This window comes from Taudactylus pleione, unplaced genomic scaffold (assembly GCF_031769625.1).
Source record: "Taudactylus pleione unplaced genomic scaffold, aTauple2 ptg000012l, whole genome shotgun sequence".
Classification (NCBI taxonomy): domain Eukaryota; kingdom Metazoa; phylum Chordata; class Amphibia; order Anura; family Myobatrachidae; genus Taudactylus; species Taudactylus pleione.
Window position 1 is genome coordinate 21,819,077 of NW_028284415.1, and position 137,784 is coordinate 21,956,860.

Sequence of the window (137,784 nt, forward strand, 5' to 3'; positions counted from 1 at the left end):
TCTCTCCTATTCTGTTTATATGTGTGGTTGAACCACTGTTACATATGATTAGGTGAGATAAGGTTGTAATGATACCTGGGAGGCAAGAGTGTAAATGTTTTGGGTTACATGGATTATGTGGCTGTGATATGTCAAAATCAAGCTGCTTAGGGTCAAATTATTGTGTTGTTACTTTTGTAGTTCATCAGCATTTAAGATAAATTGTGGAAAAAAAAGTAAAATTAGAGTATTTGGGGGTGTATGTGTGGAAATGCATGATGTCAAAAGAGAGGAGGGTGGGCTTAAAAATCTGGGTATTATTTTGATGATAAATTAAAAGAGCATAAAAGTTAGAAAGAATGTGAAGATGAGATTGTAAGGAAGTTTACATTTTGGGAAGTTGAGAGATTTGTCTATGACTGGGAAAGTATGTTAAAAGTGTGATTTTACCAATGTTATTGTTTGTTGCTTGTGCCCCCCCCCAACCTCCCTCCCTTATGTGAGTGGCGGTGGTAGTTTTAATGCGAAAGGTGTGTGGAAAGTTAAGAAATGGATGCATGTGGTGAATCTTGTTTGATGTGCATGGAGGTTATAGTAAATCACTAGGTAAAAAAGGTATAAGGGGTGATGGTTGGAGGTTTTTTTTTTTTTTTACTATGGTTATATGTTTTCAAATATTATGACAAAGATAGACAAAACAGTGTAAAGTGTTAAATTAAAAATAGTAAAACCAGCATGATGATTTAAAAAGCTTTGTTTCGAGGATAAAAGTGAAAGCTTTTTTAAACCTGAATGGTTTCGGTTGATTTTAATTATCTCGTGTGGTTTTCTATTTTTTTGCAACACCAAATCCTTGTACAATGTACCATGTTTTCTGATGTCTGTAAAGCGACTTTGAGTCCTATGTGAGAAAAGCGCTATATAAATAAAATTATTATTATTATTAGAAACAAACAAAAAAAATCTGTTCTTACCAGTTTAATATCTGATACGCCCCCTATCTGGGGGCCATATATTAAATGGATTTTTAGAACAGGGAGATGGAAGAAGAGCTTGCTCTGTCCACTCCACGCATTGACCTGGTATTGCATTGCTTCCAGGACCGGTGCACCTTTCCTAAACTGTTATCCAAAAATAGAAAAGAACTATTTAACTCTTTCGTTTGACTTTGTTTCATTATTACAGATGCAACAAACTAGTCTTTTGCCTGTGTCTGCACGTCATGCAATCAAATGACAATACCACCACCTGCTGCGCCTCCTGCACTCACCTGCTTGCACTTTGGCACTTATTAACACTTCATTTGGTTCATGTAAGTAACAACTGAAAATAAACAAGATCTGTTTATTTGGTGTCATCTGGTGCCTTATTGTGACTCCATTGTTTTTTCTCCATTTAGGTCTATTTCTGGGGCTGAACTCAAAATATATATCTTTAACATGGAGTTGCAGAGTAATTGGTAAATCAATTGCATAATGAACATATTCTATTGTTTGAGCCCTGATTCTCCAACCCACCAAGCTGACGCCACATTAGGAATTTTTTTTCCCCCTCCTTTGCATCTCTTTTTCACTTTTTTGCACCAATAAGTGTCAACCACACGGATAGATTGAACTTTTGCAGTCGTGAATTGCCCATCTTTTCATTCGGACAACTTGGATATTTTACAAACTTTGTCCCCATATAGAAATTTAGCAGACTATGTTCACATTGAATCATTTGAAATTTAGTCAAGCAATTTTTTTTCAATAATTGGTTTTGTTAGGGGCTTGAATTTACCTCTTTCAGTGTCATGGGACCATCAGGAGCATTCTTTTTCCCCATTTGCAAGGACAATCAATGGTAGAAAGCATCTCGTGGTCTGTGTCTCCCTCCAACGGGCCTGAGCAAGCAAGTGCAATACTTGTACACATCATAACACTATGATATCAGAGTAGAATGTTGCTAGTTTGAAAATTTGAATGTCAACATTCTGTTGCCCTTGACGATTCAAGGCAACTCTTCCCGAACATTCCGTAGACACTGTGAACATTCCGAGCAAGGTTTCTTTCAATGAAGGTATCACACTATCTAATTACCTGCAGGGACACGGCATGAAGAAAGTAAGGCCGCAAGCCATCTTGTGGGTGTGGTAGAGGCTTGCAGGAGGCGGTGCCAATGCAAATCATGCAGCTAGCAAGAGAGTATGGGAAAGAAAACCAGAGTGCATCTGCTTGTAACTAACCTTTGCTAAAAGAAAGTGGGGCAAAAAAGATAAAAAAAAAAATCTGGGCCTTGCTGTGGGTCAGTCCAATGCAGTAGCTGGAAGCACCTTGGACAGGACAGTAAGCAACAGGAGGGAGGCTGGCCGCTGCTCATTAGAGTTAATTTGTGGGTTCTGTAGCATTCTCCTTGATTGTGTGAGTTTGGCCTGAATGAAGCATGTTTTTCCGGCCCCTTAATGGGTTATCGCTTCTCGACCTTTTGGCTCAGAAACAGTGCGGTATTCGGCTGCACTGGTCTTAGCCAAGAGGTATTCAAGGCTCCTTCTTTGGAGGGACCCCCAGGATAACGAGGGGGGATAGTTCCATTTTTTTCTTTTTTCAGATTCTTTGCTGGAGTTTTCAGGAACTGCCAGGATGTTGGGCCAATTTAAAACTATCCGGATTAGCAGTGAAGTCAACATTCCATATCTTGTGGAGGATATCTTGGAGAAAATTGCCGGAGTTCAGAGGAGATAGATTTTTTAGTATAGAAGAATTTGCTGCACAACGTATGTATGACATATCTTTTGTTGAAATGGGTGTATATGAAGATGCATATCGAAAGTTTGAGAGGGAGGAAAAAAAACCCTGCTATGAGGGGTTCAAGGTTGGTTCCTACAATGTGTTAAGAGAGGCCTTTGACTATACATTTGTACAACCCCTTCACAGATATGAGGGTGGTGGTGGCTTTTTTGGAGCAATATTGTGATTCAGTACGATCTGCTCAGCAGTTGTGTAATGTTTGTGGAATTTTCAATGGCAAGTGGAGATTTATGGTGTGCTAAAACCTGACCCAAAAGGCCTTGGTGGAGTAAAAAACCCTCCAGCAACCTTTGCCATTGGAGGTTTTAAAAGACATCTTTTTTTCCCTGGGATGCCTGATTTCTGCAGAAAATGCAGACTGTATGGGCATGAGGCAGAAGAGTGCTTCAATGAGAAATTATGCAGGAATTGTGGAAAACCAGGGCAGGAAGCTGGAGGGTGTAAGGAACCAAGGAAGTGTGACGTGTGGGGCACCAGATGAAAAATTGACCTAAAGTGCAGCAAGCCAAGGCAGATTTTGATAAAGGGCCAAAAGCTAGGGCAGAAGAAAATACAAGAATATATAAAGAATAAATGGCGGCTGAAAGAGAAGGGCACAGAGAGATGATAACGAGGAGGCTGCTATATAAAAAATATTGGAGTCTACTTTATGCAGGAGAGAGCATTGGGGAAGAAACCATGATGGGAAACCTATGGAGGGTCCCCACATGCAGAATAAAGATGGCATAGGTTTTCCCGCTAATGATCTATTAAATGTAGCATCTCCAACTGATGACTGTGTTTCCGCAGGAACCCTGGGTGAATTAGCCATACCCCCAACAAGATGGCACAGCAGCTGTTCAGATGTCTCTGGTAGCACGGATGATAAGGAGGAGTAGGGTAGACCTACAGTTATGCATGGATGGTCACAGTCTGCGGAAGGACAGACGCCGCAGACTGATGATAGTGAAGAGGATCTGGAACACCTAAAAACCCAGACAAGATTTAGGGAGGGCTCTCCTAGTAGTACTGGGAGGAAGAAACCCCATATGGAATTTGAGCAGCAGAATAGGTATGCAATTCTCTCTGCCTCTTTCATATATGGGAATGGAAATGACATCCAGTCCGGAGTTACTAACGTCCTTTTCTCCAGCTGAGGATTACCCTGATCATGTTTTCTTAGAGAAAAAGAACATTGCAGCTTTGAATAGTGCTTGTATGTACAAAGGGAGCGAAGAAGGCTGAATGCAGAGAAGAAGCAGAAGTGATGTCTGCTAAGCACTGCTAATAGTGCAGAGTCCATGACCCTGGTATCCCCAAATGTTAGGGGTTGTAAATCCAGGGCCAGGAGGGCTGGAATATTGGAAATGGTTGGAGGAATGTGGGCAAACATAATATGCTTGCACGAATGTAGTATTAATGAGAATACTAAAAAAGAAGAGTGGGTTTGGGTGGAATCAGTTTGGAGTGAGTCACAATATAATAGGATTGATGGGGTGGGGTTTTTATTGCAGGGTAGAGGGTACAAGAATAAGAGGAAGGAATTGTTTGAAAGAATGAAAAAGTTTTTGCCTGGAAGGATTCCTGTTGTGTTAGTGGGGGATATGAATTGTGTTATGGAAAAGAGTGGGTGCAAGGGAATGAATGAGAGTAAGATTGATATCACAGGGAGGATGTTGAAAGAAATGATGGTAGATTTTTCTTTAAAGGATGCAGCTAGAATGTGTGTGAAAGGGGAGCCGGAGGTTACATATAGAGCGGATAGGGGAATGATTGAGTCACGGATGGACTATGTGTGAGTCAGTCAATCAATGAAGTAGCTGGAAGCATATTGGAGAGAGCGGCAGCAAGCAACAGGAGGCTCTTTTTTGTAGGCTGGCTGCTCATTGAGAGTTAATTGTGGGGTGGGTGCTGTAGAATTCCCCTTGATTGTGTGAGTTTGTTCTGAACGAAGCACGTTTTTGTCCGGCTCCTTAATGGGTTATTGCTTCTCAGCCTTTTGGCTCAGACCAAGTACAGTTAATCGCTGCTTGGTCTTGGCCAGAGGGATTGGGGGTCCTGTCGTGAGGCCCCTGGTTGGTGAGGAGGGATCCGTTTTTCATTGGTGGAGCGGAGGATTTTTCAATCTGCAGGATGGCAGTTCAGGGATTGCGGAATTCGATTCGTTATTTTGTTCGACAGGAGAAGAGATCATCTTTTGGTTTGAAGTTTATTGCTTTGAATCTTTTTTGGAAGGAATGGATGGCGTTAACGTCCAGGAAGAAATATATTGTGTTCAGGATTTCCCTACCCAAGGGATTTATGATGCATCTTTTTACGACATTGGGCCCTGTTTGAAGGTGTTTGAAAAACACAAACCTTTATTGGTGGATGCTGCACTGGATAGGATAATTATCAACCCACTTTAGATGATAGAGGACTTCACTAGCTCCGATGAGGATGAAGGGGGTGTGCAGACAGATAATGCAGGGATCGGTCCCAGGCTGAGAAAGTACAGACCACTCTGAAAAAAAACCATTTAAGATTCTGACACAGCACAGGATGTAAGACGCAATGAAGGTACAATTGATTATTTGAATCAATTAATGTATATGATTGGCATTCCAACAACTTCTATTGAATGCGACCCCCCTGCCAGAGACAGTGGTTGATAAGTTCGAAGAAACATGTCAGATGTCAGGAAGAGGATGAAATAACTCTTAACTATTAAGGGTTTTGAATTTTGATGCTTTTTGTTTTTCCCCTAAAGGAAGGGGATTTGTCTTTTGGAAGTTGTTTTTTTTCAGTGGCTTTTTCTGTATTTTTTTCTCTGCATATGGCAGTTCCAGTGGTTGGACATAGACTGGTGGCAATAATGGATGATCTAAGATGTAGGGGATATTCTTTGGGTGCAAGAAAATGGTATGGTAAGGCACATAGGGAAGAAGGATTGGAAGTATGGTTAAGTTTTTTGGTCTGTGACGGCACAAAAATAAAAATGACAGGGTGGATATTAATTATTAATAGGAAAATAATAATGGGGGAGAAAACAAAAATAGAAGAGGGTAGGTGTATAATGGTTGAGGTGGTTTATTTTGGATGGAAAGTGTGTGTGTGTATATGCTTATGTTAGTAAGAATGAAAGAAAATATTTATTTGAAAAAATGGAAATGTTTATTGTTGGAAGAATGCCAATTATGACAATTGGCGATTGTAATGTTTGTATTGATAAAATAAATGGTGGATCAATATATCACTGGAAAATTATTTAAAAAAAAATGTAATTGATTTTTCTCTAACAGATGCTGCTGTGCAATGTATGGGTAGACCACCACCGCCAAATTATCGTGCTGTTGGGGGAGGGGATTGACTCGAGATTGGATTGTGTGTTTCTATGAAAAGGTATGGTGTGCAGGAGTATGAATCAAGTGAGTTTAGTGTATTCTGATTATTGTTTTAAATGGGAAGTGATAGGAAAGACTGAGGATGTGTATGGAAAAGGGGTATGGAAGTTGAATGTAAGTTTGTTGGGAGATGTGCAAGTTCAGAATGACTTTAGATTAAGTTATAGAGGTGGGTGAAAAAGAAGGTTGATTTGTGGATATTTTAGAATGATGGGATTGAGTGAAGAAGAAAATTCGTGTTTTTTAAGAAGTATGGTGTGAAGATTGCAAAGATGAAGAAAAATGAATATGAAAGGATGCATATGAAATGTAAGTATTTGTATATGTTGAGAGAATTGGGTGTTGATGTTAGCATGGAAATTATGAGAAAGAGGGAATGTGCATTTGAATGGAAAAGGTAGAGAAATTGTGTATCATGCAAAAGTGGAGTTTATGGAGATGTATGAAAAGGGTACAAGGTTTTTCTCTAAAAAAGTAGATCAAGGACAGAAATATATGAATGTGATACATGATAAGGGAGGGCAAGGAAGTATGTGGCAGTAAGATTATGGATGAAGTGGAAACATTTTGAGAGTTTGTATGAGAAAAGGGAAGGGGATGCTAGTATAGAAAGGGAGGTATTGAATGTGCTAAATAAATAATTTAAATGAAGATGAAAAGGAAGGATTGATCAGTGAGCTTAGTGATGAAGAGGTGAAGGTAGCTATAATGAGTGCAAGTAAGAATAAGATCGCTTCCTGTTGATTTGTATAGTGACCTATGGCATGTGACTGGGAAGTATATGATTGAGCTCAAGTGTGTGCAATACCGGAGAGAAGAAGGACTGATAAGCAACATTACATTATGCTGGCCATACACGCTACAATTATCGTGACGATCCGCCCGATATCGGCGGATCGCCGCGGTAATTGTAGCGTGGGGGGGGCGACCGATGGTTAAATATTGCTCGGTTGGGCATGCTGGACTGTCCAGCATGCCCGTCCGATGCGATATTACCCAGTAAACTGTCGGCCGCATAGGGCAGTGTATGCCAAGCGCGGCCGACAGACAGACATTTCCTGTGTTCCTTCCTACGGAAGGAACAGGGAAATGTCTCCTCCCCCGGGGGCGGAGCGCGGATGTCGGGCTATACACTGTGAGATTTCTCTCACAGTGTATGCCGGCGACATCTGCGGCTGGCAGCTGGCCAGATAAAATGTCTGTCGGTCTGACAGACATTTTATCTGGCTGTGTATGCCCAGCATAAGGGATGTGTTGGAAGATTGTATGGGGAGGAGAAAGAGTGTTTGTTTGTTTTTCTCCAGTATATTGAGAAAACATTTGATCAAGTGTCCCATGTTTTTATGTTACATGTTTTGGTTATAATGGGTTTTCCTGAGAAAGAGTTGAGATGTATAAGAAGTGTGTATGATCACGTGTATAGTAAGGTGTTAGTGAGTAAGGAAATCATGATTGAATTTGGTGTAAGACAGGGTTGTCCTATGTCCCCTATCCTGTTTGTATGTACAATTGAACCACTGTTGCAGATGATTAGAGGTGATAAAGTGGTGAAGGGTTTTGCAGTTCCTGGAAGTGATGTTAGAAGTGTGAAAGTGATGGGCTACATGGATGATGTGGTTGTGGTATGTAAGAATAAGGTGGCATTGTGTAGAGCTAAGTTACAAATTGGAGTATTTTGTAGTGCGTCAGCCTTTAAAGTTGATTGGGGGAAAACAAAATTTAAGTGCTTTGGGGACAGAAATATAAGAATAGATTGGGTTGAATTTGTAGAGTGAGGGATAAAGTTATTGGGAGTGTCTTTTGAAGAGGATTTAAAAGTGGACGAAAGTTGGGCTGATTGTGTGATACTACCAATTTTATGGTTTATGACCTGTGTGTTTCCTCCAAGGTATGGATGTATGAGGAAGATTGTGAGGTTATTATTTCTTTTTTTTGTGGGGATGCAAGATGGAAAGATTGAAGAGAATGGGATGTTATGAAATAGGTAAGAAAAGGGGGTGTTGGATTTCCAAAGGTGTAGTGGTTCTTGAATGCAAATTACATTTGTTTGATAGTAAGGTTGTTGGGTCATGATAGTAAAGCTGCATGTATGCCAAGGGATAAGGCTGGCTGAATGCTCTGTGGAATGGGGTGGATGGAGAGAGATCTGAGAGTTCCAATGACCTTGGATGTAATCAATATAAATGTTTTTAAAAAAATGTAAGTGAATGATATTAGGGAAATTATTATTTTCAAACAGATGGTGTTTGGAAATATGGAAAAACGAAGCACCTAGTAAGCTTATCTTAGATGGTGAGAGTGCAGTGTGATGAGGGTGGTGTGTTTTTTTTTTTGTTCTAAAGTAATAGATCCCAGAAAAAGCAAGAAAAAAAATGGTATGGGTTCTTTGTTTTATATGACTGAAGTGAGGGTGATTTCTTTTCTAGATGCTGTGTTAAAGTGTCTTAAATATAGAGGGTGCAAGGGGTACAGTTACTATGGGGCCCCAGGTCCAAGCAAGATATCTGCACCTTTTTTTTTCTTTTTTTTTAATGAAGATTAATTCAATATCATTTATATTATTTAAAAAAAAAGGTTTATTTAAAGATCCTTCCTTCCTGTAGAAGGGGGGGATCTCACCGGGAGTCCCAGACTGAGGAGAGCGAGAGCCGCCTGCAAGATGCCAAAGACTCACGAGATGATGATGTCATCAAGTGAGCACGGAAACAGTGCAAGAGAAGCCCGTTGGACTTGGACTCCTGCTGCTGATGGTGAGTACACCCCCCTGTGTGGCTTACTATGAATTGGGGACACTGGTGTGTGACTTGCTATGACTAGTTTTGCTGAATATATTAATAGCCCAGCTAATAAACCCATAGATGGGGTTAGAATATATAAAGTTTCTATGGGTTGCAGGATGAATATAAATTATTAGATTGAATAAAAAGTAATTTTCATCTCCCTGAATAATAATATAAATAAAAATAGGGGTCATGCCATCTACAGACTGTAGGTTAAGTAAAACAAAGTTGTTTATTAAATTTAAAGAGTTTACTAAGCAGTAAGGTAAACAGTTTACAAAGCTAAAAGCTTGTATTAATTTTGTAGTGTTTTAGTCTATAGCTATAGTTTTTTCTAGGTTAATAATCTCTAGATAAAACTCTGATACAAGAGTGGACCACTTATGTGTGCTTCTCTCAGATGCATGAATTCCAAATACCTGGCCTAGTTATAATTGTCAATGCCTATGACAACGAGTACTCATTTATCGAAACAAGCAACTGAGGCTGTAAGTAAAGAACTTCTCCATTAATTCATTTAGAAATGTCACAGCTTGTGTTTTATAGATATTGTGCTCACAATAATTACTTTTGTGGTTGAATTGTGGCTGCAGACACAGATTTATTGGATATTAGAAGCACATATATATCGCTTAACGTTGGTTACAAGTAATCGCCAGCTATCTATTTCCTAGTGCTGTACAATACCTAGAATGCATATATAGAGCTTAACATTCTAGCCACTTACAGTCAGGACATATCAGATGAAGGAGTCAGTGGATGTAGTAGTGTTGCAAATCTGGCAGAAAGCGAAGCCACTGCATCAGGACAATCTGAATTAATGTTCACTGGGGAGCCTGCTAGCAAATCAAGCCCTGATATTATAGATTGTGGTTCTGTTGCTGAGCCTTATATAACTGAAGGGGCTAATTATCCAGTTACAAATACTGACCTGTATGTGAATCCTTTCATAATTGCCCATGGTCCTTGTAGACTATCTGGACTATTTCCATGAGATAGTCAAAACAGAAGATGCTTCTAGGCACACTTTTATGAAAGAATAACTAAAACCGGACTTAAGCTTCCATTTACCTGGCTGTGCTACTCCCCGAAATTAAATGCTGTTTACTGTGAGCCATGCTGGTTGTTCGGGGACCGTAAAAAGCAAGGTTTTGAACCTATGTAGGCCAGAGGTTATCATAAATGGTGCAGCCTAACATAAAAATACAGGGTCAAGAGCTCACATTGATGATTGATGACTGCGTAGTCTATGACCAATGGAGAAAGAAGGGAACACTTGATGAACAAAGTGAAATCAAATCAGACAAGAACAAAACTTTTGTTGTAAGGTTCTTCAAATAATTATTAAATGTAACTAATATGTCAATGGCTACTTTAGCTTTTCGGGATCACAGAGAGCGATTAGGCTCTATTAATAATGGGAATTTTCTTAACATCATAAAATTACTTGCAAATTATAATCCTACACTAAAGTAACTACTACAGTTACCCCAAGGGTCTGTCAAATACCTAAGCCCAAAAATTCAAAATAAAATTATATTTTGTCATAACAAGTGCAGAATGAAATTGTAACAGAAATAAAACAGGCCCAGTTTTATTCTATAATCATGGATACTACTCAGGACATAGCTAAAGTTGACCAGTTGAGCCAGATAATCTGATATGTTTCCATTGACAGAGATGCAATCCTGAGAGCAACCTCTGTAAACATCAATGAAGTATTTCTAGATTTCCATGCTGTCAAAGACCAGAGTGCTGCAGGTCTAGAAAAATAAATAATTGCTTGTATAGAAAACAAAAGGCCTAGCATTGGGTAGATGTTTTGGACAAGAGTATGATAGTGCAGCTACAATGAGTGGCATCTATTCTGGAGTTCTCACACAAATTTTAAAGAAAGAACAAAATGCCCTTTATGTTCATTGTGCATCACATAACCTCAATTTGATTCCAGCAACAGAATCTTGCAATACCAAAGAAGTTTCAAGTTTTTATTTGATGTTGCACAGAATGTGTATACCTTTTTTGGTGAAAGCATACTGAGATGGGAAATTCTGTCCTCATTTACTAGTGAATCCTCTCCTCACATTGAAAAAATTATTTCCTGCATGCTGGTCATCACGTTCTGACTCTCTGCTTGCTTTACATTTCCGGTTTATAGACATTATGCAGGCATTTTCCAAAAAAAACTAAAGAAAGAGATGAGGCCAAGAATGTTAAAAAAAAGGAGTCATTCCAGTTTGTGTTTCTCATTGTTCTGCAAACAACAATTTGAACAGCGTAAAGTCTGTAACAAAAATGATTCAGGCAAAAGACATGGATTTGTCCAAAGCAGCATACTGTAGCTAATAAAGAATGCTGCTGAGGCACTTTCCACTTATCAAAACAATTTCAACAGTGCCAAGCAAACCTCATCTTCTCTTGCCGAAAAGTGGAGGATTCCAGCACACTTTCAAAGCTAAAGATTTCACAATGTTAAGTGTAATTTTGATGAGTTGTGTGTGGATGAGAGATTATCAGATCCCGTGCAACACTTTAAAAGTCACAGTTTTAAATCGTTGTTTAGAAATAATAACACAACAGCTGTCAATTCGATTTAGTGGTCTAAACCTGGTTCTTCAAAATTTCGAAATAATCCAGCCTGCAACGCTAGCATTGGCATCAGATGAATATTCAATGCTGCATCAGCTCTTCAGGAGAACTATCACAATGATCTATCTCCTGACTTTCCTGGGCAGCTCTTAAGTTTTAGGTCTGCACTACAGGAGGACATGTATATATGTTCCTCTGTAAAAGACCTAGAACATCTCTTGTTGGATGAAAACCGTGCTCTTTCTTCGACACTGCCAGAAGCATGTGTAGCATTGCTACTTTTCCAAACCCTTCCTGTGACAGTAGCAAGTGCAGAAAGATCATTTTCAAAGCTAAAATTCATTAAGAATTATTTTCAGAGTACCATGTCAGAAGAAAGACTTTCTGGACTTGCAGTACTAAGCATTGAAAATGAAAGAGCTAGAAAACTAAACTTTGACAAGATTGTGAACCGTTTTGCTGAAGTAAAAGCACGACAACATGTTTTCTGAGTAATGGTCTTGTATGTGAGTAAATAGTTAATTGGGAGTTGGAAAGTTATACAGTTGGGAAAGTTTTAGTAATATGTTTTCAGTTGAACTAATCTACTGTTTTAAGTTACACTAACACAGTTTTAACAAAACTAAATTAATATACTGATTTAATGTATTTACAATCCTTTTACTAAAGGCCTGTTTATATCTGGTGCTAGTAATATTTACATAATTTCAAATAGAGGCAACTTCTTACTGTTTAACAAGATTCCTCCTTTTAAATTGATAGTGAATCATATGTTCTTCCATATTCTTTACAGTAATTAGTCCCCGAGATGTTTTGTGTGGGGTCTGTCTATCTACAAGCGCAAAACGCTGACTGCTAAATTTTATAACATATACGTTTGTACACGTTTGAAGAGGATTTGAGGAGTAATTGGTAAATTGAGTAATGCATTCTATTGTTTGATTCATGATTATTCACTCCCATGATACTTTTGCAATGCCATTTTTAGGTTTATTTTTTCCCTTGTCAACTCTTATTTACTTTTTGCACCATTGCGGGTGCAACCACATGGATAGAACTATTGGAGTCATGAATTGTCCATCCATTCCATATTTTGCAAACATTTTTCCCACAGTTATTTAGCAGAGTATTTTCACATTGACCAATCAGAAATGTACTGACATTTTGTAAATAAAGTTTTTATATATTTTGGATTAGTGGGTGCTCGAATTTGCTTCCTTTGGTTTCGGAGCAGTTGGAGGCATTCACATTCTCCATTTGCAAGAATGAACAATGATATCCATCTCATGGTCTGTGTCTCCCTCGAGTGGGCCTCAGCAAGCAAGTGCATTGCTTCTAAGCATCAGAAAATTGTGACATCATCGTAGAATGTTGTTCAAAAATTAAAATCTGCTATCTGGACTATCAACATTCTGTTGCTAGTAGCAATCCATGGAAACCACTCCTGAAAATTCTGTGGACAGTGTGAACACTCCATAGACACTGAACATCCCAATTAAGGTTTCAGATGGTCTGATTAACTGTGTCAGTGCCTGCTTGTTGCCTATGCTAAAATAAACTGGTGCAAATATCTGGGCCTGGCACAGCAGCAGGAGGCTCTTGTAGGCCACTTATTAGAGTTAATAGGAGGGTGTTGCAGCATTCTCCTTGATTGTGTGTGTTTTGTCTAAACGAAGCGTGCTTTTTTTGGCCCCAAATGGGTTTTTGCTTCTTGGCCTTTTGGCTTAGATCAAGTGCAGTTGTGCTTGGTCTGGGATGGGGGTTTTGAGTTTGCAGGTCCTTCCACTGGGCCCCATGATGAGGAAGGATTGACCCATTTCTTTTGAGCGGAGGTGTGGAACAACATACAGCAGGATGGCTGGTAAAAGGTACTTAATCTATTTGGTGGTCATAGAAGCAAAAAGATAGTTAAGTAATCTCAAGTATATTGTTGAAGAAGTTTTGTACAAACTGTGTGGTCTCAATAAAAAAAGGACATTTATTGCATACAGGACATTGCACAGCAAGGTCAATATAATGTTACCATACATAACCCTCATAAATGTTTGAATATTTTTAAAACCATGAGAAGCAGTGCTATGTACCCTATTATGTTGGGTATTATTGTCATGCCTTTATTTGCTGTAAAATAAATCTTCCTAACAGTAAAATTGTACAATTTATGGAAGAACTTTAAATTGCTGAGGAGTTTTCTGTATAGATACTGCAGTTCAGTGAGAGGTGGTGATATGCTGCTGAATCCAATGGGCATTTTTAATGGTAAAATAAAACTCTAGGGAAAGCTGACACCAGATGCCATATTCATTGGTGGAGTATCCCACTGTTAAGCTAACTTTTCCATTGCTGGCAGTAGGGTTTTTCAATTTATCCAAACCAACCAACCTACTGTTGGAACTCTTATGAATATGGACACACAAAAGATGATTGCAATAAACAAAAGTATGTAGAAACTGTAAACATGAAGGCCATGAGGCTAATGCGTCACAAAAGGAAAATTGTGTGACCTTTGTGGAATGCAGAACTATACCTGTAGAGAAGTCCATGATTTAAAAAGGCAAGAACTTATGAGAAAATAAATTATGGAAATGGAAAGGAAAGAAGCAGAATCACAAGAATAGCAAAGGAAAAAAGAAGAGAGTGAAAACCATACTGCTGCTAATGTTTCCTCTGAAAACGGAATTGTAGAGGTTAATGTACTGTAACTGAATAGCGACATAGCGAGGTCCTGCACAGACAGATGCAGACATACAGGTCTGTGCAATCGATCACCGAAATTGAGACTGCACTGCTGATAGATGGAGCTGCCGGTGGCATGATCAACAGCACTGCCGCTAGTGGAAATCTGCCTGCTGGACAACGCATGCCGGAGATGTAGGACTGTGAAAGCCTGGAGGGATCAGAAGATGACTGAGTCGGTGAGGAGATTAAGTGGGGGGAATCCTCTGAGGGGGGAGAAGGGGCTGCTGATAGTGATGGGGAGAGGCTAGAACAGAAGCAAGAGAGTGGAAGATGGAATTAGAGCTGTGAAGAAGTCATGCATGGAAGCTATGAGTAGCCCGGATTCTGTCCCTGCACTTGGTGTATGTGATGACATGGAGGTCAGCAGTAGCCCTGGAGACAGACCGCAGTTCTCTCCTGCAGCTAAGCTGGCTATAGATTAAATATTTCCCGAAGATGGAGTGTCTAAATTTGGAGGGTTCGTTGAATTTGACAATGGTTCATGAGAGCATCTGAAGTATTTGAGGAATACAAGGATGAAATGATGGACTATAAAATAACTAAATGAGTTCTAACACCTCTTTCTGCTAAAGGTAGACTAAATATTGTTTATTTTAATGACATCTTGGGTGAATGGTGGGCATATAGTGTATTTGCAAGAGTCTGGGATAATAGGGAAATTGAAGAAAAATTTGGGAAATGTTTTTGTCAGGGACAGGTGAGAATAAAAATGATTGTGTAGGTGTTTGAATTAAAAGTAAAGAGGTGGTGGTGGAAAATGTTGAGATTTTGGTGTGATGTATGGAAAATGGGTGAGGAAAAAGGGTTTGAATGTGTTGGAATGGTGGGAGTGGGTGAAAAATAAAATGAGAATGTTTTTCAAAAATGGGGTTATAAATTGGCTGGAAGGAAGAGAATATTGTATGAAAGCTCAAATAAAAGGTTGTTCTATCTGTACAAAATGAGTGGCTTTAGTCATGATGAGCAAATGTGTGAGAAAGAGGTGTTACAAAATTAATGTATGAGAAAGATAGAGAGTGTTTTTAGAGTGAAAGTTGAGAGAATGGAAAAAAATTAAAAATGTTCTAGGTGTGCGGTGTGATAGATAAGAGTGGATGTGAGAAGAAAAGAGGAAGTATGATGGCAGTAGTTGAGTTTTATAGAGAATTATATTAGATAAGAGAATGTCATGATGTGAATGAAGTTTTGAGCGCATTGTGTGATAAGGTGAATGAAGATGAAAGATATATTTTGATAAGTAATATAACTTAGGATGAGGTAAAAAAAAAGGTTTTGATGAGGGCAGGAAGAAATAAGAATCCAGGGGGTATATTTACTATGGTTCAGTTTTGTTTTCTGTTTGATTTGCCATTTGATTTTAGTTCCATTTTTTAAGAAAGATTTACTAAAAGGCCAAATCGAATGTCGAATCGAACAGAAAAATTAATTTCATGTGAAATAAAATTTCTGAAAATTATCAATGTTTTCCCATAGACGACTATAGGAACCCTTTATTTACTAACGTTTGATTTGCAAATCCCAAAATAATTACAAGAATGAGAGACAGTCAATTTGAGCTTCTAAACACCATTCTATTGGCTGCAAATTGATTGTAATGCCTTTAGAAGTTCCCAAAAGCATGTGGGTCAGTCTGGGTGTAGGAATAATGGCTGCTCAAGGCTATATTATGCTGCAGTATGCAAATCACCACCTGACTGATTGAACCCAGGAGCATCGATCAGAGCAACATCAGCAGCTTCATGCTAAACCTATGCAGTTCTAGGTTCTTTCACTGTCTGATAAACCTCAATGCTTTGTTTGCTGGTGAGGTTATACAGATGATCCGCCTCTCACATTCCAACATAATGATGCTCTATGACCTCATCAAGACTCAACTTGAGCCAGACACTGCACGGTCACATGCCGTATCAGGCCTGCACAAGCTGCTGTATGCTCTGCATTTTTTTTGCTATTGGCTCCTTTCAGTTTCAGTTCAGGCAATGATCTCTCTCCGCAATACCTACATCTGCTTTCCCAGCCAGGAGTCACACTGGCAGGAACATAAACGTAGCATTCTATAGTCTCCTAGACATGCCAAATGTTTTGGGGGCTATAGATTTCACACACATTAAGCTGAGACTACCCAGCAATACTGTGCATGTCTATACTAACAGACATCATACATATACCATGAATGTGCAGATGTTCTGTGATGCAAAACTAAGAATCATGAGTGTTGTGACTGGCTATTCTGCTTCATGCCATGATGCCTACATCTTTAGCAATTCATCCCTCAGGGCAAAATTTGAGGCGGACCAAATGCCAGAGAGATGGTTGTTGGGTAAGTTACCTGTATGTGTTAATTAAGTAGCTAATAATACATGTAACTTTATTGTTCTAATTGTTATTTCTTTTTTGGCCCCAACAGGTGATTTAGGCTATGGGTGTTATTCCTGGCTTCTGACTCCATTGTCAAATCCGCAAACTCCTGCTGAGCATAAATATAATGAGGCACATATAGCCACCCGATCCATGATAGAATGTACCTTTGGCCTATTAAAAACAAGATTAAGGTGTATTGATAAATCGGGAGGCATATTATTATATCATCCAGAAAAAGTGTCAGATATTGTGCTTTGCTGCTATCTATTGCATAATATTGCCTTAAATCAACCACTCCCCGAAAATTATGCAATAGACAGCGAGCAGGCAGTGGTTTTGTTACCAACTACTGACTATGTGAGCAGAGAAAATGTAAGGCATATTAGGTCTAGACTTATTGCCAACTATTTCAGCTGTATTTGTTTTTTTTTTATTCAAATCCACAAATGTAGATTGAGTTAGGTGTGCATGTATAACTCAGTGTAAAGAATGAATTATTTGTTATAGTTTCATTTTGTATGTTCCAAAACTTAACAACAATTAACAAAAAGTATTTGGTAAATATAACCACATTCATTTTCAATGTCAGGCATTTTAGAATATCATGTATTTCAAAATGCAAATGTCTTGGCTTGATTTTTTTTATATTTTTTATAAAATTGTGGCAAATTTTTTTTTTTATTTTTTATAAATTAAAGCACACATGGCCTACAAAATAACATAAACCATTCTTGAAGAGTAAGTGTAGAAATATACAAATGTTGTAACAAAAACAATGCAAGCAAACATTTCCAAATCTATAAATAGAACTAACACCTTTAATTATTTTTTCCGGTTAGAATATGGTGCAGGGGGTGGCTGATCTGCAGATCTACTGCTTACACCACCATGTGTTCAGAGGCCACATCTTGGTGGTGTGGGTGGTGTTTTGCTTGCAGTTGGTGTACTGCTATCCAAAGTTGGTCCTGTTTGCTAGATAACCTTTCCAAGATTTGAGTGCCTACTGTAGTGATTGCATCAGTTAGCTGATTAATAGCATTTGTTTGCAATTCCTGGTTACTATTGTTGTTTGGTTTTCTATAGCTGTACTCAGCCCTCACTATGTTGTTATTAATTTGACCTAAGACTGAAGTTAGTCTCCTAATGTGTCTATTATTTGTTTTGGTCCCTTTGTTGATTTAGAAACTCCATCTGGGTTTCTTCAAAGGATTGGATGGCTTGGAGTATTTCTTTATCACTTTTTCTTGCAGCCGGTGGTGATGTCTGTGGCTGTTCCTGTGGGAGTTCAGGTGTTGGTGTTATTTGCTCCAAATGCATGGTGAAGGTCTCTTCCTCATCATCATGTGGCACCGGCTGTGGCATGGGACCCTCCTTCAATAGGCATATATCAAAATATACATAAAACAATAAAAAGGTATATTAACGGTCTTAATTAGTCTTAATTAAGTCTTAATTAGTTCACAACCTTTTTTTTGGTTTAACAAATAATAAACATAGTACAGTACATCCGGAAAGTATTCACAGCACGTCACTTTTTCCACATTTTGTTATGTTACAGCATTATTACAAAATGGAATAAATTAATTTTTCTACTCAAATTCTACGCACAATACCCCACAATGACCGCGTAAAAAGTTTTTTTTAGGTTTTTGCAAATTTAATTTATTTTTAAAAACTAAGAAATCACATGTACATAAGTATTCACAGCCTTTGCTCAATACTTTGTTGATGCACTTTTGGCAGCAATTACAGCCTTAAGTATTTTTGAATATGATGCCACAAGCTTGGCACACCTAACTTTGGGCAGTTTCGCCAATTCCTCTTTGCAGCACCTCTCAAGCTCCATCAGGTTGGATGGGAAGCGTCGATGCACAGCCATTTTCAGATCTCTCTAGAGATGTTCAATTGGATTCAAGTCTGAGCTCTGGCTGGGCCACTCACGGACATTCACAGAGTTGTCCTGAAGCCACTCCTTTGATATCTTGGCTGTGTGCTTTGGGTCGTTGTCCTGCTGAAAGATTAACCGTTGCCCCGGTCTGAGGTCAAGAGCACTCTGGAGCAGATTTTCATCCAGGATGTCTCTGTACATTGCTGCATTCATCTTTCCCTCTATCCTGACTAGTCTCCCAGTTCCTGAAGCTGAAAAACATCCCCACAGCATGATGCTGCCATCACCATGCTTCACTGTAAGGATAGTATTGGCCTGGTGATGAGCGGTGCCTCGTTTCCTCCAAACAGAATGCCTGGCATTCACGCCAAAGAGTTCAATCTTTGTCTCTCATGGTCTGAGAGTCCTTCAGGTGCATTTTGGCAAACTCCAGGCGGGCTACCATGTGCTTTTTACTAAGGAGTGGCTTCTGTCTGGCCACTCTACCATACAGTCCTGATTGGTGAATTGCTGCAAAGCTGGTTGCCCTTCTGGAAGGTTCTCCTCTCTCCACAGAGGAATGCTGTAGCTCTGACAGAGTGACCATCGGGTTCTTGGTCACCTCCCTGACTAGGGCCCTTCTCCCCAACCGCTCAGTTTAGACGGACAGCCAACTCTAGGAAGAGTCCTGGTGGTTCCGAACTTCTTTATTAACAAGGCCTACTGTTTGTGATAAGTTAATATGAATGCAAAAAATATAACTTTTTCTTTTTACCAAATATAGGTTTGATGTCCCTTACCAGAATGCAGTTCAGGAGCTGGAGATGTGCAAATTTGTGTTGGGGTCAGCTCCTCATCACTTGCCACATCTGTTGTTGTGTCCTTAGTAGTAGTGGTGTGCTGTGCCAATGCAGATGATGGTCCTAATTTTTGTTGTGGGTGAAAAATTAGCATTTATCTTATAAACCAAAAAGTGTTTAGAATATAAAATAATTTCGATACCATAATATCAGCCACTTCTTCCATCAGTTCCTTAATCTTTATCCCTTGTCTACTGGGCCACATGGTACATGTTGTTTTTTTTTAGCATAAATATCATTAAATTTTTAAAGTTTTTTTTAAACCAAAAAAGGGTCAAACACCCCCTTTTTCAAAAACACAACCATCTTCCGCTAAATTGTTTGCAAAATACAATAAATTTTTTATTGTTACAAACAAACACTTTATTTAGCAATATAAAACAAATAAAAAAACAACAACTTTATTTCAAAGGAATGTTTTCACATTTTTCTTTGTTAGTTTTTACTCTATAGTACACATTGAGACTTTTTTTTAAAGGTTTTTTTTATATTTTGGATCCTACAAAGGCAATTTAATAATTTTTGTTTTGGAAATTACTAGGACATTCTTCATCAAGTGGTCTGGATTATGCTGCAGAAGACCTTCAAGTGTGTGCTGTAAAACAACATTATAATTCAAGTTATCATTACTTATAGGTGAACAAATAAGAAAATTTAAAAAGGCAAAAAGTCAGGGCAGGTGAAAAACATTCACCAATGCAATGTTTTCGCCTCATTCGCCTGTTTGTGAGCAAAGTTATCGCGTACTTTCATTTTGCGCAAAACCACTTTTCGCTCTACTCATATACAAAACAGGCGAAAACGTGGACGTGCAAATATGGAAACTCGCGAGAAAAAAAACCTGCTGCAGTTTCCTGCAATCAGAAAAACACCTGGCACATCCATGCAGCCCCCCCAAAAATTTTATATTGCACCAAAACTTCAAAATATATCATCCTCATAATTGTAAAAATGTTGTTTTTGTGGTGTTCTAAAGTATTTTTATAATAAAATTTACGTCCAAAAGGGAACAATCAATTTCACACATTTACACCCAAAAATATTGATTATGCACTCTTTTCCACCTGACATTCATTGGAGAAACTTTTCCAACTGTTTTAGTGCATTGAGTTTACACTTTGGCGAATTGGTCCCAGATTTATTTTTAGAGATAAAATGCAAACAGGCGAAAAACATCAAAAGGCAAAACTTCTACGCCGAATGTGGCTGTACAAATCTAATTGAATAGGGGTCGGTGTACTTGTAGTGAGCAAATGAAAGTAAAATATACATATGTTAATAATGGATTAATAAGGGTGTTTGCAGTTTACCTACCAGACTCTGGAGGACATGGCGGTGCATCTGTGTCATGCACATTCACTCCAGACACCACTTCACGAGGAATGAATGCTTTCACCTGCTCCTCATATTCGTTAAAGTGGATGTGCACAGGTGATCCACCTCCAGTTTCTCATCATGATCTCCTTTCTCGGGCCATCTTTTCTTTAACTACTTTTCTACTTTTTTTTGCCTACTTGAGGTTTGTTGTATTATCTTCCTAAATAATTTGTGATAATATTTTAATTTCAGTCACCAAGGCATAATTTTCTGCATAAGTAAATCTAACATTACGCTCAGATTTAGTTTTTCCTGGCTCTACACTAGAGTCAGATTGTTGGCCCTCAATATCCTCCAGATTAAACCCAGCAAGTGCAGGAGCACTCTCCTCCATCCCACTTTGCTGCCTTCCTCTACTCCTATCAGCTGTCATACTCACATAAGCACAGAAAGTATGATCAGGCTCTATCTGCACTATCCACACACCTGGCTACTAAATCTTTAAGTAGGTCTGTTGGTGGAGGAGGTAGAAAGCAGCTTTCCCTGTACTATTAATCAGGTTAGTGTCACAGAGTTAGGCCCGTATTCAATTGCAGGACTTTTCACCTCCTTCGCCTGTTTTCTAGGTAGAAAAGTTTCACGTGCGTGCCCACTTATCCCCGTATTCAATGTCAAAGGACGCAAAAACGTGACCCAGCGTAACTGGAAGCGGCGAAAGAACCTAGGAATTTTCGGGAAATCATCCTTGGCCCCTCTATAGATGTCCAGACTTGAGGGATCACTATGGGTACCCACGTTTTTGCCTGCTGAAGGGAAAAATAACCGCACCAGGTGCATAAATGCGTCTTTGAAAAGGTGGTGATGAATAGCATTTAGGATTTTTTGGGGGGGAAAAGTAACTATGCCCATCAAATTTGGGGTACATGTAAATGGGTGTAAGCATATTTTTAAGTCCCTAAAATTATTTAAAAAATTCTTCAAAAATGCACCTGCTGCTACTACCCGCAATGAAGAAAACACTTGCCGCATACTTGGGAACCCCTCTGGATGAAATGTCACTATTTAGAAGTGTGTTCCCTATTTTTTTTTTTTTTACCCCAAAATGAAAGTTAATTTTTTTGGGGTGTCCCGATATTTTTTTTAGGGGACACTCCCATGGGTGTAGGTTATTTTTTTTTATGTCTGCACCCCTAAACCCCAATTCTGCACTTTTTTCCGCTAGCAAAACACTGGAGAAAACTTATCCCCGTGTTTTTACAAAGACTTTCGCACTGGCGAAAAGTCTTTGTAATAAAATATGGGGATAAGTGAAACTTGCGAAAATGACATGGGTTTTCGCACTCAAATTGAATATGGCCCTTAGTGAGAGTGTCTGAACACGCTGTACTAGCTTTACAGTCTGAGGGTGATCTGCAATAGGGGGATGCGGGGGCTCTGTCTCAGATGTCTGATGTATCTTCTATACCCTGTGCAAAACCTGTCATAGATGCTTGTTCTGTGCAAAACTCACCTGACATTCCATACCTGGCTTCAGAAGATGTGCAAACGTTTATGGAGATCTGCATTGGGGCTTAATTTGTGTTTCATGTTTTTGTTGCTCTGTTCTCTCTTTGTTATAATCCTCTTTCCTGGCTCAGTCATTTACAGTTGTCTCCCTGAATGTCTGGGGAATAAAATCTAAAGCCAAAAGATTAGCTGTTTTAGAGGATTTTAGGGTTAAAAAGGAGATCTATTTTGTTTGCAGGAATGTGGTTTGTGTGAGGCTCCTGCAGCTGATGAGTGGCCATATGGAGTCACATTATGGTCTAGTTCTCACAGAAATAAAAATTATGGTGTGGGAATTCTGGCTAAGGGGAGAGATTTCTCTTTTGAGTCATATACTGTTGTTGAGCCGGGGGGGTTGTATTTTAGTACAAGTTTGTTATAAAGGTTTTAAGTTCTGCCTGATTAATGTTTATGCCCCAGTAGATAAAAATGAGCGTAGAGATTTGTTTCAGAAGTTGATTTATTTTCTATTGGGTAGATTACCTGTTTTTCTGGTAGGTGATTTTAATTGTATTACGGACACACATTATAGGCAGAGTATGGGTGTGCGTACGGTTGATATGACTGGGAGGAAGTTAAAGAGTATGACTGTGGATTTTCAATTCGTGGATGTGGCGAGTGTATGCAGTAATGGTACACCACGGCCTACATATAGAGCAGATAGGGGCCAAATAATGTCGAGTTGGATTAGACGTTGTTAGGGAAGTTTCTGCATTTTGTCTCTTTTGATCAACAGAGGGTGGTGTATTCTGATCATGAATGTTTGTTGTGTGAGGTTTAATGTCCAAATGGTGTGGGTTATGGTAGGGGTGTGTGGAAACTGAATGTGAGTTTGTTTGAGGATTAATATGTGAGAAAATGTTTTCTTGAGCAGTATGCAAAGTGGAAGGATGGTTGTGAGAACGTGCTTGATTGATGGAAGCGTCTTAAAATGAGAGTGGGTGCGTTTTTTCAGAAAATGGGTAGCTGAGCACAAAGGTAGTAGGTAAAATTTTTGTATAAGAGTTTGGATTTTTTTGGATGAGTTGCATGATATGGGTCATGAGATTGTGGAGGATATAAAGAGTGTGAGAAGAGAGGTGAAAGTATGGATTAGAGTCGATGGCAAATTATTTATAAAGTTAAAGTGGAGCATATGGAGAAGGATGAAACAAGCAGTAGGTTTTTCTTTAAGAAAGCATGTAATGGCAGCAGGGATATGGATGTTGTTTTAGATGAAAGTGGTTCGGATGTTAGGGATATGAATTGAATTATATTTGAGGTGGAAAAGTTTTATAAGAGATTGTATGAGTGGAAGGGTATATAAGAATATGCAAGATGAAGTGTTGAGTGCTATATCTGAGAAAGTGAATGAGTATGATATGTGGATGGATGATGTGCTGGTGGATGAGGTTGAGAATGTTTTGAAAAGTATGAGTAAAATCAAATCGTCTGGATGAGATGGTTTGCCGGTGGAATTTTGTGTGTGTATATGGGATGTTATTAAGGATGATTTGGTTGAAGTCTTGAGTCATATTTTTAAGAATGGAGTATGAATGAGGTCATGAAAGAGGGGGTAGTGGCCCATCTTCATACAAAAGGTGATAAGAAAGACTTGGCAAATTGGCGTCCTATTACATTGCTAAATTCTGATTATAAAGTTTCTGCAAAATGTTTAGCATGTAGGATGAAAAAAGTGATTGGGAAAGAACAAGTATGTGCGGTGCTTGGACGAAGTGTGCATGATAGCTTGATGTTGTTTCAGAATATGATTGGTGACTGGGAAGGAAACAGATTTCGTTTGTAATAGCTTTGGATTTTGAGAAGGCATATGATAGAGTTGATCATGATTTTATGTTTCGAGTGTTGGTGTGAATGGGTTTTCCAAGTGTTTTTGTTGATAGGATTAGAGTTTTATATGATGGTGCTTTTAGTAGGATTTTGGTGAATGGTCATTTGAGTGAGCATGTGAAAATTATTTCTGGTGTGCGTCAAGTATGTATGTAGTCACCTATAATTTTTATTTGTGTTCTGGAATCTTTGTTATAATATTGCGCACCTGGACGACGTGGGTATGATAATCTAATGTTGTTTAGGGATAGCATTGGTGACTATTTCGGAAGTAAACAAGTGTTTGTGATGGCTTTGGATTTTGAGAAGGCGCATGATAGAGTGAATCATAATTTTGTGTATCAAGTGTTAGTAGGAATGGGTTTTCTGAGTGTTTTTGTTGATAGGATTAGAGTTTTGTATGATTGTGCTTTTAGTAGAGTGTTGGTGAATGGTCATCTGAGTGAGCATGTGGAAATTGATTCTGTATGTGGCAAGGATGTCCGTTGTCACCTATACTTTTTATTTGTGTTTTAGAACCTTTATGTTATTGCGTAAAGATAAAGTTGTGTGTGGTTTCCTAGTGCCTGGGTGTAATAGTAAGAGTGTTAAAGCATTGGCATATATGGATGATGTGGTGGTGGTAGGAGGTAATAAAGCTACATTGGATAGAGCCAAGTTGCTGATTCAATTTTTTTGTGGTGGATCCGCTTTTACAATAAATTGGGAGAAATCCAAAGTGAAATGTTTTGGTGGAAATAATGTAGGGGATAGTCAGATGGAATGTGTAAGGGGGCTTAAAGTTTTTGGGGTGGTGTTTAATGAGAATTTGAAAGGTAAGTAGAGTTGGGATGAGGTAGGGAAGAAGGTGGTTAATAAAATTAAAAAAAAAATTCAGTTTGCGAAAATTATCAGTTTTTGGGAAGGTTCTTGTGATAAAAGCAGTGATTCTGCCCATGTCGTTGTATATTGCAAATATTTTTCCTCCAGGGCCATTGTGTTTAAAGAAGTTGAACAGTATTTTGTTTTTTTCTTTTGGGGTTGCAGGATGGAGAGTTTGAAGCATGAGTTTGTGATTAAGGGGTGTGGAAATTGGGGTATGAATTTCCAAATTTAGAGGTTTTCTTCAGTGTCAGTTATATTGCACAGATTTTGTGTTTGTTGAATGGCGAGTGTAAGGCAGTACGTATGATGAGATATATGCCTGGTTGGATGCTGTATGGTTTGAAATGGCGTGTGAGAAATAATGTGGTGCCTATGACTTATAGTGTATGTAAGTGGTATGGTGTGATTGAGGTGTCTTTGTTTGAAAATTTCAGTTGCTAGAGGTTGAATTGAATGAATGGCAGGATAAGAAGAAAGTCTTAAAAAGATTAAAGGATAGGGAGGAGTTTTGTGTCAGATGGTCTGACCTCTCCTATGAGTGTTAAAACGTGGACTGTGTGCGGGAACTGACGAATTGGCAAAGAGAGATTGTGTGGATGAAATTGCATGGTGTGCTTCCTGACAGGGAATTTCAAAAGAAGAGAGATTAAGGGGTAAATTTACTAAGATTCAAGATAGGTTGAGTTTTGTTTTTTTATCTCGATTTGCATCGCCTAAACTCTGGCTTGTTTTTTTTTTTTTTTTTGTGGTTTTAGAAATTTACAAAGAAGTGAGTTTTTTGATGGTGAAGCAAATTGAGATTTCTCAGGTCAGTTTTGGTTTAACTCGGGGGAAATATCTCTCTTCTGTTGAAAGTTTGTTTTTTGACGGGGAAGTTTTTTTTTTTGCGTTTGCATCTAATTAAGTGTAATTACTCGCCTGACAACACCGTATACCTTTTAAACACACCTTTCATATTCATTTTGGTTGGTGGAAGTGGTCACGTTTTGGAATGTTCAGACAGAATATAAAGACGCCCTGTGACGTCCGTACCTTGTCTGTTTGTGGCAGGAGTTAGAGAAGAGAGGGACAGTGAGGAGTTGGTGGTATATTGTTGGCGGAGTTTGGTTTTTCAATTGTTGATTAGTGAGTGAATTTTGTCTTGTGCCTGTTTGTAGTTTTTTTTTTTTTTGCACTTGTCTATATTTTTGTCTCTAGTCGTTTTCATTTCGTCCTGTCAGTGGTCGTGTATGTGTGTGTGTGGTACATAGGTAGTGGTGGTGGCTTTGTTTTTTGTTCGTTTGTCTTTTATTTTTAAGTGTAATTTGTGTAGAAGCTGATGTCTGCCCAGCAGGAGAGCCAGGGAGAGATAGAGGGTCTGGAGGTGTCGGCTACCCAGCCTCATGTTACTTCCAGTGAGCAGAGTGAGGTTGAGGCACGCCACAGGGGAAAAACAAGAACCAGCAGAAATATCAAATTTACATATGACCAGAATATGGCACTAGTGGGTGAGGTTCTTAAACACCAACACTTGCTGTTTGGTAGACAGGCTGTCCGCACCTCTGCCTGGCGGAAAGCTTCTATTTGGGCCGGAGTGGTGAATGCTGTAAATGCAGTGGGGCCCACTAAGCGTGATGCCAACCACTGCAAAAAGCATTTTTCAGATATAAAGCGCCATGTTAAGGGAAAAATGGCAGATGAGCTGAGGTATGTCAGGGCTACTGGCGGTGGCTCCCCATATCATGCCGTATTTTTGGACTATGAGGAACCCATCAAACAGCTGATCCCTCCTGAGGTTGTCCGCAAAACTTATGTCCGTGACATCGATGCCCCGAAGCAGACATGTGAGTTTGTTTTGTAATGTTTTAAACTTATTTTTTTAAATGTAAAATGTGTATTTGTTTGCTTTATTGTTCCAGTGTTATTGTATAATGTTTTTTTTTTTATTTTAAATTTTAATATGGGTGTGGTAACCAACAGCAACCAATATGCTATTATTTTTTTTGTGCCTACTGTCTCATGCGGCCCATATTCTTTTAGAGGCGAAAAGTCCATATCCGCGATACTTTTTCGCCGATGACGTCATTTTCGCCAGATTTCACTTTTCTCCTTACTCTATTTGAAAGACTTTCTGCCTAGGCGGAAAGTCAATACAATGTAATAGGCAGAAAAGTTTTGCCTAGGAATAGGAGGCGAAGAAAAGTGCAGAATTGGGGTTTTGGGGTGCAACATTATGAGAACCCCTGTGCAGCCTTCAGACAGTCCCCCAAAGGTAAACTGTGTCCAAAAAATAAAAAAAAAACACTTCAGAACACTCCAAAAAATGACTTTGAATTTGGGGGCTTAACCAAAAAATTTTGGGGGACAAAGTTCAAAACTAGCGACCTTGACTCTGGGGGAATCCCCAAGTATGCCCCAAGTGTTTTTTGATTGCAGGTGCTTGCGGCAGGTGTTTTTTTTCATGTTTTTATCATCTTAACTTTAGCAACTTGAAAATATGCTGACCCCCATTTTGAAGTCCCCCAAATTTGCAGGCCTAACTTAGTTCCAGGAACTCTGAATGAGGGCCGGCCTCCATGAAAATGGAGCGTCCTCCTGGACGCTCGTATAGCTGTGGGTCACCACCCACAGGCTATACGAGCGTGCAGTTTGATGGCCGCGATGGTCATGACCATCGCGACCATCGAAACTGCGAGCCGGAGCCTGCGGTTGAGGTTTTCAACCGCAAGCTCCGGAGTGATTTTGGCTCTATCAGAGCCAAAATCACTCCCACTGACATCACTAGTGATGTCAGTGGGCCGGCTTCTGACGGGAGGCGTTCCCGTGGGAACGCCCCCGTCAGGGAGGCACGCCCCCGGCATGCCTACCAAAGGGGGCGTGCTGTCAATCAACATCGACAGCACGCCCCCTTTGAACAGACACAACGAGCGAAGGACTTTCCTTCGCTCGTCGCGTCTGGCGCATGCGCACGACGGAGCTCCCTCCGTCGTGCACATGCTCAGTCCAGAACATCGACCCACTTGCGAGCGGACAGCCGCTCGCCAGTGTGTCTGAATCAGGCCCTATGTCATGAATGAGGCATCACCACACTATTTCTTAGGGTACCTTGTTAGCACAAATAAATGGCATGCATTTTGACAAGTTTCATTTTACATTTTGTGCCCTTTTAAATACTAGCAAAGAAAAGGAAAAAAACATCAGACCCACAAAGGGAGCACCAGCAAGAGCAGCAGCACCAGCAAGAGCAGCAGCACCACCAACATCAGCAACAAGAGTCCGAGGAGGCTGGTGAGTTAAGGGCCACTAGTTGTTTGTAGACACACAGTAATGTAAATAACACAATGACAATGTCAATGTTGTTCTGTAGGGCCATCAAATCTACCACCTTAAAAGAGGCATCTGACAAAAGACACTTTTATGCAGCAAACCCCACCACCAATATGTGAGGATGTTGTGTTGTTTTCTGGGGGCCCTTCTTCACCTCTTCTGGATGGTGAGTTTGTGTGGATCTGTTAAAAGAAATACATGCATAAATAATTTTCCAAAGTTTGTTACAGGTTTGGCTTTTCGTTTTTGCTTTTGAAAATGTTAGGTTTTGGGACACAAAGTAATGTATGTTTGCTTACCTGGTTATGGTTTTGCGTTGATGTCATTTTACACTCGTTTTAAGGGGCTACTTATAACTGTTATGTATTTTTCGCCTTAGACACAATGCTGCTTTTGGACGTAACTTTCACTTTCATCATTGTGGACCTTTTTTTTTTAACTTAGTTAGGTTCCTAAATTAAAATAAAAACAGGTTATTTTTCACATAAAAAGGGTGACTTTGGTTGTTTCTTCAAAATTAGGCTGTACAAATTATTTCAATATTTTATAGGGTTAGGAGTTTCTAATCTGACATGCGTAGGAATGCATCTTAATGTATCCACATATACTATTTGGCTTCTGAAAATATTAGGGTTAAAAATCATCCCTAAATGGCCTATAAATCTTGTGAGTTTATGGTGGTTCTGTTACCTTTGGGACTTCTATTTTGCCTCCAATAGAGTCGTATATTTCCTGTACACTACATCACATGGTTTGTGGAACTTACAACTTGGGGATGTCCTGTTGCACCTGTAGAGGGGCTGTTGTTAAGTAATTTTTAGTTATGTATTTTCGCCAACAGTGCCTTCCAAAATGTAATGTGTGAAAGTAGCCATAATATGTTGGAAGGATTGTCTATTTCCCTTGTTCTGACAAATGATACATTTTTAGTTAAGGTAACTGACAAAAATAATTACCCAAGTGTCTCTTATAGATTTGCCCGAACAACCTAGCCTTACACAAGACAACTTTTTGGATGATGAAAAACTGTCTGAAAATGAAGAGACAATTACATTAACAGTAATCCCTCCAACTCCAAAGATGTCAGCAACAAATATACTGCCATCCACTCCACCCATTTTGCTGTGTACACCACAAGCTCAACCACCACCACCACCTCCCCCTCCCCCTCCACAGCCAGAATCCACATACTGGGAAGAAATGTATGTTTGCCAACAGCAACAAATTGAATTATTACGCGCACACATATCACAAAATCAAACCATAAATAAAATTGGCCACAGACACATCAAAAACCAGATGGGTCAGAGGGTGTAGCTTACACGTATGGCCAACTCGTAGGAGCAAATGAGACAGAGCATAGGTAGATTGGAGTCTGTACACTTATGTCAAGCGGAGCTTTCTAATAGGTGCAGTGAAAATTTCATGCACATAATGGAAAATCAAACCTCTGCGTTTAGGGAATTTTCCGGTATCTTAGAAAATTAGGTACAAATTTTAGGGGGCTTACCAGAAACTACAGCAAGCCTGACCTCAAGCAGCACTTCACAGGCACCAACACCAATTGCTACACCACCTAGATGCACAACTCGAACAAGAGGTGGCAGCAAACAAAGTCAGGGTGGCAGGGGTCACTCTAATTGATTTCTGAAAATTTAATTTTGCCCAACAATACACTTATGAAAAAAATTACACAAAGTTTACAGAAGACACATTTGTGCAACCTGGTGAGGAATGACACTTACCAGTAAAATGCTCCTCAATAAGATTCTGCCTCACCTGTCTTCCAGTTTCTGTGCTCACGCTGTCGCCTGATGTAACCAAAAAGGCAGCCTGATGGCTGTCCTCCATATAATCAGTGGATAAAGGCTGCTGCAAACACGCTTTATGTAAAAAGTTGACTGGTATTCAATTTACGAAATGGAAAGTGGCTATGTTTGGTATTGGTGCCTGTGGGAAGGTGAATGAAAGATTGATTTAGTTGTTTATGGCTTGTGTCTCAGAAGTGTTGTGGAATGTTAGGAATTTATATATATTTAAAAAGGAAGATATTGATGTTAAGTTATGTATCCAAATGGTTTTAGGTAAACTTTACCTGTGTTATATGTGGGATACGTACAATGGAGCTGATAAGGATGTTGAAGGCATTTGGAAACACAGGAAATGGAAGGACTGGGTACTTTTGGATTCATTTTCCTTTTGTTATAAAAAAAAAGTCTTTACTGTCATAGTTAAGCACTAGTTCCTTTCTATGTTTGGACATTGTGTTTTGTACTGCTGAATAAAATTAACTTTTATAAAAAAAAATATTAAACCTGTGATGTGATGGAGCTGCTTCTACCCTTGTGGGATTTGAAGACATTTCTGAACTGAATGGTTTATAAAAAAAAATAAAAATAAATCTGTTCTCATCAGTTTAATATCTGATACGCCCCCTATCTGGGGGCCATATATTAAATGGATTTTTAGAACAGGGAGATGGAAGAAGAGCTTGCTCTGTCCACTCCACGCATTGACCTGGTATTGCATTACTTCCAGGACCGGTGCACCTTTCCTAAACTGTTATCCAAAAATAGAAAAGAACTATTTAACTCTTTCGTTTCACTTTGTTTCATTCTTACAGATACCACAAACTAGTCTTTTGCCTGTGTCTGCACGTCATGCAATCAAATGACAATACCACCACCTGCTGCGCCTCCTGCACTCACCTGCTTGCACTTTGGCACTTATTAACACTTCATTTGGTTTATGTACGTAACAACTGAAAATAAACAAGATCTGTTTATTTGGTGTCGTCTCGTCTGGTGCCTTATTGTGTCTCCATTTTTTTTCTCCATTTAGGCCTATGTCTGGGGCTGAACTCAAAATCTATATCTTTAATATGGAGTTGCAGAGTAATTGGTAAATCAATTGCATAAAGAACCTATTGCATAATGAACATATTCTATTGTTTGAGCCCTGATTCTTCAACCCACCCAGATGCCACATTAGGAATTTTTTCCACCCCTCCTTTGCATCTCTTTTTCACTTTTTTCACCATTAAGTGTCAACCACATGTATAGCTTGAACTTTTGCAGTCGTGAATTCTCCATCTTTTCATTCGGGCAACTTGGATATTTTGCAAACTTTGTCCCCACATAGAAATTTGGCAGACTATGTTAACGTTGAATCATTTGAAACTTGCAGTCATTTTATCAAGCAATTTTTTTTCAATAATTGGTTTGGTTAGGGGCTTGAATTTGCCTCTTTCGGCATCGTGTGACCATCAGGAAGCATTTTTTTCCACATTTGCATCGACAAACAATGGCAGAAAGCATCTCGTGGTCTGTGTCTCCCTCCAATGGACCTCAGCAAACAAGTGCAATACTTGTAAACATCAGAACATAATGACATCAGAGTAGAATGTTGGTTGTTTGAAAATTAGAATGAGAATGTACCAACATTCTGTGTTCTGACTGTCAACATTCTCTTCTTCCTGAACATTCCATAGACACTGTGAACATTCCGAGCAAGGTTTCTTAGCATTTCAATGAAGGGTTCACACTGTCTAATTAACTACGGGGACACGCACGAAGAAAGGAAGGCCGCAAGCCATATTATGGGTGGGTGTGGCAGAGTTTTGCAGGAGGCGGTGCCAATGCAAATCATGCAGCTAGCAAGAGAGTATGGGAAAGAAATCCAAAGCGCGTCTGCTTGTCACTAGTCTATGATAAAAGAAAGTGGTGCCCCCCAAAAAATCTGGGCCTTGCTGTGGGTCAGTCATTGCAGTAGCTGGAAGCACCTTGGACAGGGCAGCAAGCAGCAGTCGCCGCCTCTCATCAGTTAATTGGCGGCTGTTATAGCATTCTCCTTGATTGTGTGAGTCAGGTCTGAACAGAGCACGTATTTCTCGGGCCCTTAATGGGTTATCGCTTCTCGGCCTTTTGGCTAAGATCAGGTGCAGTTTTATCTGTGCCTGGTTGGCTGAAGGTTTTGGGGTGCCCTGGCTGGGACCCTAGGATTGTGAGAAGGTGATCTTCGTTCTTGCTGAGTGGGGTCCTGAGAGACTGCCAGAATGTCTGGAGTGCGGAACACCTTTTGGTTCAAGTTTGATGAAAGTATCACCGGACAGAGGAGAACTCTACATTATGTCTGGAACAACATTCTGGTTGCTGTAGGTGAGGTTGAGAAGGATAATATTTATTGCATTCAGGACTTTCCCTCTACTGGCACCTATGATGTCACTTTCTACTCGCCAGAAAATTGCCTTAACTGCTATGGAAAAATTAGAGCACAGTTAAATCAGCCCATAATGAAGGGCATTCAAATTTTGCCGCTGTTTATGGGGTCAGAAAGTCCATTGACAGTGCATATGTACGACCCCTTTGTTGAGCTGGATCAGAGTAAATCCTTTCTGATGCGTTATTGCACATCTGTGCATGGGGGCACTCGCCTGCAGAACTATGTGGGGATTTTTAATGGGAAGACCAATTTCTGGGTGCGGCTCCGTTTAGATCCTGAAGGGATTGGGGGTGTCATGCATCCTCCTTCAAATTTCTCCCTTGGGGGATCTAGAGGATACTTGTTCTATGCGGAACAGCCAACATATTGTAGGAACTGTTTCCAGTTTGGCCATACAAAAGAAATGTGCATGGGGGAAATGTTGCAGGAATTGCTGTAAAACTGGACATGAGGCTGCAATTTGTCCCCAGGGAAAAAAAATGTGATTTATGTGATGAGATTGGCCATCTCATGAGAAACTGCCTTGTATATAATGCAAATGCTTCTCGTATTCCTATGGAACCTATACAGCACCAGCTTGTCTCATCTGTACAGGCTGTAATTGCTGCAGGAATAAACCTGGCTGCTTTGCAGCACAGAGGGGCAATTGGGCGGCAATAGTTTGAATACAAAGGATGGAATCCCTGCCAGTAACGGCTCCAGTGATCTGAGTGAGTCTCAGAGGCTTTCCCCGGCCGGGGGCGGTCCTAGTGATGTCATCGCGGCTGCCTGATGCTGTGTCTATGCAGGATTTCCCTGCCCTGTCATCGGCAGCTACCGTTGTCAGCGCTGAAACAGGAGCTCAGCACCGGAGGTCTGCACTGGCTCGGGACTCCCCTGCTAGTCAGGAATCACATGCTGTTAGTGCTGATGCAGGAGCACAACACAAGAGTAGCAGGGACGGAGGAGGTTTCCCCTGCTCCACAGGCAGTGACTCATTCTGTCAATGCTGTGGGCTCACAGCGTGCAGTGAAGGAAGTGGCTGAAGTGTTCTCTGCATTAATCCCTGCTGATGTTTCTGGAGCTAGCTCTCGGCTCTGTACATGGTCAGATTCAGAGAGTGAGTGGGACACAGTATCTGGGGGAGGCAGCCCTGCTGGTTTAAAGGTGCAAAGAAGCAGAGTTTACTCTGGTAAAATCCAAGCGTGGAGTATCTGCAGGAGGCTCAGCTAAGAGGCAGAAGACGACTGAGCAGATCACTGTTTCTACCAGCAACAGGTTTATGGGAGGGGGAGTGTGCTGTTACCTGTGTGACCAATACTGTAAGCATTACAGAGGTGGTGGGAGTGGCTGAGAGTGCAGTGTTGGTCTCACAGACTCTGGCTCATTTGCATGCTGAGGATTTTGGGTCACTGTCACAGTTGTCTGTTGATTCTTCTTTACCCTGTGCACAACCTGTGAGGGAGATGCTTTCTCTTACTGCTTCTTCTGATGCTCCATACTTAGATTCTGATGATGTGCAATCTTTTATGGAGGTATGTAGTGGCACATGAGTCTCTCTAAGTGTATTAGCAATGTGTTTTCTGTGGTCTCCTTTTTTCTGTATTTTCTGTGATGCAATCTTTTATACTTGTTTTCTTGAATGTCAGGGGTATGAAAAAGAAGGTAAGAAGATCTGCTATTTTTGAAACCCTAAAATTATAGAAGGGAGATTTACTATGTTTACAAGAATGTGCTTTATGTGAGGCTCCTGCCTCTGGGGAATGGCCTTATGGGTCCAGTGTATTGTCTGGTTCACATAAAAATGATGGAATAGGTGTTCTAGCAAAGAATAAGGATTTTGTATTTGAATCTTAAACTATTATTGAGCCAGGTCGCTGTATATTAGTAAATGTTAATTTCAAAAGTTTTAAATTTCGTTTAATTAATGTATATGCTCCGATAAGAATGAGCGGAAGGAGCTACTACAAAAGTTAATTTTGTTCTTAATTGGCAGACTACTGCTTTGTTTAGTAGGTGACTTCAATTGCATAATTGATAAGAATGATAGGCTGAGTGGAAGTGTGAGTGTTGTTGACGTGACTGGGAAGTTGTTGAAGAGTTTGATGGATGATTTTAATTTGGTGGATGTGGCGTGTGTGTGTACTAATGGTAAGCCGAAGCCTACATATAAGAGCTGATAGGGGACAGATTTTTACTTGGTTGGACTACATGTTATTAGGGAAAGGTTTTAATCATATCATGTTTGACCAACAGAGGGTGCTGTTTTCGGATCATGAATGTTTAATGTGTGAAATTGAATATGTGAATGGTATGATTCATGGTAGAGGTGTGTGGAAACTGAATGTGAGTTTGCTTGAAGATGAATATGTGCGGGAATGTTTTGTACAGCGGTATGGAAAATGGAAAGAGTAAAAATGATTTTGAATGTATACTTGATTGGTGGGAATGGTTGAAAGGGAGAGTGAGTGTTTTTTTGTATAATGGGAAAGAGAATAGCTGAGTGTAAACGTAGTCAGTATGATTTACTGCATAAACGTTTGAATTTTTTGTATGCTTTACAAGATATGGGACATGATGTGGCTGAAGATATTAAAAGTGTGAGGATTGAGGTGAATGAGAAATTGGATGAGAGAGGGAAGCAAATTGTTTATAGAGCGAAAGTTGAGCACATGGAGATATATGAAACCTGTAGTAGATTTTTCTTTAAGAAAGCTTGCAGTGGTAACCTGGATATGGATGTTGTGATGGATGAGAGTGGTGCTGATGTGAATGATATGAATGGAATTATGTTTGAAGTGGAGAAGTTTTACAAAAAATTGTATGAGTGGATGTAGATAAAGATATGCAGGATGATGTTTTTAAATGTACTGTCAGATAGAATAAATGAGTGTGTGAATGAGATGTTAACGGATGATGTGGTGTGTGATGAGGTGGAGTGTGTGCTGAAGAGTATGAGTAAAAATAAGTTGCCTGGTAGAGAAGGATTGCCTGTGGAATTTTATGTGAGTATGTGGGATATAATTAAGGATGATTTGGTTGAGGTGTTGTGTTATATTTTTAATAGGGGTGAGCGGGTTCGGATTTCTGAAATCCGAACCCCCCCGAGCCCCCCCGATCCGAGTCCGATCCGAGTCAGGCTCGACTTTTCCCGCCTGACTCGGATCTGACATCGAGGCAAAACGTCATCATCCCGCCTTCCGAGTCTCGCGGGTTTTGGATCCTATATAAGGTACCCGCGTCGGCGCCATTTTCTCACTCGGCTGTGGACAGTGAAGAGGGAGGGTGGGAGTTAGTGCTGTGTAGTGTAGTGTAGTGTAGTGCTGCTGTTGTCCACTACTTCAAAGTCCATAGGGGCTGGCTGTGTTGTGCTGTGCTGCTGTTGTTAATAGGGGCTGTGTCCACTACTTCAAAGTCCATAGGGGCTGGCTGGACTGTGTTGTGCAGTCAGTTCCAAAGTCCTGTGCAGTGTCCCAGTCCTAAAGGGGTGCTGTAGTGTTGTCCAGGGGGTGCTCTGTCCATCAGGGGTGCTCCCCCCAAGTGCTAAAAAAATAATATATTTTCTGTGTTTGTGAATTGTGTGCGCAGTAGCCGCACGTGCATCAACAAAGTAGTGCCAAGCGTGCGCCTGTGTCATAAGTAAAGGGCCGGCTGGCTTGACCGTTAAGGGTGCTGTAACCCCCGAAAGTACACTCCAGTCCAAACCAAAAAAAAAATTATTTTCTGTGTTTGTGAATTGTGTGCGCAGTAGCCGCACGTGCATCAACAAAGTAGTGCCAAGCGTGCGCCTGTGTCATAAGTAAAGGGCCGGCTGGCTTGACCGTTAAGGGTGCTGTAACCCCCGAAAGTACACTCCAGTCCAAACCTAAAAAAAAATTATTTTCTGTGTTTGTGAATTGTGTGCGCAGTAGCCGCACGTGCATCAACAAAGTAGTGCCAAGCGTGCGCCTGTGTCATAAGTAAAGGGCCGGCTGGCTTGACCGTTAAAGGGTGCTGTAACCCCCGAAAGTACACTCCAGTCCAAACCAAAAAAAAATTATTTTCTGTGTTTGTTAATTGTGTGCGCAGTAGCCGCACGTGCATCAACAAAGTAGTGCCAAGCGTGCGCCTGTGTCATAAGTAAAGGGCCGGCTGGCTTGACCGTTAAGGGTGCTGTAACCCCCGAAAGTACACTCCAGTCCAAACCTAAAAAAAAATTATTTTCTGTGTTTGTGAATTGTGTGCGCAGTAGCCGCACGTGCATCAACAAAGTAGTGCCAAGAGTGCCCCTGTGTCATAAGTAAAGGGCCGGCTGGCTTGACCGTTAAAGGGTGCTGTAACCCCCGAAAGTACACTCCAGTCCAAACCAAAAAAAAATTATTTTCTGTGTTTGTGAATTGTGTGCGCAGTAGCCGCACGTGCATCAACAAAGTAGTGCCAAGCGTGCGCCTGTGTCATAAGTAAAGGGCCGGCTGGCTTGACCGTTAAAGGGTGCTGTAACCCCCGAAAGTACACTCCAGTCCAAACCTAAAAAAAAATTATTTTCTGTGTTTGTGAATTGTGTGCGCAGTAGCCGCACGTGCATCAACAAAGTAGTGCCAAGAGTGCGCCTGTGTCATAAGTAAAGGGCCGGCTGGCTTGACCGTTAAAGGGTGCTGTAACCCCCGAAAGTACACTCCAGTCCAAACCAAAAAAAAATTATTTTCTGTGTTTGTGAATTGTGTGCGCAGTAGCCGCACGTGCATCAACAAAGTAGTGCCAAGCGTGCGCCTGTGTCATAAGTAAAGGGCCGGCTGGCTTGACCGTTAAAGGGTGCTGTAACCCCTGAAAGTACACTCCAGTCCAAACCAAAAAAAAATTATTTTCTGTGTTTGTGAATTGTGTGCGCAGTAGCCGCACGTGCATCAACAAAGTAGTGCCAAGCGTGCGCCTGTGTCATAAGTAAAGGGCCGGCTGGCTTGACCGTTAAGGGTGCTGTAACTCCCGAAAGTACACTCCAGTCCAAACCAAAAAAAAAATTATTTTCTGTGTTTGTGAATTGTGTGCGCAGTAGCCGCACGTGCATCAACAAAGTAGTGCCAAGCGTGCGCCTGTGTCATAAGTAAAGGGCCGGCTGGCTTGACCGTTAAGGGTGCTGTAACCCCCGAAAGTACACTCCAGTCCAAACCAAAAAAAAAATTATTTTCTGTGTTTGTGAATTGTGTGCGCAGTAGCCGCACGTGCATCAACAAAGTAGTGCCAAGCGTGCGCCTGTGTCATAAGTAAAGGGCCGGCTGGCTTGACCGTTAAGGGTGCTGTAACCCCCGAAAGTACACTCCAGTCCAAACCTAAAAAAAAATTATTTTCTGTGTTTGTGAATTGTGTGCGCAGTAGCCGCACGTGCATCAACAAAGTAGTGCCAAGCGTGCGCCTGTGTCATAAGTAAAGGGCCGGCTGGCTTGACCGTTAAAGGGTGCTGTAACCCCCGAAAGTACACTCCAGTCCAAACCAAAAAAAAATTATTTTCTGTGTTTGTGAATTGTGTGCGCAGTAGCCGCACGTGCATCAACAAAGTAGTGCCAAGCGTGCGCCTGTGTCATAAGTAAAGGGCCGGCTGGCTTGACCGTTAAAGGGTGCTGTAACCCCCAAAGTACACTCCAGTCCAAACCAAAAAAAAATTATTTTCTGTGTTTGTGAATTGTGTGCGCAGTAGCCGCACGTGCATCAACAAAGTAGTGCCAAGAGTGCGCCTGTGTCATAAGTAAAGGGCCGGCTGGCTTGACCGTTAAAGGGTGCTGTAACCCACAAAGTACACTCCAGTCCGAACCAAAAAAAAATTTATTTTCTGTGTTTAGCCGCACGTATATATCAAATCGATATAACATAAATGGAGGACCAAACTTTCTCCGATAAAAATAAAATAGAGAAAGATCAAGAACCACTTCCTCCTAGTGCTGAAGCTGCTGCCACTAGTCATGACATAGACGATAACATGCCATCAACGTCGTCTGCCAAGGCCGATGCCCAATGTCATAGTAGAGGGCACATACAATCCCAAATGGCAAAGTTCAGGAAAATGACCTTGAAAAAGACATTTAAATCAGCTGAAGAGAAACGTAAACTTGCCAATATGCCATTTACGACACGGAGTGGCAAGGAACGGCTAAGGTCGATCCCTAGTATGTTCATGACTAGTGGTTCAGCTTCACATGACGATGGAAGCACTCCTCCCACTAAAAAAATCAAAAGAGTTAAGCTGGCAAAAGCACAGCGAAGAACTGTGCTTTCTAAGAAGATATCACAAATCCCCAAAGAGAGTCCAAGTGTGGTGGTGGTTGCGATGCCTGACCTTCCCAGCACTGGACGGGAAGAGGTGGCTCTTTCCATCATTTGCACGCCCCCTGCAAGTGCTGAAAGGAGCACCCACAGTCCACTTGCTGATATGCAAATTGAAGATGTCACTGTTGAAGTACAACAGGATGAGGATACTGGTGTAGCTGGCGCTGAGGAGGAAGTTGGCGAGGAGGATTCTGATGGTGATGTGGTTTGTTTAAATCAGGCTCCGGGGGAGACAGTTGTTGTCCGTGGGATGAAAAAGCCCATCACGGTCATGCCTGGGCAGAAGACCAAACATTCCACCTCTTTGGTCTGGCAATATTTCTATCCAAATCCGGACAACAACTGTCTTGCCATATGTACCATATGTAAAGGTGAAATAAGTAGGGGTAGGGACGTCAACCACCTAGGAACATCCTCCCTTATACGGCACCTGCAGCGCGTTCATAAAAAGTTACTGTCAAGTTCAGAAACTTTGGCTCAGACCGTAAGCAGTCCAGGGACACCTAAATCCCGTTGTCCTGTTGTATCCAAGCGCCTGCAAACCACACCGTCAACTCCCTCCTCGTCAATTTCCTCCTTAGTCAGGATCGGAAGTAGTCCTGCAGGCCATATCACTGGCATGACTGACTCTCCTATCCGGGATTCCTCCGGAGGATCCTGCATTGCTACGCCTACTGCTGCCGCTGCTGCTGTTGCTGCTGCTGCTGGGAGTCGTTCATCATCCCAGAGAGGAAGTAGGAACACCACTACTTTTACTAAACAATTGACCCTCCAACAGTCCTTAGCGAGGAGGATGAAGTACGACAGCAGTCATCCTGAAGCAAAACGTATAACTGAGGCCTTGACTGCTATGTTGGTGTTAGACGTGCGTCCGGTATCCGCCATTAGTGCAGTGGGATTTAGACAATTGATGGAGGTAGTGTGTCCCCGGTTCCAAATCCCGTCTAGATTCCACTTCACTAGGCAGGCGATACCGAGACTGTACAGAAACGTCAGAAAAAGTGTCCTCAGTGTCCTGAAAAATGCCGTTGTACACAATGTCCACTTAACCACGGACATGTGGACAAGTGGAACAGGGCAGACTAAGGACTATATGACTGTGACAGCCCACTGGGTAGATGTATCACCTTACGCAGCAACAGCAGCAGCGTCACCAGTAGCAGCATCTCAGAAACGCCAGCTCGTTACAAGGCAGGCTACGCTGTGTATCACCGGTTTCAGTAAGAGGCACACCGCCGACAACCTCTTAGAGAAACTGAGGGAAATCATCGCCCAGTGGCTTACCCCACTTAGACTCTCCTGGGGATTTGTGATATCTGACAACGCCACCAATATTGTGCGGGCATTACATCTGGGCAAATTCCAGCACGTCCCATGTTTTGCTCACACAATAAACTTGGTGGTGCAGAATTTTCTGAAAAGCGACAGGGGCGTGCAGGAGACGCTTTGGGTGGCCCGAAAAATTTCTGGCCACTTTCGCCATTCAGCGACTGCGTGCCGAAGACTGGAGCGCCAGCAAACACTCTTGAACCTGCCCCGCCATCACCTGAAGCAAGAGGTTGTGACGCGGTGGAACTCAACCCTCTATATGCTTCAGAGGATGGAGGAGCAGCAAAAGGCCATACAAGCCTATACATCCACCTATGACATAGGCAAAGGAGGGGGTATGCACCTGACTCAAGCGCAGTGGAGAATGATTTCCGTGTTGTGCAAGGTTCTTCAGCCCTTCGAACTTGCCACACGTGAAGTCAGTTCAGACACTGCCAGCTTGAGTCAGGTCATTCCCCTCATCAGGCTTTTGCAGAAGCAGCTGGAGAAAGTGAAGGAGGAGCTAAGACGGAGCGATTCCGCTCGGCATGTGGGACTTGTGGATGAAGCCCTTCATTCGCTTTGCCAGGATTCCAGGGTGGTCAATCTGTTGAAATCAGACCACTACATTTTGGCCACCGTGCTCGATCCTAGGTTTAAAGCCTATGTGGTGTCTCTCTTTCCGGCCGACACAAGCCTGCAGAGGTGCAAAGACCTGCTGGTGAACACACTGTCAGCTGAAGCGGAACGTGACACGTCAACGGCTCCTTCTTCATTTTCTCCCGCAACTGGGGCTGCCAGGAAAAAACTTAGGTATCCTAAGCAACCCGCTGGCGGTGATGCAGGGCAGGCAGGACCAAGTTTGGACATCTGGTCCGGACTGAAGGACCTGGCAACAATTTCTGACATGTCTACTGTCACTGCATATGATACTGTCACCATTGACAGAATGGTGGAGGATTACATCGGTGACAGCATCCAAGTAGGCATGTCAGACAGTCCATACCTGTACTGGCAGGAAAAAGAGGCAATTTGGAGGCCCCTGTACAAACTGGCTCTATTTTACCTGAGTTGCCCCCCCTCCAGTGTGTACTCCGAAAGAGTGTTTAGTGCAGCCGGGAACCTTGTCAGCGAAAGGCGTAGGAGGTTGCTTCCACAGAATGTGGAGAAGATGATGTTCATCAAAATGAATTATCAGCTCTTCCAGGGAGACCAGCCTCCAGAAGGTACAGAGGGACCTGTGGTGGTGGATTCAAGTGGGGACGAGTTAATACTTTGTGAGGATGAGGATGTACACACTGAAGAGGGTGAGGAATCGGTGGATGAGGAGGATGAGGATGACATCTTGCCTCCGTAGAGCCAGTTTGTGCAGGGACACATTAATTGCCAGCTTGTTTTGTGGGGGCCCAAACGAACCAATCATTTCAGCCACAGTTGTGTGGCAGACCCTGGCGCTGAAATGATTGATTTGTTAAAGTGTGCATGTCCTGTTTATACAACATAAGGGTGGGTGGGAGGGCCCAAGGACAATTCCATCTTGCACCTCTTTTTTTCTTTGCATTATGTACAGTTTGGGGCCTAGTTTTTCTAACTGCCATCCTGCCTGCCACTGCAGTGTCACTCCTAGATGGGTCACGTGTTTGTGCCGCCCACTCGTGTCGCTTAGCATAGTCATCCAGCTACCTCGGTGCAACCTTTTGGACATAAAAACACTATTGTGAGGTGTGAGGTGTTCAGAATAGACTGGAAATGAGTGGAAATTAAGGTTATTGAGGTTAATAATAGCATAGGAGCAGAAAAACCTACAAATTCTGTGATTTTAGCTGTTTTTATGCTTTTTTTCAAAAAAATACAGATCCAAAACACAAAACCCAGAACCCAAAACACGGAAGGGTGGTTTTGGCAAAACCAATCCAGATCCAAAACACGAAGAAAGATCCAGATCCAAAACCAAAACACAAAACACGAAAAGTGGCCGGTGCACACCCCTAATTTTTAAGAATCGATGTATGAATGATGCTATCAAAAGAGGGTGTGGTGGTGTTACCCCATAAGAAAGGTGATAGGAAAGTATTGGCTAATTGGTATCTTATTACTCTTTTAAATACAGACTACAAAATTGTTGCAAATTGTTTAGCAAGTCAGATGAAAACAATTATTTCACAAGTAATAAGAGAAGAACATGTGTTTGCGGTGCCTGGTAGACGTGTGCATGATAATTTGATGTTGTTTCGGGATATGATTGGTGATACATTAGGAAGGAAAAGAATGTTGTATGTGATGGCGTTGGATTTTGAAAAAGCGTATGATAAGAGTGGATCATGAGTTTATGTTTAAAGTGTTAGAACGCATGGGTTTTTCAAATGTGTTTGTTGATTGGATTCGGATTTTGTATGAGGGTGCGTTTAGTAGTCTTAGTAAATGTTTTTTAAGTGAGCATCTGAAGATAGATTCAGGTGTTAGGCAAGGGTGTCCGTTGTCTCCAATTCTTTTTATCTGTGTCTTAGAACCATTGTTGTGTCTGTTGCGAAAGGATAAAGTTGTGCATGGTTTCTTGGTACCTGGGTGTAAGGGTGAATGTGTGAAAGCTTTGGCGTATATGGATGATGTTGTGGTTGTTGGTGAGAGTAAAGCGACTTTGGATAGAGTGAAATTGAAAGTTAAAATCTTTTGTGGCGGATCTGCTTTTAATGTGAATTGGCAGAAGTCTAAAATAAAATGTTTTGGTGGTAATGATATAAAGGATGGGCAGCTGGATTGTGTGCAAGGTGGTTTAAAAGTGTTGGGTGTGGTTTTTGATGAATCTTTGAATGGGAAAGAGTTGGGATGAGGTAGGTAGGAAAGTGGTTAAAAAAATAAATTTTGGGAATTTAAGAAAACTATCGGTTTATGGGAAAGTCCTGATGATAATAAAGGCTGTTATTTTGCCTATGTTACTTTATGTTGCAAATGTTTTCCCTCCTGGACCTTTGGTAGTTAAAAAGCTAAACAGAATTTTGTTTTTATTCCTTTGGGGGAGCAAAATGGAGAGGCCAAAAAGTGAGCATCTGTATAAGGATGGGAAAAATGGGAGTTTAAATTTTCCTAATTTGGATATTTCCTTTGGTATTAATTATACTGTACAAGTTCTGCGTTTGTTGAATGGTGAGACGAAAGCAGCGTGTATGATGCGATATATGGCTGGTTGGATGTTATATGAATTAAAATGGTGAGAGAAGAAAAATTCTATGCCCATAGCGTATGTAAGTGGTACGGTGTGATTGAGTTTTTTCTTAGAAACTGTGATTTGTTGGATGTGAGTGAATGGCGTGATAAGAAAAAGATTGTTAAGAGATTGAAAGATGGAGAAGAAGTTTGTGTGATTGATGGTTTGTCATCTCATGTTAGTGTGAAAGTTTGGAAACAAATAAGTATAAAAGGACAATCAAATAGACAAAGAGAAATTGTATGGATGAAACTGCATCCGGTGTGAGTATTTCAAAAGAAAAGAGATCTGGTAAGATCGGTTGTGTAAGGGATGTGAGAGTTGTTTGTATGTTTTTTTGGAATTGTGGTTATGCAAGGAAAGTGTGGAAGAAACTGGGTAGATTATGTAAAGAGGTGACTAGGGTTCAAATGATGACATGGAAGGTGGCTATGTTTGGTCTGGGTGCATGTGGAAAGGTAAATGATTGCTATGGTTGTTTGTGGCTTGTGGCTTGGCTGAAGTATTGTGGAATGTAAGGAATTTGTATATTTTTAAGAAGGAGAATATTGAGATGGAGGATGGTATTGGGTAAGCTTTATCTGTGCTACAGATGGGAGAAACATAAAACAAATGACCCTGATGCAGAAGGGATGTGGAAGCATCGAAAATGGAAGGACTGGGTACTTTTCAATTAATTCTATTTTTTCTCTAGAATTGTTTACTGTCATGTTGAAGCAATGTTTTTATGCACTATTATTTCTTTTTGGTGACTGTAATGTTCAATTTAATTTTTATAATAAAAAATGAAACCTGTGATGTGTTGAGCCGCTTCTACCCTTGGTGGTTGGAGAACGATCAGTACTGAATGGTTTAAAAAAAAATAAAAATCTGTTCTTATCAGTTTAATATCTGATACACCTCTTATCTGGGGACCATATATTAAATGGATTTTTAGAACAGGGAGATGGAAGAAGAGCTTGCTCTGTCCACTCCACACATTGACCTGGTATTGCATTACTTCCAGGACCGGTGCACCTTTCCTATACTGTTATCCAAAAATAGAAAATAACTATTTAACTCTTACGTTTGACTTTGTTGCATCTGGAAAAAATGAAACAAACTACTCTTTTGCCTGTGTCTGCACGTCATGCAATCAAATGACAATACCACCACCTGCTGCGCCTCCTGCACTCACCTGCTTGCACTTTGGCACTTATTAACACTTCATTTCTTTTATGTAAGTAACAACTGAAAATAAACAAGATCTGTTTATTTGGTGTCATCTTGTCTGGTGTCTTACTGTGTCTCCATTTTATTTTCTCCATTTAGGCCTATGTCTGGGGCTGAACTCAAAATATATATCTTTAACATGGAGTTGCAGAGTAATTGGTAAATCAGTTGCATAAAGAACATATTAGCCCGATTATCCACACCACCCACACGACGCCACATTTTTTCCCCTCCTTTGCATCTTTTTTTCACTTTTTACACCATTGCAATGTCAAGCACATGGATAGATTGAACGTTTGTCCCCATATAGAAATTTGCCAGAGTATGTTCACGTTTAATCATTTGAAATTTGCAGTCATTTTGTCAAACTTTTTTTTTTTTTTTTTCGATATTTTGTATTGGTATGGGCTTGAATTTGCTTCTTTCAGTGTTATGGTACCAGCTGCAAGCATTTGTTTTCCCCATCTGCAAGGACAATGATATAAAGCATATATTGGTCTGTGTCTCCCTCAAATGGGCCTCAGCAAGCAACTGCAATGCCTGTAAACATCAGAAGATTATGACATCAGAGTAGAATGTTGTTTGAATATTTTAATTTGCAAGCTGACTTTCAACATTCTGTTGCCCTGGATGGCAACCATTCCTGGACATTCCGTAGACACTGAACATTCTGAGGACGGTTTCTTAACATTTCAATGAAGGTTTCAGACTGTTTAATTAACTGCAGGGACACGGCATAAAGAAAGGAAGGCCGCGCAGAAGCTTGCAGGAGGAGGTTCCAATGCAAATCATGCAGCTAGCAAGAGAGTAAGAAAGAAATCCAGAGTGCATCTTCTTGTAGCATATGCTAAAATAAAGTGATGCCAAAAATCCGGGCCTTGCTGTGGGTCAGTCAGTGCAGTAGCTGGAAGCACCTTGGACAGAGCAGCAAGCAACAGGAGGCTCTTTTAGGCTGCCGCTCATTAGAGTTAATTGGAGGGTGGTTGCTGTAGCATTCTCCTTGATTTTGTGAGTTTGGTCTGAATGAAGCGTGTTTTTTTCCAGCCGCTTAATGGGTTATCGCTTCTCTGCCTTTTGGCTAAGAGCTAGTGTGGTGTTCTGCTGCACAGATCTGGGCCGAGAGGCATTCAGCGGTCGTTCTTTGGGAGGGACCCAGGATAATGAGGAGGGATAGTGTTTTTTGCAGGTGCTGGAGGACTTTCTAGTAAGAAAACCAGGATGTCTACTGTGAAGAACACGATGCGGGTGAGGGTGACAAGAGCGACATGAAACGGATCTTTAAGGTGTCTGGTAGAGATTGTTCTAGAAGGGTTAATTGGAGTACAAAGGAGAGAAATCTTGTGTGTGCAGGAGATCCCGGCTATGTACTTGTTGGACGCGACTTTTGTGGAACATGGGGTATATTGTGACGTTCTTATTGGTATGGAAAGGAATAAGAAAAGTCCTATAATGCAAGGTATAGAGGTGCTCTTTCTGAAGAGAGGGCCCTCACCATCCATTTGTATGATCCCTTTACGGAGTTGGGTTATATCCTGGGCATTTTTAAAACAATACTGCAGTCATGTGAGGTGGTTTTATGCAAAATAATGTAATTGGCATATTCAATGGTAGCTGGAGATTTTGGGTGCATTTCAAACCTGATAAAAATGGTGTTGGAGGCCTGAAGCACCCACCTGCGTTCTTAATTGGTGATTTTAGGGGCTACCTATATTACTATGACCAGCCATACTTCTGCAGCAAGTGCAGGATCTTTGGGCATTGAAAGGAAGATTGTTCAAATGTGAAAAACTGCAGAAATTGTCAAAAACCAGGACGTGAGGCAGGTGAATGCCCAGACCCAAGATGATGTGACTTTTGTGGGGAAGGTAGTCACTTTGTCCGTGACTGTCCCAAAGTGGAGGAAGAAATGGGAAAGGGGAAGTCTGCAGAGCAGTATGCCCTGTTAAATGTAGAAAAGTATGAAAAAAAGAAAAATGAACGGAGAGAGTATGAGGAGGAAATGGAATGTGCGGAGGTTGAGGCACAGGAGTTTGTGGATTGGATTTCTGCAGCAGCAGACGGTATCATATAAATGATTAATAATGAAGTACTCCCTGTGGAATAAGAGTTTAATGATACCCCGGCGCCTGTTCAAAGCTCCAGGTACTGCCAGATACTAAAGACCCCGGTGCCGGTATTTCCCTTGACTCCGCTCCTAGTAACAGCTTTGCCATTTGAATCAGTAGTGGGAAGTCCGGGTGGCTTATCACTGAGCAGCCCCATTTACAGTCCCTATCAGTCAAGTCAGCATGGTGTCCTCGACGGAGACCTTGGAGGATGCTGTATCGGAAGACGTGTCAGTGTGGAGCTCCGTGCTAGGCAGTGAGTCCGACACGGATTATAGCAGAACACCGGCTGTTCTGAGACAGAGGAGCGGACAGGGTAAGGCAAAGAAGCTCCGCATTGAGGAAAGGAAAAGGACACAGGACTTAAAATTTACAATAAGTTTAAGATTTTTACAAACATGCCGATAATGGGTATTGAGAGGATGCCAAATCCTGCTTCTCTGGCAGGAGTCAGTCAGGACAGGGCACTCCGGACAGGGCTTTTTGGAAGAGGCTGCAGTGAGGAGGATGCAGCCAGTCAGCCACTACGGGAGGGATGGGGAGAGGGAAGGAGATGATATGACCTGAGGAGGGGGATGCTGTGTGAGATAGCTATCTTGTGATTGAGGGGAAAGAGAGCTATAGCCCTTGCATCCCTTAATGTGAGAGGGTGCAATTCTAAGGCAAGGAGGGCGGCTATACTGGACTTTTTTGGGGGTCTTGATGGAAATATTTTCTGTTTGCAGGAATGTGGGCTGTCAGAATCTCCTAAGAGAGAAGAATGGAGGTGCAGGGAGTCAGTGTGGAGCGGCTCTGCAGAAAATAAGAATGATGGTATAGGGGTTCGAGTGAAGGGGATTAGCTTTAAGGTGCAGTTGTACACTATTATAGAAGCAGGTAGGTGCATTTTAGTTACATTTAACATTTCAATTTGTGTAATTTATATGCTCACGCTGACAAAAGTAAAAGGAAATGTTTGGTGGAGAAATTGGTGTATTATCTGATTGGAAGGATGCCGGTGGTGATTGTTGGAGATATGAATTGTGTGATTGAAAGAGGGGTAAAGAGAGGTATGACTGAGATGAAGATCGATGTCACGGGAAATATGTTGAAGAGTATGCTTGTTGATTTTTCACTGAAGGCTGTGGTGAGAGAATGCAGTATAAGAGAGCCATTGGCGACCTACAAGGCTGATAGAGGTATGATTGAGTCATGTGTGGATTATGTGTTTGTGTCGAAATAATTCATGTTTGTTTGGAAAGGAGAGGGAGGGTTTTTGGGATCATGATTGTGTTAGGTGTAGAATAGAACATAAGGGAAGAGGTAGTTATGGGGAGGGTATATGGAAAATGAATGTGAACTAATTGGAGGATAGTGAGGTTAGGAGCCGGTTCCTTGAATGCTATTGGAGATGGAAGGAAGAAAAAGGGTAAGTATGGATTTTGTGTGTCTGGATTTGGATCCTTTTTTGAAGATGGTCCACAATACCTTTCGTTTGGAGGTCGACCTAGTAACCAGGGAGGATGTCGATTTAAAGTTTGTAGTGGAAAAAATACTGAATGGATTAGCTGGTATTGAAAAAGGTGAAATCTTTTGCTTACAGGATTTCCAGAAGACTGGTATGTAAGATATTACCCTCTATAATCAGAATCATTGTTTTGATGCCTGTGGAAGGTTAAAGAACTGTTTGAAAAGCACAAGTACTGTTATGAATGGCTTTAAGCTGACTGAATTGTTTTTGTCACCTGAGAGACCCCTGTATGTACATCCTTATGACCCATACACAGACTTGGATTTGGTTGTATTTTTAGTGTCACAGTATTGTGCAAATTTAAAAGGTGGAGAAGTTTACTACATTTAAGTCGGATCGAAGTGGAATTGGAGGGGTTAAGCACCAACCTGCAAATTTCAAATGTGAGGAAAAAACATGGGTTCTTGTATTACCCTGGCCAACCTACATTTTGTAGGAAGTGTTTTTGATATGGCCATGTACAAAAAGACTGTCCTGAAGAAAAGAAATGTAGAAATTGTAAAAAGCCTGCTCATGAGGGTGCAAGGTGTCCAGAGGCAAGGAGGTGTGATATCTGTGGTTCTTTGGACAAGTCCTGGCCATATGTTCCAGAGTATATGAAGCAGCAAGGAAAGTGCAGTAAACGACCTTAAAGAAAGTATGGAGACTGAAGCCCAGGGAAAAGTTAATTCTGCACTTAAAGAGAATAAGGGGGAAGGTGCAAAGAAGGATGATAAGACTGCACATTGTGTAACATGCGGAAAGTGTTAATATGTAGGAAAGTGGATTAAGACTTGAAAAGGGAAAAGAGGCAGCTGGCGTTTCTCAAATTAAAATAAAAAAGGAGCAAAAGTAAAAAGCCTAGAGTGGTGGAGTCTGATAGGATAGATCCCTCTTATCCAATCGGTTTGGAAGAGTTGGATAATTCTATGAGACTGGAACCCTCTTATCCAGTTATTTTTGGAGGAGTTAAAAACCATTGGAGATAATGTGAAAAAATCTGAGAAGTAGTGGTTGATTGCATGTCATTTATTTATTTAAGAAGGATTTCGAAAGAACATTTGTTGTATATGGGGTTTGAAAAATGTGGAAATTCTGTAATCCCTGAAGGCTTAAAATAATTTTTTTGTTTAAAATGCCCCCAAGCCTAGTGTTTGGGGTGTGTCTGTTTGTGAATTGGAGGGAAAATGCAAAGAAAAGAGGCAGGGTTATGTAATTTGAATAGTCACTTTAAGTTAAAAAGAAATAAGAAATAAAGACCAACAAGATAAATGTGTTAAAACTTGCAAGACTTAGGTAGTTCTTGCAGAAGTTCCTTTTGGAGCAGACTGTTTAATACACACCACTGAGTGGTTTTAAATAAAATATATATCTGTTCTTATCTGTTTAATATCTGATACACCCCCTATCTGGAGGCCATATATTAAATGGATTTTTAGAACAGGGAGATGGAAGAAGAGCTTGCTCTGTCCACTCCAAGCATTGACCTGGTATTGCATTACTTCCAGGACTGGTGCACCTTTCCTAAACTGTTATCCAAAAATAGAAAAGAACTATTTAACTCTTTCATTTCACTTTGTTTCATTTTTACAGATTAAACAAACTACTCTTTTGCCTGTGTCTGCACGTCATGCAATCAAATGACAATACCACCACCTGCTGCGCCTCCTGCACTCACCTGCTTGCACTTTGGCACTTATTAACACTTCATTTGGTTTATGTACGTAACAACTGAAAATAAACAAGATCTGTTTATTTGGTGTCATCTTGTCTGGTGTCTTACTGTGTCTCCATTTTATTTTCTCCATTTAGGCCTATTTCTGGGGCTGAACTCAAATGATATATCTTTAACATGGAGTTGCAGAGAAATTGGCAAATCAATTGCATAAAGAACCCACCAGCGCACGCAGGGGGGTTTCTGAGTACCTAGAAACCCCCCCTGCATACCACTCCATCGCAGCCCAGCTTAACAATAATTTTTTTTTTGTTTAAAACATGTGAGCTCGGCAACTGTCCCTGGCTGAGCTGCCTGTAGGGGGAGCTGCAGCGCTTGCACACAGCTCCTCCCGGGCAGTTCTCATAGGGCACAGCACACCGGCATTGTTGGAGGCTGAGACATCAGAGCCTGCTGCTTGACAGTGACCAGTGCTCTCTCCCAGAGCCGCACCACAGGTGGGTGTAATGTTTTACATGTGGGGGGAGGGTGATCTTTGTCAGTGTGCCAGTCTGTGTGTGTATAGGCTTTGTCAGTGTGTGTGTGTCAGTCTCTGTGTGTGAGTAGGCTTTGTCAGTGTGTGTGTATAGGCTGTCAGTGTGTGTCAGTCTGTGTATGTGTATAGGCTATGTCAGTGTGTGTGTGTGTGTATAGGCTTTGTCAATTCAATTTAAGGCAAAATCATTATTCATTTCTGCAGATCACTGTTGCTTGTTTCTTTGTAGTGTGTGTGTAAAGGCTTTGTCAGTGCAGTGTCTGTCAGTGTGTGTGTGTCAGTCTCTGTGTGTGTGTGTCTAGGCTTTGTCAGTGTATATGCATGTCAGTGTGTGTGTCTAGGCTTTGTCAGTGTATATGTGTGTCAGTGTGTGTGTGTGTATGCTTTGTCAGTGCAGTGTGTCTGTTAGTGTGTCTGTGTCAGTGCAGTGTGTGTTAGTGTGTCTGTGTCAGTGTGTGCCTCTATGTGCGTGTATATGTCACTGTGTATGTTTGCGGTGCCGCCTTTTTATTTCTTCAAGGAGCTGAAAAGCTCCATATAAATATAGTCAAGTAGACTCCAAATAAAAAAATTAAACACGCGGGGTGCAGATCCTAGGAACTAAGCAGACCACTCAGTCTTGAACATACAATCACATACAGGCAGTGCTCCTCAGGTACTCAATAATCCAAGCTTGTTAATCCATTACTGTGCAACGTTTCAGATGCAATTATTACATATTTCGTCAAGGCATTGATGAAATATGTAATAAATTCATCTGAAACGTTGCACAGTAATGGATTAACAAATTTGGATTATTGAGTATTGATTATTGAGTACCCGAGGAGTGCTGCCTGTATGTGGTTAGATTTTTTGTCATTGGTTTTGTAACCAAGTATTGGAAACCCCCCTTTCAAAATCCTGCGTTTGCCACTGGAACCTATTGCATAATGAACATATTCTATTGTTTGAGCCCTGATTCTTCAACCCACCCAGATGCCACAATAGGAATTTTTTCCACCCACCCCTCCTTTGTATCTCTTTTTCACTTTTTGCACCATTAAGTGTCAACCACACGTATAGATTGAACTTTTGCAGTCGAGAATTGCCCATCTTTTCATTCGGACAACTTTTCATTCGGATATTTTGCAAACTTTGTCCCCACATGGAAATTTGGCAGACTATGTTCATGCTGAATCATTTGAAATTTGCGGTCATTTTGTCAAGCAATTTTTTTTCAATAAATGGTTTTGTTACGGGTTTAAATGTGCCTCTTTCGGCATCGTGCGACCATCAAGAAACATTTTTTGGTCCCTATTTGCAAGGACAATCAATGGTAGAAAGCATCTCGTGGTCTGTTTCTCCCTCCAATGGACCTCAGCAAGCAAGTGCAATACTTGTAAACATCAGAACACAATGACATCAGAGTAGCATGTTGGTTGTTTGAAAATTAGAATGAGAATGTACCAACATTCTGTGTTCTGACTGTCAACATTCTCTTCTTCCTGAACATTCCGTAGACACTGTGAACATTCCAAGCAAGGTTCCTTAGCATTTCAATGAAGGGTTACACTGTAATAAACTGCAGGGACACGAAGAAAGGAAGGCCGCAAACAGTCTTTTGGGTGGGTGTGGCAGAGGTTTGCAGGAGGCGGTGTCAATGCAAATCATGCAGCTAGCAAGAGAGTATGGGAAATAAAACAAGAGTGTGTCTGCTTGTAACTAACCTATGCTAAAAGAAAGTGGTGCAAAAAAAAAAATAAAATCTGGCCCTTGCTGGGGGTTAACCGATGCAGTAGCTGGAAGCACCTTGGACAGGGCAGGAGGCCGCTTATTAGAGTTAATTGGTGGCTACTGTACCATTCTCCTTGATTGTATGAGTAAGGTCTGAACAAAGCACATTTATTCCTGGTCCTTAATGGGTTAATGCTTCTCTGCCTTTTGTCTAAGATCAAGTGTAGAAGGAAACAATTTTTTCTCTGCCTTTTGTCAGGTTGTGGGTTTGACCCTTGTGGGCTGCTCTATATCTAAGCTGTTGATGCTATTCCCTTTAGGGAGAAGTCAAAGTGCTTATGTCTTAAAAAGAGAAACCCTTGTTCTCTTTAGAGTGTAAAAAAATTTCTCGCCCTTTTGGCTAAGATCAAGTGTAGTATCTGTTCTTATCAGTTTATACTGACTGAAGTTTGGCTACACTCAGGCTCCAGAGGACCTGTTGCTGTTCCCCAACACTCAGTGGATGCATGCTGGCTTCGGCCTAACACTGATGAGGGTAGAGCGGACAGTGTATACTGGGCCTGCACCGGCTGAGGAAGCTGAACAAAGACTGCTGTGAGGAGGAAGGACTTCGACCTGCCGAGGGTTAGACTTGTCTGCTCTGCCCTCTGGAGAAGCAACTGCCGACCCCCAGACCGGCAACTGCAATGAAGAAGGATTACACCTAGCAGAGGGTTAGACTTTAGACTCAGTGAAGCAGTCGTCCGACCTCCAACCAACGACGACTAGACCCTGCGCCTGACCGACTGCTATGAGGAAGGACTTTGACCATCAGAGGATTAGACTTGTTTGCTCTGCCCTCTGCAAAAGCGACTTCCAACCTCCGACCAGTGCATACCCTTCTCCAGCCCCACTTTAAACCCCAGGCAAGAAGCAGGACAGATGGCCAGTGCCGGCTCCAGCCTCCGCTCCAGCCACCTCTGCCGGGAAGAAGGGAAAGAAGGGACCAAAGCCGGCCAAAGCTCTGCTCGACCCAGTCCCATCTACCTCCACCACCCCTCCAGCAGCAGAACTCGGGAAACCCAGCCAGACCCAGCCCAAGGGTACCCCAGCCTTGGAGCCCTGGATGAGGCAGACCTTGGTGATGAAGCTGAAGGAGGTGGATGGATAGATGCCAGACCTGACGACCGATACCTTCAGCAAGAAGATGGTTCTTGAACAGCTGTTCTCGATGGCTGAAACCCTCAGCATCCAGAACTACCTCAAGGGAATCTTTTACGTGACCTTTGCCATCTGCAAGAGGTATTGGGAAGCGGTGAAAGCGGCGAGGCCTAAATCCCCTTTCTCTCACTTTGTGGGCAATTGCCCTATTCAAAGAGAGGAGAGGTGGGTGACGGTTTCAATGCGGAACCCACACACACCTGGCAAAGACATCGCTACCTTCCTGGGCCGTTTATGAGCAGTGATCAAGGACCCCTCCAAGATCCTGGACAGGAATGGCTTCTGGACAGGCAAGTGGGCCATCATTGTCAGGCTGCAGAAGGACAACTGGAATCCTGTTGGAGTCAGGCACCTGCCACAGTACTTCTCCCTGGGCGCATCTTCGGGATTTCTCCATTACTCTGATCAGCCGCGAAACTGCAAGAGCTGCGGTGAGAAGGATCACTTTGGAAGAGACTGCAAGGTGACAGCCTGCAGGAAGTGTAAATTATCAGGACTTGACAAAAAGGACTGTCCCACACAGAAGACATGTAACCTCTGTGGGGAGGTGAGACATGTCTACAGAGACTGCCCCAACAGGGTGAAATTCTATGCGGCAGCAGTGACTGGACAAGGCCAGCAGAGGCACCAGGAGGGTAAGAAACCTTCCATCCCCACCCCTTCTACCTTCTCCTGGTTCTTCTGTGACCACAGGGCCACTCTCTTCCAAGGAGACCTGGGCAATGGTTTTCCTCCTGGCCCAGGCTCCTGGAAGTTGAACTGTGCTCTGCTGGTAAGGCTGGAGGTGCTGGCCAAACTGAAGGATGCCTACATCACATGTAAGAATGATAAATGTTATTTTGAATGTATGAGTGATTGATGGGAATATGTTAAGGCTAACATTCACAGTTTCTTCCAGGTCAAAGGTAGACAACAGACGTGAGAGGTGATCTGGAGGAGACCAAAAAGGGCCTGAAAAGGCACTTTGAGGAGGAAGCCAGATGCATTGTCTGCCGTTCCAAGGTGGAGAACCTGCAGAAGGGTGAGAAATGTAACTCTTTCTTTTTCAGGAAACTCCACTCTGGCCACACGCCCCTGACTGAGCTGCGAGATGAGACTGGTACTCTCAGGCAGGGGAAAGAGAGCATCATGAAAGTTGTCACAGACTACTATTGTGACCTCTACTCCCCGAAGACAACAGACAGTGGTGTGGCTGAAGAGTTCCTGTAAGGTATCACTGACACTATTAAACCTGCAGGTAAAGCAGCCATGGATGTTCCCTTGGCATTGGATGCGTTGCACTCTGCCGCCAGATCCTTTAGGCAGGGCAGGACCCCGGGCAGTGACGGTCTCCCAGCAGAGCTCTATGTAGCGTTGTGGGACCTCATTGGCCTTGACCTGCTTGAGCTATACAAGGAGATGGTGGTGGAGGGCAAAATGCCTCCTTTTCTGAGGGAGAGACTGATCACGATCTTGTGTAAGCATAAAGGGGAGAGATGCGAGCTGAAAAATTGGAGGCCCATCTCTCTCCTGAACATAGACTACAAGATCCTCGCCAAGGACTTGCCAACAGGCTGAAGGTTGTCATCGGACAGATCATTCACCTGGACCAGACCTGCGGAATTCCTGGAATTGTTTGTTATAGAGCTCCTGGCTGTATGCATCAGACAGAAACCAGAGGGGTCATCACACCGGGTCCTGACCGTAGAAAGGCCAAGTGTTCGCTGTATATGGACGACGTCACAGTCTTCTGCGCAGACCAGAGTTTGGTGACAGCACTTGTCCAGACCTGCGAGAACTTCGGCCGAGCTTCAGGGGCAAAGGTCAACTGCAGGAAGTCAAGAGGCTATGCTGCTCGGGCAGTTGTACCTGTCATCCTCTGCTCCATTCTGTCAAGCCAGACTTCATCAACATTCAGTGAGTCTGGTTTGGTGGTGAGGGTGCGGCCCTGAAGTGCTGGGACGAGAGACTTGCTTCTGTAAAGAAAATTTGGACTGTGGAGCTTCAGAAACCTTACCATCGAAGGGTAAGCACTTCTACTTTGCAAAACGAACCTTCCTGTTCTGCAGTACACAGCGCAGGCCTGGCCACTTCTGGTCACGGTCTGCAGGGCCATCACAAGGCAAGTGTTTCACTTAATCTGGGGCTCCAAGATCGACAGAGTTAAGCGGGCAATTATGTACAAGGAGCACCTCAAAAGGTTGAAAGTGAATTCCTGATATCCCCACCATGCTGAGAGCCTTCTTTGTGTGCAACTGTATACAGAGGACTTTCTGTGAGACTGACAATGACTCTGCAGGAAACTCCATGTCTTGCTTTTTCCTCCTACCCCTTTGGAGGGTCCTACGCTGGGACAATTGGGACAGCTCCATCCCTTACAACTGGAACACTCCCTGGTTCTACCTGGATGTGTCCAAGTTTGTGAGGAGCACCAACTGGAGTGATTTAAACCTGACTTGTGGAAACCTAAGACTATCCACAAGCTCATCAGAGCAAAATACATTATGGAACCTATTCCATGGCTCCCTTCAGCAACTGCCTAACAGGTTTGGGAAAATGTGGCCTGCAAAAGGCTCACAAATAGACACAAGTACATGTCATGGATGGTCTTCCAAGGGGGTCTGCCCCTAAGGTCATTCATGCACTCCCGTAACCCGTACCTGTGCAGGTACAGACATTGCCCCTGGTGCATCTCACATGAGGAAACATCTATGCACTTGTTTGGGACTATACTTATGCACAGTTGTTGTTAGATACCCTGGAACATGAAATCAGAGACTGTGTGCCAAGGAACAGCCTTTTGTACCACTCGGTACTTTATGGACTATTTCCTGGCACCCACACTTATGGGGCAATCCAGGAGGCCTGGCACCTTATGAACAGTTTTCAGGATGCTTTGTTGCATGCCAGGAACCACCTCATTCTAAGGAGGGAGAGGATGTCTATCCAGGACTGTTGCAGGCTGATTCATAGCCTGCTAAGAGACTATTCCATCATGGACATCCCTGAGGAAGAAGAGGACTAAACCCCCCTTTCTTCTGCCCCTCTCCCCATGTGTGACTATCCAACAAGAAGTGGGACTGTGGCCCCCTTCCCCACAATGCCTGATGTTTTGTTGATATGTTTTGCTATTTATTCATACTACCCATATATGTGTCTGTCTTTCAATAAAACTTCAAACCTGTGATTCCCCCTCCCTTACTCTCTACCCTCCACACCCATAGACCTTGTTAATTGTTGTGGTGTTTAAGTTTTGAATGAATAGTGCAGATGTCAGTCAGATGATTGGATGGAATCATTTATACAATTATTATCTGTCGACACTATCGTCCCTTGTCTGATAGCATGTGAACGGCATGCTACTTGCGTGCCGGTGCGAAAACAACACAATTACACGCACACATATACACACCCACTCACTTATAAAAAGGTTCCCACACATTATAAATAATAACTAGAGTTAGTAGAGGTATTTGGTAGCTAATAAATACGATGTAAAATGTATTTATAAGTGATCTAAGGTTCAGAATACAGTGGACATGTCATGTTTGGTATCATACTAAATATCTGTTTATTTGCAGACATCCGTTTCTATCAGCAAAGAGATCGCACCGTGTGTACACTAGTTTTGGATAATAGGGAGTTACTGATTAGAATGCTATTTTCTGTATGTAGTGTTGTAGCCAGTTTAAACTTGTTCTTCAGTGGGAAAACGCACAATAGAGACTGTTGGAGAACTGACCCATACCCCTGATGACACTGTGTGAACTGACCAATAACCAGACTGACTTGGAGTCGGGACTAATGAAAACCTGCCAACTGTGTCCTTTGTTTCCAATGTAAACTGAATTGTATATATACCTGTGTCCTGAGTCCAGCACTCAGTCATCTCCATTTTGTGACTGCAGGTTTCAGGACTGAATGACTGCATGCTGGATTCAGTGCGCTAGCGTATGTATGGGCTGTACTATGTATTTTTCTGTTATTTTATCTGAATTGTTAAACTACTTTATTTGTTACCCATTTTCATATAAAATAACTTTGTGCACTTTGGAATCACAAATGCGATTGGAAAGCAATTTATTTTATAAGGAGACAGCATTAATAGATGGGGGCTCGCAACTGATATCACGTTACCGGAAATTACACAGAGCATACGGATTTTGGTTCCTCAACAAGGGATGGAGGGATGCGTCATATACGGGTAAGAACACATTGTGTTCAAAGTCTGTTTATCACTGTGTTGTGAAACCAAATGTCAGCTTTTGTGTGATTTAAGGAGCACTGATTAGGACCTAGAGACAAGAGAAAAGAAAATCCGTTTCTTTATCATTTTGTGATTTAATGTGATTTATTTCACATAGCGTATTCGTACTTCCCGTAAGGTTGCCACATGTTTAACCAATCATTTTGATAGATAGTGCTGTTGTAGTGTGTGATCACTTGTTAACACCTCTGAATAATTATTACAATCATTTGGGAAAGCATTTTTCTGTGCAGAAAACAAGGTGTGTGTGAATGTGGAATGTGTGCCTGAAGTTGTGGTTACTGTTGAAATAGTACAGTGCGGTTGGCTGTCTGACGAGGCAGATACAGTAGGGGCAACAGAGTAGGTATACACAGCAGGTATACTGGCAGCGAAATCAGGGATTTTTGTTTTCGGCGAAAACAAGGGGTTTTCGGCAGACACACCCAATAGTAATCGCAAAGCTTATTGGAAGTTAGTATCTGTCGATTGGACCGCATGGTTGCATACACACCACATGGTTGCGTATAAAACTGTGATTGTGACTTGGAGTTGTGGGAGGAAATCGCTGGCAAGGTTAAGTGTTAATGGAATGCTTAAATGCTACCAGTTAGAATATACTCAAAGTAGGGAAAGGAAAGCAGAATATTGCATAGGCAATATTTCTGCTCCTCGCTGCGTACGCTGACAATCATGATTAGCGGTCAGTTGTGCATAGCGGGAGGAAGCGAGTGGACGCAGCTTGTGAATTAGTCCATGGTCAAAATCTCTAGCAGGAGGTGAGTTGCAAAGCATTGGAAAAATCTTTTTCCAGATGGGTGGAAAGCAAACGCTAGAGATGGTCGATGAGTTGCTGCTTAAGCAAGGGCCAACTGGTTCAGCAAGGTGTATAATGTATGCGAGGTATGGTGCGTACGCTATGGCATACTGCGACATATGGGTCAAGATGACCAAAGGATGTATGAAACAATTTCCCAAGATTGGCAGTTTTGATTCAGAGGTATTGAGTAATGTAAGAGATAACATATGGTTAATTAGATCACTGAACAAAAGGGTTAAATACAATGATTGTTTAAAACTGTGGCAACACGAGGGTATTATGTGGCAACGTAGCATACGCACACCGGAAGGTAGCGTTACTATGCAAAAGAAAGTGATCGCAAGCGCACCCCTGTCGCCTTATGCGGCTGGGGGTGATAGTACAGCTGATACCAAAAACAAAAAAACATAATAAGATTCATATCCTGTGTAAAGGCATTTTTAAAGGTAATGTTTCTGAAGAAGATAATGAACCCACTGTAATTTCAGCCATTGCCCCTGCTATTAACATGCAAGAAGTACCACGCAGACAAGGAAGGGGAGTGGTCCCACTAGCAGGGGCAGCGGCTGAAATTGGTGAAATTAAATGCTAGTGTAGAAAGTAATGGTTTGAAGAAATATTTCAAAATGTATTGAGAACAATTACGTTAGTTTAATGTGTGGTCAATCAAAATAATTTACCATGGCCATAAAGGGGCAATTGTTAACATTTTAGATATTTAGGTGGTTATTCATAATTTTGGAATGTTAGGATTCTGACCATAGTGGATGTTTTACATACATAATACTTCATAGAAACGATTTTGAATGTACTATATGTGTTAAGTTTATGCAGCTTTAGTTATTGTGCATTTTGGGAAGATCAGGTGTCCTTGTTTACAGTAAATATTGAGATTAGGATATGTTAATAAGAGCAGGTTTTTATTTGGTCTACTTGGAGGTTTAGACAATAGATTAATTTGTTGTTTACAAGAGGTTCACTTTGCTCAAGTATTGACCAAAATTAGGATTCTAGGTTACAATAGATGGAATGTTAACTTGGTTATAAGGTGGTGTCTCAATAGAAAGGCAATCCAGCAATGAATTCTAAGTTTTCTTTCCAAAAAGATTATTTTTACAGGACTGAAGTCACAATGAACAGCAGGCTCTATTGTTGAAGAAATGGTGACTCTTGGTTATTCAAGGTACCCTATTAACCCTTTCTGTGCTGCCTATATCATATCTGCAATAACACACTACATAACCATAAAAAAAAATAAACACACTCACACTTGGTAAAATAGATCTTTTTATACCCCACCATCCCAATTTAAAACAACACAAATCACACAACCCACACATGCACATACATACACAAATAATTATTTTCTCTGATAAGATTGCTTTCCATAATTTATCTCTAGACTAGTAGACAGGCCGGAAGTGCAGGTGAATAATTAACATTCCCTTAAAGATATACAGTATATCATATATCCCCCCCCACCATACGCATGTACACTTCTCACACATATATTCATGGTATTTAACTCCATTTATTCTGTTTAATTCACCCTGCAGCATATCTGTAGTGAAACTTGTGCATTAAGGTCACATATTACACATTGGCACATGTACAGTGCGTGTCTTAAAGTACTAGAGAATTGGATCATATAGCAGGTTTGCAATGAATCCTGTAATAACCGTTCTATATATACTAGTGAGCAGAATGGTTGATAAAGACTGAATAGCAGATTGGCGAAGTCTGTAATAAATGTAAAAATGGATAATTTCATTTAAGATGCCACAGATGTTAGGATGTCTGAATTGTTTTCCTTTAGGTAAACAGGTCATGTTGTAAGTATATATGACTGCAGGAAATCTGATATTTAGACAGCGATATATGTAACATTATAGATATTAAGCACAATGTGATATGCGTAATACTCAGAACGTTGGACATGAGATATTCCTTAGAAGTAGGGATATCATATGAAAAGCAGGAATAAGGAAATCTAGGTTTGTCATTACTGCAGTAAATAAAGTAACGTCCTTATGACTACAGGTGATAATGGGTTTAACCTTTATGCTTATAGCAATGTTTATGGTATATGCAATTGTTCTTAAGACTGAATATGGTATAATATGGGTTAAAAACAGACAGGTAGTATAAAATATTGCTTATTTTAAAATCCCAGGTGTATACAGATAAAGTATAATGGTATAAATATGTATATCAGAGTAGATGATTCTAAAATCCCCTAGTGGAAATAGGTAAGTAGTGCAACCCCTGACCAAATTCATAGGAATTGAAAGTTGGGTGAACAAGGTTTTTTTTTTTTGTAGAATCTTGGAAATATATTAATAGCTGAAAATACTGAATACTGAAAAGAAACAGTTTTTAGAGATTGTTAGTAACAGGCACAAACGTGATATTTTTGTGTTTATAAATCCCTGTAAAATCTAGTTAAATTGCGATGTAGGTATTAAGGATAACCCTATGGTGGAGGTTTCATTTACCAAAACAGGGGGATTGCCATAGATCATAAAATTATGCATATGATCATACTGTTTTGAAACTATTGCAGTGACAATAACTCAGTGGAATATCTGTTTTTTTCTCTCAAAAACACCTGTTGTAATTTTAATGTTTTACCTCATGTGACCTGTAGGGACACTCACAGGTCCTAGGAGGAGGAGTAGTAGAAGGGGAAATACACATCCATTTCCCAGCAGAGGTGGTAATGCCTGGAATTACTAAGGGTTTTCAATGAAAAAAAAATACATTTAAGGTTGTTTTAAGATGGTCTTATATTTAAACAGGTTCCACAGGATGATTTTCTTTTATTACTAAATGACTTGGGTATATCTATTAAGTTTGTATGTTGAGAATAGATAGGAATTAGTTACATATTGACATGCCTGTATTATGTATACTAACGTTTCTTTCTATTTTCTCGGAACATCGGAATGCAGGCCAAAGTGTATCAAAGAGCCCAAGACTTCTCTGATTCTCAAGAATTAATACACAGAGTATTGTCAGGAGAAAAAGGGGTGGGGGGTTATTGTTATATGGGTATTTGAAGGTTGGAAATTTAGAATTTCCCAGATTAGGGATATTGTTTTTGGAGATTTTCATCGAAAATGAGAACAACAAAGGCATTGTAGGATCTTGGATGACACCTAGTGGAGGAAACTATGTAAAGTTGAGTCTGTAACACTCGTCAATGTTAGTGATTTTTGGAAACTTCAATATGGAGTAGACAAAATTCTAAATTATCACACTGGGTGGGGATGGACAGCTAACGCTCATAGAATCTGCTTTTCATCCATGTAGGTAAATCAAGTCAACAGCAGGATATCTGAAGACTGCGGACGGGACACAGATTGGAAGGACGGGACACAGATCATCCAAAACAGATGTCCAAGATGACAACACTCCAGAAGCGCGCCCTCACCCCAGTTGGCGAAGATAACATCATAGGAACAACTATAGGCTTTTGATTCCAAATGTTAAATATTAGGAAAGGGTTTGGTTCACATATGAAAGATTTTTTTATCCTGACATACACACAAGCAAGGTTTTCTTTTTCCATCTACATATGTGAAGCAGGAGAGGACCGTTACTTCTCCACTCTTTCATTACTTTTTATTTGGAACTGTGAAAATTACATTATGATTCTCTCCAAACTGAATTTTCTCTCTTTTACCACCTGTGCGATCAACATACATAACACATACACTAATATGATGATGAACTGCATTATACTCCTGAAATTGAAAGTACCATCAGATAATAAAATATAATTAGGTTTAGTCATAAATAATTGTATGTACAGTAAAGGTTACACCAGACATCATAGATAATGTAGTCTCAATTTCCCCAAACATTCTTTATAGGTTAGATTAATTCCCACATCCTACCAATGGTCCCCTATAGATCCGCAAATTGCATATAAGGGTTGTTCTACCCTTTCCTGAGGTGCATTATTGACGGTTCAATGACCGATTTGTGTCATACCGTATGGAACATTAGATAATAATTTATGTCTGACTAAAAATGTTAAGAACAGAATATGATAGTGTTTTGTTTGCTATCAAAGTCAGATGATTGGATGGAATCATTTATACAATTATTATCTGTCAACACAATCGTCCCTCGTCCGATAGCATGTGAACGGCACGCTACTGCGTGCCGGTGCGAAAACAACACAATTACACATATACGCGCACACATATACACACACACTCACTTATTAAAAGTTTTCCACACATTATAAATAATAACTAGAGTTATTAGAGGTATTGTTAGCTAATAAATACGATGTAAAATGTATTTATAAGTGATCTAAGGTTCAGAATACAGTGGTCATGTCATGTTTGGTATCATACTAAATCTGTTTATTTGCAGACATCCGTTTCTATCAGCAAAGAGATCGCACCGTGCGTACACTAGTTTTGGATAATAGGGAGTTACTGATTAGAATGCTATTTTCTGTATGTAGTGTTGTAGCCAGTTTAAACTCATTCTTCGGTGGGAAAACGCACAATAGAGACTGTTGGAGAACTGACCCATACCCCTGATGACACTGTGTGAACTGACCAATAACCAGACTGACTTGGAGTCGGGACTAATGAAAACCTGCCAACTGTGTCCTTTGTTTCCAATGTAAACTGAATTGTATATATACCTGTGTCCTGAGTCCAGCACTCAGTCATCTCCATTTTGTGACTGCAGGTTTCAGGACTGAATGACTGCATGCTGGATTCAGTGCGCTAGCGTATGTATGGGCTGTACTATGTATTTTTCTATGTTATTTTATCTGAATTGTTAAACTACTTTATTTGTTACCCCTTTTCATATAAAATAACTTTTTGTGCTTTGGAACCACAAATGCGATTGGAAAGCAATTTCTTTTATAAGGAGATGGCATTAATATAAAGCATTATGTATAGTGAAGGATGTCTTATGCCATATGTCTTGCAATGCATTATATTGTATGTTTGATTATGTTTGATGGTGTATTGTGTTTAAGCTGTGCTGCGACACAGTACACTTGTATGTATGGTTTATGTATTTTTTTTGCTATCTTTATATTATTAAAGAATGCTTTTTCAATCAAAAATCTGTTCTTATCAGTTTAATATCTGATACACCCCCTATCTGGGGGCCATATATTAAATGGATTTTTAGAACAGGGAGATGGAAGAAGAGCTTGCTCTGTCCACTCCACACATTGACCTGGTATTGCATTACTTCCAGGACCTATGCACCTTTCCTATTCTACCTCACAAGAAAAAGTACAGTATTTGTGTAGATGCACTAAAGACCTTACGTATGAATAAAAATGTGTCAATTTTTATTGATATGCTTTAAAATATTATGAAGAACATATTCCAATGGTGATATAATAAAAGTGTGTTAAAAGGTATTACAAAACCGGTAGCTGCTGTGTTTTCCCTGTTATTGTAATACAATAAAGGCTAAATTAACCGTCACTATATATTCTGTTTCATGTCTAGGGATCATATGTGACTATTTACATTGCTATTTCCCAATAAAGGAAAATTAATTCCAAATATAGTGTTCTAGTTTCTTGTGTCTTTCCTATTTATTTCAATAATACCACTATGTTTTAAATATGACAGACACTAAGGAATGTTAGATTACATACTGTAGTATCAGTTTCCAAGAAACCTGATATAGCAATGTAATGACAATGTTGCACTATTATATCAATACAGCACTAGTTGTAGTCTGTGTAAATTATCACAAGACAAATCTAATATATTTAGAAGGGTATTTATGTTGAATGATAACAGGTAAGTATATTAACCATAAGGATAAGATGCAATCTATAAATTATCCCCTTGATGTCATATAACCGGTTCTTTTAAAGAGCAGTCTATGTATGCTCACTAGCCTTCTGGTATATTTCCTACCATACTGTGGGGGGTGCATAAGATTGCTTGATTAGAACATTCCTTATTTTAGTAGGAGTCTGACATCAATACAGTGTTCTCTTGTAACATGCCATTTATTTCGTATATATATTTACTTCTGTTAAATCATTCACATATAATCAGATTCTATTTTCTATTTGTAGCTCCAATATAATAATAGGATCTACCTAGAATCTCAAATAAGCCACTCTATATGATCTATTCAGATTTCTCAGCAATATATATTTGGTGTGGTGGTAGAAGAAGGTAGGTGTTTGTTGTTAGTGTATTATATGGGGTGGAGGGTAGGGATCATGAATATTTATGCACAAAGAAAAAAAGGAAGGATTTAAAGAAAATGAAGGTGTTTATTCCAAGTAGAATACGAATAGTGGTGATATGGGATTTTAACTATACCATAGATAAGGGAATTGGGGTAGGTGTAGGGGTTAATAATATTTATAGTACAGAAAACATGCTAAAACAAATTATTTATGATTTTTTTTTGGTGGATATCTGATCAAGCCACTCCTTTTGGCTGATAGTATCTACATTGGACTACATGTTTCCCTCTAAGGGAATGGTATGCAAGAGGTATAAGCAGCGAAAGACAATTTATTCAGATCTTGAATCTATTAAGTGTGTAATGGAAGGTCAGTTGGAAGGAGTGTATGGGAAAAGTTTTTGGAAATTGAATGTAAGTATGTTGGAGGTTGAAGAAGTGAAAAAGGATTTTGGTGTGGCATATAGAAGATGGGTGAGACAAAAGGGAGAATTCCAAAATATTTTGTGTTGGTGGGATTGGATAAAAATTAGTATAAAACAGTTCTTTAGAAAATGGGGTTATAGGCTTGCTAGTAGGAAGAGGAAGTTGTTTGACAATGCAAATAATAGTGTGTGTCCTAACTGTATAAAATGAGAAAACTGGGTATAGATGTTGATAATGAGGTTGTGTATGAGAAAGAGGTGTTTAAAAGTGTTATATGGAAAAGGGAAGAGATTGTTTTTTTAGAGCTAAAGTTGAGAGAATGGAGAAGGATGCAAAATGTTCTAGATTTTTCTTTAAGAAGGTATGTGAGGGAAATCACATATGGATGGAGTGTTAGATAAGAGTTGATGTGAGAAAAAAGGGGAGAGTGTGATGAAGCTGGTTGAGGAGTTTAACAGAGAATTGTTATATACGAGAAAAGAATGCTATGACAGTATGGAAAGGGAAATAATGAGTGTATTGAGTGAGAAAGTGAATGTGAATGAAAGAGAAGGTCTGATATGCGTTATAAGTAAGAATGAGGTTAAAAGGGTGTTGCCGCCTGCTGGGAGAAATAAGACACTGGGTTTGGATGGTTTGGTTTGTGGCTAAGATACATTGATGACCTTCTAATCATCTGGGAAGGGACGATTCATCTTTTTGAAGAATTCTTGGACAAATTGAATTATAACAACCTTAATTTGAAACGAACATATGAAGCTAGCAAAACTAGGATTAACTTCCTAGATATTTGCCTAACCATAGAGGAGGACGGACATATTTCATCTGACTTATTTTGGAAGAAAACATCTATAAATAGTATCTTGCATTATGGGAGCTCACACTTCCCACCTGTTTTAAAGGGTCTTTCAAAGGGGGAATTCTTTCGCCTAAAACAAAACTGTTCAGAGGAACAGACATTTCAAACAAGGGAAACAGTACTCAGTAAAAGATTGAGATCCCGGGAATACAGTCATAGAACTATAAAACAGGCATACACTAGAGACCAATTACTAACTCCTAAAATAAAAAATGAGAACAAAGAACAGCAGAGCATTAGGTTTGTAGGTACATCTGTAACCTTGCAACTAATCTGGTCTCTTTGGTATGTGATTGGATGAATACATCCATTTTCGATTGTTCATCCCTTATAGGTTTTATATACCTTGCATAGTAGCCCTGGTCATGTGATCGGGTAGCTTATACAGTATATTGACATACGATTTATATTGTGTGAAGTACTATCCTTTGCCCCTTTCACATTTGACTTATATGTTTTTACTTTCTGACCTCCCTTTTCATTTGTATGAACATCCTTTTTGATTGTACATACTGTAATCTAAGTTCGGGAATTGGCACTCTATTAGTTGGGGCTGCAAACAATCCACATAATAGGCGATCAATTATTCACTTGATACTGATAATGAGAATAAGCAACCCACATGTGATTGAGGCAGATATATACTAAATAGCCACTGCTGATAGGTTGGCCATCACTGTCAAACCTCCTGATTGGCTAAGAGCATCATATCAGGGGTAAAAAGGATAGCTCTGGTGGACAATTTGGCTTGCCTTGACAAAGCTGATAAGCGGAACGCCGCGTTGGTGGTCTTGCTGTGTTTTTAAAATGTCCTTTGCTCTGTCTCATTAATATTTGTTATATCATTAATATGAACCAATGAACTGCTTGAACCAGCAAATTGATGACTATATATTTCACAGAGGAGTAAGCTTACTCCTAATGACTGTGCTTTTCTTTTCTCTAGTGCACATCATGTTTTGTGATCATATGCTACGATACCTTCCATTCAGCAAAGAATATATATATATATATATATATATATATATATATAGTAATTTGCATATTCAGCTTACCCAGCAGTCCCACTGAGAAATTCTATCCTGAATAAATATTTGGTTTTGGATTAAAACAATGTGGTGGGTTTATAGGAAGAAATACAGATACTAATTTATCAGGGACTAGCATCTACAGTAGCTGGGAATATTTGTGATTGTCTATTTATAAATTTCCAAATTCTCCATTATTTTACAAGCTCATGGGAAAATGTGATATCCGTTAACTATATGATGCATGGTTGTACAAAGAACAGACATAAATGATACTAACAATGTAATTATATTAAAAACTTTATAGAGACTGTCAATTAGGAGGTATGCCCCATCAAACACTGAAGATATATACATTTGTAATATGTATCTAAATATGTTGGTTCACTAGCTGACCCATATGAACCTTATCTAACCAGATAGAAATGTAATCTAGATAATGTATGAATTTTGTGCAGTTGTTTGTCTTACATTTTATGTACACCCAGTCTTACAAATATGGTGTTATGAACCTGAATTAATAGAGGTTCTGGATATGGAATGACACCATGAACTTATATATGTAGTCCATGTTGGCACTGTGATTAAACACAGGTCAAGGTTATATTTTTAAGAATGAAAGTATGAATGATACCATGAAAGAGGTGGTAGTGGTCCTGATTCATAATAAAGGTGATAAGAGTCTTGGCAAATTGGCATCCTATCACATTGCTAAATGCTGATTATAAAGTCTTTGCAAAATGTTTAGCGTGCAGAATGAAGGAAGTGATTGGGGAAGAACAAGTGTGTGTGGTGCCTGGACGACGTGTGCATGATAATCTAATGTTATTTCGGGGTGATTATTTTGGAAGGAAACAAGAGTTTGTGATGGCTTTGGATTTTGAGATGGTGCATGATAGAGTGAATCATAATTTTATGTATCAAATGTTAGTAGGAATGGGTTTTCTGAGTGTTTTTGTTGATAGAATTAGAGTTTTGTATGATGGTGCTTTTAGTAGAGTGTTGGTAAATGGTCATCTGCGTGAGCATGTGGAAATTGATTCTGTATGTGGCAAGGATGTCCATTGTCACATATACTTTTTATTTGTGTTTTAGAACCTTTATGTTATTGCGTAAAGATAAAGTTGTGTGTGGTTTCCTAGTGCCTGGGTATAATGGTAAGAGTGTTAAAGCGTTAGCATATATGGATGATGTGGTGGTGGTAGGAGGTAATAAAGCTACTTTGGATAGAGCCAAATTAATACAATTTTTTGTTGGATCCACTTTCAAAGTAAACTGGGAGAAATCCAAAGTGAAAATATTTTCGTGGAAACTATGTATGGGTTATCACTTCTCTGCCTTTTGGCTAATAACAAGTGTTTGGCTGGAAGGTACCTCGGGTCCCTTTACAAGGACCTGAGGCAAATGAAGTGATAGCACCTTGGGTGCTGTTTTGTTTGTGTACAAACCTTTTTTTCTGCAGCATTATGGCTGGTATGAAGAATTCCATTTGTTTCATTGTGTAGGAAGACTACAGGAACAAGCTGTGGAACAGTCTGGGTTGTGCGAGATTCTGGAGAAGCTGGCCGTGATTACAGTGAGTGATATTTTTGTTATACAGGACTTTGCCAGACAAAGGCTGTATAACATTACATTCTACAACAATAGTCTGTGCTTAAATGTGTTTGAGACCCTTAAAGAGAAGAGGACTGAACCCAGCATGGAAAGGGTTATAATGGAGCCCTTGTTTAACAGGCAGGAGATTCCAGGCACTGTGCACCTGCATAATCCTTTTGCCGACATTGCAGTGATTAGAGCCTTCCTATGGAGTTACTGCAGAAAAGTCAGTGAGGAGACCAGAAAGAAAAATGTGCAGGGGGCTTATAATAGAAAATGGAGGTTCTGGAAGACTCTCAAACCAGACCCTAATAATGTGGGGGGCACAAAGCACCCACCAGCAAACTTTACTGTGGCAGGACTAAGAGGATTTCTGTTTTACTCTTGTCAGCCCTCTTTTTGCAGGTCATGTCTTTAATAGGGCCATGTTAAGGAGGAGTGCACAACTGGTGAAACCTGCAGGAACTGTAAAAAGGCAGGACATGAGGCTGCCCAGTGCATGGAGCCCAGGACATGAATGGAGGGGCATAATGCAAGGGACTGTCCTTTGGCAGTGAGGAGAACGTGGATTCAGGAGGATATGAGCAAAATGCAGAGAGAGTTACATACTCAGGTGTCCTGGCTAGCTAGAAGCCAGATGCCCCCTCAGGGGAGTGAGGAAGACCCTACTGTATCTGAAATGGTAGTTGAGGAGGTGGAAACAGACACCTGTGGCTGTGTCTGTAACTGCAGTCTGGCAGAGTGTCTATAGCTGATGCCAGTAGCCTTGCATTGGAGGAGAGTGGGCATGCTCACAAGGGAGTTTCTAGCTTTGCAGTGGAAAACACACAGGATAGTGCTGGCACTGAGACTGGTATAGAGGAGTTTATAATGGTAAACAGGATGGCCAACAAAAGGGAAAAAATCAAGAAGCCATACCTAGAGATAGAAGAGGGTTTAATTCCGGAGTCTCCTAACCCTTATTCATTGTTGAGTGCAATGGACCTGCCTCCAGTGAGTCCTGTGGATTAGTGAGATTAGTCCTTTTTCACCACCCTGTTTTTTTTTTTAGCAGAAGGAGTACTGCGCCAGGAGCTCGTTTTTATAGCACCCGCTCAGGCGTCAGTTGAAACCTGGAAAACAGATAGATTTAAAGTTCAAATTTAAGCAGCGGAGACCAAAACTGCATCTTATGAAATTTCATGAGTCTGCTGCTACTGCGATTCATATATTGCCAGCTATCGGGGAAATGTGAATTGTCTATTAATGCTCATTGTTGTTTTTTTCCATAACTGCTATTACATGTTTATTTTTTTCCTTGGCTGAAATTAAGCCTTAATATTTGTGCTATGCTCTGATGTTTTCTTTATAGGAATTGGCTGGCAGGGATGCCTTGTCTACTTATTTACAAAAACATAAGTCTGAGTATTTTTCTTCTTGGCTACAATGAAATGTAAATGTTTGGTTTATGTATTAATGTTTCTCTTACAGTTGCTGACAGGACTGTTTTGTTCTGTGCATATACTGTATAGGGGCAGATGTATGAAGCTCTGAATAGTGATAAAGTGGAGTGATAAACAACCAATCATCTCCAAACTGTAATTCTTCAAAAACAGCCAGTGACATGACAGTTAGGAGCTGAGTGGCTGGTCATTAATCATTCTCCACTTTCTTTTTCTAGAGCTTCATACATCTGCCCCCATAGCCTTTTACAGTCCTGTGATTTTAACAGGATTGAAGTGTTAAATGTTTATCAAGAATGTTGCTGGTTTTGTTTATTATATTTGTATGCTTATAATATCTACAAAAAGTCAACGTAAATGTATCAATTTTAAGTTTACAACATCTGATAGACAGGTGTTTGGCACAGAATGTGTGTTTCAAGCTGAACTTAAGCTTTATTTTTTGTTTGTTGGGGCTGTAAAAAGAGTTTCTTAATGTTTTTCAAATGCTTTTGTTAAAAGTGTAATCCTTAAATGTAAGGGTATTTAAATCTAGAGTTAGAAGGGCTGCAGTTTTGCAAGAGCTAGCTGATAATGAAGGGGATGTTGTGTGTGTTCAGGAACGTGGGCTTAGTGAACCCCCAATAAATGAGTGGGTTTATGGTGCAGCTGTGTGGTGCTCAGTGTCACGAAAGAACAAAAATGATGGGATTGGTATTTTGCTCAAAAACAAAGAAATTATAGTGGATAATTATGTAATTATTGAAGCTGGAAGGTGCATGTTAGTGACACTTAAGTATAAATATTGTCTCTTTAGGGTGGTTAATATATATGCTCATGTGGGTAGGGCTGAGAGGAAAATCTTATTTGAAAAATATATGTTTTTTTCTGCAAGAGAAAACTCCACTTACAATTGTGGGAGCTTTAGGGGCATATGTAGCAAATTTTGATGCAAGATAAAATTGTGAAATATATCAGCTCCAAACTATCATTTCTTAAAACACAGCCTGCAAAATGTAAGTTAGAAGCTGATTGGTTGGTGATATATATCTCACATCAAGCTTTGATACATATGCCCCTTAAACTGTAACCTGAGGGGACAGACAGATAGCACAGGGAAGATCTTTAATCAGCTCACAGGTGATTTTCAGTTAGTTGATGCAGTAGTTTATTGTAAAATCAAGCGTGTACCTGATACATATCATGCTGATAGGGGAGGCATACACTCTCGGCTGGATTATTGTTTTATATCCAAGGGGTGGGAGGCTGTTAAATATGGTCAAAGGAAAGTCAGTTTTTCAGACCATGAGTGCATTAGATGTGAGGTGGGGTTTAAATCAGACTGTGTGTGGGAGGGGGCTGTGGAAACTAAATATTAGTCTATTGAAGGATGAAGAGATTAAAAAAGCATTTGTGGAACAATATATGAAATGGTCAGAGAGGAAGGGTGAATTCCCAAATATTTAGCTATGGTGGGAATGGGTTAAAGGTTTATGTAAAATTTCTTTAAAAAATGGGGACACAAGAGGGCTATAAGGAAAAGGGTGGAATATAAGATGTGGGGTGATAGGCTAGAATACTTGTACTATAAATTAAGAGAATGATTTTTAGGTGGATAATGAAATAGAAAGCACGAAAGGAAGTGAATAAAATGCTATATGAAGAAGGAAAATAAATTATGTAAAGGCAAAAATAGACAAACTGCAAAATGATGAAAAGTGCACTAGATTCTTTTTTTAAGAAAATTATGGCAAGAAGGGATATGGATGGTTTGCTAGATGAGCAGGGGAGGGAGGTTAACGGTGAGGAAAGGAGAGAGGCTATTGAATGTTTTATGAGCATTTCTAGGCGGATAAAAGTAGGAATGATGGTCTGGTAGAAGAAGTACTAGGTGCAATGGAAAATAAAGTCTATAAAGGAAGATAGATAGGACCTAATGAAAGAAATAAAGGAGGAAGAGGAATCTATTGATTATTAGGTAAATCAAAACCAGGTACTGATGCCAAATATCTCAAGCATATGTATTTTCTTTTGTTTGTAGATGTACAGATCCAGTTGTTAGCTTTGTGGTATTTCTTGCTTGCTTGTTTAATTTTTTGCTAGCCATTCAAGTGGGAGGGTATTGGGGGTTGTATGTAATCATTGCATACACATGCCATGTTTTATTATTTAAAAGCCTTTATTAGGCTGTAGTGCCTGCCATAGTGCAAAATTTAAAAGTGCATTTTAAACACAATTTTGGCATTATATCGGCGTTAAACCAAAGTCAAATAGAAGGATAACGCTCCAACTCCAAACCCACCAGAAATCAAAATATTAACAAGGCCAATGTAACAAAGTGTTGATGAGAGAGAAAATTATGAGATATAAATCACCAACCAATCAGCTTCTAAATGTAGGCTGTGTTTGAAAAATGACAGTTAGGAGCTGATTGGTTAATACTTTCTCTCTCACAATTTTATCTCTCCTCAAGCATAATCAAGAAATGTGAGTGTAAAATCTCTTTACTACAAACACCTGCTGTCTGCATAACCAGGACATTCATCACTGGACTGTAAGAACTTTACTTTCTAATATTTGTGCTGGATCTCTGGTTTTACAAATACCTCAAAGCATTCTGTATTGTGTGTCAATTTCAGTTTTCTTCTTAGAAATAATGTCTTATTACCTTAGTCCTTTGCCTTGCCTCATGTCATCTATCTTCTAACAGTCTTCTTTAACATTCTATTTCTCCACTTTTACTCCCCTCAATAATAAACTTTGGTATTGTGCAGACACCTTTTTCTCCACTGTACTCACTTGCTTTTCTGCAAAATCTCCTGCACTTTCACTCACATTCATACTTTATTCCTTCTTTCAGCTATCTCCCCCTATTCACATCACCCACACCATGACCTTGCTTTCTTCCACTTCCCCCTTCACTCAGTTTCTACCCAATCCTCTGCTCTGAGTCCTGTCACCTTTATCCTTTCCTCCTTGAATCCTCTACCTCCTCCTTCCCTTATCTCCCCTCCTCTGTCTGCCTTCTTCCCTTTCCTATTACACCAATTTCATTCTCTTCTAGCTCTGCTGGGTCCTACTAACCCACCGCTAATCCCTCCTCCAAACTTACTCTCCATGTCACCCCACCTACATCACATTAAAATTCCCCCCTACCCACCACCTAAACGTTCCCTTTCCAGCACTGGTGCCTGCACAATCTCTCTACTCTATTCATCTCAGTCCCCCAAATTAATCTCACCTACTCGTTACAGTAATCCTGACAATCTCATTCATATCTCTCCAACAAACACTGTCCCTCTATCCTGTGCCCTCTGGAATGCCAGATCAGTCTGTAATAAACTGGTTCCCACCCATGACCTTTCAATCTCCAACAACTTGCATCTCCTAGCCATTACTGAAACCTGGATTTCACCCTCTAACACCACTTTTCCTGCAACTCTCCCGTAAGGGGCCTCACCTTCTCTCACACCCCTCGACCTGGGGGTCGCCATGGCGGTAGTGTTGGGGTCCTTCTATCCCCTGGTTACTCCTACCAACTCATACCCTCTAAACCATCCCTTACACATTCTACATTTGAGGTTCATGCTTTACAGCTATTCCAACCTGTCATTTACCATCCCCCTGGCCCTCCCTCCAAATTTTTTCAAAACTTTGCATCCTGGATCCCTCACTTTCTCTCCTCAAACCTTCCCTCCATTATCCTAGATGACTTCAATATTCCAAAATACACTTGATATCCCCACTGAATATATTTTCTTCCAAACTCCTTACCCTCATATCTTCATTTGGTCTCTCCCAATGGACCTCCTCACACTCCCATCTGTGTGGGAATTCACTTGATCTGGTCTTGTGATATTTCAGATTACTCCAATTCCCCATTACCCTTCTCTGACCATCACCTTCTCTCTTTCAACTTATCCCTCTCTCCTCCTCCACCTCCTAAGACCACCATCACTAAGCACAGATCCACACCTCAACCCTGGCATTCCAAATGCACCAGATACCTGCAAAAGTGTTCAGAAACTGCCGAGCGACAGTGGAGAAGGTCACACTCTGAGGCTGATTTTCTCTATTTCAAATGTGGGCTCTCATCTTACAGTGCTGCCATTTCCCTCTCTAAGCAGTCATAAATCAAGCACATCTCCTCCCAGTCTGCAAATCCATAGAGTCTCTTCACCACCTTCAACTTCCTCCTCTGGCCTCCCCTCCTCGCTCTCTGCCCTTGATTTGCTACCTACTTTAAATCTAAAATTTACTCCATACATCAGGACATTATATCCCAAGTCATGGCCCTCCCCCCTTCCACTCACCCCCCCTTTGACCCTATCCCTCCACTATCTCTCTCCTTGTGCCTGTTCCCATCTTTCCCACCTCCTCAATCTCTCCCACCCATCTGGCACTATCCCTCCTGCATTCAAGCATGCCCTTGTCTCCCCTATTCTTAGAAATCCCACCCTTGATCCTAACACTCTCGCCAACTACTCACCCATCTCTCTCCTCCCTTTTGCCTCCAATCTTATTTAGTGTATTGTTTACAACCACCTTTCTTTCCTCCCTCCTTGACCCTTTTCAGTCTACTTATGTTCTCTCCACTGAAACTGCCCTCATGAAAGTCAGCAATGAACTCCTTGCTACCAAATCCAAGGGCCACTACTCTGTGCTCATTCTCCTTAACCTTTCTACTGCTTTTGACACTGTGGACCATCCTCTCCTGCTGCAAATCCTTCACTCCCATGGTCTGTGTGACACTGCTCTTTCCTGGCTATCCTCCTACCTCTCTGACCGATTCTTCTTTGTCTCCTCTCATCACTCCTCTTCCCTCTCCCATCCTCTTACAGTAGGTGTTCCAAGATTCTGTTCCTGGACCACACCTTTTCTCCCTCTATACATCCTCTCCTTGTGAACTCATCAGCTCTTTTGACCTGCATTATCCTCTCTATGCTGATGATACTCAGATCTACCTTTCCTACCCTGACCTCTACCCTGCTCTCCTCACCCGTATCTCCAACTGTCTCTCTGCTATCTCTTCCTGGATGTCTCAGTAATTTCTTAAGCTAAATATGTCTAAGAATGAGCTGATCATCTTCCCACCCTCCCACATAACCTCACTTCCCACTATATCTTTATCAATTGATGGCACAACTATCTCAATTAGCCCCAAAGTGCCCTGTCTTGGAGCAATCCTGGGCTCCTCCCTCTCTTTCAAACCACATATCCAGAACCTCTCACAGTCCTGTCGTTTCCATTTCAAAGATATTACCAGGATCAGACCCCTTCTCACCCAGAATGCTACTAAAACAGTCATACACTCATTGGTCATGTCCAGATTGGACTACTGTAACCTCCTCCTATCTGGCCTCCCCAACTCCCATCTACTCTCCAGTCTGTCCTCAATGCTGCCGCTCAACTAATCTCTCCAAATGCTGTACATCTGCTTCCCCTCTCCTACAAGCCCTACACTGGCTGCCCCCCTTCAGAACTTAAGTCAAGGTTTTCACACTCACTTACAAAACCCTCACCCATTCCTCTCCCATTTACATCTGACTTCATCTCCCTTCACTCTCCTGTCCACCCTCTTCATTTAACAAATGCATGCCACCTCTCATGCCAACCGATTACTTCCTCCCGCCTACAAGATTTTGCCCGTGCTGCTCCCCACCTTTGTAACTCCCTCTCCCAATCAGACTCTCCACCTCCCTACAATCCTTCAAACGTGCTCTCAAGACCCACTACTTCATCAAAGCCTTCCAGGTCTCATCCTAACTTACTGCTACATGCTCCTTGCTCCCTGTCTACCTCATGTGTGTGATGCCTGTTTGTCTATCCCTCCCCTTTAAAATGTAAGATCTCTGTGAGCAGGGCCCTCTACCCTCTTGTGCTTCTCCTTACTTTATTTTCATCTACTTCTTACTCCCCACTACGGCAACTAACACTCTATTCCTTATGCTCTGTTGCTTATTTGAGTGTTATGGTCACCAATGTAGCAATGTATATTATCCTTATCCTTGTCCTACATTGTATTGTACTGTAACTAACTTTTTTGTTTATGAACTTTGTAGGGCGTTGTGGAACACTTTTGGCACCATATAAACAATAATAATATTATATTATTAAGAGGTGAAGAGAGTGGTGGATGGCAAGAAATAAAACACAGGAAAAAGATGGTTTAAATTTCTATACTTCTTTCTGGGATAAAATGTGTGGGTATATAACAGTCTGCAAATATATGTGGGAAAATGTGTCAATAAGTGAAACTATGAAAGTAGGGGTGCTAGTGCTGATTTAAAAAAAAAAAAAAAGAGATAGAAAAATTTTTAGGAATTGGAGGTCTATAACGTTTCGTAATGTGGATTAAAAGGTTTTTGCCAAGTTAATTTTTAATAGAATGGGGGAAGTTATAGGATAGATTCTGCAGGTAAACCAGGTGTGCCTGAAAAAGGTATGGAGGATAATCTTGTTATAAGACATACTATGGGACTGTGAGGAAAGGAGACAACCTTTGATGCTGTTTTCTGTTGATTTTGAAAAAGCCTATGATAGACTCATCTCATCTCAACATTTTTTATTTCAAGTTTTGTTGAAAATGGGTTTCCCACCAGATGTTGTCAGAGTAGTTAGGTGTTTGTATAAAGATATTGGTAGCTACTTTGTAGTAAATGGTTTAAGTAGGTTAAAGTGAGTTCAGGGGTGAAACAGGGGTGCCCCGTGTCTCCATTTGTGCAATGTAACCTTTATTGAACATAATTAGGAAGGATAAGGTTATGAAGGGTGTGTGTTAGTGCCACCACCACTACCGGGTACTATTAAAGTTCTTAATTATATGGATGATGTATTTATACTCTGTGAACCAGGAAGGTCAGTCAGAAGGGCTAAATTTTGGTTAGATGTGTTTTGTGGGACGTCAGCTTTTAAAGTCAATTGGCAAAAGAGTGAGATCAAATGTTTTGGTAGAGATACTGGATTTGAGGACAGTGAGGTAAGAAGCATTACAAGTAGTATTAGGGCGCTGGGCACTAAGTTTGATCGAGATCTGAGGGGACAAGAAAGCTGGGCAGATGTGCAAAAGAAAGGAGGAAATTTAACTTTTGGAAGTTAAGGAAGTTGTCATACACTGGCAGCGTATTGGTGATTAAGGCAGTTATTTTGCCATTGTTGTTATTTGTGGCAAATATCTCTCCACCTTCAGGGAAGTGTTGAAGAAAAAATATATATTTTTTTTCTGGTATTCAAAGATGGAGTAAGTTCGAAGGTAAATAGTCCTAGGAGAAATGGTGGGTTTGATTTCAAAGATATATTTTTTTGGGTTTTGAATTTTCTTACAACACTTTTAAAGATTTTGGAGAGAGAGGGCATGGCAGCATATATGATCAGGTATGTGGCTGGAAGTGTGCTGTGGAAACTTAAATGATGTGACTATGACTTGATGAGACCGGTTTCTTTTGTTTGTCCAAAGTGGTATGAGAGAATGTTTCTCCTGAGAAAATATAAGTTAGAAGAAGCTACTATGGATGAGTTGAGACAAAAAAAGAGAAAGTTAAAGAATTCATGAAAAAGGATGGAGGTCATGATAAATATTGACAATCCGTCAAAGTCTGGAGGAAATTGGAAACAGATGGAATGACAAACAAAGTTGGAATGAAACCTTGATTGTTAAAGGGGAGAGATCTTAGAAGGTCTGAAATAAGTGTCCCAGAGAAGGTTGTCATGTCATAGAAAATATACATAATTTATTTTTAAATTGTGGGTTTGCCCAAGGTGTGTGGAGGAAATTAGAACCATTAAGTAAATAATTAACGTATTAATGCTATGACCTTAGAAGTAGTATTATTTGGGCTAGGTACATGTGGGAAAATTAAGGGGATGTTACTCTGGTTATGTGTTACATGTGTTAAGGAGGTGCTGTGGGATATAAGACATTTCTGTATCTTCAAGAAAAAACAGTTTCAAGTAAAAGATTGTGTAGGTATGTGTGACGATTAATCGCAAGAAGAATCGCCAGAAATAATATTTTGTGAACTATGAAGTCCTTTAATTGAACTGTGTATGTCTAGAAGGGCTGAGGTATTACCCCACCTCTTTTGAAGTTAGGCATTCAAGAAAGAGGGGTTGATAATGATCTATGTCCTGTGATTTGAGGAGTGTTATATAACTGTGTGTCCTTTAGTTTTATAGACTGTATATATAAACATGTTATGTCCATTGCTATTTGGTGTGCAGGTCAGAAAGGTCTGGAATTAGCAAATGGATGGCTTGCAGATATCAAAAGAATGAATATCCCTCACAGTATGAGGTCATGTGTGAACAATTATCCCGCTCACTTTTGTATGACCCCTGAAGTCAGTGTCCTAGATGGTTATTCCAGAACCAGACCTCCTTGTACCCCAGTGCCCTACTTCTAAAGACTATTATTATGCTATAGAGGCTGAGATAAGGATTCTGGTATTTACTATAGGTCTGGAAGGGGGAAGTTGAACAGTGAGTTATATCATCACTTATCTTTAAAACAGGGACGCTGTTAGTTTGGCCAGGTAACCCTGTAATGGAAAGCTATTAATCTCAAACCCTGACTGGGAGACCCTGTTAAGTATGAACAAAGAATAAGGGATGTATAAAAAGGGAATACCATCCAGCATTCAATGTTCACTCCTTGGGGTTCAGACAGTCAGTTCTGGGAGTGCATCAGGATATTCCTGTGGGTGAGATCCCCCACCCCATCAGCAGTGCTAAGAACTTTAGTGTAAGTTGTCTTAGGGACTCTGAATTATTTCTCTTTTATTTTTTAAGAAAATATTTGCCTTATAATCTGTTTGTCATGTTATTAATATTTTTGTAACTAAGCCTTGAAAATATTTTTTGGATTAAACACATTTAATCTAGCATATTCTCTGTGATTCTTATTGAACTTGCGTGCCTGGATAGGCCCATGCTACATATTTGTGTGTCATTTGAATGTGATTTATTATTAATCTGTTGGGAGTTCGCAGACCTCTGGAGAACAGTCTGCGTGGTGGCAGAACCGTGTATTTTGGTAAGTGACCGCGGTGCGCCGGCATCACAACCAGCTGATCCAGATTGTTGTATCTGCGAGTCAGCCCGGGTTCGTGACAGTATGGTTTTGGGCAAGCTACTTTTCTGCTATATGTAGGATAAGAAGAAAGGTGATGGGTTGGATGATGCTGAAGGGGTATGGAAATATAAAAAATGGAAGCACCTAGTGAAGTTGTAAAGATTGTTTGTGGTGATGGCTCTGTATAAAAATCCATTATTGAAAATTCAAAATTGAAAAAAAATAAAAATAAAGCCAAAGTGATGATTTGTCAAAGCTTTGAGCTTTTAGGGCGCTGAGAATGATCAGTTTTATCTGTAGGGAGCTTTGTACAAGCCTGATGGTTTTAAAAAAAGAAAAAAAATCTGCAGGTACAGACATTGCCCCTGGTGCATCATACATAAGGAAACTTTTATGCACTTGTTTTGGGACTGTATATATGCGAGGTTGTTGTTAGATGCCCTGGAACAAGAACTCACTTAACGCATACCTTTATGAACTATTTCCTGGCACCAACAATTATGGGGCAATCCAGGAAACCGGGCAACTTATGAACTGTATTAATGACGCAATGTGACTTGCCGGGCACCGCCTCATTCTGAGGATGTCTATCCAGGACTGTCGCAGGTTGATTCACAGCCTGCTAAGAGACTATTCCATCATGGACAGTCCTGAGGAAGAAGAGGACTAAACCCCCACTTCTACTGCCCCTTTCCTTATGTGTGACTGTTCAACTAAGGCTTGGGACTGTGGCCCCATCCCCCCTTTTCACATTGCCTTATGTTTTGTTGATGTGTTTTTTTATGTATTCAGCCCTCCCACATGTGTCTTCTTGATTGTAGTGTTGTTTAAGTATTGAATGAATAGTGCAGAGCATGATGTATAGTGTAGGATGTCTTATGCCATATATCTTGCAATGTACTATATTGTATGTTTGATGGTGATTTCATGGTGTATTGCGTTGAAGCTGTGCTGCGATGTATGCAATGTTTATGTATGTTTTTTTGCTATCTTTATGTAAATAAAGACTGCTGTTTTATTAAAAAAAAATCTGTTCTTATCAGTTTAACTGATATGACACTGCTGCATCTTGCTTCTTGGACTGCAAACTCTCTTTATAAGGACTTGCTATAACATCAATGGGCCAAGAAACAGTAAGACTGCAAGGAGGAAGGACTTCGCTTGAAGAGGAAGAAGCTCTGCAGTGACTTGCCAAGGGTTAGACTTGCTCTGCCCTGCCCTCTGAAGCAACCTCATTTCCCACAAGACCAACAAAGACCTGCGCAGACCCTTTGCCAGACTCTCTTTGACCCCTGCAAGGATGGTCTCAGCTGCTCCAGTCCTGGTGCCGGCTACAGCCACCTCTGCAGGGAAGAAAAAAAGTGAAAGACGACGAAGCTCTGCCAGTGTCCGTCCCTTCTACCTCCACTGCTCCTCCAGCAGCGGGACCAGAGGAGCCCAGCTAGAACCGTCCAAGGGGCACCCCAGCCCTGGATGAGGCAAACCGTGGGCATGAAGCTGAAGGAGGTGGATGGGCAGATCTCGTACTGGACAAAGGAGACGATTAGTAAGAAGGTGGTCCTCGGGCAAAGATTCTCGACGGCTGAAACCCTCAGCATACAGAATAAATTGCAGGGGATCTTCTATGTGACCTTCGTCTCTATAGCCATCTACGAGAGGTACTGAGAAACGGTGAAAGCGGCAAGGCCTGAATCCCCTCTCGCTTTGTGGGCAATTGCCCTATTCAAAGAGAGGAGAGGCGGGTGATTGTTTTAATGCAGAACCCACGTACACCTGGCAACCACATCGTTACCTTCCTGAGCAGTTTCTGCACAGTGATCAAGGACCACTCCAAGATCCTGGATGGGAACGGCTTCTGGACAGGAAAGTGGCCTGTCATTGTCAGGCTGGTGAAGGACAGAATGAACACAGACAGCGTCAAGCACCTGCCTCAATGCTTTTCCCTGGGCAGATCTACAAGACTTCTCCACTACTCTGGCCAGACACAGAACAGCGGTAGGAAGGACCATACTGAAAGAGACTGCAAGGCCTGTAAGAAGTGTCAATTGCCTGGACACAAAACCAAAGATTGTCCCATGACATTGACCTGCAACCTCTGCGGTGATGTCAATCATATCTACAGGGACTGTCCTATTAGGGCCAAAACCTATGCAGCAGCAACAAGACAAGGCCCTGTCTTCAACCTGCTGCACCTGCCAGCAAAGTGGAACCAACCGTGGTGTCAGGAGGGTAATTAATCTGGGCCGGCAGTGGTCTCACAGTCCCTCCTATTAGTCCAGTGGGAGTGAGTGTAAGTCTGCAGGGGTTGCCTCTTCATTCTAGACTCTGTTCAGATTGCTTATCGTAGATGGCTCCTGGGCACATAATCAGGCTAATCTGCATGTATGAACTCCCTGGGTAGAATGTGGTTGGAGCTTTTCCAGACCCTGCAACTTGCAACCACTAGGGCGGTAGTGATGGCTGGATACTTCAACTGCCCCATGGAAGGTGATGGACACAGCACTTGCAACTCTAAGCTGGATGTGACATCTAAACTGCTCATAGAAATGGTGACTGAAGCATCTTTGCCGGATGCTGTGGGCTCCATGGGGGCTGGCTCCGTGAATTACATATGGAGCCACCCAAATGGCTGTGCATTCACCTCTAGAGTAGTGAAGCAGAATAGGTATGCCATGGTTTCCTGCTTCTTGTCTGACCACATTCTCTTTCAAGGAGTCCTGGGCAATGGCTTTCTTCCTGGCCCAGGCTCCTGGAAGTTGAATTGTGCACTGCTGGAGAGGGAGGTGCTGGCTGAGCTGAAGAATGCCTACATCACATTGACAATTTACAAATGTTAATTTCATTGTGTGAATGAATGGTGAGAATATGTTAAAGGCTAACATTTGCAGTTTCTTTAAGGTCAAAGGTCTACAACAAGCATGCGACTGGAAGAGGAACTTCAGGAGACTGCAAAGACAACTGCAGTCCCTACAGGACCTCCAACGGTGCAGCTGGGACATGAGAGATGATCTGGAGGAGACCAAAAAGGGCCTGAAAAGGCACTTTGAGGAGGAATCCAGATGCATTGTCTTCAGTTCCAAGGTGGAGGACCTGGAGAATGGTGAAAAATGTAACTTTCTTTTTCAGGAAACTCTGGCCATACGCCCGACTGAGCTGCGAGATGAGACTGGTACTCCCAGACAGGGGAAGGAGGGCATCATGAGAGTCGTCACAGAATGCTATGGTTACCTCTACTTCCCAAAGAAGACAGTGATGTGGCTGATGAGTTCCTGTCAGGTACCACTAGCACTACTGATCCTGCAGGTAAAGTAGATATGGATGCTCCCTTGGCGTTGGAGGTGTTGCACTCTGCCGCTAAATCCTTTAGGCAGAGCAGGACCTCGGGCAGTGATGGGCTCCCAGCAGAGCTCTATGTAGCGCTGTGGGATCTCACTGGCCCAGACATGCTTGAGTTGTATGAGGAGATGGTGCTGGAGGCAAAATGTCTTCTTTGCTAAGGGAATGATTGATCACGATCTTGTATAAGCATAACGGGGAGAGATTCAAGCTGAAAATTGAAGGCCCATCTCTCTCCTGAATGTGGACTACAAGATCCTCACCATGGTACTCGCCAACAGGCTTAAGGCTGTCATCGGACAGATCATTAACCCAGACCAGACTTGCGCAATTTCTGGCCGTAGGATTGCAGACAGCCTTGCCCTCTTCAGAGACATGGTCCTTGGTCCTGATTTTTGTCAATGATGGGTGGCTTATTTTAAATAAGTGTTCTTTGATTTATTGCTTTTGGTTATCGAACAGTCGTCTAAAGAGTTACAAAATAAGCAAGGCTAAAACAACCATTTTTGAAACCACTCCCTTACCATTGTTACAGGTGGATCAGGAGGTAGATTGGTTGTACAGAAAGTGCAAATAGCCCAGTATAAAAGGGACTTAATTAAATTGAAAAAAGAAAAATTAATTAAGGTGGAAAATGACTATGACATCGTCCCCAGGAGTATAGACGCCCCTTCTTTAGACGTAGACAACCACTTAAAAGATTTGACACAGAATCATCACAAGATAATATAACCTCGAATAGCGATATTGAAGCAGACCAACCTACTGGCCCTTTAGGAGTGGCCTCGCGGGCAGGCAATTCCATACTAAAAGGAAATATATGCAAGACGAGGCCAGCAAAATCAGAGGCAGAGGACAAAGAGGGAGACCACCACAGTCCAGAAAAACTTAATATTTAAATTTATTCTCGCATGAACTATCAGATAGTGAATACAGTATTTTGTGTAGGGGGTCTCTCCTTTGTTCCCAAAGTGCCATTCAACGAATTGCAATGATATATTGAAAAACACTCCTTTCAAAGAAGTTTGAAACGTAAAGAATTTTTTTAAAGGACAACAAACACCTCTGTAAGACTCTGTTCCAGCTAAACTAAGAAAATTTTGCCCATGGTCGGTTTTTGAACCACAATCTAATAATCCAAGCATTAAGACATATATGAGCATCCTTGAGCAGGAAATCAGAGGCAGAGGACAAAGAGGGAGACCACCACAGTCCAGAAAAACTTAATATTTAAATTTATTCTCGCATGAACTATCAGATAGTGAATACAGTATTTTGTGTAGGGGGTCTCTCCTTTGTTCCCAAAGTGCCATTCAACGAATTGCAATGATATATTGAAAAACACTCCTTTCAAAGAAGTTTGAAACGTAAAGAATTTTTTTAAAGGACAACAAACACCTCTGTAAGACTCTGTTCCAGCTAAACTAAGAAAATTTTGCCCATGGTCGGTTTTTGAACCACAATCTAATAATCCAAGCATTAAGACATATATGAGCATCCTTGAGCAGGAAATCTCTTTCTAACATTGCTAAAATTCCATGCCATCCGAATCTATCAGTGGTGGAACGTAAGGCGCCATCAGCACTAGCAAATAATGACAATCTGATAATCCACCTGGCGGATAAGGGCGATTGTCCTCCAAGATCTTGCAGATTATAAAAAAAAAGAAGCTGCAAAATAAACTGGCAGATAACGTGTATTACAAAGCGATCCTAAAAATATATGCAAAAAGAAATTGCAGAGTATTCTACAGCAAACGCTTGGATTGGGTTTAATCTCAGAAAAAATAGTGGACTCTCTCATCCCAAAGTTCCCTGTTACGCCGCTACTTTACACAATACCAAAAATCCATAAGGGTCTGGATCCCCCCCTGGATGCCCCATTGTGTCAGCTAGAGGTTTGCTTCTCCAGCCAGCAGCCATCTTCTTGGATTCGTTGCTACAGCCACTTATTCAAAAGGAACCATAATTTTTACTGGATACAACTATGTAACGTAATAAATTGAAAGCTCTCCCAGTGGTCCCCAGTGATTGTAGCCTGATCACAGTGGATGTGGTTAGTTTGTACACGTCAATACCCCATGAATTCGGGCTGTCTTGTGTCAAAAGATTTTTGCTTAGAAAGAATGTGTTTGAACCAGCATTTGTTGAGTTAATTGAGTCTTTTGAATTCATTTTAACTAATAATTTATTTTATGATATACAATATTTCCTTAAAGTAAAAGGATGTGCGATGCGATCTAGTGCAGCGCCGGTGTATGCTAACAGTCATTCTCAGTGGAAAATTATTTGTTTTTTAGTGATCCCTCAGTTTCAACACAGATCTTGCTGTATTCACGCTTTATCGGTGACCTATTAATTATTTGGCAGGGTGATGAAAATAAGTTCTGTCATTTAATGGAAACATACCACCTGGGTGAGGTTCCTATCCGTTTTACTTATAGGTTTTAGCAGACAAAAGATTAACTTTTTGGATTTGAAGATAGTCATTAAAGAAAATCAGTTTTCTACCTCACTTTATTCCAAATCAACTGATAGGAACCTTAGATTGCAAGCAACAAGGAGTCACCCTAAGGGCCTAGTTAGGGGGTTACCCTATTCGCAGATGATCAGAGTTAGACGCATTAATAATGATGTAAACAATGCCTCCTGTCAACTTGATGAGCAAATCGAACGATTCTATATGAGAGGTTACTCTCGAAAATTACTGCAGGAGACTAAGCTTAAAGTAATGGCATTAGATAGGGAAGGTTCTACTAAACACAAGTTTCCTTGGGTTAGTAGGTTCAATGTGGCCTCCCCCTTCATTAAACCAAATGACAAAATGTAATTGGCCCATAGTTGAATCAGATGAATCTCTACATCTGACGGGCAGTCAACTAATGCCTTGCTACTCCCGTGGTAGAAACCTGCAAACTTTATTGGTAAAGACCGATGTATCTAGAATGGGCAAAAAGCAAGTAACAAGTAAATTTTTTCCCCCTAAAAAATTGGGCTGTATAAAATGCACTTGTGTAACATGCCAATTTTTATTACCTGGATATACTTTTATGCACCCCCATAGTGGCAGGAAATTGTTTATCAAACATCAACTAAATTGCAACTCGAGTTTCGTAGTTTACCAAATCATTTGTCCTTGCGGTCATCCAGCTTAGAGTTGCAAGTGCTGTGTCCATCACCTTCCATGGGGCAATTGAAGTATCCAGCCATCACTACCGCCCTAGTGGTTGCAAGTTGCAGGGTCTGGAAAAGCTCCAACCACATTCTACCCAGGGAAAATGTAAAGAGCAAATGGCAGCTCACCGTTTCGCCATATTGAACGCCTTAAACACTGGCACTAGTAAGCAACCCTTAGCTCAACATTTTGCAAAACTAAAACATCCATTGAATAGCCTACTGTCAGGACTGCGACTATTTCAGTACATAAAGATGTCCAATAGACTACTTTTGCCAAAGTTCCATTGTGGTCGTTGGAGGAGCTATCCTGCTTGCTGGCATGTTTCTAATTCAGGGGATAGTGTGTTAAAGTGATCATCTGTTTCCCAGGTGTCATTAGGTTGTGGTATTACTAGATTGCTCATTATTTCAAACCGGATTCCATTTGGGTCACATGTTCTGAAACTTCCTATGGATCACAGACCTCTAGTATAAAGCCTGTTACTATGTCTCAGTGTCTGTGCAACGTTGCTTTCAGGTCTTTTCTTGGACTCCTGCCAGATCCCCGCTGTGCCTGTGGATTGCTGTGGACTTTGTTGTATTCCAGATGAACTTCTGATGTCAGTCACAGGCTGCACTACAGGGCTCAGCATTCCTATTGCCTAAGTATTGCTTATTGCTCCATCACTGCAGTTTCACCATTTTGCTGCACTATTTACTTTGCCTGTTGTTTTTCCGTTCCTGTGGATATCGAACTCATCCTTGAAAAAGTTGTCAACTGCACCGTTACAGTGTCATCTCTGTATCACGGGGCTCAACCCCACTCCGAACCCTAGCCCCACCACTGGGCTCAACCCTGCTTCAATCTTCTCTGCATCACGGGGCTCAACCCCGCTCCGAACTCTAGCCGCACCACGGGGCTCAACCCTGCTACAATCTTCTCCGCATCACGGGGCTCAACCCCGCTCCGAACCCTAGGCGCACCACGGGGCTCAACCCTGCTTCAATCTTCTCTGCATCACGGGGCTCAACCCCGCTCCGAACTCTAGCTACATTACAGGGTTCAACCCTGCTACCATCTTCTCTGCATCACGGGGCTCAACCCCGCTCAGAACCCTAGCCGCACCACAGGGCTCAACCCTGCTAAAATCTTCTCTGCATCTGCAAAAACCTTAGGGACTGCTTGGTTAGAAATTATGTGACTGACAGAGCTATAAACATTTTTTGTCTAGGGCCGCTGGCTGCTATAGATGCACTGGCGGCGTGACCTGTCGACATTTGGAGATCGGCACTTATTTTACACATCCACACTCTGGTAATAAGATAACAATCAGACATATTCTGACATGCACCAGCAAGTTTGTCATATATGTAATTAAATGCCCATGCGGACTAGCATACGTAGGCAAGACAGTATGTTCCTTTAGAGAGGGCAGGGCTCAGCACAGGTTGGCCATTAGATTGGCCCTTGAAGGTAAACCCAGTGATCAGCCGGGTTCCCGGCACTTTGTGCTGGCCAGGCATTCACTTGCCACACTTAAATATAAGTTAATTGATCATGTGCCACCCATGATAAGAGGTGGTGACAGAGGCAGGAGGCTGCTACAGTTGGAGGCCACCTGGATACATCGGCTGAATATGGTGGCTCCGATGGGCCTTAATGAATACCTTAGTCTAGCCTGTTTCTGATCTTTTGCATATTATTTTTCATTTTATATATTTTTATTTTTATTTTTATTTTATTTTTTTATTACTGATGCATTTTTTCTTTATTTTTACATTTTCTATGCCTATTCTGACAAGGTATTTTCTTGTTCTCTTTATTTACATTTTTCTTTGATAATTGCTAGATACCATATATTGTTTATTTTCATTTATTGTGTTTATAATGTGGCATGATGATTATATCTATATTGAGCCTAAGGTAGTTAAATATCCTTATTATTATATATCCATTGCAGGTGTCATCTTTGTATTTATGCATCATTATCATATAATCACTACAAGTGTTGTTGTGTGTTTCTGGAGCTGCCTGTATTATGTAGTGCTCTGGTAACCGGGTATTCACTTGTTCTATGGTGATAGTATAGAGCGACCCCGTCTGATGTGCATGCGCATAGTCATAAGGAGTGATCGCGCACTGAGTCCGGAGGTGCTCTGATGTCCGTCTTGGTGATTGTCTGTGTACACTGGGTGTCTATATAAGGTAAGAATCTGTACACTTTATTTATGCCTTGATGAAAGATGCAGTAAAGCATCTGCAATGTTACGGTTAATGCTGACATTGATTTTTTTTCTGTGGAATGCTGCCTATATATTATTGACCAATAAATATATATATATATATATATATATATACACACACACACACAGTATATATATATTTATTTAAGATTGGTCCCTATTGAGCTCCTTTAACTTATCACCTTTTTTGAGCTGCCCTAGTGGGTCATTATAGTTCCTTTAAGGTTATGCATATGGTGTTGCTTTTTGATTTTAAGATTTTTGTTAACATATGGAGCAACCCCTGTTGGATGTGTACGACTGATATCCGCCATATATCTTCATGATAATATTCATTGTATGGCCCTTTAACTAAGTAGCATCCCTTATTTGGTGACCCATACAGCTAGTGCTCTTGGAATGCATTGGCGCTCCATGTGATGCACTTCCGGTCTGACGGAGTGCTTCCTGGAGGAGTATCCTGGAGGTATGACCCGGAGGTGTGCTTGCAGCGAATGATGTCCTTCCAGAGCACGTCCCTAGATAATCCCTAGATAATAGGGCATTGATGCGGCACCCCAGCTAACTGAATATAATGGAGTGAGTGTGGACACTAGTGACATATATATATATAAAATTTTTATAGGTTACCCTAACAGTCATTACATTTTAGTTTTTCAATGTGAAAAGCACTTGTTACACTTGACACCTTTCACCTAACAAAACTCATTCACTTCCAGCACATCCATGTTTACCATAGCTGGGTTGGGTTTTGGGGCATTATCAGTGTGGTCCAATCTATGCAATACAATTCTAAATCTTAATCATCTATATGCATCCCATTACATTGCATCTCCATTATAAACCTCTTGAGTCTGGCGCTGCATTTGTTAATGTGGGTTTGTAGCATGGATTACAGATATCTGTTTCAGTACCTCCTTCAAATATTGGGTTTATACTTCAATATAATTCAAAGCCAGATATTTTAGTAGGCACACTGTAATTAAAACAAAGAAAAAAATGGCCCTCAGTAATTTTTAATCATTATATAAACTCAGATTGAAAAGACCATTTACCTGTCTTATATAATCAAAACATTACGACAATCAAAAGTGTTTATTATGTTATCTGTCTACAGTAATAAAATTGAATTCAAATTATTAAAACTATTGTATAAAATTACCTTTAGGCTGTATATGAAACATAAATTAATCACATGTATGTACACAAGCTTTGTTTGAGTCACAAAATTATTGAAAATATTGTTCAAAATACTCTAAGGCTGTGTGTATAAGGGGTACATAAAACATAAATCCATTCTGTGTTTGGATTTGGGTCCCATTTCCGAGATATTTCATTATGGTATGCAAATATTCCAAAATTTTGAATATTCCGAAAAACCAAAATACCTCTGGTCCCAAGCAGTTTGGATATGGGAAACTCAACCTGTATTATGCACTAATCTACTGAAAAATACAATTTAAAGTTTAAATATGTAGCTGTAGTAATGAATGTTTTTTTTTTTAATTTAAAAAACATAGGCCCATAATAATGTTTTTGCAGGAGACAGAGGATTCATGAGCATCCTGTTAACAGCCCTCACCCAGCCCAGAAAGTGACAGGCTGGCTGAAACTGACAGCTCTGCTTGGCAGCAATGGGGTGCCACATGATGCAGAGGAGAACCATGTCCCAACAGGAGAAGAGGAAAGCAAACAAGCCCAAACCTTCTCTCCACATAGTAACTCCCCACTCCTTTCCATTCCTTAATCCCCCCCAAGAACCCCAACATTCATCTCCCATCCCCACCAGACACTTTCCCACTCCGCCCAAATTCCCTGGCTCTAATTGTGGGGTCCAAGGAACTCTCCCCTCTTTCTGAAGTGGAAGTTGATTAATCTCGTCTACAAAAGGAACAAGCTGAAGTTATATTACACTTAAAATGTTGAAAAGGTATATGTTTTAGAAATGTTGTGTGTTAAATATTGTTAATTTTTTTCAATAGCAACTCATGTTCCATAAATCCCCTAGCATTGGCCATGGAGGTTGGCACTCGTGAATGCCCACCATTGTATGTTAAATATCCCCCCAAAATTGTTTAATTTGGCAGATAAAGTTTTTTTTCACTGAAACTAAAATATTTGTTTTCATGAACAAACTAAAACTAAAAAAAGAAAAAAATAACATTTAAAATGCAGTTTGTTGAGAAATAAAAATTCAAATGTTTAAAATTTTACTCATTATTATGTTGGATTTTAATTTATACATATTAAGCATTGTTAACAGGCGAATAAAACTCCCCACATATGCACCATGCAATCATTTAGACAGAGGCTCACTTGACAAGGATCACAGCTGAGACGTACTAGATCACAAATGGAAGAAAATGCAGGGGCCAGGCATGCCATGCCAGAACAACAACAGCCACACATAGTGGCAGGCCCTGGCCATGCCCTAGCACAAGACGAGCCTGCAGTAGCAGGGATCAGCAATGAGATCCCACAAAACAGAGATGAAGAGCAGGGTTCTAGAAGAAGAGGCAGAATACATCAGTCCCAATTCAGTAGGAACAAACTAGATATCCTTGTGTCAAATGCAATGGAGAAGATGCATCATGGCCCCAGGAATAATAGTGTTAAAGAACGCATCTGGCAAGAGATCACTGATGCAGATAACACTGAGGTGGATTTGTCCGTACAGCATATGAAGTGAAAAGATGGTAATATATATGTTACTAAATTATTAATGTACATTATGTTGATTGTTCTGTTATGTGTTAAGTTATGTTTAAATAACACATGGTGTAATGTATAACACAGAAAAAAAAACTGCTAGTCCTACAGCTCATCATTGTTGTGATGCAGTGTGTATTATGCGGTGTACATCACCAGTACATGTGTGTACAACTTACCAGTGTCCAACTTTGTTAAAGAAAAAAAAAGTGATTAAAATATGAACAAATCTTGTCTGTCAAACAACAGTAAGGGGTAATGGTGTTACTGCTGTGCATTGTGAAAATCAGGTGCTACACAATTGCTATCTGCATTGCTGTTATTGTTGATTGCTACTGAATGAACATTATTTGATTAACCAGTTGAGCACAATATCTACCTCTATAATATATGACAGGGGTGCTACGTGTCCCTCTCTATAATAACTTACCAAAGTTATAACATGGACCTGCATGCATGAATGCATAACACCCACAGTTCAATTTACAATGTATGACTTGCTCTTACATCAACCACAATGTTTTGTAAGTAATAGTATTTTGTGTTAACATTATCCTTCAATAAAAGCAAACAAAAATAAAATTAGATTATCTGCTTAAAAAATCTATTCTAATTTTTTACATATGTTGAGTGTTTTAGATATAAATTAATAAAGAAGTCTTTACATTATTTTTTAAACCAGTACTTAACATTTTTTTTTAAATTTTAACATTAACAGATGGTCAGACTTCCGTTTCAGGCTGAAGGCTAAAATGACAGCCCGCTGAAAGAATGTGAGGGGGACAGGTGGTGGCCGAACCCCTCAATCCTTGGAGTACACCCCATTGGAAATAATGGCACTAAGGTGTATAGAAGAGCTAGTGGTAGGCAAGGCTAATATAGACACAGACATGCCTACCAATGAAGCCCCGCATGCTGTCTCGCGTATGTTCAAAAATAGTTTTTTTTTAATATAAAAAAATGAAACAGTTTTGATGCTGACATTTGTTTTCAACATTGCAGATGTGGAGGATGCTGCTTCAGGAGCTCATTCCAAGGAGGGAGCGGCAGTATCACCACCAGCCCCAGAAGAACCATCTGAGCTGCCCCTCCTAAGCAATGATGACATTCTTTGAGAAATGCATGCATCTTTTCTCAGAGATAGCATCATCATTGCAGGAATGGAATGAACTCACATGGCAAGTCATCCAGATTCAGGAGCAGTGAAACAAGCATCCAGGACGGCATCTGGGGGAGTTGTCCTCTCTTCTGACCCAAGGTTTGAGGCCTACCACCTCATGTTCCATCCCCAGCCCTGGCTATGAGCAGCCATCTCTGGTCAGGACACTTGTAGATCCAGCTGTTGGGTGGCACCACCTTCATTTTCGCTTCAGCCTGCAAAGAAGCATGGGCAAAAATAAATGACTGCATCAGCAATCTTTTGTTGCCCCAAATTCCTGGTTGCCAGATCTCCATTGCAGCTAGGATGTAAAGTCCTTCCTACTTATTTTTCAAAACTTGTGTGTTTTGTGGGTTTCCAAGTTTACAAAAATATTATGTTCTTAAAAAGTAATCTGGATATTATTTATATTCTCTTTACATTAAAAAGCATTTATTTAAAAAAAAAACACATTGTGGTTATAACAATTTTCACTTATGTCAGTAGTGCAAACAAAACATTTAACATTTTTTAAACAAATAGAAAATCAAAATGTGTGGTGATTATGTTTATTCTAGGGGTGTGCACCGGCCATTTTTTGTGTTTTGTGTTTTTGGATCTTTCTTCGTGTTTTGGAGCTGGATTGGTTTTGCCAAAACAACCCTTCCGTGTTTTGGGTTCTGCGTTTTGGATCTGTATTATTTTGTAAAAAAAGCATAAAAACAGCTAAAATCACAGAATTTGTGGGTTTTTCTGCTCCTATGCTATTATTAACCCCAATAACATTAATTTCCAGTCTATTCTGAACACCTCACAATATTGTTTTTAGTCCAAAAGGTTGCACCGAGGTAGCTGGATGACTATGACGACACAAGTGGGCGGCACAAACACGTGGCCCATCTTAGTAGTGACACTGCAGTGGCAGAAAGGATGGCAGTTTGAAAAACTAGGCCCCAAACAGTACATAATGCAAAGAAAAAAAAAAAGAGGCGCAAGATGGAATTGTCCTTGGGCCTTCCCACACACCCTTGTTGTATAAACAGGACATGCACACAGTAACATACCAATCATTTCAGCACCTGGGTCTGCCACACGACTGTGGCTGAAATGATTGGTTCGTTTGGGCCCCCACAAAACAAGCTGGCAATTAATCTGTCCCTGCACAAACTGGCTCTACGGATGCAAGATGTCGACTTCATCCACCGATTCCTCACCCTCTTCAGTGTTGTGTACATCCTCATCTTCACAGAGTATTAATTCGTTCCCGCTGGAATCCACCACCACAGGTCCCTCTGTACGTTCTGGAGGCTGGTCTCCCTGAAAGAGTTGATAATTCATTTTAATGAACATCATCTTCTCGACATTTTGTGGAAGCAACCTCCTACGCCTTTCGCTGACCAGGTTCCCAGCTGCACTAAACACTCTTTTGGAGTACATACTGGAGGGGGGCAACTCAGGTAAAATAGAGTCAGTTTGTACAGGGGCCTCCAAATTGCCTTTTTTTCCTGCCAGTACAGGTACGGACTGTATGACTTGGATGCTGTTACCGATGTAATCCTCCACCATTCTGTCAATGGAGACAGTATCATATGCAGAGACAGTAGACATGTCAGAAATTGTTGCCAGGTCCTTCAGGCCAGACCAGATGTCCAAACTTTGTCCTGCCTGCCCTGCATCACCGCCAGAGGGTTGCTTAGGATACCTAAGTTGTTTCCTGGCAGCCCCAGTTGTGGGAGTAAATGAAGTAGCTGTTGACGTGTCACGTTCCGCTTCAGCTGACAGTGTTTTCACCAGCTGGAAAGAGACACCACATAGGCTTTAAACCTAGGATCGAGCACGGTGGCCAAAATGTAGTGGTCTGATTTCAACAGATTGACCACCCTCGAATCCTGGCAAAGCGAATGAAGGGCTTCATCAACAAGTCCCACATGCCGAGCGGAATCGCTCTGTCTTAGCTCCTCCTTCACTTTCTCCAGCTGCTTCAGCAAAAGCCTGATGAGGGGAATAACCTGACTCAAGCTGGCAGTGTCTGAACTGACTTCACGTGTGGCAAGTTCGAAGGGCTGAAGAACCTTGCACAACACGGAAATCATTCTCCACTGCGCTTGAGTCAGGTGCATACCCCCTCATTTGCCTATGTCATAGGTGGATGTATAGGCTTGAATGGCCTTTTGCTGCTCCTCCATCCTCTGAAGCAAATAGAGGGCTGAATTCCACCGCGTCACAACCTCTTGCTTCTGGTGATGGCAGGGCAGGTTCAAGACTATTTGCTCATGCTCCAGTCTTCGGCACGCAGTCGCTGAATGGTGAAAGTGGGCAGAAAATCTTCGGGCCACCCAAAGCGTCTCCTGCACGTCCTTGTTGTGTTTCAGAGAATTCTGTACCACCAAATTTATTGTGTGATCAAAACATGGGACGTGCTGGAATTTGCCCAGATGTAATGCCCGCACAATATTGGTGGAGTTGTCAGATATCACAAATCCCCAGGAGAGTCTAAGTGGGGTAAGCCACTGGGCGATGATTTCCCTCAGTTTCTCTAAGAGGTTGTTGGCGGTGTGCCTCTTACTGAAACCAGTGATACACAGCGTAGCCTGCCTTGGAACGAGCTGGCATTTCTGAGCTGCTGCTACTGGTGATGCTGCGTAAGGCGATACATCTACCCAGTGGGCTGTCACAGTCATATAGTCCTTAGTCTGCCCTGCTCCACTTGTCCACATGTCCGTGGTTAAGTGGACATTGGGTACAACCGCATTGTTTAGGACACTTTTTCTGACATCTCTGTACATTCTCGGTATCGCCTGCCTAGTGAAGTGGAATCTAGACGGGATTTGGTACCGGGGACATACTACCTCCATCAATTGTCTAAATCCCACTGCACTAATGGCGGATACCGGACGCACGTCTAACACCAACATAGCAGTCAAGGCCTCAGTTATCCGCTTTGCTCTAGGATGACTGCTGTCGTACTTCATCCTCCTCGCTAAGGACTGTTGGAGGGTCAATTGCCTAGTAAAAGAAGTAGTGGTGTTCCTACTTCCTCTCTGGGATGATGAACGACTCCCACCAGCAACAGGAGGTGTAGCAATGCAGGACCCTCCGGAGGAATCCCGGATAGGAGATGAGTCAGTCATGCCAGTGACATGGCTTGCAGGACTATTTCCGATCCTGACTGAGGAGGAAATTGACGAGGAGGAAGTTGACGGTGTGGTTTGCAGGCGCTTGGATAAAACAGGACAAAGGGATTTAGGTGTCACTGGACTGCTTACGGTCTTAGCCAAAGTTTCTGAACTTGACAGCAACTTTTTATGAATGCGCTGCAGGTGACGTATAACGGAGGATGTTCCTAGGTGGTTGATGTACCTACCCCTACTTATTCCACATTTACATATGGTACATATGGCAAGACAGTTGTTGTCCGGATTTGGATAGAAATATTGCCAGACCAAAGATGTGGAATGTTTGGTCTTCTGCCCAGGCATGACTGTGATGGGCTTTTTCATCCCACGGACAACAACTGTCTCCCCCGGTGCCTGATTTAAACAAACCACATCACCATCAAAATCCTCCTCGTCAACTTCCTCCTCAGCGCCAGCTACACCAATATCCTCATCCTGTTGTTCTTCAAAAGTGACATCTTCAATTTGAATATCAGCAACTGGACTGTGGGTGCTCCTTCCAGCAGTTGCAGAGTGCGTGCAAATGGTGGAAAAAGCCACCTCTTTCTGTGCAGTGTTGGGAAGGTCAGGCATCGCAACCGCCACCACACTTGGACTCTCCTTGGAAATTTGTGATATCTTCTTAGAACGCACAGTTCTTTGCTGTGTATTTGCCAGCTTAACTCGTTTGATGTTTGCAGCAGGAGGAGGGCTTCCATCGTCATGTGTAGCTGAACCACTAGTCATGAACATAGGGAAAGACCTTAGCCGTTCCTTGCCACTCTGTGTCGTAAATGGCATATTGGCAAGTTTACGTTTCTCCTCAGATGATTCAAATGTATTTTTTAAGGTCATTTTCCTGAAGTTTGTCATTTGGGATTTTATATGCCCTCTACTATGACATTGGGCATCGGCCTTGGCAGACGACGTTGATGGCATTTTATCATCTATGTCATGACTAGTGGCAGCTGCTTCAACACTAGAAGGAAGTGGTTCTTGATCTTTCCCTATTTTATTTTTATTGGACAAATTTTTGTCCTCCATTTATGTGATATTGATATATACGAGCGGCTAAGGTGCACACAAACACAGAAAAATATTTTTTTCTTTTTTTGGGGATGGAGTGCACTTTGGGGGTTACAACACCCTTTAACAGATGAGCCAGCCAGCCCTTGATTTATGACACAGGCGCACGCTTGGCGATACTTTGTTGATGCACGTGAGTCTACAACGCACACAATTCACAAACACAGAAAAAAACACAGCCCAGCCCCTATAGACTTTGGAGTGGACACAGCCCCTATGGACAACTGACTGCACAACACAGCCCAGACAGCCCTAACTCTCACCCTCCCCCTTCACTGTCCACAGCCAGAGTGAAAAATGGCACGTACGCTGGGACCTTTTATAGAATCCAAAACCCAAGAAATCTGACAGCAGGATGATGACGTTTTGCCTCGATTTCAGATCAGAGTCAGGTGGGAAAACTCGAGCCTGACTCGTATCCGACTCGGATCGGGGGGATTCGGGGGGGGTTTGGATTCCATAAATCCGAACCCGCTCATCCCTAGTTTATTCAATTAAAAATGATTTGTTCAACACAAATGCTGTTCATAGGTAAGATTAGCCATTATTAATGTAGCTGTGTTACATATGGCTAAATTTTTTTGTAAAACTGAGATACAGTGCTGTGATGGTTTGCTTCTTGTACTATTTTGAGAGACGACTGTTAGGCAGTTATTAAGGTTGATGCTATATGGACAATATATACATTTTTTATATGTTATCATTATAACATTTGCTTGCAATTTAAACTACTTAGATCTCATGCACATCCAGTGGCGACACAAGGGGGAAGTGGGTATTACCCGGTGGTCACCTGCAGAGGGGTGAAACCAAAGTGCTGACTCCCCGTCAGTAGCAGGAGCCGGGTACTGCACTGTAGCATTACGTGCAGCACTCTGCTCCTGACATAGTGGGGGAGCAGTCACTGCACACAGATTGGTCCCCGGGTACAGTCCGCAACTCCGGGGATCCCTGGAGTGACTAAAACTGGGGTTTAGGCCATGCTCCCTACCTGTGAGGCCACACCCCCTTTTTGCCGGCATGCGGCTACAACCCTCCCTGCACCGTGTGTCACTATGGGGAAGGACGCCACTGTGCACATCCCTCTGTTAAAACGACCATCCAATTTTCTGTAGGTATGTATGTTGATACGTGGGGATGTGTAAGTACTTCTTTCCTCAGGAAATATGCATGCAGCAGAAAAAGGCTTCCCTGCAATGTGCAAACACTGCACTCTGAACATCAGCAGCTTCATGTGATTTTGCAATTATTTGCTTCAACATCGGAACTTCTGCCGTCATTATTAGTTGTACACTCTGCGTGACTCTCCAGCTACTCAGGCAGTGTTCTTGTTGCTTTTGCAGTTCTTGCTCGTATAGATGGCAAATGTAACGCATGGGACACACTCATTACACGCCCCACAACACAAAAATTTCGTACTTATCCCACTAACATGCCTCCACCACTCATTTTTTTCATTGTATACTGCGATTGGTATTGTGTACGCAGATATTTATGTGCGGTCATGCAAACCAGACTTCGCGCGTGCGCCCAGTAATTTCCATTGTTTGATGCACATTGCGTGCGTTTTCTCATTTGCAACTAATGCTGAATCAGCCCCAAAGTTGATGACAGTGACTGAAATATATTGTTATGTGGTGAGGTGACAGAAGGAAGTAAAATGAAGTTGTGTATAGCATGATAAATAGCACACCTGGAAATGATGGCTCGCCTGCAGAATTTTATAGTACAATGTGGGAGATTGTTGGTAAATACAGTATGCTTTTGGCTACCATAACAGCTAAAGGGTTTAGTAATCACTACCATAAACTATGAGGAGTGAGGTTAAGAACCAGTGAACTAATGGGGAGATGGGAGAGAGTTTAAACCATGGGCAAAAAAAGTAGAATGGGGGTTTCCAAAGTGTAAATGCTATGAGCCTCCAGTGAAGCCTCCAGTGAAGCCCCCACAAGCAACCCTTGGTTTGCCTGTTGCACACTTTGGTCTAATGACTACACACTGTTCACAGTAAGGAAAAGATTTAGTAAAATGTTGCGGTTCTACTCTTCAGCAAAGTTGCAGGTGCACATTCTCTGACTGCCACTGATAGGACAAATATCAATGTAAACCTGTGACTATGCAGAAAAAATAACCCCCTGCACTGTTGTTTTCCAGTGTCAAATGTGTGACCTAATGTGATTTAACCCTTTTTAAATTAATTTCCCTTAAAAGAGACTACATTCCAACACTATTGTGTTCTTTCCATCGTCTGGTATTTCATTAGTATGTCCTTGGCATAAATAGGGGATGTTTTTATTTTTGTTTTTTTTACAGAGAAATTGTACTTCTCTCTACCCCTGCTGTTAAAACTCAAAGTTGTCTGGCTTGCAACAGAGATACATCACATTAATATAAGGGACTGAGCCTGGATGAGTGCTGGTTATCTCCCAATTGAACCCATCACATGCCTTATACCGGAAAAGCTGCTTCCATTTTCCAGTTTCAGAGAGCGGAGGTGTAAGATAAAGCTTACACTACCTATATGGACTTTTGTTTAAATACTTTCCCATGTCAGAATTACAGATAATTTAACTGACTACATCTCAGTAATAACCAAATACATCTCACAGAAATAACATATGCAAACACAATATCTTCAAACAAGCATATATTATACATAAGAATGGCAAGTATGAAACCGGATGTTAAGTGATCACATTAGTAATGAGTTTACATTTTACACATCACAGAACATATTTAGTGAATCCTAGAATAATTAATTTCTTATTGCCATGAAATGTGGGGCTATAATGCAGATAAAAATAAATATGATCTCATGACCCTAAATCACCTCACTTTCATATTCAATTCACCAATCTTAAATTGGCAACAGCTAAAATACCTGGGTTAATGAATATATTCCCATTTTATCTTGATTCAAAATAAAAATAGCTCCATCTGGTAATAGGATAAAAAGATGAATAACAAATTGCAAATGTTGTTGTTATCTCCTGTGTTTATTTGATACATATTACTCTGGATGTAGCAAATACTAACCTATCAAAACCAATACTTCATTATCAGACATGTTGGTCAAGGTGGACACATGCAGTCACTTGCCCAGCAGGTGGATCCCTTCAGGCATTACATGGGTGTGAATTGATCAAATAAGAATATCTTCACACTCATTAAGTACATCAATGTTCTAAGGCTGGACCATATTTTTTTTTAATTTAAACTGTTTGGCAGATGTGTCGGACCTGTTCATAACATGGTTTATTACAGTACTACCCCCTGTAGAAGTTGGCCCCATCCCTTAAGCATAGGTTCCCTACCACTGCTTTCCCTGGGGGGCCCTTTATACCACAGTACAATACACTAACTACAAAGCAAAAAAAAATTGGATGAAATATCTTACATGCAATGGCAACAGTATCAATACATATTGAGTCCAACAAACACATACCAAGCTACTAGAGGGCAGTAGGTGGTCATACTGTATAGTATACTATAAATCGAGAGCAGTAGGTGGATCCTCTACATACTATAAATTTGCATTACATACTACAGGGTAGTGCAAATATGTTTTTGAATGTTTCTTTATCAAACATATTTACAGATTTCATGGCTGGCCATAGACTATTGTTTTGGATTGTAGCGATCAACTTACGCCTCATCTTTGGAAGGTATTTTGTGAGCTTCTACAGATCTACTGTAGCTAAATATGTGCTTAGGTTATCATCCATCCACAGGAATATGGAATGAGTACATCAGTGTCTACAGCAGTATTTGTGTTTTTAGAGCAATTTCCAGCATTACTACTGGTATCATGATATACGGTACATGATTTATTATACAATAGCTTTAGAATATCTCAACACTCATTAAGTACATAAATGTTCTAATACTATCCTTTATTTTTTTTATTTTCTCAGAAAGCTTCTGCAGGATCAACTACTTCTGCAATTTTTAATGAATTCTGCAATTTTCTAATTAGAAATATTTAAGTTTGGTTAGGTTTTCGTTTGTTCTGTAGTTTAATAAAATGTTGATTAACCGGTTTATGACTTGTGGTTATTTTTATGTTACTATTTCTACAGTATTGTATAGATTAGTTCATTTAAAACTGTGGACAGATGTTTGGGACCTGTTCAAATCATGGTTTGTCCAGGTGCTAGTTTACACCTTTCGTCTGAATTTGACTTAAGGGCTTTTTAGTACATTCTTGGTGCTCAGAGAATTATTGTACTAAATATGTAGTAAATTGTAAGTACAATATAGTGCCTATGATTACTCTGGGGGAAGGAGAGGATTTGTGTGTGTATTTGGTCCTTATCAACTTGCCTGCCTCAGAGATAGTGAAAGGAGCTGTAGCTTTACATATTGTATGCCCTAAGACCTTCAACAAGGTTCCAGTGTACATACAGTAGAGAAAAAGTTTGTACTATTGCTCTCAGAAGCGTTATCAACAAGAAACTGCCTCTCCCTTCTGTCTCCTATAACCAATACTGTATTAAGAAGTTAAGAACCCATGGGGTCCTAGGTTTGGGTCTGTTCACACCTCCATTGCTGTCATTAAAAGCCCTAAAAACTAGTCATCCTGTAAATTTTACTACACAGCATTATTTTATCATTTGCTTCTGTTTGTGATTTTTTAGCAAACTGATCTTGAGGCAGAGTTGTCTATTTCAATCGCCCATGAATAGGACACAACTAGTCTGATTTCAGTTGATCAAATGCACATATTCACATATATAAAGGAAATACGATTCACTATGTCCTATTAGCAAATTTTTGTGGGAAATCACCCCAAAACAGCTGTTTTTTGGATGAATCCCACGCAATTTAAATATCCCTTGAAGTGGTGGCAGCAGCAGATACAGTATCTCTTGTTTAGAAAAGCAGCCCACATATGTACTGTATGTTTCTTTGGTGTCTGCTAAAATTTGAGAATTTACTAGGGACCCACACTGGCTTCCCACAGGAGCAATTTAACCTTGCCAAAACCCCCCTGCATTTCATAAGAACCTATGCCATGACACCACAGTTCCCTGCATCTCACCACAACCCCCTGCTTATAACTCCTGCCCCCACAACCCCCACTGCTGCTGCCCTGGATGTGCTGGGAAGGGCAGGAGGATCACGGATGAGAGATTTGCAGTGCAGCTACCGTAAGCATCATCAGCAGCATGTCCCCAGGGCTGGGGCACCTGTGCATATTTCCACAGCCTCTATGCGCATCCCTCCCCAGCTGCCAGACATGGCAATGAGCAATGTCCTCTTTGCACAATGTGTCCTGTATTTCCTAGGCTTCCTATTGGGCTTTTGCACCATAGTGCCCCTGTCCAAGAACAATGCTGACTTCTATGTGAGGTGCCTCCCATTCACCGAGGGCGCTGAGCAGGAACATCAGAATCTGATGGTTACTAACCATTGATGGTAGTGTTTTTACCATTTGATGGTGGTGGTAAGATGTTTGCCACCATCAAATGGAAATCATTCAATGGTGTTCTGATGGTTGGGTTTATTTTAAATTCCTGATAGCTATGCCTTCCCCGGCTCCTTCCTGGCTACTATGTCTGCATCAGGGCATCTTCATGGGTTTGTTGGATGCTGTCTATCCCTCGCTATCTGCCTCAGACATGACCCTGCTTGGTCCCTGACTCCCTTCCCCTCTCTAGGTTGAACAGTACAATGTTATCTCTGATTGGATTTCACTGTCTCTTCATACATTAAAAAAGAGTAAATTGCTAGAATATAAGAATATCTTCACAATCATTAAGTACACCAATATTCTAAGATTGTACCTTATTTATTTATTGAAAACTGTTGGGAAGATGTGGCAGATCTGTTCAAAATGGTTTGTCCAAGTGCTAATTTACACTATTTGTCTGTTTTAGATTATGACACTTTTGTTCATTCTCTGTGTTTAGAGAATTATTGTGCAAAATAGCAAATTTTAAGTACAGCATGATACTGTATTCATACGTTACTTCAGTATTTTGTATTTACAGTACACTATGTGCAGCATTTCCCCTATACCAATAAGCAGGTATGTCAGTAAATATATCACAGGACACACAGTTGTTAGAATAAATTTAATTAAATAAAGACTCTGAGACTGTCCCAACTGTACGTGATTGGCTGACAGTCAGGAAATGCTGTTGTATACAGTGCTGTAGTTTCATTTGCGGAGCATAAGCAACCGAGCGGATAAGATGAAAAATTGCATGACGTGGACCCTCTCGCGTCTTTGCATCATGTTTTATACACTATGTAGATAAAAGTAATTGGGCATTGACAGCAAATAGATCAAGATGTTATTGACGTCAGTACTTTGTAGGTCCAACACGTGCAGTGATTACTGCAGACGCCCTTCTTGGCAAACTGTCCACAAGTTCCTGAACAGCAGCAGGCGGTATGTTTTGCCAATCTGCCTTAAGTACAGTGACCAACTGTGACACTGAAGAACGTTGAGATAGCCTAGAATGCACCCGTCACTCCAATTCATCCAAGAGGTTCTGGTAAGATATGAACTCTGAGCTGGCCAGTCCATCTGGCTTACTGAATTTTCTGTATACCAGTCCAGCGTCGCCCTGGACACATGACAGGTGGCAATGTCGTCCTGATAAAAAAAGTGTTGTTTCCGTAGAACTGCAACTGCATGGGCCTCCATATGAAGTATTCTTGTCAAAACAGTCACATTAGTGGCCATTTGGAACTCATGTGCAATGGTATGCTTTTCGCTTGCGTGGGGGCATCCAATCACTTTTGTCTATATAGTGTATTTTTGGTGTGACTTTAGACAGGATGACTTATATTTTGCCATTATATACAATAGTATCCTAACTCCTGATTACAAAATAGGCCTCATAACTGTGCTGCACTATTCCTTTCACAAGTACAATAACAATTAAAATATGTGCTAAAACAAAGGTGAACCCTGCCACTGTACATATAAATCTTTAATGACAGTGCTCATAACTTTCTATGCTTTATGGTGTACAACAACTCAGTGGGATCAAACTGATGCAGCACAGAGCAGCAGTCCTGAGCATATGCACTCTGGCAACTGGCACATTACATTTACACAGGAACACATTTATAAAAGGACAGGGTAAATTATAATCCAAGTAAATGGGACTTTACCCATTTCCCAGTGTCCATATTACTTTGAGAACTTTGGAAAAGCTAGAAAACTAATCAGTTCTTTTGTGAGTGACAAAATACAATTTCACTAATAAATGATGGTACATGTAGAGTTTACATGAATATTAGGACATATTGCAAGTTGTTCTTTTGATATTGTATTATAATTATGCCAACACAGATAAATAGGTGACTTAATCCCACTGGAAACCAGAGGGGGACATGTGTAGTTTCATTAGTATGTACAATTACGGTAGCCAGTCAGCAGGAAAAGTAATTACCTGAACAGGAGATGGGTAAAACAAAAGCCCTTTTATTCATGTCTGCATATAGTACAGATTACTTTGTAGCTGGTTAAATGGTTCATGAAAGCCATCTCTTGGCACCAAAACAACAGGGGTATTGAAACAGCAGTCAGATCAGGTGGTTTGTGCAAACCTCAAACAGGAACAAAGAACAAAACCATATGTTATCTGCTTTCACATAAAATGAATAACTCTATAATATGTAAGAGCTTCAGAAGTTATAGAAATATACCTGACATTTGTGTGCAGGTCAGGTGTGATTTGGGGACACCTACTGTAGAACATATGGATTTTGGAGACATAAGGTATCTAACCAATCACACATCCCAAAGCAGTCCTGTTTACAATCATTTTATAGCTTACATAAAAGAGATTAATGTTAACATACCATAATGTGGCTACGACACAAGGGAAATTATGTACAGTTATGTATACTTAGAATAAAAAGTATGTGGGCGGTCCCGGATTGAACCCCAAGCTATAACCAGCCAGCCTTCTGGGACATGGTCATGTCATCACTATAAAGTTTGGTAAAGTTGATAAAAGATATGGGAGCATTTTGTTCTGTCAGAATTTGGGGAACCAATTCTAAGGTGAAGCCTGATTCCGCCTTTTCCTTTTCTCCTGGCCCAGAATAAGCAGAGCTAAATTCTGTGCAACGGTTTCTTTTTTTTTTTTTTTAAATTGCAACACATGATTTTCTATGTATTCTGTAACCTCTTATTTATATGATTTTTGTAATTAAGCATTGCATTCCCTTTTTGTAAATAGTGTTCGTTTATTAATCTATTTGCATATATGCTCCAGAACCAGTCTTTGAAGAAGCTATGGTTATGCTATGACTATTATTCATTGCTAGAAGCAGACCAACTAAGTGCTAGTTTATGTCGCAGGGACACCACAATTGTGAAAAGAGTGTTTGGGGGCCTGTGGTCCCTATTATTTCCACAGGTGGTGGCAAGCAATAGGGGTGTATGATATAATGAGTAGAGAGATAATTATTAATATTATATAGTATTATAATAGGCTCTACTATCGCTACATCAGAATTTGGTGGTCTGCAAGACAGCAGTCCTGACACTACATAATACCAGTAAGGGTGATAGTTATTGGCTTTGACCTAGGTTAACAGGAATTCCTATTGGGGTCTCTGGCAGTTCTTATCTGTCAAATTTATCCTACACTAGTAGCCCTTGTTCCCACAAAACTCAGTTTAGTTCAAATAGCCCTTGATATAGTTCAATTGGGTCCAATGACCTCATGTTCAGCATCTCAGTTATTGAATTTCCAACCAGCATCATACAAACTGATGCCGAACACACTCAAGTTGGGGAGGAGGCTGCTTGGTTGGTCAAGAAAGAAGGACAACTGTACCATCCAATATGTCTGATGCATAACAGTCCCTCAAGCACCTGACAGTAGATTCACACTCCAAGGTGGTTCACCCCTTCTCCAATCAAAATGAATAGTTGTCCAATGACAGGCTAAATGTAATCCCTGGGGAGTTTTGTGGATTGGATCTCCTTAACCACTGTAACTGCTGGCTGGTTGGCAGGCAACTGACCGAGTTTGAGACTTGTAGGTTTGTCAAATATGCCTGGGGACCATGCTTTCCTTATGTAATGTGTACCCCCACTTGCATTATCTGTGGCACATCACGATAAGAGGGTTTGTTTTTCTTCCACGCTATATACAAGTAAATATTTCCCAGTAACAAAAACTTTTGGAGGGTCTAGGCTGGCAGTAAAACACTTCTTTGTCCTGATCAAAATCCTCATCACACAGCATATGGTCCACATAATCCTTCTCTAACATGGTGGAGTTGCAGGGATGCCAGACATGGTGGGACAATGGCTAGCCAGCTCAGTCTAACAAACATATACAGTAAGTGAAAAGGGCATTAGAATGCAGCACTCCCTTCAAGATGTTATTTCAGTTGTTGCCACAATATGCAGTCCAGGCCCCTGGTTTAAATATGTCTGTCTATTTGGTCCATTATTATCCAGTTTATAAATCATAGTAATGAGGTATCATCCTTCCCTATAATCATCCCTCTAGCAATCTCTGCCACATCCCAATTATTATCTTTAGACAGATTCATTGATAGACCTGTAAACACATCCTCTTGGGGAAGACAACCCAAGGCATGTGGATCAAGAAGTCCAACTTCTTTATCATATTTTTGAATAACTTTTGACAATGTCTTCTATGTCACACATTCACCAGGGTCAGCATTAAACCCTTGGATGCCTTATGGGTATGATCCATCTTAATAACCAAAGACTAATCACCTCACTTCAAATCATTAATTCCTCTACAAATGTTTCATCAATAGTCTGTGTCCTTTACTGAAATCATGAGTTAGTTGTTATAATGTATTTCCTTCTCTTTTCCCTTGGACCTAAATAACATTTATGGACTGTGATCCTGTTTGAAGTCATGCATTTATTAATGAGTTGTATCATATGCAACAAGTTTTAAAACTTGTTGTATATCATAATGGTGCTCCAGCCAATCAACTCCTAACATTCATCGTTTGAAAAATTACAGTTGGGAGCTGATTGGCTGGAGCACCATTTTTCATATGCAGCCAGTTATAACACTCATTGCATATGATAAAACTCATTGATAAATCAGGCCCTTAGTCCTTCTCCACTATCACTTACTCCATTAAATTTTCCAACTTAATATAAAACTTTAACATGAGCATCTTGCGCCCATCACACTTAAAAATAAAAATAAATAATACATGTTCTAAGGCTATTTCTCCTGGCAGTAACAGTTCCATAATCTCAACGGAAAACAATATATAATGAATGGCCTATAATGAAAACTAGATCAACTACTGTAACTGAAGTAGGGATGTGCAGGCTCGGATAGGTTCGAGTTTGCACGTTGAGTTCGGATTTTTCCCTCCAAAAAAACGGAACTCAGAAAGAGGCTAAACGTCATCTCACATGGACGAACTTTTGTCCAGGAATGATGATGTTCGTCCATGTAAGATGACGTTTAGCCTCTTTCTGAGTTCCGTTTTTTTGGAGGGAAAAATCCAAACTCAACGTGCAAACTCGAACCTATCCGACATCATCATTCCTGTACTTTTGTCCAGGAATGATGATGTTCGTCCATGTAAGATGACGTTTAGCCTCTTTCTGAGTTCCGTTTTTTGGAGGGAAAAATCCGAACTCAACGTGCAAACTCGAACCTATCTGAGCCTGCACATCCCTAAACTGAAGCACTTTGTCCCAATTTAAAAAGAGAGAGGAGTAATAATAACACAGATGTTCCCTTTTAAGTCATGTGCACAAAACACTAACCTGAGAAAATTACTGTGAGTTGTTTTACTGAGATATTTAAAGTCTATCTGAAGCCATACAACATTTGCAGGCATTGTCCTCTCAATCCCTACAAGAAGCATTTTTAACAAAGTGTTTTTCCTAAAGCAAATTGCTGATTTAAATCTTGGTTATACTGATGAAATAACATGGTGTCTGCAAATCGCAGGCTAATGGGCCACAGTCATTTGGTGCAAGAAAGTGACTTGTATATTGGGAGTCTCCATGGCATAATCCAGAGGCTCCAGTCACCTGTGCTCAAGCATGGATATCCTTAAAACATGGACTGTAATGGCAGTTTGGGAACCTCTGGCATAATCCACTTCATACAAGGCAAAGACGGCTAGACATTTGGAAGCCAGAACTATTAAAGTAAACCATTTGTCCTCATTTATAAAAAACTCCAGTCATCAAATTAACTGGCACACACTAATAATTATTAATAATAATAAAAACTGCGACCACGTTGCAAAAAACAGAGATGCTCATAAGAGGAGCTAATCACAGACAAGTATTGCTGTACAAAATCATGTATTGACATATTAACACAATCTTATAACAGACTGACAACTGAGTTTGTCTGAAATTCATTATAGTAGGCTGTATAAAAAATGTTACTCATTAGACTGTTTTAAATCTTTATTTCAAAGATTGTGTTATACCTAATAGCAATTTGTTCCTCATCATCAGATCACAAAAACCAGTAACCACATTTCACCTGAGGTTGCTTTACTTGAGGTCAACATTTTTATTTTCCACTAAACTCCTAAGATCGTAAAAATGTATCCACATGTTGTAATATAGCTAGGGAAGATGGCCTTCAAAAATAATATGCAGTAAACATTTTGAGGACCAGAAAAAAATAGTTGTGGATGAAAGTGATATACACACATAGACTGTGCGTGTGTATATATATTATTTTATAGCACTGCATAGGCTAAAAAGGTATTTCAGTACGGTCAGAATCTGGGTCAGGGTTCAGACTCTTAATATTTAGACAGAAATCTCTACCTGAGTAAGTGCTGCCATGAGAACTATGTTGTCTGATTTTGGTCAAATATAAAATCATGACCTATTGGTCCTCAAGATCTCTCAAAACTTGGATAGCTTTTGCAAATATTTCTGGACTCCAAATCACTCTTCACATGTTTGAGTTTTGGCAACATCTTCCATTTAGCCATAAATGAACTAATCAGCTTAATTAGGTGTAGCTTCATATTTTAAACTGAAGAATGTATAGGCAAATGCAGGAAGGGTTCCTGTTGCCCCCTCCCCAGCCCACCCCATGATGAGCATGATAGAAATAGCATATAATACAAAAATTGCATGTTTTTAAGATCCCCTCAGTGACACAAATGAACATTACCACCACCTGTTATCTTTTAAAAAGTGTGACCTAATAATGAAGCACCAACTAGGAGATCTGGAAAACATCCAGTGTTAAGAGTGCACTTATACAGACCATCTACAGGGTCAATTATTAAAACTGTATAAAAATACATTATCTAGTACAGTATTGGCTAACCTTGACACTCCAGCTGTTATGGAACTACATAACCCAGCATGCACTGCTACAGTTTTGCTATTAGGGCATGCTAAAACTGTGGCAGGGCATGCTGGGATATATAGTTCCACAACAGTTGGAGTGTCAAGGTTAGCCAACACTGATCTAGTACATAAGGAGACCAATCTATCCATAGCAGTGCAAGGTTCTTACTGCCCCCTCCCCAGACTTCCAAACTTGCTCAAATCATGTAATGAAGCCCACATCTGAAATAAAAACAAACATTCTGCTTATGCAGGATGGCCCTATTTCCACATATGGCATAATGTGATAGCTGGTCCTGTATGTGTCAGAATTATTACATACACTATACGTCATATGACATATTATAGCTGGTTATGTGCTAATTATGCCCTCTTCATGGACTAACCATACTTGTTTTAAAATCAACCATTTGGAAACCCCCCTCTAAAAATCCTGCTTTTTTAACTTTAGAACTTATTGTACTCAGACATTCTCATCAGTGAATTAATCTTACAAATTGCAGAGAGAAATAAACTTAGGGAAATTATAAAATAATCCAGTAATTAAAACATTTAACAAAATAAAATAAAAAATATTGCACACCTATTTGCTTACTGTATAATACAATGTTGTTTTAATGTTCTTGAACCTACAGGGCTTTCATAGTAGAATTTAAAGTTAAATAATTTTAAACCCCACATCGTTTTTCAATTGGGAGTCTCTTAAAAGACAAAATTAGATCGTAGCAAACATTGGTGTATTAAGACATAGGTTATAACTATTCACCAATAATGATCTATTGTAAATTGGCTGTATAATTCTAGCAAAAAATGTGACTAACATGGAAACCTAAACACAGATTTTAGAAGATGGCAAAAAACATTTCTCTTGATAGCATTAATCACATATCCACCACCCCTCCCCCTAAAGAATACCCTCAGCTGTAATAAACATGCAAACTCTCCTACATGTAGAGCTCAAGAAGGTTTATTGTTGCTACTAAAACCTGCAGGTGTTTAGTCTGCTACTACACAAGCCAAATTATACCTAGTTCTTGCTATTAGAACTCTCTCCTAACATACATGGTTCTCTCTTCAAATGCTGCCTTAAATAACAACAATCACAAAACCCCCCACCAAGTCTCAGCACTTACTTATATAGAGTAATGGAACAACCCATCCTGACATCACAGCTCATTGCTTCCCTGATTGGTTGGCTGAGAATGTGCTGTCATTGGTTATAATTTCCAATGACTTCACCAAAAATTTTATATTCATGTAATTGAGAGGAAAAGTAAACTATCCTTCACTAACTCAAATAAGCTAGTTGTCAAACATCTATTAAAATAACAACTGCTGTATGATATTGAAACTGACTAAGAAAGGGTCAGAAACTGACTATAAAACTGGCCATACACGGCCAGATAAAATGCCTGTCAGACCGACAGACATTTTATCTGGTAGCCTGCCAGCCGCAGATATCCGCGGCATATACTGTCAGACTACATTAGCCCCGACATCTGCGCTCTGCCCCCGGGGGAGGAGACATTTCCCTGTTCCTTCCATGGGAAGGAACGCTGCGGCTGGGCATACACAGCCCGATGTGGCCGTCATTTTACCCCATAAATATTGCATCGGACGGGCATGCTGGACAATCTGGCAGGCCCGACCAAGCAATATTTAACCCTCGGGCACCGGCACAAACATTACATTTAACGGGGCGATCCGCGGATATCAGGCAGATCGCCCCGATAATTGTACCGTGTATGGCCAGCTTTATTGTTGTTACTAAGAAGACAACAGAGAGTTTTCACATCATTTAGATGTGTTTCTTTTTTTTTAAACACAAAGCTGTATAATGTGAAAGGGACAGAACTAATGATTAAATGTTTGTCGGAAGATGAAGTTAAAAAATAATTTGCAGGTAAACTTTAATTATGAAGATTAAAAAAAATAGCATTCTGTGCGCCTCATTCAGAGTAGTATGCAAACTATAGATTGTAAGCTTGCAAGCAGGGCCCTCTTACCTCTATGTCTGTCTGTTATTACCCTGTTTTGTTCTATAAATGTTTCCAATTGTAAAGCGCAACGGAATATGCTGCGCTATATAAGCAACTGTTAATAATAATAAACAAGATGGTTTACATCCATAGTGTGGATTTCGATGCAGAATAATTGACAGGTAGTGAACGCTTGTGGGAGGTAACGGGGGCATGCCAGAACCAGCTACTGCATCTTTTTATGCAGTGGTACTGGCCAGAGCGGGTTTGCTCAGAACTTCTTTGTACGCAAACTGCAGATTTGAGATGCCAACAGTGAGCATCTCTGTACAAAAGAAAGGGACTGCAGCTATAACATATGTACCTTCTCAATTCCGCTGTGTATAAAGACACAGTGGTAATGGAAATTTTATCCGCCTGTGAAGCAGGCCCTGGGGGCACTGGTTCAAAACTCATTCCCTCTTCTACTCCTTGCTCAGGTGATGTACTCGTACAAATAAATATTTTGACTAAAAAAGGGAAGAATAAAAATTACCTCATTAAAAAACTCAGAGTCATGGGGCTAATTCAAGGTTGGGAGCAAAGAAAGTAAAGGTGCGTATCCACCACGCGACCTTACAGAGCGATTGCAGGATTACGACATCGTAATCGTGCAATCGCTCAGTAATCGGCCCCAAATCGGGCATTTAAATGTCAAAAACGACCAGCGATGAGCATGTCCGCTGGTCGTTTTTGCCATCTATCATTGCGTGTACATGCTGGTCAACCTGACAATCATGTCAGGTTCAGCATGTACGGGGATGATGGATGTGCCAACACTGAACGACTGAACGTTCAGTGTGGGCACATCACAGACTGTGAAACGACAGCACGATTACAATGTTGTAATTGTGCTCTCGTTTCTCCGTCTATAGTGGATACGCACCTTTACTTCGCACCTTGGTAAAGCCATGTTACACTGCAGGTAGGGAGATTTAAAATGTGCAGAGAGATGTAGAATTGAGAGGGACATGTCCAAACTTAAATTCATAATTTGCAGTGTATGTAAAATAAAGTTGTCCAGCATTTGCGGGATACATGCCAAAGCAGCCAGTATTTCTAATATAATATAATAAATGTATTTTCAACCATAGCAGAGCAACATGGTTTATCTGTGTTCCAGCTTACTTGTTTTTTTTTGCTTTGCTCCCAACTTAAGCTGTGTACACGGAATGGGTATGTAATGCCGGCTGTCGGGATGCCTCCTGTCAGAATACGGACAGCGGCATCCCGATGGTTGGTATCTTGGCAGGGGTCGACTAAGTATACAGTATTTACCCTCCCCCTTCTCCCCCTAACCCTCCCTTCTTGTAGCCTAATCCAAACCCTCCCTACCCCGCACCCTAACCCTCCCTGTTAGTGCCTAAACCTAACCCTCTCTCCTTAGTGCCTAACCCCCCCAGTGGTGCCTAACCCTCCCCCCTAGGGATGCCTAACTCTAACCTCCCCCTCAAAAAAACAAACCCCGCTACGCTCCCTAAACCTAACCCTCCCCCATCGCGGCTAAGGCTAAGGGCATTACCTCGTTCGGGTTGGCATCCTTCGTCATTCCGAGAGTCCCTTGTCGGGATTCGACTGGCGGTATTGAGACTGGCGGCATCGAGGCTGCCGGTCTCATAACTACATCTTGTGTACACACTTGGCCTGTTTCAGATGTGGACGTTATTGCACAGCCTCAAGCAAGCGGAAGGTGTCTATATGAAATAGTCCCTCTGCCAGGTTCAGGAAGTATACATCCTACGACGGACTTGGCACACCTACAAAATGGAGGACGTCAAGCCCCTGTTGTTTAGAACGGTCCCGTTTGACACCCCCTCTTTGCCCCCAAAATGCCACAGCATGTCAATCATGCTGCGGCTAAGGGGAGACTGCGAGCAATCATGCAAGACTCAATCTGCACATGCGCAGACCCCCTAACATCACATATGTATGCAAACTAACTGGTTTACATACATATCCGAATCAGGCCCACTATGCGATATATTGCCCGATATACCGTCCGAGGCAGATCAGAATGACCATTGTATAGTGTGTACCCTGAAAACCATACAATGAATTAGGTGGTCACATTTTCTTACTGGATGTGCTGCACATTAGATGGGAAGATGCCATGGATGATGTGGTATATTTTACATTAGACATATAACGATATTTCACAGCATCATACAGTGGATCATGTAGTGGTACAATGATCTGCATTGCCTGGTCAGCCATGTATGCACCCAGCTGAGAATATTACCCAAAAGCCACAGAGTATTCTTTAAAAGGATAGAATGAATTTTAAGTTTGATTAGAGGTGACTAGGGGCCTGATTCAATACGGATCACAACTGCGATTATGCAGACAGTCTCACTGCGAAGATATGCTAATGTCTCACTATGCCATATGCAGCCTAACATAAGGACGGCCACCTTACCTTACACACATCCGTAATACTTAGCAAGACTGCAAAACCATCGGTTTCATCGAGTACAATCGCAGCCTCATGCACAATTGCACAAGCTCTGACCTTACCAAGGAAAAGCTAACCTGTGAGTACACAAGCTGTGTGCGCAGTGGAGTGATCCCGATCACAGTGGAGTGTTTGTGCACGCGCACAAACATGCATATGCATGCGCAGAATGCAAAAATCAGCTGATTGCATGCGTAATCACAGTTGCAATCGCTGCTGACTCAGGGCCTGATTCAGAGCCAGACGCTCTGAACGAGCGCCCGCTCTGAAACAGGGCGTGTTTTTTTTTATTGCAAAGCGGCCTTTTGGACACTCGCAAAGTTGTGGGTTACCACCCACAGCTTATGCAAGTGTCCATGATGATGGTCGCGATGGTCGATGAGACCCTTGCGGTAGGGTCTCGTTGACCGCAAGCCCTGGAGTGATTTTGGCTCTATTAGAGCCAAAATCACTCCCACTGACATCACTAGTGATGTCAGTGGGGCCGGACCCAGACGGTAGGCGTTCCCATGGGAATGCCTCCATCTGGGCAGCCACGCCCCCGGCAAACCCACCAAAGGGGGCGTGCTGTCAATCACCATCGACAGCGCGCCTCCTTTGGTGCGAGACCCATAACGACGGCTACCCCGTCGTTATTCGGGTCTCGCGCATGCGCACGACGGAGGCGCCTCCGTCATGCGCATTTGGGAAACATCGACCCGCTTGCGAGCGTACAGCGCTCGCGAGCGGGTCTGAATGAAACCCTCAGGCCCTAGAACCTCTGCCTCTTCTAAAGTGAGTAAAGTGAAATCTAGATGGCCAAAGCATCATAAGTAAATTTACTCTATTAAATTTGTATTGTATTTATTGGAGTTTACAAGTAAATTCAAATGGACTTCCGGTGGGCAGGGCATTGAGTATGGCTGCATTTTAGACTGGTTCTGTGCACTCACCTTCTATCATTCCCTATCCAGTTAAATAAAGCTGGTATTGGCTATCTACGGGCATAGCTTTGTTGCCCACTCTTCCCCAGCTCCCTTCTCCCACCCAGCAAAGTGATATCGCCGAGCCCAATCTTTGATCACCAAAGTCTGGCATACAAGCTGAGCCTGCAAGGGGGACCAGACCCGTTATCTTGTCTTGTGGCAGTGAATACTTTACACTCTTCCTTGGAGTTATTGTAGGGAGTGATCATTCATATATAGAGCTCCAGACCACCATTCCTGTTGATCCAGCCACCTGATTGCTGTGACAGCTCACCACCCTTGGTTTGGTCAGCTCTCACATTCAAGGTCTTTAGCGCAGCTGGGGATTTTCTTATTATACTGGTGCGCTGCTCCTGGGAGGTTCTTGTCCTGAGACCAAGTGGCCAATGTGTACTTCCTCAGCTACATTTTCTGGCCCTGGTGCTGCTGCCTACAGGCTGTCTGAGGTGGATATTTTATTCTGGTGGTTCTGGTTGATAGATCTTTGGTTTTTGTTGTGGTAGTGACGTATGCTGCATTCCCTGCTGTGTGCTACAGATTGTCCCTCTGGATTACTGCTTTTACCTGCTCCTGGACTGCTGTTGTGCCTGTGAGGGTGGGCATTCTGTGTGGAGCCTGCTGCTATCTTTTGGAATCATCACTGCGACAGGCTGTGCTGTTGAGTTATGACACTGCCTCGTCCTGTGTTCCTGACCCATTGGCCATATCATTGCCGACCTCTCTCTTGGGATTGCTGCCAGCTTTTCCCCTGTCTGTCAGTCTGCCTGGCTTCCTCCATCATATCTGAAGTTTGGAGGCACTGCCTATGTCTCTTCCGTCCGTGTTCTTTTCTCTCCTCTGCTTTCTTTTCCTTTATCCTTGTGTTTCTAACTCTGGGCCTTATTTGGTATGGATCGCAATTGCGATCGCAGCTGCATAATCGCAGACAATGAAACTGTGAAAATATGCTAATGTCTGCCACCGCTCAGCCAGCATAGATGCCCACAGCTGCTTTCTCACATCCTTAATACCTCGCAGTCCTGTGGAGACATCGAAGCACATCGGCCAGTCACGCACAATTACAGCAGGTCTGACCTGTTGCAGAAACTGCAAGTCCCATCACATGCAGTGAGTATTCAAGATGCGTATACAATTGCAGTGGCTAATTTCTGCACGCCCATGCAACGGTATTCAAATGGACAGGCACGCCTGCGTTTTTTCTAGAACTCCCATGTCACCACCCCCAAACACTCACAGCCTGTCACTCACTCTGCGATGGATTCCTCTCTGCGTCTGTAATCACAGTGTGATCGCCACGCATGTGCAGTGTGGTGCATACGCAGTGGCTAACAATCGTTTGATCTGTGTACTATATGCAGTTGCAATTGCGATCCGTTCTGAATCAGGCCTTCTGTCCCAGTCTTAGTCCTGCTGTTTCCTATACTATCACTCACTTATTCCTTATACCTTTCTACCTCCCCTATAGCCAGTCCCTTTCTACCTCCCCTATAGCCAGTCTGCTGTCTTCTGTGGCACATAGTGGACATTGTCTGTCCTGGACTGATCTATTGAGCCTTGGTGGGCAGCTTGTCAATTTGTGCGCATATGCGTGATCATGGTTCCACGCATGTGCAAAAGCTGGCTGCACATTTCAGAACGGCAGAGTGCAAAGCGGCAGACCCACCAGGGGTTAAAGCTGCAGCTGATTCCCTCCATTTACATCATAAAATAATATTTTAGCACTGCCCAGTGATTTGTTTGCTTGCTCAAATATTTTTTATTATCTAAGTCTTAACTGCCCTGTTCTGCTGTGGTCTCTAATGCCCATTTATTTCTTTTTTTGACTTGCACTATTTTTATTCTCATGTATTTATGGTAATATTGAATTTCATCTGTGTGTATTGCTGTGCACTTGGAGTAATACCAATATGAGTTTTCTATTTACAGATATGTCCTTACACATCTTTGCTGCAGTCGCGCCAAACAGCCCCTCTCAGCGCATCAGGTGTTGTGAAACTCTGCTAGCATCTGTCATAGTTTTTGCCAAAAATGCATCTAAGTCGCAATGTGATGTGACTAGGACACACGAGCAGACTGTGCTGATTAATTTGATATACCAACACTTGTATATCTGTGTGCTAATGAGTAACTGAATCTGTATACGAAGTGCTACAATGTAGCAGCAGCCACAGCTATTTTCAAGTTCAGTTGTGCTTCATATACAGACCTAGTTGCATTGCATAGTTGCATTGCATTGTGACTTAGACACATTTTCGGCAAAAAAAGATGACCCACACTAGCCAAGCTGCACGGGAACTAGTGGTACACTCACACTGCGTGGCGTATTGAGGCTAGATGTAGGAGGACACATCTGTATTTATAGGGATAATCAGTACATAATTTTCACCTCATGTCCCCATGAAATTTGCATCTAGTTTTTTAAAGCTTAGATTATTACATTATTTTTTCTCTGTCGGTTGGTGGGTGATAGAAAATCTTCTTGACACACCATCACATTCCTGTGACCCCTCCCAAGCTACTTCGTCAAGATAAGCCGAAATAAGACGGTGACGTGCAACAAGGCCGAATCCTACTCCCAGATGTCTTCTGACATTTCTTTCACTTTATCGGAGATCACTCTGGCTGAACAAGGGGTAGTTGTAGACCCCACCTCTATTGCTGACATGGTAGCAGCAATGTCAGAGTCCTTATGCCCCAGCTTGACAAAAAGTTTGAAGCCATGCAGACTTACCTTGATGCAACCTTGAGGTCAACTCTAAGAGCTTCTCGCATTACTGTTCTAGAACAACTACTGAGTGATGCTGAAGAAACTGTCAAAGCCCAAACTTGTTCTTACAACAAGATGTCAGACAGACTTGAAGAGCTTGAAAATGGGAAAAGGAGAAATAATTTGGGAATTTATTTGAGTTACGGAATCCGTAAAGGGTCAACATTTGATGGTCTATCTTAGTGTTACTCTGTCCCGAGCCTTAAACTATTTTGTTGACATGTCTCTACCACAGATTAAATCAGAACATAGACTGGACCAGGAGAAAGCAGTTGAGAACATCCCTGTCCGGTTATAGCTAGATTCCTGGAATTTAGAGCAGAAGAGAGAATTCTTGCAACTTATAAAAAAGTGTCCTCAGTTGATTGTGAAAAATAGACACATCATGATCTTCCAAGATTACTCTGCCTCTGACAAACAAAGAAAGGCATTTTCTTTAGTTTGACACCATCTTGTGGACAATAACCTCAGATTCGCCGTACTTTTCCTTGCCAGGCTTTGCATGGGCATTGATGGTTGCACTATTATTTTCACTGACAAGGAAAAAGGTAACTTTTTACATGATCACTCCCTCAACAGACACCTAACCATCCCATGAATCCCTGACACTCAGTCAATCTATACATCTCAATTTCCACATTTTAAATTGCTATGTTATATGCAATTTAATTTTGAAACCTGTGAATTACTCCCAATTCAGTACTTTCAGCTGGTAATTAGTTGTAAATGATCTACTTTCTGGTATTTCTCACTCTTCATACTTATAGTTAGCTTTCTGTTATTTCTGTGTGCAACTTCCTGCTATTTGGGAGATGCCACTTATTTGTTTAGTAGGAAAATTTAAAATGTAGTGTATTTTGAAGTGTTATCCTTAGAACCCTGATTATTTTATGTCACTTTTCATCATATTGCTTTTCTATTGGTTTTGTGTTCATTATTCCACTATTCTATGTGCTGTGCAGACTCCTCCCCACCCCACTCAACTAGGTTTTCCTATAGGCTGGGAAAACAACTTTTTTCTTGTCTATCTCTTCATGTAATGGCCTGCCCCCACAGGGGATTGGTTGACTTCACATATACTATCGCACTCATCTAACTTTGCTAAACCATTACTATTGCCTGAAATTAGTTTTCTGGAATGTAGGGGGCATTATTTCTCCTGTAAAGAGGAGGAGAGTTATATCCTTCATTAAATGCTTTAGAGCACATATTGTCTTTTTGCAGGAAACACACTGGAAAGCTGGGGACAACACTGCTTTAAATGACTCCTGGATCAATTATTGTATTTCTGCCCCTTTACACTCCAATTGCAGGGTGTGGCAATATTGTTATGCTATCATTTACAGTACACAATTATTGATCAATACCTAGACCCTGGCGGTTGTTTTATACTTCTTGATTTAGTTAATGATAATACCAAATACACTTTATTAAATCTTTATGCACCTAATAGCCCTTCTGATTTCCCCCATTTTTTCACCCAAAAGGACACACCGGGTTTGATAGCGGGTGGGGACTTTAATACATTTGATGACACTATGCTGGATAAATCTCCCCCTCCTGTTCGGCCACATTCTCCACCCCACCAACATATTTTTAGGTTTAAGTTCCTTCATGGTTTAACAGATCTGTGACAATTTTTTAATCCTAATGACATGTCCTATACTCACCTTTCCATGGTTCATCAAAGAGTGTCTTGCATTGATTATATCTTAGTGGCAGATTCTCTATTTTCCATTGTAGAGGATGCGACCTTGAGTGACATTGTTATTTCTGATTATCCCTCTCCTGAGTCAGCCTCCCACCTTTGCCATATCTCTCTTATGCCAAGGATTTTAGGAATTTCCTGAGCCTCAATTAGAACAAATTTATTTATTTAAAAAAAAAAAATTTATTGACTGATTGGCAAAGAAATACAAATACAAATGTCAAGTCAGATATAGAATATTTGTCATGAAAATAATCAGTATCCCATAAACAATAATATACAGAATACAGATGAGCAAGATACAGACAAAATAAATATCACTCTCATATAGAAAATTCGGCCATAGGACCAACCGCATCACTCAGAAAGGTGCACCACAAACTAAAATTTCCAAGTTGTACCATTCCATTAGACCAAAACATTTCCTTAATGCTTCTTTCAGTATATATCCGAAATTACATGGACATAAGGAAGCCAGATTTTTAAAAAAAAAATGTTGTCTGTTTTTCCTTATAGAGCAAAGCTTCTGTCAAATCCATAAAAAATAAAAAGGCAAATTTGGTGTGAAATAAATGTATAGGAATGGGAACAGTTGAAATCCATTGTGTTAGAATAACCTTTTTAGCAGCAGCTGTCAATTTAGTATGCGGTTGCACCATCATCACCTTCATTGGGATAAATACCCCAAGGTTAACAATATAATCCTGGAGATTCTTCCAAAAAACCTGAACTTGAGAACAGTACCAAAAACAATGCATAATATCTGCATCAGGAGTACCGCATTTATAACAATTAGAATCTACCCCGTCTCCTATTATATATTTTAATTTTGGGTTGAGGCAAGTACTGTGTAAGATTTTCGGATGCATTTCGGTGTAAGACGATGAAGACAAACATTTATTGAGCTTCAAATAAGCTCCTAATATATCCTTCATGGAAAGATCAGGGAAGTCTATCCTCCATTTCAAGAAACCTGTTGTACCAGTTTCTATATTAAGGATAGAGTGAGAATATGCATAAATAGAGGAAGTAGAGAAAGGATCCTTAGGTTTAAAAAGTAATATTCTGTCTAGGGAACAGAGCTGATCTAACTTTGAACCTTGAAGTATTTTTTGAGTGTAGCTCACAGCTTGTAAAAAGGGAAACAATGGTATGGAGAGGAAGGGAAACTTATCCTGTAACTGTGAGCAAGAAATAGGTGACCAATTATCAATATTTAAAAATTGATATATAAAACATAAGCCTGCATCATGCCACGTCTTAAAAATGGAGGAAGTTTCGTTCGTAACAAAATTCGGATTACCCCACAATGGTAAAAACAATGAATGCGTCTTTGATACTTTCAAATTAGATCTAATTAATCTCGATGACCTACACGTAGATTGTAACAGGATATTTTCCTTTATCAAGGCTGGGAAAGACATTGAGGGGGTATGCAACAAGGAAGTCAAATTGTGGTCGGGGATAAAAACTTGTTCTAACTGCCGTTTCATATAATAATCAGAGCCCCCAATCCAATTGAGAGTCACTTTATAGTTTGCAGTCAAGGAATAAGTAGGTAGGCACGGCAAATTAACACCTCCCAGATCCCATGTTTGCTGTTATTTAAACAGAGATACGCTAGGGCGCTTACCTGCCCAAATTAATTTTGTCAGTGTTCTGTTTAATATTGCTAAATCTGTTTTAGATGGTAATAGTGGGAGCATTTCTAAGACATAAAGAAACCTAGGAAAACAAATAATTTAGTAGAGATGGCATCTACCTAGATAAGCTAGAGGAAGATGTGGCCATCTATTAAAATCCAAGAAAGTCTGTGACAAAATGGGGGAAAGATTAGCTTCATATAGTTTAGTAGGGTGTGACGGTATTCTAACTCCCAAGTAGGTGATGCAATTGTCTGTGGCCCATTTAAATGGAAATTGATCTCCCCAACCCAATTTGGCCTCAGAGAAGAAAGCCAAGGCTACCGTCTTTGTGCAGTTAATTTTAAAACCCAATATCAATTCAAAAGAATTGAGTAATTCTATCAAATATGGCACTGATAATTTGGGGTCAGAAAAATACAACAATAGGTCAACTGCAAATGCGGAACATTTGATCTCTGTTTGTGCCAAGAGAATACCTTTCCACCTGGTTTATTTAAAGAATGATCTGATAAGGGGGTCTAAAGCTAAATTAAATAATAATGGAGAAAGCGGACAGCCTTGTCTCGTACCACGGATAAGAGAAAAGGGTTTAGTGTTGAGAGTATTGACTGTTAGAAAAGCTCTTGGTGTGTGATATAGGGTTTTAAAGACATGGGTGCATTCTGGGCCAAAGTTCTGAAATTAAAATAATCTGTTTAAATGTGCCCAGGATACCCTGTCGAAGGCTTTATCTGCATCACAACTAATTACAATATTGCCCTTCTCTCGCCCGATGGGTTTTGATCAAAGCTGCAATAAGAGTTCTAATATTGCGTACCGAATGACGGTTTTTGAGAAAACCTGTATAAGCAGGGTGCAGTATTTTAGGAAAAAACTGCCTCAGTCTTACAGCCAATAGTTTGGTAAATATTTTAATATCTTGATTCAGTAAAGAAATCGGTCTATATGAAGAGACCAGTGTGGGATCTTTATTCGGTTATGGAATTAATATAACCCGTGCAATATTGAAATCCGATGGAGCCTGTCCCCCTTGGGGCTGTTAGAATTTCTCTGTCCTCCTCTGTTAATTTTGGCAAACCAGCCTTTCCAGGAATTCATTACCCAGGGACGAATGGTCTGGAGATTCCCTATAAAAAGACTCAAAATATTTATAAAATGTCTCGCTAATCTTATCTGGTTTAGAGATAAGTGTGCCCAAATCTGTTTGAATGGAGGGAATATGTTTAGGCGCAGTCGAGGATTTCACCAGGTTTGCTAACAATTTACCAGGGCGATTACCCCATATAAAATATTTATTTGAACAAATTTCTTGATGATAAAATAAACTATTGGGATGACCCTGTCCTTTTTTGGGAGGCATCAAAGGTGGTAATGCAAGGCCATATAAATATGTTTAAAAAAATGGAGAAGGCCTGTTATCAGTCCTTGCAGGAGGCTAGGGCCTCCACCTTTAGACTTTATATTGCCCACTCAAGTGATTAATCTTTTGATTCTTAAAAACAGGCCTGTTGTTTATTGGAATCTTTTCTGTTGTCACAATTCAAATATAGATTAGACCATGCCAAAAAGAAATACTTTCACTGGGGGGATAAACCAAGCAAATGACTAGCAAATAAGTCCTAGGTATGGCAGAGGAAGATCTAAATACATACTCACAGGGAATCTAACACAGAATAGGTCCTTATACATAACACAATTATAATTGTCAATTCAAAAAATACTATGTACAGTTATACAAGGACAAGTCAATAGATCCTGCTATCCAAAGTATTTTATTAGATGAAGCCTGTATTCTCAAATTCTGACGTGCCCAGAAAGATTTTCTGGACATCAATATAACAATGATGAAACATATTAATATAATTTCGGACCTCCGGCCCAAAAAGGCTTTAAGCCCAAACAGTTTCACTAGCAAATATTACAAGCTATTCACTCTCCTAACTCACATTTAATGCATTACATTAAATCTTTTTGCCCAAATCTAGTAAGGATCCACATTTGGTGGCTTCCTACTGACCTATTACCAAATTGAATTTAAAAATTTTAAGTAAAATAATTGCCAACAGACTACAGTAAATGCTGCTGGATCTCCTTACTCCCCACCAGTTTGTCATGGGCCTTTATTCGGTCAAAGTCATTAGGTTGGACATAGCTGCTACTGCAATTTCCTCTTAAGATCCCTCATCTACCAACATGCTACATAGCCTTGATTCCTACAAGGCTTTTAATACTATCCTCTGGTTGCACCTGTTTGAAATTCTTTCACACCAAGCGATTGGCCAGGATATATTGGTCTAATCCGTTATTATTTTATACATCACCACTTACTTATCTTTTATTGAATGGAGTGCAGGGAGGTGATGTGACAAGGGGCACTTATCAGATATGGTTTTTGTCCTCTTTTTTTTTAAATTCAACAATTCAATGCTATCATGGGCATTCGGCTTGGATTACAGGAAATTTAAATGATGTCACTTGCCATTGATGTTTAGCTCTATCTTTCTAATACTTTCTCTCCTCTGCAACATTTAATGTCTCTCCATCAGCATTTTGGAGAAATATCTGGTCTTAAAATAAACCCAGACAAATCAGTTGTTTTGTACTTAAAACCAGGATATGAGCATCCCTTTTGCCATGCAAATAACCCTTTTGATTGTGCAAATTGGAATGTTACTTTTTTGGGAGTGCAGATCACCCATTATACCTCTTCATTTTACCATATGAATATCACCAAGGCTTTGACAGGTCTGATTCAGGATCTGGACGATGGGTGACATCTTTTCCAGCTCTCCTACTTGTGTAGGGTCAGTTTCCTTTAATTAAATTGATGTATTTCCTTCAATTACTCCCTCACTTACCTTAGCAGACACAAATAAACTAAATTTAGTCTTTAGTAACTTTATTTGGAATAACAAGACACAAAATTGTCCTGGTTTGTCTACAACAGACAAAATTCCATTGAGGAATTAATTTTCCTGATTTTACACATTATAATCATGCAGTTTTAAGCTGGGTACACAATATATGATATATTGGCCGATCTTGGCTCACAACAACCATTGTACAATGTGTACTGCCAAATGCACCCAATTCATCATTTTATAAATTGTGTGGTAATATCTTCCCATCTGATGTGCTGCACATCAGATGGGAGAATTCCAAAGAAGCAATGTTGTTACATTAAGCTATTATATATTGCATTGATGTACAGAGGATAATGCAGTGATGCAAAATATTGTTACATCGCATCACTGTGTCATTAGGTCAGCAAATTGCTGAGGTGTGTACCCAGTTCACCACCTTTGTGACTGGCTGCAGAATTCTAATGCTTACACTGACTTTTTTATTGGAGGGAAGTTTCTTAATTGATTATAATCTGATCTCTTTTCTCCACCTCCAGGATCATGAGATCCCTTAAAGGCAGACCTTGGTAGCCCTTGTCTGAATAACCACAAACGAAACAATACAATGCTTCTCTTAAAAAAACACAAATTTATTACAACAGAATAAATGTCATAAACCCGCTGACATAATATGCCCTAGTTAAAGACATATGAAACTTAATAAATTTTATATCAGAAAATCTGCATCTCTGGTTGATAGATACTTATTGTTATACCGCTAAGAATTCACATCAAATATATAGAATTTCCACAGTCTTTAAATATTTCTTGGTAGATGTGGTATTCACTTATAACTTGTGCAGTGATTGTAATGCACAGCCCGTAAATTAAGCAAGTTCTCTTACCTGATGGCAGCGTAATAAATTTAAATATATGCAGGTGTTGGTATCTGGTGGCTGTTACTTGCCTTACTGTGTACCTCCGGAGCACCCACAGCTATCAAGTGAAGGTAGCAGTGCACTGCTGATTACATTGAGTCCGTTAGCCGGGAAGACCAGGCTGCAGATGGTACGGCGGCCACCGCTAACACCCGGTCAATCCCTCCGATTCTGCTTTGTCACGGGACTAGCTTAATTGTCGGATGTTTGGATATTAGTAACAGGCTGAAAGGCGATAGTTTCCCAGTGGTAATTAACCCTCTCGTTGATGCGTTTCGCTCCTCATTGGGAGCTTTTTCAAGACAAGGGTTATAAGTTCTGAACATCCTTATAAACCAAGAGTTTAATTGCCTCATTTTCCACAGCTTGATCAATTGGTCAGCTTAGTAATTAGATTCAGCTCTGTACTCTGATATTAGGTGGCTGCTTGAAAGCACAGATATTTAGCTAACATTATTTATTTAAAGGATAAGTCAGTATATATAAAACCACATACATTTCCGTTCTCGTATGTGTATGCATAAATCTATCATACATATATACTCATGAACGCTTGTGCAATTTGAATATATCAAAAAACCATAGCTAATAATAAAACTAAGAGAAGCCCTGTTAACACAGTTTAAAGAAAAAAATCCACACATTTACAAGCATCCCCTATACCTATTATAACTTTATTTGATTCAATTCATGTATATTTTTCGCATTTTGCACTAAATATTTAACATGGAAGGTTATTATTATAATAATCACATATCATAAAATACAGATTATTTGGCTGTAGTGTTCCTTATATAATGGATACCTAGTAAAGACTTTAAACTATAATAGTATTGCCAGTTTCCTTTATACATTCATCTATTAGTGCTATATAGTCATATGTGGAAAAATATAGGTTTTTTTCCCCTTATTCCTGCTCATATAATCAGGCTCAACACTACATTATATTAGCCAAGTTATTCACAATTTCTCTCATCTAGACTGGAATAATCCCTTAAACTCTCTCCTGACTCAACCCACACCTGGTCGTAAGGCAATTTCCCTTCATTACACTTATTTACACGACAAATTAGAGTATGCTAAACTCAGGATGAGTATGCCTCAGTGGTTGCATTGTATTATAGCAAATCTGCTATATTTCAGATTCTGCTGCACTGATGCATTCATCAGCTGCTTTAGTATTAATTAATGTAGAAAAATAAATTATATCACAAATGACAGGGTAAACGGTCCTGAAGAAAAACAGACAATGAAAGACTTCAGGGAATGGAATGATATCATTATAAAACCATCAAAGAAAGGCAGCAACAGATCAATTTGGCTAAAGACCCTATACATCAAAGCCAGGTGAAAACTGGACAATACCCATTTGTTATGAAAAAAAAATAACTCTTTAATCTATATTACATTATAATAATTGACAGATAAATTCATAAAGGTATCACATTAATAAAGAGCAAATGTGATAATTTATATTGCAATATGTCATTGAACTATATTCATTGCTAAATTTATTGGTAAATGTTATATAGTGTCAAAGACTAATTTACATAATTCCATATTTACATATGCTTTATGCTGTATAATGAAGCAGTACATGAGATATAATAGGGCATTTGTACGTCCATTTTGTTTCTCTGTCCAAACTCACATTTAAATGGTTATTAGTGTGTGTCTTTAAGGCCGCTCCCAAGGAAAACTGTTTATCCAACACAGTGAACAAGAGCATGCCCATATATGTATCTTTGTGTTGAGAACACTCAGACTAAATATGGGGATGCAGCAATGAGTATCTCTTGAAAGAATTCAGTTTTGATTCTGATTGCCAAGGAGGAGCTCGCAAGAGCAAGCTTTGTCTATCTGATAATGTTAGTGGGTGTATAAGGGAGGTGTACAATCTAAATATTGTAATAGGGTATAAGTACTGTGTGACAATATCAATGGGTGTTGGGTTTTTTCTGCATCCATCCTGGGAGAATATGTCCCAGTTAAGGGCTTGATCTATTTATTTAATTAATTAATAAAATAACAAATTCTTAAGTATACTGGATTGGATTATATTACTTATTATGGAACAACACCAGGTTAAACGTAACTTAAACAATAGTTTATTCTTGGTATACATTACCTACTAATATTAGACTTTATTAATTTGTTCTACTTCTTGTAGTTTTTGGTTGTCTTGTTAATAGGTATACACTGTGATGCACTTTGTGAATCACGCACAAGCGTGATGTCACAGGCCTGTAACACTGACCGGGTGCATGAGTCTTGCTTCCGGGTGTATGTCTACATGTGTTGTGGTGACTGGCACAGAAGGTAGGAATATTTGTTATAAATTCTTTGTGATCCTAAAGGCAGCGATTACACTGAAATATTGATCAAAATTTGTGCTTGTCTGCATAATTTGTCCAGCATATATTTGTATATATATATTTATATATATATATATATATATATATTATATATATTACATTATTTTAACTTTGTTTAGAGATTTTTTTTAATTTTAATTTAGTTGCTTTTGAGAACAAAACTAAATATTAGTTCATTTTTAAGGATTAATCAAACTAGTTCTTTTTTTCGTACCTTAATAATTGGTCATAACATTTTACATTTTAAATCTTTTATTAGCATATTTTTTAACAAAGTTGAAAATTGTATATAAATTTGTATTTTATTTGTATTAAATTATTGCTTTTATTTTTGTAGGATTATTCCATTATATATCACAATTTTTTATATTATACCAGTACAACTAGAATTGATGAAAATGAAATGTTGACAGAATATAAAATATTTTACATTTTATTTTAAATTAAAATATATAACTAAAATATCATAATTTTTTTTAAATAATTTGATTATAATCATTTGATTAAAAATAATTTGCATTAACAATGTCCTTAACTCTACTCCCTTGAAATGTACCGAAATCCGAAGTGTAACGAAATAATTAGCATCATTATCTAAAGAAACACTTTACTCGTGGAAATAATTAGTAAGCTTCCATGTTAAATTGTATTATAAGCAGATATTGTGCAAAATACAACAAACAGTAAAACTTTTGTAAGATTTATCTGTAGAGTACTGTAACTCCAGATTTAGACAGACATCTAAATTGACTTTTAATCAATCCAAAAGATTGTTCGATAACTCCACATGTAGATATATGTGATTTTTATACTTTAAAGCTCTAGGTTAGCTTAATGGTGTTAAAAGCCATGGTCAACAGCCAAAGCCAGAATCCTTTATACAAAATAATATTACAACTATTAATAAATATTAAAATAATTTTCTAAAGATATAACTATAATTTCTAAACAATATATTATTTCTAAACTAATTAAATCTAATAATTCTCAATTTTAAATCGGTAATATTTAATTAAACAACATGTAAAACAATATTCACTTTTAAAATAAATAAAATTACTAAAAAAAGAATTTTCTAATTATTATAAACATCTTAAATATTTTGAATACAAAAAACTTTAACATTATCATTTATAGTTATATATCTGTTACACTTATTATTTGTTAATTTAAAACTAAATTAATACACATAAAATATAAATATTACATTATATATTTGAACATAATACTTTTCCCTGCTTCCCAAGTACAATAGTTTCTACAACAGTAAGAATAAAATGTATTTATCATATATAAACCCTTTAAAAAAAATAATGGCTTCCAGTTATTATCTATGTTTTATGCATTACAATTTACACAAAACACATCTAGGATCAATTTACATGCATTGTTGCATATACTAATTAACTATTCTATTTATATACATTACTTAACTTTACAAAAATGATTCAAATATTACTATTCAAAAATATGTGGACAAGTACAACAACCTATTTATTGTAGATGTTTGTCACATGATGGATTTGTATGAATGACTATCAAAGAAACATATGAAATCTTATAAAAAAATTTAATACATTTTTTGTTTTAAATTAAATATGCTTGCTAAATATATAGTTTATTTAAATATAATATTCTAAATAAACCATTCTAGACCATAATACTTAATTTTAGTGCTGTTAAACTTCCTTTAAAGATTAATGTAAATTTTTCAAACTTAATAAATTTTATATGTTAAACATGTACAGTATTTGTAGATTAAATCTAGACACTTATAAATACACTACAAAATTTAAGTATTAAAGCTAACTTCACCTTAAATTTCAAATTTGAATAAGTTTAATTTTTTATAAAATGTTACACATTTAAAAAAAATTACAATTAACATTTGGATATTTATGGATGCTTAATTTAAGAATTAAAAAGCCAACAAATATCTAAAGTAAAATTATTTTACAATTTACTTTAAAATCATATAAAAATAACATGACTTAATAAATTTAGTATGATAATAACTGATAAAACAGAAATATGTGGAAGGACATGTTCCTTCAGCAATTCACGAATATATGCATGTTTATGTAAATTAATTTTCCTGCATTGCAATTTAGAGTATAAAGAAATAATTGAGAATATATAAATTAGTTGTGTGAGTTGCAGAAGACCGCATTTGTTGAATGGCCTCAGGCCTAGAAAGGATAAGACCTTCCTTTTCTCTCTAAAGTAAACAAGTGTCTGATGCAGCAGCCATCTTGTTTAATATTTTAGCTAAAGGTACATTAAATTATTTATTAAAAAAGTATGTAGAGATTAGTATTTTATGTTTTTGCAGGTGTGATTGACTGCAGAGATATGTATGGGCTGAATTGCTAGATCCATTATTTTAGCAATAAGAATTATGGGTTTAAAATGTGTCAGTTTTAGTGTGTGCAGTATGGCAGACAGCAAGTCTCAGTTTTTATAAACAAAAAGAGTTAAATTAAGATAGCATTTGTCTGCAATAGTCAGAGGTGAAGGCTAGATGAGCAATTATGTTAGAATTCTACATGGGAACAGAACGATAACACTGAATAGTGTCAATATTATGGTTAAGACACCCATAACCAATTAAGGCCTAGCACGTACGAATATTAAAAAAATTCATATTCCCCATTGGATTAACTGGAGGTATAGCCAAAATCATAGTATAAAGCTTATGAGAGAAAGAGGGAGGGGGAGCAGTCGGAGAACAGAGGAGAGAGGGCACACAAGGGTCCGGGGTTGCCAGGTGCCGTACGTATGTATGAAATATGGCTGGCTGGTATTCTGCACTGGGTGTCACAAATTTATTTTACAAGTATTCCCTACTGCTGCTGATATAACCTATGTTTTTGTTGTGAGTCTGCACTGGCAAAATACATGTATAATTAAGCTGTCTTTAAGTAAAAGCATTGTCATTTCTTTTAGAATCTGTATTTGTGTGAATTATTTCATTATCTTTTATAATAAGGTTTATAAGTAAACAAGAACATATCGCGTTATCAATTATGGAGGCCCCCAGCAGTGGGATATACCCAGTTAACGCCCGCTATAGGTCAGTGATTGAGGGAAGAAGAGAGAGAGGGCACGGCCAGTAAGTTGTGTTGCTCATAAATGTATTTTTTAGGTGCGGTATTGTTTTTCTTCTCTCCCATTTTCTCCCTCGGTCTCTGATGTAGTGGTAAGTGCTGTATTAATTGAATGTTCTGGATTTGTTTATTCTTGTTAGAAGTTTGATAAGTTTTTCCCCGTTATTTTAATAGTATTATAAGTGTAGTTTTGTAGCCTGTCAGAAAATGGCACTGTGAGCTGTGTATTTTTTTTCCCTTCCCTCTCATTAGATTCTCCCCCTTCACAGTCTGGGCAGTGTTCTGAGTAGATAAGAAAAGTTAATAATATCTGCTGTGTTTTTTTTCTTTCCTTCCACTTAAATATGTTAGTGTAAAATGTTGGTATTCTTTAAATTTGCAAATTGTCTTTGCATTATTCTTTTTGTTGGTATGTTGATTTCTGAAATTATTACTGGATTGCTGTTTTTAAGGGATTGCATTATCTGTCAGATATTGGACAGACTTTTATGCTGTAATAATTTTTTGAGAATATAATGTCTTGAACTTGTAAGTATCAAGGAATTGCATTGATATATTCTGCTTCTTTTTCTGCTCACTCTGAGATAAAAAAAATTGTGCAAACCAGTGTTTTTTTTTCCCTGTTTTTTTTTCTGTTTTGTATGAGAAAGTGGTGTACATGTGTGTATGTTTGGTTGATTGGCCGATCTTTACGACAGCAGAAATTGGCAAGAATCCTTATGGCTGCCGCTCGGAGTTAGGATTAGAATAGGTCCTCTGTCACTAGTGAAAAACACACACTATAAGGCCGTAGACAGCAGTGTATGTAACATGTGTGAGTGATCCATCAAAATAAGGTTGCGCATACTACTCTTATCTTTCTTTCTCTTACTTTTTTCTGTTGGTAAAAAAACCCTGATTGGGTGGTTAAAGTAGATGTGTTTAATTGTTTGTATTTTGCTGTGATTAGATTTAGCAGTTTGATTATCATAGATCAGTTTCTGCTGATGTGTTAAGATATATTGTAAATTTGAGGTGTTTATTCCAGAATTTGAAATATTGTTTAAGATTTGTTTTGTATCAGAAAATATTTAGATTTGTTGTTGTTATTGAGTAATTATTCAGGGGTTGAGGTGATAGGCATTGGTAACATAGGTGTTTTTTTGGATTTTCTTTATTGTCTTTTATGAAAGGTGTATATTGAGACGTGAATCTGTTTATGTGGGAGTTGCAGGGGTAATATTATAGACAAAGAAGAGAAGTCCATAGCTGTGGCTAGATAGTGTGAAATTAATGCAGATATCTGATAACGAGATAATATTGATGTGGAGGTGCTAAATCTGATAACGAAGGACAGATAGCACAGGGTAGACTTGTAGTTACATGTTGTGTAACAGGTGTGTTGACCTGATAACGAAACACAGGTAACACGGGTAGTTTTTTTGAGGTTTTTATTTTGACAGACGTGTCACAATTTTAAAGTTAAAAGATTAGTCTCATTTGTTTTTAAAGGGCAATACTGTCTAAGTATTTGTTTGAGATTGAAGAGAGTTAATGTAAGTGATATAGAGGGTATGATCAAGTGATTTGAAGGTGCAAAGGTAGTTGACTGTAGCCTGCAATAATGCTACAGAGTACAGGGGCAGGGCGTGTGAAGCACCTGGATGGTAATGATTGTTTGAATATGGAGGAGGAATTGGTTTGGTGAAACTTTTAATGATACCAAAGTAGTTTACCACAAATTGTACAGTATCCCACTAACAAAACTTATGCTTATAAAGAATTCATGTTTTTCATTGCAAGTGCAAAGCTTATTTAAGACTAGGATGAGAGTGTTCCCATTTCAAGGTCAAGAGATTAGCTATTTGAGGAAAAAGTTTTATTTTTGCAGGATAAAAAAAAAAGAGAAAGACATTTCTTGTGTATGGCGTCAAGTGAGTTGCCAAGAGTTAAGGGGGTAATCATTTTAAAAAAATGTGTTTAGAGCTTGGCAGCAGAGGATGGGGAATGAGGTTAGCGTAATGCGTGATCTAGGGATAATAAAAAAAATGCATATGTGATTAGGAATGACAAGTATGTATGTAATTATGAAAGACTTTTATGATGATGAGAGTGTGAATTTTGTTTCTGAATGATATGAATACATCCAGAATGGTCACCAGAACCAGTGTTTAGCACATTTAATCTGTTTGTTTAAGAAGTTATTAAAGCATTAATTATTTTATCCAGATTGGCCACATTTATTTCATCAAACAATTGTAATTTTTTACAGTGTAGCAATTAGAAGCTACGCAATGACACCTACAGTGCGGCATGACAGTCAGCCAACGGCAACCCCTGCCTTCACAGCTCTCTTCCTTCTTCTTCCCCCTGCCCTCCTTCCCCAAACCCTCTTACCTCCTTATAGAAATGATATTTCATCTCCCCGTTTTGTCTATTTATTCGTTTCATTCAAGATTTGTACCTTAGAGACTGCTGTCTCTGATGATGACAAAGATGATGTAACGCCTAAGCTTATTGCTATATTTATGCTTGCTTTTCCTAATCAACAAAACCAAGATTTGTACCTCAGAGACTGTGGCCTCTGATGAAGCGGATTTAATTTCTAAGCTTACTGTTATAGCTATGCCTGCTTATTTTTAATCAACAATTGGTTTATGACCTTTCCCCAGAAGTGAACTGTTAAATCTGATTCAATTGATGATTATTACTGATGTCCATGTCTTTCCTGCAACTAATCTCACTATCATTAACAGGTTCAATGTGTCCTAGATACCTTGCATTTATCTAACCATTTATTGTTTGTGAGTACTTCAGTTTCCTGATGAAGTGACCTGGATGTTGGCACAGAAATCCAACATCATGTGCAGCATCATTCACAGTACAGGAATTTGTGTCCAGATACTGTATAGTATCCCATGTGTTGTTGAAGGTGACAGAGGTACACATTTTACAGGGAAGGTATTCCAAGCAATATGTCAATATATGGGTATAATAAAGGCAAAATTGAATGTGTAAACACTAACATTAAGTATAAAGTTAGCTAAGGTGCATGTGGGGACTACCATGAGTTGGCTGGGGGCTTTACCTCTGGTTTTGTATAGCATTCGTACCACTCCAAAGCAGCCACTTAACCTGTGCCTTATGAGCTACTTTTTGGAAAACTGCCTATCCTCATTGTAAGTCCAGCAACAAACTTGTCACTGTTATATGATTTAACTACGGATTATGTTATACAGTTCTCACAGCATCTGAAGACTTTACAAGAAAAGCAAGGAAAGCTTATGAAGAGACTCCCAGAGAGACCTTGTCATGGAGTCCAGACTGGAGACTATGTGATGGTGAGAAATTTCTTACGTTCTGGTTGTCCCATAGATCAATGGCAAGGCCCATTCCAGGTTCTGCTAACAACCTCGATGTGGCTGAAAAGGACAATTGGATTCACGCATCTCACTGCAAAAAGGTGTCCGACCTGGTGGTGAGGTCAGTTGAAGTAAGAGAAGACACAGATAAAGACACTACGACTTAAATCTAACAAACTTATTTGATGATGGGCCTAATCAGAGCCACAGTTCAGACCAAGATAAGGTCCACAGAATCGGGGACATTATTAGTAGTGTTCTGTGGATTGTGGGTAAAGAAAAGATGGCTATTAGTGATCAAGTTTCTGTGTATCCATTGATTGAGGCAGTTATTTTTGTTGCATTTTTACATTTTTATTTTTTCTAGTGAATGAGGGCTGTCAAGGACTGGTGGCTGACAAGGACGGTGTGGAGAGTACGAGGACGGTGTGGAGAGTTATCCTAGGGGTACTGCCGGGGACATAATGGTGAATTTCCACTCCTGTTTTGAAACCCATAATTATCAAGAATAGCGTATTAACCACATTAAGAGAGCTATAAAAGACACACACACTTATTTTACTACTGATACTCTCAGGTATAGGTATGGATCAGAGGATGGTCAGATGAACAGGGTAAAAAATTCTTAATAACCCATATAAAAATAGTTAGAAAGTAAAAAAAAAGAAATACATTAAAGTAATAAAATATAGGTACTCAAAAATATAGGGACTCAAACTGGTACTGGGTATACGATACATCTGGTGAGGTATCGGAAAAGAAGAGCCATTACAGTGAGGAAAAGATGTGGAGGTTCGCCTCACAAATCCAAAATGTATCTAAATATTGTGGTTTAAATTCAGAGAAGAGGTATATACAATGGTGCAAAGACAGCACCTCTATATAAACTGACACTTCTTCCCTAGACAATTATAATGAGCTCATAGGAAGAACAATAAGGTTGATTGTTGGGTATGTAGTCACTATTTCATTCAGGGAATGTTGTGTTAATGTTTATCTCATTGCACTCAAATCAAACAACACTTTACTCACTATGTGTAACTCACACACTTGAAACTTATAATGTCACAGGTTCCCTACATTTAAAATTAACAAGGTATCCAAAGTATGATCAGGACAACATCATGTGCATTAACAAAACGGTACAGGAGCTGAAGGTACTTATTTGGGAACAAGTATTCGTAACACAATCTTACAAAGAGGACCTTTCAGAATTAAACTTGTTTGGGGATCTCTTAGAAATTATTAAATACACAAAACCTAATAATAAAGAATGCATAAGTGCATTAATAAACTGGAATAACGGAAGGGATGTAGGGGTACAATAAAACATGCAGTCATTGTATTGCAAAATGTGACAAGCAAGAAGAAAGCGTGGATGAAAAGAGTGCCCGTTGTAATGTTCCATATGTTTTTTTCTAAACACATTGTCTAATAAACCATGACATTACCACAGGGATTATGTTATATGTGTGGGCATAGAGCTTATAAATGGTTACCGGTAAATTCTTTTGGAATAGGTCTTAAAAAAACAATGCTACCTGATGCAAAGGTAATACAACAGAAAAATCTAAAAGAAACATAAAAAAATAGAGATACAAATGGTATATGAAAAGTACAAGTACCTCTTTACACTGTCCCAAGGTTATAAAGTTGGTTTGGGATTTGGTAACATAATAACATTTGGTACATGGAGGAATAACTATAGATCACAGAATGATACAGGAATTAGGAGAATTAATAAACAATATTATGGACATTGTGGTAAGAGAGCTACAAGCAATAAAACACTGAATTGGTGCAGCACAGACTACCTTACAGCTGCAACCTAAGGATAGTGGGTTACTTTGCAAACAGTATAAAGTGTTGCACATACATCACAAATTCTTCTGATGCAGAAGAAATAGTAAAATAAAGCTTAAATTAAATTACTCGTGTGAAAAATTAATTTGTGGAACAAAATAAGTGTGAGGGTGTGATTCCAGACAGCTGGTTCATCTGGTTGAACCCCAGTACCTGATTTGCATGGATCGGAAATTGGTTAAGCAATATTATGAACACATTGGGAAGGTTAATATTTTTTGTCATGATAATGTTGTTGATTTTCTATATATTAGTGAAATGCTTCAAGAAGATTTTCCAGTGTATTAAGAAGAAATCAGACGATGCAATTTATGAGAGATATGAACTTTCTTCAGAGTTATGACGAAGATTCAGAGGATGGAGCTGATAACACATAATTATGTGGATGGACATGTTTCTTCAGCAATTCTCGAATATATGCATGTTCATGTATTTCATTTTCCTGCACTGCAATTTAGAGTATATAGAAATAATTGAGAATATATAAATTAGTTGTGTGAGTTGCAGAAGATGACATTTGTTGAATGGCCTCAGGCCTAGAGAGGATAAGAGGAAAAAACCCCAGCGCTAATATGCTAGAAGAATCTAATTACCAGTGCAGCAGTGAAACAGAGGTGATTGTCAACCTCACTAACACCAATAAAACAAAAAAGACACTGCGCTCTAGTAACTATGTTGGGACATAGACAATACTACACATGTGTATATAAATAAAGTCTAAATTGATTCAACCTTAGAAGGAATAAACACATACAATACAATAAAATATAAATAAATGACTAATACCTCTCAGTTAAATAGAGGACTGGAATTGATCAGGTTCCTAGTCCACATATGCATATATGATGTAACACTAAACCAATAGGTAGAGCTCTAAATACAAATAATAAATGACTAAAAATAATAATGACATAAAAATATCATTGGACTATTACGTGTATCACAAATAAATGCAAATTGATTAAGACACGTAAAGGTGTATTCATAGTCTGGAGAAGTTCCAATTTAAATCCCTGCAGGTATTAATATATCCCGTGTATGTATTTTCTGGCTTGTTAAAGGCTACAGTGTAGCCGAAACGCGTTGCTGCTGTTGCCTTTCCTTAAGGATTTCCTGGATTCCTTCCCTGCTTGTACGAGGATTTATCAATTGCATATTGGCGTGAGATTCCAGTGGAGAGAGCAAGATTGTGACGGAGAAGGGCGCTGACTTGGGATCTACTACATGCGGCTATCCCCGTCAGTATTCACCACCAGATCGTGCTTTCTATTGGCAGATCAGTGAGAGGGGAGCTGCTGGCTGCTGATCGCTGCTTGTCCCCCGGCTGTGCTTGGTGAGCGAGACGGGATGACTGACTGCTCACTGCGACTATCCCATAGCCGCCCCGTCCAACACTCTTGGGACATATCTCTCCTTATCCACGCAGCCGCCTATATACATAGTGCAAGTGCCCAACTGCTTCTGGCACGGAGTTGAATGATCCCCGGCATTTGGTCTGATTAGAGACAGGAGTCTCCTTCTGCAGCAGGTACTCAGGCCGTATTGTGACCTCCCCGGGATATGTTATTTCATCTATAGTTTCCACTGCTATTTACCTATAAGTGCCTCATACACGGGATATATTAATACCTGCAGGGATTTAAATTGGAACTTCTCCAGACTATGAATACGCCTTTACGTGTCTTAATCAATTTGTATTTATTTGTGATACACGTAATAGTCCAATGATATTTTTATGTCATTATTATTTTTACTCATTTATTATTTGTATTTAGAGCTCTACCTATTGGTTTAGTGTTACATCATATATGCATATGTGGACTAGGAACCTGATCAATTCCAGTCCTCTATTTAACTGAGAGGTATTAGTAATTTATTTATATTTACTGTATTGTATGTGTTTATTCCTACTAAGGTTGAATAAATTGGTCAATTTAGACTTTATTTATATACACATGTGTAGTATTGTCTATGTCCCAACATAGTTACTAGAGCGCATTGTCTTTTTTGTTTTACTAGAGAGGATAAGGCCTTCCCTTTCTCTCTAAAGTAAACAAGTGCATGTCTGATGCAGCAGCCATCTTAATATTTTAGCTAAAGGTATGTTAAATTATGTATTAAAAAAGTATGTAGAGATTAGTGTTTTATGTTTTTGCAGGTGTGATTGACTGCAGAGATATGTATGGGTTGAATTGCTATATCCATTATTTTAGCAATAAGAATTATGGGTTTAAAATGTGTCAGTTTTAGTGTGTGCAGTATGGCAGACAGCAAGTCTCAGTTTTTATAAACAAAAAGAGGTAAATCAAGATAGCATTTGTCTGCAAAAGTCAGAGGTGAAGGCTAGATGAGCAATTATGTTAGAATTCTACATGGGAACAGAAAGATAACACTGAATAGTGTCAATATTATGGTTAAGACACCCATAACCAATTAAGGCTTAGCACGTATGAATATTAAATAAATTCATATTCCCCATTTGATTAACTGGAGGTATAGCCAAAATCATAGTATAAAGCTTATGAGAGAAAGAGGGAGGGGGAGCAGTCAGAGAACAGAGGAGGGCACACGAGGGTCCGGGGTTGCCAGGTGCCATACGTATGTATGAAATATGGCTGGCTGGTATTCTGCACTGGGTGTCACAAATTTATTTTACAAGTATTCCCTACTACTGCTGATATAACCTATGTTTTGTTGTGAGTCTGCACTGGCAAAATACATGTATAGTTAAGCTGTCTTTAAGTAAAAGCATTGTCATTTCTTTTAGAATCTGTATTTGTGTGAATTATTTAATTATCTTTTATAATAAGTAAAGTTTATAAGTAATCAAGAACATATCACGTTATCATAACTAAACATAATTATTAACTTACCAAGCATCCATTCATTAGAAAATTCTAAATTTTCAAATTGAGTAAATATGCAAGTATGCTAGATAATTTATACATCATGGGTTGAGCCGGGGCGGCCAACACATTTAAAATTCTAGTTTTATGATTACTAATAACTTGAATATTCATAGAGTGATAGTGCTTTCGATTTTGACATACTTCATCAAGGTCTTCAGAAGGTGTAAATGCAACAAGGGTGCAGTCTATGGCACCTACTACATTTGGAAATTTAGCTATAACATAAAATCCTTTTTAAGCTCAATCCATTTATTTACATTCCTTGGAAAATATATGTAATCTTTTGTATGTTTGAGAATGGCATCCAAAACTTTACAAAAAAATGACTAAATGCTGATAAACTAACTCCACCTACAGCAGATACAGTGCTTTGAAATTATCCAGATGCTAAGAAATGTAGGGTGAGTAGAAATTCGGTAATATTAGATATTGCTATACTTGTTTTTGTTCATGGACATTTATCTATTTCAATTTTGTTATATACTTTTAGAATATATACATATTCATAAGGAGTCTCCCGTAAACCATTTAATTGTTTCCTTCACCTAAAAATTCTGTTTCTTTAAAATCTCCATCTTATTACCTTTCTACAGTCAAATACACTTGAAATAGAGAAAGATCTGGCCCTTTGTAATATAATAGGCATGACTATAAACAAAAACTGTAAGTTGAGATCCATCTGTGAAATCATCAGACACCATTTTTAATTAATTAAATTAAAAAAAAAAAAGATTTAGGGCCTGATTCAGACCCACTGGCGAGCGGCTGTCCGCTCGCAAGTGGGTCGATGTTCTGGACTGAGCATGCGCACGACGGAGGGAGCTCCGTCGTGCGCATGCGCCAGACACGACGAGCGAAGGAAAGTCCTTCGCTCGTTGTGTCTGATCAAAGGGGGCGTGCTGTCGATGTTGATTGACAGCACGCCCCCTTTGGTAGGCGTGCC

The 137,784-nt window shown here is 40.1% G+C and overlaps 2 protein-coding genes, 1 non-coding gene and 6 pseudogenes across 7 annotated transcripts; all 9 read left to right on the forward strand.

Annotated features, from left to right (window-relative positions):
* Positions 1 to 909: 909 nt before the first annotated feature.
* LOC148542534 (U2 spliceosomal RNA) lies at positions 910 to 1,095 on the forward strand. The gene has a single exon (XR_015877879.1). It is a non-coding gene; the product is annotated as a U2 spliceosomal RNA (small nuclear RNA).
* A 29,463-nt stretch (positions 1,096 to 30,558) lies between these two features.
* Positions 30,559 to 30,739, forward strand: LOC148542535 (U2 spliceosomal RNA; annotated as a pseudogene).
* A 1,500-nt stretch (positions 30,740 to 32,239) lies between these two features.
* On the forward strand, positions 32,240 to 32,845 carry LOC148542536 (zinc finger CCHC domain-containing protein 3-like). The gene has a single exon (XM_088468503.1). The coding sequence runs from the start codon at positions 32,240 to 32,242 to the stop codon at positions 32,843 to 32,845; it is 606 nt and encodes a 201-aa protein (XP_088324629.1).
* A 945-nt stretch (positions 32,846 to 33,790) lies between these two features.
* On the forward strand, positions 33,791 to 91,926 carry LOC148542537 (uncharacterized). 5 transcript variants are annotated; one of them, XR_015877847.1, is made up of 7 exons: positions 33,791 to 33,920; positions 47,238 to 47,388; positions 68,189 to 68,259; positions 81,897 to 82,073; positions 87,347 to 87,467; positions 89,048 to 91,138; positions 91,217 to 91,926. XR_015877847.1 is itself a non-coding variant. In XM_088468936.1 (5 exons), the coding sequence occupies exons 1-5, from the start codon at positions 33,852 to 33,854 to the stop codon at positions 87,392 to 87,394; spliced, it is 516 nt and encodes a 171-aa protein (XP_088325062.1). In that variant the 5' UTR covers positions 33,791 to 33,851; the 3' UTR covers positions 87,395 to 91,926. The 5 variants fall into 5 exon arrangements, 1 of the variants encoding a protein (XP_088325062.1); XR_015877846.1 differs by having other exon boundaries at positions 87,347 to 91,138; XR_015877848.1 differs by lacking the exons at positions 81,897 to 82,073; positions 87,347 to 87,467 and having other exon boundaries at positions 90,933 to 91,138.
* On the forward strand, positions 44,043 to 44,217 carry LOC148542538 (U2 spliceosomal RNA; annotated as a pseudogene).
* On the forward strand, positions 49,350 to 49,525 carry LOC148542539 (U2 spliceosomal RNA; annotated as a pseudogene).
* LOC148542540 (U2 spliceosomal RNA) lies at positions 52,305 to 52,404 on the forward strand (annotated as a pseudogene).
* On the forward strand, positions 53,135 to 56,128 carry LOC148542541 (uncharacterized; annotated as a pseudogene).
* LOC148542542 (U2 spliceosomal RNA) lies at positions 63,251 to 63,423 on the forward strand (annotated as a pseudogene).
* Positions 91,927 to 137,784: the final 45,858 nt, after the last annotated feature.

Excerpts from the sequence above, each read along its gene's own strand:
- LOC148542537 (XM_088468936.1), top strand. The coding sequence starts at position 33,852 with ATGCTTTCTCTTACTGCTTCTTCTGATGCTCCATACTTAGATTCTGAT. Across the intron at positions 47,389-68,188 it reads GTACACTATTATAGAAGCAG|GAAGACTACAGGAACAAGCT; the intron begins GTAGGTGCATTT and ends TTCATTGTGTAG. Across the intron at positions 68,260-81,896 it reads AGAAGCTGGCCGTGATTACA|GAAACTCTGGCCATACGCCC; the intron begins GTGAGTGATATT and ends TTTCTTTTTCAG.
- LOC148542536 (XM_088468503.1), top strand. The coding sequence starts at position 32,240 with ATGTCTGGAGTGCGGAACACCTTTTGGTTCAAGTTTGATGAAAGTATC.